Source organism: Pyrus communis, chromosome 13, assembly GCF_963583255.1.
Source record: "Pyrus communis chromosome 13, drPyrComm1.1, whole genome shotgun sequence".
Lineage (NCBI taxonomy): Eukaryota > Viridiplantae > Streptophyta > Magnoliopsida > Rosales > Rosaceae > Pyrus > Pyrus communis.
In genome coordinates, this window is record NC_084815.1 from 8,466,284 (window position 1) to 8,605,995 (window position 139,712).

At 37.8% G+C, this 139,712-nt stretch overlaps 6 protein-coding genes across 11 annotated transcripts; 2 read left to right on the forward strand and 4 right to left on the reverse strand.

Annotated features, from left to right (window-relative positions):
* Positions 1–23,894: 23,894 nt before the first annotated feature.
* On the reverse strand, positions 23,895–27,237 carry LOC137713379 (F-box protein At2g26850-like). The gene is made up of 5 exons (XM_068452666.1): positions 26,495–27,237; positions 26,270–26,349; positions 25,990–26,162; positions 25,823–25,897; positions 23,895–24,957 (listed from the first exon to the last, which is right to left on the reverse strand). The coding sequence occupies exons 1-5, from the start codon at positions 27,176–27,178 to the stop codon at positions 24,770–24,772; spliced, it is 1,200 nt and encodes a 399-aa protein (XP_068308767.1). The 5' UTR covers positions 27,179–27,237; the 3' UTR covers positions 23,895–24,769.
* An 11,937-nt stretch (positions 27,238–39,174) lies between these two features.
* LOC137712898 (uncharacterized) lies at positions 39,175–45,493 on the reverse strand. 3 transcript variants are annotated; one of them, XM_068452086.1, is made up of 7 exons: positions 45,387–45,493; positions 45,054–45,183; positions 42,901–43,785; positions 42,663–42,791; positions 40,644–40,744; positions 40,247–40,315; positions 39,175–40,112 (listed from the first exon to the last, which is right to left on the reverse strand). In XM_068452086.1, the coding sequence occupies exons 2-7, from the start codon at positions 45,169–45,171 to the stop codon at positions 39,606–39,608; spliced, it is 1,809 nt and encodes a 602-aa protein (XP_068308187.1). In that variant the 5' UTR covers positions 45,172–45,183; positions 45,387–45,493; the 3' UTR covers positions 39,175–39,605. The 3 variants fall into 3 exon arrangements, with proteins under 3 accessions (XP_068308187.1, XP_068308186.1, XP_068308188.1); XM_068452085.1 differs by having other exon boundaries at positions 39,181–40,112; positions 42,663–42,812; XM_068452087.1 differs by having other exon boundaries at positions 39,666–40,075; positions 42,663–42,812.
* Positions 45,494–58,762: 13,269 nt separating this feature from the next.
* LOC137713536 (pentatricopeptide repeat-containing protein At4g17616) lies at positions 58,763–70,332 on the reverse strand. Of its 2 annotated transcripts, XM_068452849.1 has the most exons (5): positions 70,245–70,332; positions 66,095–68,991; positions 65,494–65,572; positions 63,887–65,401; positions 58,763–58,997 (listed from the first exon to the last, which is right to left on the reverse strand). In XM_068452849.1, exon 2 carries the CDS (start codon positions 68,779–68,781, stop codon positions 66,658–66,660), a length of 2,124 nt encoding a protein of 707 aa, XP_068308950.1. In that variant the 5' UTR covers positions 68,782–68,991; positions 70,245–70,332; the 3' UTR covers positions 58,763–58,997; positions 63,887–65,401; positions 65,494–65,572; positions 66,095–66,657. The 2 variants fall into 2 exon arrangements, with proteins under 2 accessions (XP_068308950.1, XP_068308949.1); XM_068452848.1 differs by lacking the exon at positions 58,763–58,997 and having other exon boundaries at positions 62,648–65,401.
* Positions 70,333–73,241: 2,909 nt separating this feature from the next.
* LOC137713656 (RNA exonuclease 4-like) lies at positions 73,242–76,793 on the reverse strand. 3 transcript variants are annotated; one of them, XM_068452982.1, is made up of 7 exons: positions 76,558–76,793; positions 75,963–76,114; positions 75,717–75,850; positions 75,324–75,547; positions 75,072–75,245; positions 74,543–74,623; positions 73,242–73,900 (listed from the first exon to the last, which is right to left on the reverse strand). In XM_068452982.1, the coding sequence occupies exons 1-7, from the start codon at positions 76,596–76,598 to the stop codon at positions 73,645–73,647; spliced, it is 1,062 nt and encodes a 353-aa protein (XP_068309083.1). In that variant the 5' UTR covers positions 76,599–76,793; the 3' UTR covers positions 73,242–73,644. The 3 variants fall into 3 exon arrangements, with proteins under 3 accessions (XP_068309083.1, XP_068309082.1, XP_068309084.1); XM_068452981.1 differs by having other exon boundaries at positions 75,324–75,562; XM_068452983.1 differs by lacking the exon at positions 73,242–73,900 and adding an exon at positions 74,840–74,889 and having other exon boundaries at positions 75,324–75,562.
* A 2,573-nt stretch (positions 76,794–79,366) lies between these two features.
* On the forward strand, positions 79,367–84,665 carry LOC137712703 (pentatricopeptide repeat-containing protein At1g80270, mitochondrial-like). The gene is made up of 3 exons (XM_068451836.1): positions 79,367–79,533; positions 80,530–81,127; positions 83,027–84,665. The coding sequence occupies exons 1-3, from the start codon at positions 79,499–79,501 to the stop codon at positions 84,272–84,274; spliced, it is 1,881 nt and encodes a 626-aa protein (XP_068307937.1). The 5' UTR covers positions 79,367–79,498; the 3' UTR covers positions 84,275–84,665.
* Positions 84,666–96,644: 11,979 nt separating this feature from the next.
* Positions 96,645–100,934, forward strand: LOC137713252 (uncharacterized). Its single transcript, XM_068452543.1, has 8 exons — positions 96,645–97,675; positions 97,795–97,927; positions 98,256–98,471; positions 98,683–98,838; positions 98,960–99,212; positions 99,804–100,204; positions 100,370–100,486; positions 100,581–100,934. Exons 1-8 carry the CDS (start codon positions 96,678–96,680, stop codon positions 100,914–100,916), a joined length of 2,610 nt encoding a protein of 869 aa, XP_068308644.1. The 5' UTR covers positions 96,645–96,677; the 3' UTR covers positions 100,917–100,934.
* The last annotated feature ends 38,778 nt before the right edge of the window (positions 100,935–139,712 follow it).

A 139,712-nucleotide genomic window follows, 5' to 3' on the forward strand; every position in this document is an offset into this window, starting at 1 on the left:
TGAATATTTCAGCCTCGCTATTCCAGTCCTAGCCAATATTTATGATGGCTTGAGTGTTGCTTCGAACTTGGTGAGCATCGAAGATTGTGTTGCAATACTTCTTTACCACTATGTGTACGGTTGGTTAGGTGTGTACTTTGGCACTCATTTTTCTTCATCAACTTCAGACAAGTCAGGGCCTTCTTCACCAACTTCAGTCAAGATAGGGCCTTTGATGACAACGTACTGTGGTGTGCTTTCTGCAAAAAGCCTTGATGATTTGCAAGCGCAAACGGTGTTTCGAAGCCATGAAGGTTTGGGGATGGATCATCTGGCCAGGTTGGCTCTACATAGCGAGTCCTCGTAGATGATTCACAACTTCGTTTTTCAGACTTATCTTATTTTACGAGTCTTAATTCAGGGTACGTTTTGTTGCAGTAAAAAGACCGATGTATTATTCAGCCGCATAGTCTGCACCGTTTCAGTAGGCAGTTTGGTTTTGTCCAACATGTGCCAGACAAGCTAAAAGAAAATACACAGTTGGAATCCTTGCAAGCCTTGTATATGCATTGGGAGCCTTGTACATGTGCATGCACAAATGCTTTTATCACCCAGCCAGCCAAAGATAAGTTTAAAAGTAACCTAATGACATGTGCCTATGTAGGTTGGTGGTCAAAGGTACATCGTGAAGACTTGGGGACGGTAAGTGACACCAATTTTTCCCGTTCACGCAATAATGCACCAAGAGAGGGTTGTTCTGCGGTTCCTACGCAGCTGGCACCTTTTGATTGTGTGAGTACAGCTCATTTGCAAGATGGACCTGCGACTTTAGCTTCTCAACACCAATGCTTGTCTTTTCATCATTTGGATGCTTCTAAAGAGGTGGGTGACGAAGTTGATTCGCATCAAGATGAACTTGTTTTGCGGCAGCGTCAACAAGCTTCGAACAAGCGACCGGTTGAAGGTGCTCAGGATGACGGTGATGTTAATTTTTGTCATAAGAAGAAGAAAGTGTTCAAGCCTCCCCAGTTTGATGGTCGTGTGTCACTTGAGAAAGATGTATGTATTTCCTTCTTTCTTGTGATTTGTTATACTTTCCTTGGTTTAGCTTGCTTTTTCTTTTTCTTTTTTTAATTTTTTAATTTTTTAATTTTTTTTAATTTTTAATTTTAACACCTTTCGTTGTCTTCTTTAGGTTGGGCCTTCTTGTTCCATTGATTTGGCCAACATGGTTGTTCATTCCTTTACGGAGATGCTATTTGGAGATAATCTACCCATAGACGAAGAAATTAGGGATCTGCTTGGAGCAGAGCTTGTTCCAAACTTGCCAAGTTGCCCAAGTTTTCCGTGTGTAGGTGAAGGTATGCAAGAGCCCGTTATGCTTCCAACACCTTTGCCAATTAGCTCCGAGATCTCTCTTAGAGGGCCGAACCTTAGTGGCACTGAGCAGCTCATCCATTGCATCAACCTTTGTGTAGTTGTAGATATTAAGAGCCATATTGAGAAGAGGATTGCGAAGTGCCCACTAGAGGACCTTGTGTTGCTCAAGGAGGACTTGTCGAAGCTTGTTTCTGCGATTGACAACCTTAACGTGGATTCCTCGCTCTTGAGAGTCAAGATTGTCGAACTGATGGTCGCCTCAACTGAATATTCTTCTTTGCTTGCTATTTCCTCTAAGAAGTTAAGTCTAGAGGTTAGAGCTCAACAACTTGCAGTAATAGACTTATCAATTGCCTAACTTCGGTCTTCTCAGCAACTTGCATTAGAAGGTTATCAAGTCATAAGGACTTCTTTAGCTTTTGTTCAGGCACGTCTAGAAGCATTGGCGCATGAACGAGAGCAGTTGGAAACGGAAGCATCACAACTTCAAGGTGTTCTCTTGGAGCAGGAAGCTACACTTTCTCAGCATCAAGGGGAGATTTCATGCCTAGAGTAAGAGAAAGGCACAGCCATGGAAGTTCCCACCTTGTCTCCCACTGATGTAGAGACTTTGAAGACTTTGGAAGGCTTACTTGAAGATCGTCGCTGTAGTTTTAAGACCATAGCTTTCAAGTAGTGTCTTCCATTTTTGTACTTGAAGCCTTCTTTGTTTTTGCTCATTTTGTAATAAGGCTTTGTAACCAAATTCTTCCTTTAAAGAAATAAAGTATTTATATTCTTGAATTTGCTCTTTATTCTTCAAAGTGTTTATGTTTTTGTTGATGATGTGACTGTACTTGAAGTTTTGAAGTTTCAAGTTGCCTACGTACCTTCGGTTAAGAAGGGATCAAGTCATGACGTAGTTCGAAGGAATGATGGTGATTTTGATAATGATTTTGGTTTTGTTTTACTGTATATAGTTTATGCTTTTATGGGCCAGGAGCATTGGGTGTCACATTTTAAGCTCGTGCGAACAAGGAGCGTTGTGCCTTGTGCAATTTAGGCTCATGCAGACGATGAGCTTTGTGCCATGTTAATTTAGGCTCATACAGGTGAGGAGAGTGACTTGTTTGGTTTAGGGGCAGTAGTACTTTAAGAATCTGCCATTGATGGGGCTAATCTTTTAGTTGTTTTCCACCATGATTAGGTAGGCGCCGTTGGTGCAGACCTCTTGTATTACGTAAGGTCCATCCCACTTTGATGTGAACTTGCTTTTTGTCTTATAAGTTGTGATGATGGACCTTCATAATGCCAAGACAAGATCTCCAGTTTGGCAAGACCTTGGGCGGACCTTCTTGTTGAATGCCTTGGATAGTTGTGCTTGGTAGCATTCCAAGTGTTGTTGAGCTTTGAGTCTCATTTCATCAAGTGCTTCTAACTCTTGAAGCCGTAGCTTTGCATTTTCCTCTTCAGTCAAGCCTTCTTGTATAGCCATCCTCAGCGAGAGGATTTAACTTTCGAGTGGCAGAACAACTTTAACGTCATCTATAACAGAATACGGCGTAGTTGGGTATGAGTTCAATGTGTCGTCCTATATGCTCAAAGTGCTTCACTTATTCTTTTGTGCCAGTCTTTCTTTGTTCGGCTGATTACCTTCTTTAGGAGGTAGCACAACATTTTGTTAAATGCTTTTATAAGACCATTGGCCGGAACATGATACATAGAAGACTTATGTTGCTTGAACTTGTATTTCTCGCAAAGCTCGTCCATAAGTTGGTTGGAGAACTATTTTTCGTTGTCAGTGATGATGTAGCAAGGCATACCATATCAGTGGATGATATGCTACTTAATGAAACGAACGACAGTTTCTTTCTTGACTTCCCTTAAGGGTATAGCTTCAGCTTACTTGGAGAAGTAGTCCGTTATGGCTAGGATTTAGGTTTCTTTGGCAGATGACTTTGGTGTGATTGGTCATACGACGTCCAATCCCTATGCAACAAACGGCCATGAAACAATTGTAGGGTTTAATAGTTCAGGCGATTGATGTATGAAGTTGGTGTGGAATTAGCAGTCTTGGCACATTTTGGCGTGTTCTAGGCAATCCTTAACCAAGCGTGGCCAATAGTAACCCATTCTTTTGAGCTGGAAATGTAGCTTTGGTCCAGATTGATGTGCTCCGCATATGCCTAAATATGCTACTTCTATGGCTTGATTGGCTTCTTCCTCACCTAGACATCTTAGATGTACTGGTTCAAAAAAAATCAGTAGGGTGTTTCTTTGTAGTAAAGGAAGCGAGGTGCTCGTCGACGTATTTCAGAGTGGTGTCTAGGATCGTCCGGAAGCTTTCCATTCTCCAAGTAGACAATTAGCGGATGTCTCCACTCTTCAACGTCGACTGGAAGTACTAAGATGACATTTGTATCATCTAGTAGCATTTCAGTGACGAGTAGGATTACCCATCTTTGGTGAACTGGCACGTTCAGAGCTTTGTCTTTTCCTAGTGCCATACATGAGTCTAGGTTAGCGAGAGCGTCTGCCATTTGATTTTCTTTTCTTGGCACATGTTATAACGTCCCGACCTTAAATTTTTGTAGCAGTTGGGTTGCTAGCCGAAAGTATGGGATAAGATCATTTTTCCTCACTTCATATTTAGTCAAGAGTTGATTGATTATAAGCTTGAAGTCACCATACACTTCTAGGGTTGTGATTTCTATGTTAATCGCCATTTGGAGTCCAATGATCAACGCTTGGTACTCAACGACGTTGTTGGAGCATAGCTCACTTAGTTGGAAGGAATAGGGTAATACTTGTCTTTGTGGCAAAATGAATACTATTTTTTCCCCCACTCTGTCCATTAGTGTGGATCCGTCAAAGAACATTGTCCATGTCAGGAAGATGTCAATGTAGAACACCTCTTCGTTTGGTAAATCGTCTAAGATTTTCCAATCGTTTGGGAATGGATGGTCGGTAAGGAAATCTGCTAAGGCTTGTCCTTAGACAGCTTTAGCTGGGACATAGATGATCTCATACTGATTGAGAAGCAAATGCCCATTTAGCGAGTTGCCCTGTCAAAACTGGTTTAGACATAACGTATTTGACCGGGTTAACTTTAGCAACCAAGTGGTTGGTGTAAGTATACATGTAGTGTCTTAGTTTTTGGACGACAAAGACTAGGGCAAGGCTCATCTTCTCGATTGGTGAGTAGTTGAGCTCGGCACGAGTAAGAGTTCTACTTAGGTAGTAGAGGTCTCTTTCTTCTGGGTCTTCATTTTCTTGTGCCAAGAGTGTATAGGATAAGCTCAGCACGAGTAAGAGTGCGCCAATGGAACTTTTTTGTGCAACAATGTATAGGATGAGCAGCTTTCTAGGCATGGGTGCTCCTAGGACAAGTGGACTTTTCAGGTACTGTTTGATGCTCTCGAAGGCATTGTGACAAGCGTTATCCCATATGAATGGAGCGTCATTCTTTATGAGTCAACTGAAAGGTTAACAGTGTCCAGGAAGGTTAGAGATGAAACGCCTAATGAAGGCTAGCCGTCTTTGCAGACTTTTTAGCTTGTGTAGATTTCTTGGCTCGGGCATGCTTTGAATGGCCTTAATCTTCGAATAGTCTACTTCAATGCCACGATGAACGACAATGAAGCCGAGGAACTTCCTAAAGGTGACGCCAAATGCATACTTCAACAGGTTGATCTTGAGGTTGTAGTGTCGTAGTTTGTCTAACACTATTTGTAAATCCTTCAAGTGATCGAATTTCTTATTGGTCTTAACAACTACGTCATCTACGTAACATTTTACGTTTTTGTGTAGCATGTCATTGAAGATTTTCTGCATTGCACATTGATATGTAGCCCCAACGTTCTTTAAGCCAAAGGGCATTACCTTGTAGCAGTAGATACCTTTTAGAGTGCGAAAGGCTGTTAGTTCTATGTCTTCGAGAGCTATGCGGATTTGATTGTACCTAGAGGAACCGTCCATGAATGAGAGCACCTTATGGCCAGTGGTCGCGTCCACCATGATTTCGATGATTGACAAGGGAAAGCTATCCTTCGGGCAAGCATCGTTGAGGTCTCAGAAGTTTACGCAAACACGTATTTGTCTAAATTTCTTAATGACAATGACGATGTTGGAGATCGACTTAGGGTATTACACCTCTTGAATGAAGCCTGCTTCAATTAGCTTGTTAATCGTGACCTCAATTTGTGGGATGAGCTCGGATCGATAGCTTCTTTGAGTTTGCTTTATCTGTCGCATTCGAGGTTTGACTGCAAGGCGATGCATGCCAATGGTAGAGTCAAGGCCATGCATTTCTTTGTAGGTCCAAGCAAAAACGTTTTTGTACTCCATTAGCAGTTGGTAGTACTCATCGATCTCGTTCGTACTTAGTAGCGCATTAACAAAGATAGGCTTTAGCCCCTCGTTGAGCTCCTTGAGATCATCAATCGTTGCTTGCCCCCTATCCTCAAGCTGTGGTGGCACAACAATGGCGTCCTTATCGGGGATTTCGTCTTCTTTGTCTTCTTGGTTCATGATATGGAAAAGATTGGTGCGAACTAATTAAGCACACAAATTAAAACCCTCTTTTGACAATTGTAGTAAAGATGCAAGTAGGGATCGTTCTAGACCGGGGATTAGGAGGGATTACTAAATCACTTAGAAACTGACTCAAAAATGTAAAACAAACGTTAAAAACACTAAACTAGACTCAAAGAATGCAAAACTAAACAATAAAACACTAAAACAAATCAAAAGACTCAAAGAATACAAAACACTTATAAACACAAACTAAGACACTTTCTAACTAAATTAGACACTAAAGTAAAGGGGGATTGAGGTTTTGACGAAATTAAATTAAATGCACAGATTGTAATTTAAAGGCAGAATGTAAATATGAATGTGATGAAAATATGGATGAATGCTAGCTAGAAGGTTCTTCTCCACACATGTCACATTTGCATACAATTTGATTTTCAGTTGGTCTTTCGATGAATTATGAAACTCAACACCCTGGGTTAATTAGGTCCGCTTAAATTAACCGTCAAGTTTTCCTTAAGTTAATGAATTGGATGGGTTAGCGCAACGCAATTCAAAACATTCTCCAAAAGTCCTTTACGTGAAAAGCACAATAAAGATACAATCAAAGATCATTAAGCATCATGAAAACTATAAGTGTCGACGAGGCATTCGTTACTATGATGAGCATGAAACTAGTGCCAAGAATTCATTTAACGCGATTGTTTATAAGCAACCTCCACTACTTGTGAATATAAGTTCATAACTATTAGGTGAAACTCACTTATATTCTAGCATCATATTCATGCATGAAAATTAAGCGTGCACTCTCAATCAACATACATAAATAAGTTATCGATCAAGCAGTTAAACAAATTGAATTCACCATTCATGAAATTCCAACCAAAAGTAATCAAATCATATTGCAAGCATAAACATGGTTTCGAATCACCCCCTAACTAAATAGGGGTTTAGCCTCTCATGTTCACAAAAAGAGAAATACAATTGAATTTAAACATAAAGCACAAAGGATTGATTACACCTAGAACGCCCAATGAATCCATTTGAATTTCTGCGCGTCCAAGCTCCTCTTTCTCCTTTCCTTATTGCGGCAGAGATGGTCTAGGGAATTTCTGGAGGTTTTTCTGATTTGGGGATGGATTTAGGGAGGGTTGGTGGTGCGGCAAGGTTATGGGGTGGTGAAGGAAGACACGGCAATAATGGGAATTGGCTGCAATGGCTGGGGGAAGGCACGGCAGATAAGGGAGGTTGAATGGTTGCATGCGGCTAAAGGACAAAGAATGGGATCCTGGGAAGAGTGACGGCTTAGAAGAATAATAATATATGGTGAATGGGAGTTTTTGCGGCTAGGTTGAAATTAGGGTGAAAAATGGGAAAAAAAATGAATGTGAGCGACTAAAGAGTTGATATGTGAATGTACGGGTTTTTGGGAGAGAATGGATGGGATGGTGGCTACATGAATTAGAGTGAATGATAGAATAATTTATTATGGTGAATGGCTGATTGAAAATATGAATGAATGGGATATGGTGTTGCGGCAATGAATGATTTTTTGTTTATTAGGGTGAATGGTAAATAGGGGGGGGGCACGACTTTGTTGTAAAATGTAGGGGAATTAGGTTTTTTGGCTGAATGAATATGGAATGAAAGGTGAATCAATATGAATTAAGGTGCGGCTACAAGGTTGTAGAACTAGGGTTATTAGGGTTTAGGGTTTAAATGAATGATATTGGACACAAATGCCCCCCCTTGCACGGCAAGGGAAGGAAAAGAAAGTGGAAAGGCACGGCTTGAGCTTTAAAGTGGGCTAGGGCCATTGTTTTGTGTCCTAAAGTGCATACAAAGCCTTCAAAGTGGCTAGAAAATACGGACGTTTAAGTTTAGGAAAGGTTACCAAAACGGGAAACCTAGGATTAACTTTCCTACTTCAAGTAGGAAACCTTGTTTAAGTAGGATTCCTCATTTTGGTAGGAATTCATCGTTGGAGTAGGAATTCGTCGTTTCTTCAAGTCTTCAACTCATTCATTCCTCTTTCGCTCCAAAATACTCCAATTTGCATCTTCTTGCACACTTTGGCCTTATAATCTGAAAATACACAAAAGTGGCCTTAAACACTAAAATAACTAAGTAAACACAACATAAATGCACGAGAACAAGCTAATTAAGTCGCATGAATATGTTCCTATCAAAGATCATGGACCTCTTCTTCAGTGTCGTCCCCTTGGGCTTGTTGGCATGGAGATTGGCCAGTGTAAATGATAGTGCGCTTATTTACCTTTAGTTGTCTTTTTGTGTCGACTTCCAAGGTTGCTCGGCACTTCATCCTTAAAGTAATCGAGCTTCGAACGTCGTCTTTTTTTGCTAGATTGTCAAGATTTTCTTCCTTGGGTGTTGTATTCCTTTTTCTAGAAGGCTTCTTAGCATCTTCAAGTCTTTCCAAGGCCGACCATGATGGAGGAGAGGTAGCCGTGTTGCTTTGTTTCTTGGGTTTTGACAACCTTTCAAAAACAAAGCTTTGGGGTGTTAGCCTGTTAAGCCTTTTGAAGACGGAGGTTCGATCTTAACCACTAATGTGATCAAGCGCCAAAATTCTGGGTTTTGAACGATTTAGCCTATCGAAGACTGCTGTTCGAGAGGAAAGTTTAGGCTCATCTTGACTTTGTTCAACACTTACGCTAATGTGTTGAGCGCTAGCGTTTTTCGCTTTTCTTGAAATCTTCACGGTCGTATTTGGTGTGAAGCCAAGTCTAGCTTTGTTGTTGTCAACTTCGTAACCATACTCATTAAACTTTTTTTGAGTCTCGGTGAGGTCACGTAATTTTTGTTGACAGTGTTTGAAACCTTCTTTCTAAGATTTGAAGGGGAGGCGAATCGTACCCAGCCTTTGACATGAGTTTGTAGTTGTTTGGGTTGAAACCTTCTTCGGTCTTCTTGGTTCCGCCCCCATTGGCAGGGGTTTTATGAAACCTTGTAGTGGTTTTGAAGCTTTAGCGTTGCCTAGTGATGTCAGAGGTAAAACTGCATTTGTCTTGAACAGCTTTACATCTTCCTTGTGCAGCTGTGTGTCGGCTTTGCTTGTTCCAGTTTCAAGGGCGGATTGCCCATTCCTTCTTCTCGACATCAGGATGTATCAAAAGACGGGTTTGTTCGGTCCTTTTGAAAGTGTTACACTTCCTTTGGTTGTTGCGGGCTTAGCAGGCTCATCGTCATTTTTGCTTGAAGATGGCACAGCTTCCCCTTTTTGTTTCTTGGGCACGGCTTGCCACTTCTGCTTTTAGGTGCGGCTTTGCCTGTGGATTTGATTTATTTTGGAAGAGCTTCAGGCACCATGTCTTCATCCATATAAAACTTAGGGTTTACGAAGTATGATTCAGCTCCGGTAGAACTTTAGGCATTGGTGGAGGGTGGATGACAACACACCATTCTCATGGATCTAAGGCATTCCTAAAAGCAAGCTATAGGAAGTTCTTGCATTAATCACATGGGATATTGTGCTTGATTTGAGTTCACCAATGACCATCTCCACTCGGATTATGCCCATCGTTAATTGTCCTCCTTATTTAAGACCTTGGATCAGGAGATGGCTTATAGATAGTTCATCCACCTTGATGCCGACTGTGGTCATTGTTGACTTTGGCATGATGTTTATGGATGATCCATTATCCACAAGCATGCGGTTAACCTTGTGCTCCCTTATGTACCCAGAGACGAAAAGATGATGGTTATGAGGCCTTGACCCTAGCAACAATTCTTCATCAGTGAAGTTAACTGCGTCATGGGAGGCACAACATGTGGCATATTCATGTGGTCGAAGCTTTAAGCCTTCATCCTTGCTTTCTTGTACTTCGTGGTCGTCGAGACTTGCCAAGACCGCTACTAATACTTTCTACATCTCCTTGGGCAACCATAGTGCTTCCTTGATGCTAAAGTGTGCCAGCGAGCATTCTTTAGGCGTGAGGGTCTTCTTTTCCTTGATGGCGATAACTTTTCCTTTTAAGGGCTCTTCTATCTCCACTTCAACCATGTGACAGGCAACGGTAGCGTGTTGTTGGAAGAAGTCATTTGGGAAGTACTCGTGCAAAGAGACGGGAATGCGTGTAGCTCTTACGTATGTTGGCTTAGTAGCTCTTACATTTCTTTTGGGCTTCCTATTATTGCGGTGATAGTGCTTTGTCCCTTACTCCACCTTTGGCCATGTGGCTTGTGGTCTTCGTTTTTTTGTCTTTTGTAGGTCACCAACGTCCACCCTTCTTCATCGTCGGTAGGTGCATCTTGGTCGTTTGGCCTAAGTGATGGTTGTGCAAAATGTGCCGTGCAACTTGAGCATAGACGAGAGTGGGCATGCGTCACTTGGAGAACATGAGATCGAAGGATCCAAACACAATCATGGTAGTGTAAGTTGCGACCGTGTCTTCAAGGTTGAGCTCAATTTGCCCTTGTTGTGCCATGAACTCATTGAGGACGAAACACTTACTGACATGATAACTTACGATACGATGGTATATACAATACCTAGGATTATAACGCGATTCATCTTTTTAGGGCATTCGCATTCGGGTAGCTCGATCACCTTCTTTTCCAGGAAGTCATCTAACATTGCAGCCACGTTAGAGTCAGGAAAAGGGTACGTCTTTTGCTCTAGTTCTTTTAAGGTGCTTTCGTACCTATCATAGGTGCGAGAAGGCTCACCTCTCTTCATCTCCTTCATTTTGTTCTTGGAGGAGATCTTGATAGGCGCAGAGGAAGTTTTGAAGGGGGTAGTGTTGACGGTAAAAGGTTCCTTGGCGGGCTTTTTCCTAGTCTTGTCCATCTTCAAAGCAAACACCTTATCCTTCTTGAAGTCAATAGTTGGCTCTTATTGTGGGATCGAGTTGCCAACTCCTCAAACATTTTTAGTTTTATGCCTTATTTGATGTAATGTAACCCCCAGTGCATGCCTTGAACACAAATATCAATGGCAGAGGTTTTAGAAAGTCGATCTTTGCAATCTATACTTAATGAACATCATCTATTGATGTAGTCGACGATAGGTTCATCCTTCCATTGCTTCATGCTTATCAGCTCGAACATGCTTACCATGTGGTGGGTGTTGTAGAAGCGGTTAAGGGATTCCTTTTCAAGGTGATCCTAACTATTAATAGTCTCATGCTCGATGTTGGTGTACTAATCAAAAGCGTTACCTTTTAGCAAGCTCACGAAATAGGCAATATGTTGTTTAGGATTGCCCTTTCATCGAATTGCATGAATTTAGGTGGCTAATAACCTCTTGGCATCCTTAAGGAGTCAATCCTTTAGAGTATGGCTTTGAGTACAGCACGGAATCATGTGAGCTTCCTCCATATTGCACCTTGATCATGCTTGTGATCATTTCTTGCAGCAGTTGGACAGAGAGATATCCCATAAGCATCGTAGCTCGATCCACATTTAGCTTCTCCTTAGCTTTGTCCATCAAAGGCTCATCCTTTTCATCAGTTTCCTATTTTGGTGGATTAACCTTCGGGTCAGCTTTCTCGTTGTGCTGTGCCTCCAGATGGTTGACGAGTGTAGCAATTTACAAGTCATTTTCCTCCATCGTCTTTATCAGCCTTGCAATTGCTTCGCTCATTTGTGCCAGTTGCTATTCAGTTGAAGTCATACCAGTAGTCATGACTTGCATGACTATTGGATACGAGCTGCTGCTTGAGTCAGCATCAGAAGTTAACGACTCGGAGTACTTCCTTAGGCTTTCTTCCCTTGGCGCCCTTAGCGAGGCCAGGGTGATCACGGGCTCCTACCTCGGGTGTTCTTGCTCATTCGGCAAAGTTGATGTAAGGGTGGAAGGCACAACAAGGAGAGATCTTGCCTTGCTTTGGGTTATGACGCCCAAAGTGCCCCTACTTGCAGCAAAGATGTTCTTGTTCTTTGTGTTAGTTGCGGGAATAGCTTGATCATTTCTTGATGACTTATGCGTTTCTTATGGATTTGAAGACAAAGATGAGAGGCACAGATATCCTACTAGGCATGCTAAATTTGTAACCACGAAAATTTTGTAACGAATGAAACGAGAACACGTGTACAAAGTAGATTTGTATTGATGACTTTGTAGGGTTACAATCTCTGTTTACAATTTTCCTTTGATTCAGTCTTCAAATTTCATATAGATAGTTGATTGTTAATCCAAGGGTTGTGATAACTTGATCTCGGATGAATGATCGAACGATTGAACAATTGCCTTAAGTTTTGAGCTTCAACCAATGTGTGGATAGTCTTCACCTCTAGGTTTGTGTATGACCTGCGGCAAAGGTGATGTTGATGTGGGTTTGGTTGTGCGTTCTTCGAAAAGAGCTTTGGCGGTGTATTAGTCTTCAAAGATTTGTATAGAGGTTCTTCTAAATGTAGAATTTTCGACCCTTATGTGTGTCTTAGGACCACATATTTATATACTTCTAAAATCCTGCCTTTGGGTGGATTTGGCCTTGATTTGTATTTTGATTCATCCATGGGAAAATTTAGGCATGTTTTGTGTCTTAATTTTAGCCACCTTCCTTATATTAGCCGAAATTTATAGGCTTTGTTACCTATTTTGTGAGAAATCTTCAATTCTTGCTTGTTTTATTAAGATAATTTGGCTTTCTTTCCGATTTTGAGAGATTTTTGGACCCCTTGCTAATTTTTAGGAATGTTTTACACTTCCCTTGTTTGATTTGTGCCACATATCATTGATGACTTGTTCATTTGTGATGAGTCATATTCCATATGTAGCTTTGTGATGTATCATTTATATGTGTTTGTACCATGCTTGACTATTCACAAAACTATTGAGCACTGGTCAATGTTATACCATCAAGGAGCTACAAGAGTTTTCCTCCAACCAGGAAGCCAATCACAACGTGACACATGTCAATGTCAGAGGCCAATCACAGCGCGACATGTGTCAATGCCATAATAAAGCTAGAGACTCACTTCTTCTATAAAAGGAGATTATTCTACTACAATGAATCCCTAATGTCATTTGTACTAAACTACTCATTAAAACTCACTTATGAGGAGCTTGAACTTATGTATTTGTGTAAACCCTTCACTATTAATGAGAACTCATGTACTTCGTGGACGTAGCCAATCTGGGTGAACCATGTACATCTTGTGTTTGCTTCCCTGTCTTTATCTCTTTACATACTTATCCTTACTAGTGATTGGAGCAATCGAGCGAAGGTCACAAACTTGACACTTTACGTTGTCACAAAGTCTTCACCGATTTTGTGCATCAACATCTGGCGTCGTCTGTGGGAAGCATACTTATTCCTACTCTATTCAGCTTTGTCAAGCTAGTTTCCATCGTTCGTACACTCTCATTCGATCAGGCATCCCTCTCCAACATAGAGAGCGAAGGAAGCCATAACACATAGAATGACACTCCCTTTATGCTTATTATGAGGCAGCGAAGACAAGAATGAAAGAAGTTTGCTCTTTAAGCTAAAGTCAATGAGCTAAAGGCTCAAAACAACAAAATAGTAATGAAGAATGAGATCCTTCAATAGTAGTATAAGAAGCTCTTCGAGATGCGCCACGAGGCTAAGCATACTTGATCACACGAGCTCATTGCCCTTGTAGATGTCAACCATCACCTAGGTGCCCCCCAACACGGAGGGTCACCGGTCTTCAACATGGATATTCCTGATGAGGAGTAAACTACTCATCAACGTGTTAATCAACATGAGACTTCTTTTAACCCAACTGCTTCGACCCAAAATAGGAAAAGTGAAGGAAGACACCTCATTGCAGAATGAATGGAATGATAGAAAGCTGTTTATCGTGACTGTTGAGACTTCTTAAGGCAACGTCAAGAGAACCTCATCCACATAAGCTCAAAGATCAATGACCCAAGGGTTTCTGAAAGACTTTGTCCTCTACCACGGCCCAGGCCAGTTACCAACCTAAGGAATGAGCAATAGGTCCTAGAGGAACATGAGGGTATAAGGGACTCAGAGGTCTTTCGACAAACATGCCTTAAAAGCCAATACAGTGAGTCCAAGGAAAAACCACATGCCTTTGATCAAACTTCCCTACTTCTAAGAGGTGATGGAAACTCACAGAAGAATGCTCCAATAGTGCATGACTCCACTCAGGACCCCCTTGTCCTATAGCTTCTTGAGGAAGTAAGCAAGTTGAATGCCGAATGTCAGGCCAAGATATCTGACTGGAATCAACCCAGGCCCAGCCTTCTTACAAGGAGAATCCTTGACACACCTCTTTATGCAAAGACCAGAAGCTCGGCTTACAACTATATATTGGAAGGGAGGATCCGATTGAACACCTTAACCTCTTTAAGTCCATCATGGCATACCGGATGTATACTGATGAAGAACGATGTCTTCTCTTCCCCTCCACCCTTTCTAGCAGAGCTCTAAACTGGTAGGTTTAGAGTATTCCCCATCCACCCTTAGAGTATTCCCCCTCCACCATGGAAGGTTAGAGATCCCTTGTTGTGAATTCATATGCCTACATGACTAGATAGCTTGACCCCAACAATGACATGGACACTCTTGATGGAATGCCTTTGACATGATCAAAGATCAAGGACCTAACCATTAGACATTTATGATGCATCAGGTCAAATGACTACTTTGCATATTACAACTTACGAGTTCTTACATGACATATATGTTTGAACTTTCTTTTTATCGTAGTTTAGTGTACTTGATTACCTTTTTGAGCACCTATGTGTTTGTCTCAGTGTCTAACACTAAATGACTTGAGACTAGTCATACTCACACTTGAGTTAATATAACACATACTAACCTTAGTGGATTGTTAATGCCCAATTGGCAATCCTATGGCTAGGAACGTTTTAGGAATGAGCATAAGAGAAAGGTCTCATTAATCTAACTTACTTAGATCACTTCTTTCTTAGATTAGATACATTCCTTGGATTCCCTTATTGCTTAAACATATAATAAAATAAATAGTGATTAACAATGAGCTTTGCCCTTTATTAAACATATAATAGTTTAACACAATAAGTATTCCAAAAGCTATTACATCAAATGAGTGGCTTTGTGGGCATACTTCCAACACATGCATCCGCCAAAGCAAGGACATATCAAGGGAAACCCCTACAACTATTCCTTATCAACAAGTGGGAAGTGAGAGCCAGATCTAACCAAGTAAGAAGACCTCAACCTTCCAAACAGTTGTTGCATCTCTCTATACCTTACCTAACGTTTCGCTAGGACAACAAACATATCAATCTCAAGGCAAGAAAAAGGATTTCTATCCTCAACAGTCTCATTTTAGTAAGAAAAATAAGGGACATTATCGTGATAATAACGCCCGTCCTTAAGCAGTCAATGCAGTAGGCTAAACGCAGGTCAACACAGGCCCTACTCCAAGGTATGAGACATACACACCTTTGAATGCCTCATGCGCAGACATTTACCCCAGTATAGCTCACTTGATACCAAAGCCAATGCCGAGATAGCTATATTATAAGTCCATGAAGAACATGGGCATGTTTTGCTGCTACCACGAGTATAACAGCCATAACAGCGAGAAATGTATCACCCTCTATTACCATATCGAAGCTTTGGCATGCGAAGGGAAAATTAGTTAATTTCTTCTTCATCCTCCACGGGATAACCGTAACCAACATGAATTGAACATGATATATTCTATTAGCAGTGGCATACCCCTATCTGAATCTTCCAACAGGGCCATGAAAAACAATGAACAAACTTTGAGGTTTGGCAGCCAAGTGTTTCATGTAGGAGACATCAGGGGAGCTAAGTATCAAAAGCCTAACTAGGATTCGATATGTTTCTACCATGAGGAGGAAAGAGGCATCATCTACCCTCACAACGACCCATTGATCGTGGAGGCTCACATAGCCAACTTTGATGTGTGACGGATCCTTGTAGACACAAGGGCTTCGGTCAAATATCATGTTCGCTGAAGCTTTCAGGCATGCAACCTTTAGGGAGCATACACTTACCACTCACCATTGGTACAAGCCCTTACATGACTACTATTACCACTGACTTCCTAGTGGTCAACTGCCCAATGACATACAATGTCATCCTTGGGTGCACATGCATAAATGATCTCAAGGCAATGGTATCCACACATATGTTGTTGATGAAGTTTCCAACCCCTTATGGCAATGGTTACATCAGAGGAGATCAACTTACAACACTTTTTTGTGCCCAAGGAAACCCTCTCTGTACATGACCAAGTCCTAAAGACCAACCCGGACGAAGCCAACTTGGATCTTCATGATGGCAACAGTCAACCCAACGATCCTCGAGATAACTTTTTCACCCAGCAAGCACAACCCATTGAAGAGTTAGAAAAGTTTTCTATCTCCAAAGACTATACAGATCACATGGTGAAGATTGTCATCACTTTGTCACCACCCCTTCGGTTGGCATTGATCTTCTTTTTTTGCAGAAGAATGCCGAGGTCTTCACCTGGTTTTACAAGGACATGCCAGGCATCTCTCCCGATATCATCTATCATTGCTTAAGTATTGACCCTAAAACCAAGCCGATGACACAAAAGCAAAGGTCTTCGAAAGATACGAGGCAATGAAGGCAGAAGTTGAAAAACTCAAAGACATAGACTTCATCCATAAAGTCAATTATCCAACGTGGGTAGCAAATGTTGTCCTTGTTAAGAAAAATCTAACCAAGGAAAGCCTTATGTTTCAAAAGATCTTGTGGACGACGTGTGTCGATTGCACTGACCTCAACAAAGGATGCCCAAATGATAGCTTTTCTCTCCCTCTCATTGATAGACTTATCGACTTAACGGCAAGGTGTGAACATTTGAGCTTTATGGATGCTTACTTAGGGTATAACCAAATCCTTATGTATCATCCGAACCGAAAGCACACAACCTTCACTACTGACAGGGGACTATATTGCTATAAAGTCATGTCTTTTGACCTCAAGAATGCAGGCGCGACTTATCAAAGATTAGTCAATTTAATGTTTGGCAAATAGATTGGAAAGAGCATGGAAGTTTATGTTGATGATATGCTGATCAAGAGCAAACATGCTAACCAACACATCACCAACCTAGCTCAAACCTTCATCATTCTGAGAAGGTACCAAATAAGGTTGAACCTTAACAAATGTGTCTTTGGTGTGGGCTCTAGCAAATTCTTGGGCTTCATGATTAGCTAACGAGGCACTGAAGCTAACCCTGAGAAGATCAAGGCAATCCTTGACATGAAAGGACCAGCAACTTCAAAAGACATCCAAAGCCTTACTGGCAATGTAGCAACCTTGACCAGGTTCATCTCTAAGGCCATAAGCAGATGTGCTCATTTCTTCAAAGCACTTAAGGGAAGTAAGAAGTGCATTAAATGGACTGGTGAATGTGCCGAGGCATTCAAGAACCTCAAGGAGTACATAAATAAAGTCTCCTGATGCGGGATTTATACGCACACAAATTAAACCCTCTTTTTGTCGATTTGTAGTATAAGTATAAGTAGGGATCGTTCTGGACCGGGGATTAGGAGGGATTGCAAATCTCTTGGAAACTGACTCAAAAACGTAAAATAAAGTTTAAAACACTAAACTAGACTCAAAGAATGCAAAATTAAACTTTAAAACACTAAAACAAACCAAAAGACTCAAACAGTACCCAAAGCACTCGAAACTAAAAAAAACACTTTCTGGGCAGTTTTGAGCACCTTGAGTACTTTGGACGAATTTGGGAAACAAAATGAATCAAAATACTTATAAGCACAAGCTAAATGTATTTCTAACTAATCTAACACTTTAAAATAAATGGGGGATTGGTTTTGGATGAATTTAAACTAAATGCACAGATTCTAATTAAAACAGATTATAAAAACGAAATTGATAAAATAGAATGATGAAAAACTAGTTAGAGGGTTCCTTATCCACACATGAACATAAGCATATAATTTGACTCCCAGTTATGACTTCAGCAAACGATGAATGACAATGCTCCAAGTTAATTAGGTTCGCTTAAACTAACTTTCAGATTTCCCTAGATTCATTGGATTGAATGGGATACGCATTACAACCAAATTATTCCTAATCAAAGTCCCTAACCATGGAATACGCATGATAGAGACATTCAACAAAGATCATTAAGTTCAACGGAAATCATAAACATCGACTAGGCATTCATAACTATGGAATACGCATGTTAATCCAGCCTAGGGTTTACTAAACACAATCGTGACTAGCAATCTTTACTACTCATGAATATAAGTTCATAACGATTAGGTGAAATTCCCTTATATCCTAGCATCAAGTTTAGACATGCAAATTAAGTGTCGACCCTCAACCCACATACATAAACAAGTTCTTAATCAAAACAGAAAAGTAACCCACATCTAAAGTTCATGAATTCATAACCGGAGTAAATCAAATCACAACCAACATATGTCCATGGCTTCAAATTCGCCTCTAACTAAAAAGAAATTAGTTTCACATGTTTAACATAATTGAATAACAAGTTAAATTAAACATGAAAACAGAAACAAGAAAAGAAAGAACAAATGGATGGAATTGAATGGATGGAAAGTTAGCTACGGGGTTCATCTCCACATATGTTATACTTGCATAATAAAACGATTTCCAATTGCATTTCAACAAATCATTAATTCTCAACGCCCCGGGTCAATTAGGTCCGCTTAAATTAACCGTCAAGTTTTCCTTAAGTTAATGAATTGGATGGGTTAGCGCAACGCAATTCACAACATTCTCCAAAAGTCCTTTACGTGAAAAGCACAATAAAGATACAATCAAAAATCATTAAGCATCATGAAAACTTTAAGTGTTGACGAGGCATTCGTTACTATGGAATACGCATGAAACTTATGCCAAGAATTCATTTAACGCGATTGTTTATAAGCAACCTCCACTACTTGTGAATATAAGTTCGTAATTATTAGGTGAAACTCACTTATATTCTAGCGTCATATTCATGCATGAAAATTAAGTGTACACTCTCAATAAACATACACAAATAAGTTATCAATCAAACGGTTAAACAAATTGAACCACAACTTATGAAACGCAATTAGAAGTAATCAAATCAAAATGCAAGCATAAACATATATTTCGAATCACCCCCTAGCTAAAGGGGGTTTAGTTTATTATAACTTTGAAATCAAAGAAACACCTAAACATTCCAACAACTCAAACTTGAATTGTATGAACGTTTAGGCACTCTTCTCTTCCATTCCTCATACGTACAAACAAAGAGAATTGAATTTAAACATTGAAATCAAAGAAACACCTAAACATTCCAACAACTCAAACTTGAATTGTATGAACGTTTAGGCCCTCTTCTCTTCCTCTTTATTGTAGCATAAGGTCTAAGGATAGTTGATTTGGGGGAATGGAAGTGTGGAATGGAGTGAGGAGTGATGGAAATGGAAAGATGGTTTTGGATTCTAAGGGGACTCACGGCAAAGAGAAGGAATGGAAGTGTTTGTGGTGTGTTGTGTATGAAATGAGATGATATGAATGAATGAATGCAAGGGTATTTATAGGAGTAATGGAGGATTTTGTGTTGTGTGTTGTGAATGCATGTGTTGAATTGGTGGTGCAATGATGAAAGAGTAAGTGCATGTGTGTGTGAAAGAGTAAGTGCATGTGTGTGTGAATGGTGGTGTAATGATGAAAGAATAAGTGCATGTGTGTGTGAATGGTGGTAGCTAGGGTGAATTATGATGAATGTATGTGGAATAAAGATGGAGAAGGTGGTGTAATGATGAAGGAGTAAGTGCATGTGTGTGTGAATGGTGGTGCAATGATGAAAGAGTAAGTGCATGTGTGTGTGAATGGTGTTTCTTGATGGTTTTGGGGTTGTGATGCATGTGAATGCATGTGGCTAAGGGTTGTTGATTGGGCTAGAGGTTTTGCATGGCTCAAAGGATTGTTTGATTGGGCTAGGCCCTTTGTTTTATGTCCAAAGTGCATACAAGGCTTTCAAATTCGTCCAACACTTTGGCTCCAAGCATATGCTATCCATTCCAAGCCCAATTTTGCTCTAAAATGCTCCAAAATGCATCTTTTTGCTTCCTTAGCCATATGAACCTAAAAACACACGAAAATGGCTTAAACTACTAAAACAACTATGAATTAACAACATAGATGCACGAAAACAAGCTAAGTAAGTCGCCTAAATATGCTCCTATCATCTCCCTACTCTCTGAACCTAAGGTTGGTGACACTCTCATTATCTATTTATGTGTTTCAGCTTCAGCAGTCAGCTCTATTCTCATTTGAATGGATGGTAATGCCAAACAGCCCGTCTACTACGTTAGCAATGCCTTACAGTACGCAGAGACACGATACTCTAACATTAAGAAATTAGCTCTGGCACTAGTCATGTCTGCTTGAAAACTTCACCCTTACTTCCAAACACATTCCATCATCGTGCTTACCAATCACCCCCTTCGACAGATACTCCAGAGTCATGACACTTCAGGATGAATGATTAAATGGCAATAGCATTGGGTGTGTCTGACATTTCTTACCAACTAAAGCCAGCTAAAAAGCGCTAAGCAGTTGTAGATTTCATCGCCGAATTCACATATCCTATTGACATTTCTCCTACACCTGAGGCATTGGCTTCGTTGCCCTCAGAAGCTCAGAAAATACAACCAACCTTCCCAGTATGGACTTTATATGTTGATGGATCATCCAACTAACAAGGTTATGGAGTAGGACTAGTCCTTACTGCGCCCGACAAAGTGGCAATGGACGTTATTCGCTTCAAATTCAAGGCGTTAAACAATGAGGCCGAGTATGAGGCCTTCCTAGCAGGATTACATTTGGCCAAACACCTTGGAGTCAAACAACTTGATATCTTCAGTGGCTCTCATTTGGTAGTTAACCAAGTCATGAACAACTTTGATGCTAATGATAGCTCCATGGTAGCATATCTTGCGTAAACACAACTTTTGCTTAAGCACTTCCACTACCAAATCACCCAAGTTCCTCGAGTGGCAAACAGTTATGCATACACCTTGGCTCGCCTCGCCTCAACAGTGAAAGATGAGATTGGAAGAAACATTCATGTCGAGTTGTTGGTAGCACCAAGCACTGTGTCCATGGAAATGTGCAACTTACAACAGGGGGATAGTTGGATCACCCCGATTTATAAATTCCTTGCTCATGGCACCCTCCCAAATGATAAATTCCAAGCTAAGCAAATTCGATACAAGCCTACCCGTTACCTGATCATTAATGACCAACTCTACAAGCAAGGTTTTACCCTGCCATACTTTAGGTATCTTACGCTTGTTGAGGGGGGAAATTGTCCTTCGAGAGATACATAAGGGAGTTTGCAGAGATCATGTTGGATCTTGGTCCCTAGCACACAAAGCTTTTCGGCAAGGGTATTACTAGCCAACACTCCACCAAGATGCCATCAAAATATCTCACTCATGTGACAAGTGTCAACACTATGGAACTATTCCTCATTCCCCACCTGAAGCTTTTACTCCTATGATGAGCCCTTGGCCCTTGGCCCAGTGAGGACTTGGTTTAATCGGCCCAATGTCTGCGGGGAAGTGCAAGGTCCGTTATGCAGTCATTGCAGTTGATTACTTCACAAAATGGGCCAAAGTAAAACCATTGGCAACCATTACTGAGGCCAAGATAGAAGACTCCGTATAGAAAAAGCATCATTTGCAAATTTGGCATTCTCAATGCAATAATCACTGGCAATAAATGATAGTTTAACAACAAGAAGTTCATGATTTTTTTCTTTAAGTTCAACATCAACTTATGCTTCGCCTCCTTAGGTCATCTTCAGGCTAACAGACATGTTGAGGCCATCAATAAGATAAGCAAGCGCACTTTGAAGACCAGCTTGGACAAGGCTAAAGGTTGTTGGCCAGAACTTGTACCCCAGGTTCTTTGGTCATACCTCACTTCATATCGGACTTTAACATGAGAAACTTCATTCTTACTTGCCTTTAGTACAGAGGTAGTTATCCTAGTTGAGTTTGAGGAAGCAACATACTGAGTCAAGAACTACATGCAAAGTGAAAATGAAAAACAACTCACCTTCAACTTGGATCTAGCCGAGGAACACAGAGATAAGGCTCACTTGAGGAACGTCGCTTACAAGCAACGCATCTCCAACTACTATGACTTTAGGGTTAAACCTTGCTCTTTCAAAGTGGGGATTGGGTATTAAAGAAAAAAATTACTCTACAATAGAGTCCCGAGCGAATGTAACTTAGACCAAACTGGGATTGACCATTTGAAGTTGTCCGCATCAGTCGCCCTGGCTCCTACAAACTCAGAAGCTTCGATGGCAAGACTCTTGGCCATCCATGGAACGCTGATCACTTGAATTACTATTACAAGTAGACTCACATTGTACAAGTGTTAAGCTATAACTATTTGACATCCTTTGTAATGAAGGCCATTTGGCACGAACTCAATAAAGAGGTGATTCAAACAAACTTGGTCCTAAATTTTTTTACATTTCTAGCAATGAAACACTTAGTCTCACCTTGACCTAATAAAATCCTAACTCAAAACCTCAACTTAAATGACACCACATACTCGGGTTCGAAGCTTCAACATGAATGCTTCCAACATAAAATAAAGTCTAAGTATATGTCAATAAGACTATGCAAATAAACAAATAACTTCAAAGTGTATTCATTCAATTATACCCAAGCATAGATTCTTCGTCTTCGAAGAATAGCTCCAAAGCTTAGATTCCTTCATGCATAACAAAACATTTATAAGCATCACTCATGTTAATCAACATAAAATACATTTCAACACATTCATACATAAGCCAGCCAATTGAGCTTCGAAAGAGGCCAACATACTATTTTATTCGACAATTGCAACAATGTGCCTCGACACCTTGCCCTTATTCTCATTAACCATGTGATAAAGGAACTCACCTTCATATCACCACGAAAGGTACAACTCGTCCTCTAATATCATTTGGCAACTTGCCACTCTTATCACTAACTAGGTGATGAAGGAATTCACCTTCGTATCACCAACCAGGCGATGAGGAGTACAACTAGTATTATTAATAAATATTTTTGCCTCAGCAACTCACCGTTCTTTCCACCACCTAGGTGATAAGTGGTAGAACTTGTACTTGTGAACTCTTAGCATTCACAAATAATCAAAACCCTCAAGCCTTACAAGTCAACTGGGGGAGCACTTATGCCCAACAAGGGTTATAGTCACCAACGAAGTCTTATTGCAAGCCAACAAGGGCTTCAGTGCATGATATACAAAGATCAAGCTCTTCAACCCTCTTGCATCTACTCCAGACATTTCCCCTTTGTAACAATGCAAACACTACAACTTGTAGAAAGCTTCACACACTCTTGATCAAGACTATGTGAAGCAAATTTCAATTTATATGGTTCCTCCGAACCTTCAACTACTACAATGTGTGGCTTGCCTCGCACTCTGTTGCTCAAGAGTGTGGAAGCAAAATATGTATATGATGTATCTTTCACATTTTCTTGTCCCTAGTTAAAAATAAATAAATAAAAAATTAAAAAAAATCCGAAAAAAAAGAAAGGAAACCCAGTAACACAAATGTCAAAAGCTTCACACACTCTTGATCGAGATAGTGTGAAGCAAAACCAATTCATGGTGCCAAATATAAAAGCTTCACCTACAAAACTTCACCTACAAAGTTTCAACCCCAAAGCTTCAACCTAAAAGTTACTACAAAGCTTCACCTATAAATCTTCAACACTAAAACATGTAAAAGCTTCACACACTCTTGATCAAGATAGTGTGAAGCAAAATCAATTTGTGGTGTCCTAATAATAGCTTTAACTATTCAAGCAATGTACCCAAACAAAAACTTACAACCAAAAACCTACAATCAATAAACCTTACCTATTAAACTATTTTCCAAACACAAAACTTTGCTACAAATAATATATAAAATAAAATAAAAAAATAAAAAAAAAAAAAAAAAAAGAGAAAATTGTTCACAAAACTCAAGATTTTTGGCAATCTATGCAACAACAATAGTACAAACAAAACAACTTTAAACATCAACTTTCTCATCCTTTTTCTCCATTCACAAGGTCCTTGTTACATATTATACGACTACTTATATCCTTCTCTACATTTTATGGTGACTAATCAGCTCCTATCTATGACAATAACCTGTTCCACCCAACAGGTTAAGCAAATATTCAGTCAGAAACATGAAAAACCCCCACCTTACCCACTGGCCCTAGCCCCAAAACAGCGGCAGCAAGCTTCAAGTTGCAGCACCTTCTCTGCACTTTCATACCTTCATCCACCAGCTACAACCTTCAACGTAACCTTGGCAAGTGGGTGAAGTTGAAGAAGTGTGGGACGGCACGTTTTGAAGGGACAGCTTTGGGCTTAATTTCTGGAATGGCTAAGGGAAATGGGGAAAAAGGCACGGGTGGGGCAAGGACAAAAGGCTAGGTTTCGAGCAGGCCTCGGGCCGATTTCAACAAAGGCCGGGTTGGTATTAGGCTTCACATAAAAGGGGAGATCGGCCGGACCTAGAAAACAAAAAAAAAAAAAAAAAAAAAAAAAAAAACACACACACACAATACCCCAACAAGGGGCGCTTGGGCTTCACATTCTTCGAGCATGTTGATAGTTGGGGGACAGTAGATCGATTTTTCAAAGCAGACATTGTTGGTTGTTTTGATAACATTGATCACACTCTTCTATATAGAAGAATTGGTTTAGATATGGTTGAGAGCAGTGAGGGCTTTTGTAACTCAAATTTTCAGCTTTCTAAACAGTTACATACTTCTGTTGAGGTTTCTACTTGAGAACACGTCGAGTATTATTTTGATCTTCATTCACATCTCAACAGCAAAAAGAGAGGGGGAAAGGGAGCTTAATTATTTACAGAATGGATAGGAGTAATAGTAGAAGGTTTATTCCAGAACTTGGCTCGGCCATAAACGCTTCCACCTTGCAATTTCCTCATCGTTGTAAAGCTTTCGGATTCCTCCATAGAAGCCGTCTGCTTCATTGCCTTCTTCTCGATGGTCCTTCCTGTTTATCGTCATTTGTCTCCACCGGGATCCAGGAGTGTAATGATGGAACTCCAGCACTACTATATCTGTAATTAGAGAGTACTTGTTTGTCAGATACTTATATACAGTAATGGTAGTAAAGAAAATGGTCGTAGAATCCTAGCCCCGGAAGAAAAAAAATACTATGTAAACTCCGCTTCCTTCGGATAGCCTAAGGGTCACAAGTGATTAGAAGAAACAAAAGAATGCATGAAACAGATGGTTTACATATGAGAAATATGAATTCAGCAAGACACGTAGGTTTTCCTTTTCATTTTTAGTCAAGCGTCACTTCTTTCGTTTATAAAACAATGATCAAAATGCAAGGGATGGGAAAACCGCTATCCTCTAAGAACAAACAATTATGTTGAGGGAAATAAAACATATTCGACACCAAAACATGGATAAGACATCAGATTTGGTCATGACAAACCACCGTAGCAGGGACACATTCCTCAAACGTAAGAAACAGAGAAGGACGTTTCAGCATCAAGTTATCTTTATGTCTAGGTTTAGAGTTTTCTGCTGTCTAAATTAATGCAGGACATGGATTCCCATGCTGAAAGTGCTTGAATGCCCAACTATTCAGGGGAAGAAATATCCTAAACTCCATAGATTTCTATATGAAGACTTTAGTACCAGAGAAAGTAGAGGTTCCACCATAAAACCAATTGGCAATACGAGGAGTAGACCAATCTCTTACACATGCAAGGTCCCTTCTCTCATCAATGTGAGATTCATTCTCAACAAGTACGGCATCTCATGCATGATATTTATCGACTGACATAGGAAGGAATTCTGTCTTTTGTAACACGGAAAAAAGAAACAAAAAAGCGAGAAAGAAGTATGTATCTCCCAGTAATGAAAAAAACAAAGAAAGCAGAATTGCAGAAACTGAAATGTCGTTCTCACCATTGTAGTGACAACGGCAGTGATTCACATTCCCATTGCACAACTCTAAGTGACCAATGACACCATACCACCAACCTAAAATACATAAGAATCCAAATTATTGCCAAATTCCTTCCAAAGGTAATGGAAAATATAGAGACATTTGAAGGTGGGATTTAGAAACACACCATAAGGAAATTCATTGTTTCTTCTCCACTGGATCTCAATATGATCACCGGGTTTTAAGTCATGTAAACAATCAGAAACATGAAGTTTGTAAGGAGGAGTATCAACTGGAGCCGCTCTTAATCTATCCCATGGTATATTTTCCTCTACTACCCTCCGCCCATAAGGTGAATACCTGCAATGTACATTTTTGAATTCAAGAGAGGACCATTCAGAAATAAGCCTTTCCAGAATTGAACTTTATATATGAATACGCGCATATAAAGAAGACTGTTACTCTACCGTGCTTGAAATGTGTTTGTCCACGAATCATAGCGCAGTTGTGCATCATAACAAGACAGCAGAAACCCTAGATTACCATGCTGCAGGAAAAGACGCATATATATAGATATATATAAGGTGTTCATTGAATTGTCAAGCAAGAAAACAACAAACAAACAAACAAAAAAATTGTACAAACTATAAATTAGCAGAGATAGATACTACTGATAATATTTGCGGCAATACCTCGCGGTTGTAGACCTGAGCCGGGAACCAGAACTTGCCACTTTCGAGAGAGAGATACAGAGACATGATCGAATGGACTGGTAAACTACGACTGCTAGCCTTCACTTTACAATTACACACACAAGTTACTGATTGTGGCAGAGTAGTCCATGTGGAAGGCAAAATGATAGCCGCAAGGGACTCCATTAGACCTTTTTTCTTGGTCTTGAGACAGTAATGTCTGATTCTATTTCTTGAGGCCACATGCAGTTGCCATTGTCTGTAAGCAGCAGGCCCAATAAGTGTACCCCATTTGTGCTTCATATGGTTGTCCCACAAGTGATCACTTCTGCAGCTCTCCCTTAGAGAAGAACAAACTGCTGCCATGGAGCACAACCCAGATGGGGGAAGCTTCTCAAGAATGCAGCCCAAGGCCAAGTCGGGCAAATCCAGGAGAGAGAGACTAGTTTCCCTCTCCTCTCTCTGCCCCTCCACATTTGAACCAGAAGTCACCATCTTTTTTAATTTGGAGGTGATGGGTTGGAGTGAAATCCAGTTTTTCTGGAGAAAACTTGAAGATCCACTCCAAAACTTGAGTGAGATTAATCTGATGTTATCCTCCCATGTCTGTAACATTGGCTTGTGGTGAGTGAAGGACTTGGAAAGGAGGATGAAAGAGACAAAAGAAATAAGGAGGTAAAGCATTGGATGGCGTGAGTGAGTGAAACTTCAAATTTTAAAGTGATTGATTGGAGTTTGGCAAGCCTTGAGTGAATGCAAATATATAATGTATGAGATGAGAGGACATGAGAGGGGGAAAATGAAAGCTATTAATTTACTTTGTTTTTCATTTTATTTGACAAAGAAAGATAAACCAATGGCAGTTTAAATATTGAGAATGTAGTAGGAGAAATGCTAAGGAGATTTTCTCAAAATGAGACTTTCCATGGACTCTGTTACCTCACAGTTTAACGTCAATTCCTGTGTCAATATTATAAAATCTTGTGTAAAAAATATGAGGTTGCAGAGAGTCCGTGGAAGTAGATAGATCGATCAAGGACCAGAGTCTTCAATCTTCAGAAAATCCCATGTGCAAATTTCTCAATGTTAACAATAACATGTTATTGAGAGAGAGAGAGAGGCCATAATCTTTGAAATTAGGTGAATTAACACAAAGCCTAACAATGATAATGGTAGGTGTAGGTACTACTAGATACGAATTAGGTGAATTAACACCAAGCTTACCCCTAAAACCGGCAACTAATAAACAAGAGACGTATCAAAGTTTGTACCAAATGATTTGATGATTCATCAACATGCGATCGTACCACTCTTTTTTTCTTTTGTACATCTCTGTTTACTTCTCTTTTTGAATTCTTATTTTTTTTATTTTATTTAAAAGCCACAAATAAGCAAGGGCAAACAAATAAAAAAAAGAAAATTAATGAAAATAGCTTGGAAACTTTAAGTTTTAACGATAAGGACAAAATAAAGGATAAAGTGAATAGTACCAGGATTGACTTTTTAGTGTAAAAATATGGTTTTTCGTAAAACTAAACAGTATCGTAGATTTTTCGTTAAAACTCCCTAAAAAAAGGGTATGCATAAATCACTCGAAATCCCTTCAAGAAGTAAATAAATCTTACTCAAGCATTGTACTAACCTCCCTCGAGTGATAGAAGTTATATGTATAAAAAAATTAGGAATAAAAGGACTATTAAGTCTTAGAAAAATGTCCAAATTAACTACTTTTCGACCAAATGATATACTGTCCTGATGGTTAATTAGGACTTTTTCTTTCAAGTTATTGTGTTCAAATATCGCTCCTTCTTTAATGTAGATTAGTTTAAAATATCGCTTGTAATATTATTAGTTTTCGAAATTTAGCATTGGGGTTAAAATTTGGAAGCAATTTGGTGGCACTTTTTGGTGGGTGTCAAAGTGAAGGTCACAAGACAAAATAATAAGAAGCTCCCAATCCCCACCACCACCAGATTATCTGCCTAACTCCCGCCCAACTCCAACACCTCCGGACCACAATAACCATGCACGCAGCATAAATGTTGCCGAAATCCTCCCTCTTCCCCCCAAAATAAAGAAAGGGGACGTGACGTTTTATGACTTTGTTAAATTCTTATTTGTGAATATATAATTCACCATATAGATATAAACGCATGGGATTATCAGTATGCCTTGTCCTTCTTGTTGGCTCTGATGCTTCCAATATCTCTCTCACCCTCTCTCTCCTTTCTTTATATTCATGCTATGACTACAACGGAAGAGAATTTTTGCCGGATTCTCTTTGTGAGGATCCTAGGAATTAATTCATCTTAGTTGTTCATAGTATATCGTGAGGTCAGATTTTATTAGGTACTGTTTATGGTTAATTTTAAATAAAAAATTCAAAATGATTTATAAGCGCAAAATAACTGATAAACTGATCCCTATAATCCTCAAAAAAGAGACTCCAAACAAGATCCTATTCTAAATACAACTACACTTCCCCCTCTTTTTCTCCATTTATTTTGTATGTATTGATAAAGGCCATATTGATACCCTATGATGTTTACTAGGTAACTTAAGATACATCATATCTGCTCAAATTCCTAACGTCTTAAAATATGTTTTCTAAGGTACAAGCCCCTTTTGATTTATTCACTTTAAACGGTCATTTTTATGCTAATTTGCTTCCTATTTTGTCCACTACTTAGAAGGATTATTCTATTATTTTATTTTCAATTGTACCTAGACGTTACGTCTATCAAAAATTAACTTTGTCGCACTGTAATCTTTCAAACAAGCAGGAGCCATGTCTTTTACCAAACAGCTTAACAATTCAAAACTTTAAAGCAAAAGCTGACCCGAAAAATCAGCTCCATACTAGCACGAAGTGTTTTTTTATATAAGGGGGAGAAATTTCATATCAATTAGATGTTCTACATATTACTGTTTGACCACTGATTTGTTTGCAAAGGAAATATCCGTTGATACGCCTATATTTTAACTTCCACGGAAATATTTGTTTTTAAGTTCTTCATTTGTAAATAAGAGGTATTAGGTTCAATTCTCGTCAAAGATGAATTTGAACCATATTATTGCTAGTTCATTGTGAGGCTAAACTCAACCCCCCTTTTAGTGTAGATAATATCGTTTGTTCAAAAAATAAAAAATAAAAGTCTTCATAAATGGTGTGAAAGATATGTCGTTAATATTCGCTAGGTGCTAACCAAGCGGTGAGCATGAGCTTAGCATCCAAGGTTTTAAAAAGCGCTAGGGGCTAGTCAAGCGGCAGGGCCGGCCTAGGCAGTTTTCTTAATTTTAATCAAATTTGTTATATAACATATAAATAATCATCTACTTATACTTCAAAATACATAGTTGTATTGAGATAAAAAATTACAAAATAGAATAATATATAGATTATAAAGTATTAGAACATATTGAAAACATAGAAAATAAGCATATAATGAGTGTTCATTCAAATATTCAACAAATCTCTTACAATTTATTAAAAAAATAAATGCAAAATAAAAGTTATATATTTTCTATTTAAGTGAGAAGCGCGACCTAAGCGAGGGCCCGCATATGTAAGTTTAGACGCTATTTTTTATTTTCAAACACCTAAAAATTAATCTGGGTGGTAACCTGTCGCCTAACCTAAGAGGGGTAAATGATTTATTTGATGATTGGTGATTTATTCCTATCGTCACCTCCCTCTCGATTTCTAATTTTTCACTAATGTCGGGGTATGATTTTATTATTGTTACGGTTTTGTAATAAGATACTTTTGGAATGTAACTTCGGCCTGTGGGATTTTCAGCATGATTTTTTATTAAGAAATTACTTGATTTTCTCTGTCTTCTTGGGTTTAATGTTTTTTTCTCTATTGTTTGTTTTTCATACTTACGATGTGGTATGATTTCGAATATTATAATGCGTTTTTACAACAAGGGATTAAGACAACAAAAAGCAGAGGTTTTATTAAATCTATATTTTTGCTCACTTGTACCTTTTATTTTGCGCCTCTCTTGGATTTAGTAGGGTTTGAAGTTTTTGATGTAGAGGTGTGATGGCATAATACTCCCTCATCAATGTAGGGACTTCTCTTAGTAATCTTGTAACTAACATTTTTGGATGTATTACATTAGTTCACTTCCGCTTTAGATATTTAGATGCTCTGATGTCACCCATCCATATCCACCACGACCCGACGCCTTGAACCAAGCTCCATCAACATTCACTTTAATTGTACGAAATGATGGGCGTACCCAACATTTATGAAGAGGATTACTAACCTGGGCAATCTCCTATTGCTGCACCCCATCTACACATGGTACCCTTGTTCCAATTCCTCAAACTTAAACATTGTTTCTTCAGTAGCATTATGGACTCCATTGGCTCCACATGATGTGTTGCCTTGTTGCAAACACGAGGAGTGAGAATAAATTCTTCTGACTTCAATTATTGTTTCAAACACTGAACATCAAAGAGGATCCCTTCAATCACAACATCAGGTTGAGTTTTCCCTTTAAGCATTTCCACTAGACATTTGGAGTTCGACTCTATTTGAACCACCTCAAAGCCCTTACCAATACAAGCCAATATTGTCGCTCATATCTCTTCCGTCTCCGCCTCCGCCATTAAACTAGATTCATATCATAGGTCTCCACTGCCGCCTACCCCCTGAAAGATACCCACATAATCTCGTGCCACCCATCCATATCCACCACTACCCAACGCCTTGAACCAATCTCCATCAACATTCACTTTAATTGTGCGAAATGATGGGCGTACCCAACATTTATGAAGAGGATTACTATCCTGGACAATCTCCTACCACTGCACCCAATCTACACATGGTACCCTCATTCCAATTCCTCAAACTTACACATTGTTTCTTCAGTAGCATTATGGACTCCATTGGCTCCACATGATGCGTTGCCTTGTTGTAAATACGAAGAGTGAGAATAAATTCTACTGACTTCAATTATTGTTTCAAACACTGAACATCAAAGAGGATGCCTTCAATCACAACATCAGGTTGAGTTTTTCCTTTAAGCGTTTCCACTAGACATTTGGAGTCCAACTCTATTTGAACCACCTCAAAGCCCTTACCAATACAAGCTAACATTGTCACTCATATCTCTTCAGTCTCCGCCTCCGCCATTAAACTAGATTCATATCACAGGTCTCCACCGCCACCCACCCCCTAAAAAATACCCGCATAATCTCATGCCACCCATCCATATCCACCATGGCCCAATGCCTTGAACCAATCTCCATCAACATTCACTTTAATTGTACAAAATGATGGGCGTACCCAACATTTATGAAGAGGATCACTAACCTGGGCAATCTCCTACCGCTGCACCCCATCTGCACATGGTACCCTCGTTCCAATTCCTTAAACTTACACATTGTTTCTTCAGTAGCATTATGGACTCCATTGGCTCCACATAATGCGTTGCCTTGTTGCAAACACGAGGAGTGAGAATAAATTCTACTGACTTCAATTATCGTTTCAAACCTGAACATCAAAGAGGATGCCTTCAATCACAACATCAGGTTGAGTTTTTCCTTTAAGCGTTTCCACTAGACATTTGGAGTCCAACTCTATTTGAACCACCTCAAAGCCCTTACCAATACAAGCCAACATTGTCGCTCATATCTCTTCCGTATCCGCCTCCGCCATTAAACTAAATTCATATCACAGGTTTCCACCGCCACCTACCCCCTGAAAGATACCCGCATAATCTCTTGCCACCCATCCATATCCACCACGACCCAACGCCTTGAACCAATCTCCATCAACATTCACTTTAATTGTACAAAATGATGGGCGTACCCAACATTTATGAAGAGGATTACTAACCTAGGCAATCTCCTACTGCTACACCCCATCTACACATGGTACCCTCGTTCCAATTCCTCAAACTTACACATTGTTTCTTCAGTAGCATTATGGACTCCATTGGCTCCACAATTTTCTTTTCAAATACTAAGCAATTCCGAGACTTCCAAATTCTCCACAAACCGAATACCACCCATTTCAGATAGCTCTTCGGATCTTCTTCTTTCATATAATGGTTTATGAGCCATTCCCAACATTCGAAGAAATCACCTTCATGTACTAAGGTAGAATTTAATTGAATAGGTGTCCCAAACCAAAAGATCCGTGCAAATGGGCATTGAAAGAAACATTTATTTAATGGTTCGTCACTCTGTTCCGTGCGCACTCTACTCTCTTTTATTTACTTCATACTTTTACTTCAACTCATTCTCATACTTTTTACAATCACTTCACATTATGGCAACACACTTCGATTCGAGTGTTCACCTTGGATATCCAGGTCGGGATGTGTCATAGAACATATTGAAAACATGGGCAACAAGCATATAATAAATGTTCATCTAAGTATCTAACAAGTCTCCTAAAATTTAATGAAAAAAATAGAATGCAAAATGAAAGTTATCTATTTTCTGTCTAAGTGAAAGTTGCAACCAAGACGATCTAGGTGTTCTTTCTTATTTTTTAAACTCGTAAGGTTTAATTGTGCCAATGGTCAGCCACCACAACTAATATCGTTGAATACATTAATAATTTCATGTTAAGATGTAACGATTACACTAAAAAACCAAATGCAACTCATTTTTTTCAAAGTTAAATTGAATTCTTGCTTTCTATTCATCTAAACTACATATTAACATAACCCTCTTTGTCAACCAAAAGAGGGTGAAAAGACTATTATGTCACATCCCGGGCCCGCTCCACCACCGTAGCACAATATTGTTCGCTTTGGGCCCCGACTACGCCCTCACGGTTTTGTTTTTGGGAACTCATACGAGAACTTCCCAATGGGTTACCCATCATGGGAATGCTCTCACGCGCTACTCGCTTAACTTCGGAGTTCCAATGGAACCCGAAGCCAGTGAGCTCCTAAAAGGCCTCGTGCTAAATAGAGATGGGAATATACATATAAAGCTTATAGGATCCACTCCCTTGGGTGCTGTGGGATGTTACAATCCACCCCCCTTAGGGGCCCGACGTCCTCGTCGACACACCATGACCAAGGTTAGGCTCTAATACCAAATTGTTACATCCCAGCCCAGGGTCCACCACATCCCAGACCCGCTCTACCACCGTAGCACGATATTGTCTGCTTTGGGCCCCAACTACGCCTTCACGGTTTTGTTTCTGGGAACTCACATGAGAACTTCACAATGGGTCACCTATCATGGGAGTGCTCTCTCGCGCTACTCGCTTAACTTCGGAGTTCCAATGGAACCCGAAGCCAGTGAGCTCCTTAAAGGCCTCGTGCTAGATAGAGATGGGAATATACATATAAGGCTTACAGGATCCACTCCCCTGGGCGATGTGGGATGTTACAATTCAGTCTTCTATCACAACAACAAAAAAATTAAGGGCGGTAACATAATTTCACAAAACAAAATTTTACTGTTTTTTGTTTAAACCTCGCTTACATGTGACTTTAAAATCTCCAATTTTAAAAAATTTAAAAAGTAAATATAAAATATAAAATAAACCTCTCTCACTCTCTCATTGTAACATCCCACATTGTCTAGGGGAGTGGATCCTGTAAACCTTATATGTATATTCCCATCTCTACCTAGCACGAGGTTTTTTGGGAACTCACACGAGAACTTCTCAGTAGGTCACCCATTGTTTATTAACTTGAAGGTATTTTTGTCATTTGATCCTTATTCAACATAATTTTAGAAATGACCAAAATAATTGATGATGGACAAACTCAAGGACCACTTCTATTGGTTTCAAATCTCAGGGGCCAAAGTGATGAGTTATGCAAATCTCATAAACCATTTTGGCTAAAAGGCCGGAAAAAAAAAAACTCCCCATCCCTTGTTTCCAACTTACCTACGTTTAGGCAATAGCTGGTTACCCACCACATGATAGGAGCATATTTATGCGCCTTAGTTTGCTTGTTTTCTTGCATTTATGTTACTAGTACTTAGTAATTTTAGTACTTTAAGCTATTTTCGTGTGTTTGTAGGTTCAAAGGGCTAAAGGAGCAAGAAAGTGCATTTTGGTGCATTTTGGAGTAGTTTGGGGCATTAAATGGATTGCATATGCTTAAAGCCAAGTAGATGGACGAAATTGAAGACCAAACCATAATAACCACATATCATACACTTATCAATATCATACACTTATCACTTATCATAACCATACACTTATCACTTATCATAAACCATACACTTATCACTTATTATACTCATAATCATCTACACCTTGCAGCCACATTCATCACCAAAGAAACCATCATTGCCATGCACACTCACTTGAAATTTCAGCCATCACACTTCATCATTGCAACCACATGCATTCATCCTATCATTTTCTGCACATTCACTTCCATATTCCCTCTTTAATCCACATGCATTCTTAATCATTCACCCTAGCTTGTAGCCACATGCTTTTCCAACAAACAAATCAGCCACATGCACACCAAACCCCCCATTGCCGTGCATCCCTTGCATTTCCAGCATTCCCATTTGCATTTTCAGCTTTCCACCAGCCAACCTAGTTGTCATTCCACATGCATTCCCTTCTTTAATCATTCCTAGCTGCCATTCACATGTTCTCCCCTCCATTCTCTCCCTATAAAACCATGCAATGCATTCATACAAACCATTCCATTCACCACAACACAACACACAACACAAACACCATTCTTTGCCGTGCATCCCCTTCCATTTTCTGCATTTCTTCTCCTCCATTGCAGCCACTCCAACCATTCCCCACTCCATTCCACATACACCTAAAGCCCTAAACATTTCCTTAGACCTTGTGCCGCAACGAAGAGGAAGAGAAGAGGGCCTAAACGTTCATACAATTCAAGTTTGAGTTGTTGCAATGTTTAGGTGTTTCTTTGATTTCAATGTTTAATTTCAATTCTCTTTGTCTTGTACGTCTGAGGAACTAAACCCCCCTTGGCTAGGGTGGGATTCGAAATACATGTTCATGCTTGCAATATGAATTGATTACCTTTGGTTGGAATTTCATAAGTTGTGAATTCAATTTGTTTAACTGTTTGATTGATAACTTATTTATGTATGTTTATTGAGAGTGCACGCTTAATTTTCATGCTTGAATATGACGCTAGAATATAAGTGAGTTTCACCTAATAGTTATGAACTTATATTCACAAGTAGTGGAGGTTGCTTATAAACAATCGCGTTAAATGAATTCTTGGCATAAGTTTCATGCAATCATAGTAACGAATGCCTCGTCAACACTTATAGTTTTCATGATGCTTAATGATTCTTGCTTGTATCTCTATTATGCAATTCATGTAGGGAACTTGTGGGGAATGCTTTGGGTTGTCGCATGCAATCATCCAATTCATTAACTTAAGGAAAACTTGACGGTTAATTTAAGCGGACCTAATTAACCCGGGGTGTTGAGTTTCATAACTCATCGAAAGCACAACCGAAAATCGTTTTATATGCAAGTATAACATGTATGGAGATGAACCCCTTAGCTAGCCTTCATTCCATTCATTCTATCACAAATTCATATTTACATTCTGTCTAGTTTATTAACTTGTTTCGTTATTTCAATTTTCATCAAATCAAAACCCCCCTTTACTTTCTTGTTCTTTAGTGCTTAGAATCTGTTTAGTTTATGTTTTAAAGTGTTTTGAATCAAGCCATAATCTTAAATTCGTCCAAAATTGGGTTTAAGGTCAGAAACTGCCTAGTTAGTGTTTTTAGGCAGTTTTGAGTCTTTTGAACTTGTTTTGAGTCTTTTGGTTTGTCTTAGTGTTTTAAAGTTTAGTTTTGCATTCTTTGAGTCTAGTATAGTGTTTTATATTGTGTTTTTACGTTTTTGAGTCAAATCCAAGTGATTAACAATCCCTCCTAATCCCCGGTCCAGAACGATCCCTACTTATATCTATACTACAATTGTCACAAGAGGGTTTAATTTGTGTGCGTATAAATCTCGCATCACCACACCACACCAAGCGACCTCAAGAACTTGTACTTTTCCTTGCCTCTGGTACAAAATCATGTCCCTTGAACATGAGTTCGCAAACCATGTCACGCACAAGCATATTTGTGAGACAGAACGGAGAAACAACGAGCGTGAAACTGTATTTGTTGTACCCACAGGTGGTATTGGTACGATTACTGTATCAAAATCTTTGTATCAATTACCATATCAAACTTTTGTTATGGAAAAATTTATTATCATTACAAAACTTTTGGTATATCAAATATTGGCATGCCAAATAGTACTGCTGGCATAGTATAACAATGGTAATTACCACTTTGTTTTTGGCAACTACTTTGGGCCAAATTTTTATTTTTATTTTTTTGGGCTTTTAGATCCAGGTCCAAAAACGTATAGTGTTTTTAGGAGTGAGTCTCTAATTATATGTTTTTATTTCTTTTATACTCATTTTATATTTTCTAAAAATATTAAAAATCAATTAAAATCTTCCAATATTATGCATTTTCCAACTCCAAAAATATATATTTAATATCTTATAACAAAAAAACTAATATACTAACATAAATTTATCCGTAAAACATTCTACCCTAACTCAAATAACAAATATATGAATGTATATAATACCTATACGTGATATATGAAAACTAATTAAAAGGTAGAAAAAAAACATAACATACCTACAAGAAAGACACATTAATCTTTGACAGGTTGATTATAAAAAAAAGAATATGTCATATAGGTAGATAAGTATAATTAACCTGTGATATAGGTTGATTATAAAAATTAAAAATAAAATCTATAAATGGGGTTTAAATCAGGAGGAAGAACAAGAAATAACAAAAAGATAAATAAAAAGAAACAAGCAAAGAGATAATTGGGAAGAAGTTTGATTTTTATAATAAATTTTATCATTGAACAGATAACTATTGATAATTAAATAATTAAATATAACAAATTGGACTTATATCAAGTTTCCCCCTTTTTTTTTCCAACCCAATTCAAGGCCCAAACGTGTTTTTGGCCACTCTCTCAGGTTTCTAAAACTTTTTTATTTAATTACATAGAATTTATAGAGATTCATTTAAGAAAAAAGGAGTAAATAGATGGAAGAATTGTTGAAAGAACCCAACATCCCTAAAAAAAAAAAAATAGGAGTACAAAGATTACTAGACTCCATCTCTACATTCTTTAAACTTGTACAAAAAATTAACTTGATAGACAAAGCCGGGGAGAAAGACAACCCAATCTGATGAAGGAAAAGATGAGATGGACTACAAAGAAAGAAAGAGAGTTGCCAAAACGAGAGAAATGAAGATGAAGTCGACGGCAAAATGAGAGAAAAGTTGACGTCGCGATGGCAAGAAGCTTAGGTTTTATTATCAGGAAAGCAAGGGTTAGAGGGTGAGAGGATGGTTTTGGATAAATGACTAGGAAAAAAATATAGTGCATAATATAATAATAATAGTACAAATACGTAATTATATATATAAATGAATAAATAAATATGGGTGTTTTGATATAAGTGCCTTAGTTTTCAACTCTATAGACTAAACATTTGTTGGTTTTAGAGATTTAATATCTATCATAACTATCCTTTATTTGTACCAAAATTACAAATTACCACTGCCTAAATTCTTCACGTTAGGAAAAAAAAATGCAAAGATATTGAAACAAATTTCCTACAATCTAGCTCCTTTGATTCCCTCTAAAGATAATTATACAAAAAAAAAATGATTATATACAATTTATTAAGGAATAAAATACCTTGTTGTTTGATTTTTTTTTCCCCCTTTCAATGAAGAAATAAAATACCATTTAAGATATTTGTAGTAATCCATATATAAATTTTTGTAGTAATTCATATAAGAAAATAACATTGAGAATAATATAAACGTACCAATAAAAAATATATGTATGAAAACAAACCTACTAAAACCGGAAATAAACGTACTAGTAAACAACGTTGAAGAACAAAAGTAATGTACTGATCAACAATATGTAATATTAATCGTACCCATATGATACTAATTAAATGGTACAATCCATAATATATACAAAAACAATCGTAACAAAATCGTGAAAAAAACCTATCAATCAATGTGAACAAAACTAAATGTACCGGAAGCTAAAACTAAATGTACCAAAAGCTGAAGCTAAACGTACCAATCAATGATATGTACACCCAAAAATTAAAAATAAACGTACCAATCAATACAAAACCAATATATGATAACCAAAAATAAACGTACCATTATCACTAATCAACAATATGTACAAATTCAAATGTATACAAAATAATTATCTAACAAAAAGTATATACTAAATAATAAACAAACAAAAAAATCTAAGCGTCCATCATTTCAATTATTTTTTCAATTTTAGGATAAAAAAAAATATTTTGAACGATAACAAAAATTAAAAGATATAATTGGATAAATATGTTGAGCGAAAAAAACAAAATTATCTCCTAAAAAAGAATCCACAACTCCTAAAATACATGAATAAAAAAAATAGCCGGATAAAAAAAAATTCTCTCAACTAATTAAAAAGACAAATTTAGAAATCAATATGTAAAATTTTATTAACTCAAATAAATAATACCACATTAATAATATTGGTACAGTATGGTATACCACTGGTAATGGTTTTGAATACTATTACCGTATCGAAAATATATGGTACGGTACAATTTTTTGACACAACTTTAATATGATACAATTGGTAATTCGATTGCTATGGTAGTTTAGCAAAACATTCCACCCCAAGTTGTACCAAGCTTTTGGAGAGTATTAGTTGGCATGCATGAAGCGTATAAGACATGTTAGACCTAATTAAAGTGCGCCAAACAACCGATCCAGTATTATTAATCGTATCCCGTGTGCAAAAATGAGGTCTTATGCCCAAGAGCTTTTGCTCGAGAACATTGAAAGATGTGAGCCGTAAGGGTCCAAGTCCTAGGTACAAATCTCCATTTGACTAGTGTCTGGGAAACTTGCTGCCAAAGTAGTAATTTTGGGCGCTATAAGGTCCCGTGTGCAATTGCTGACCGTTGATGCATATGGGTCTGCTACTAGCACACGTGCACCTAGGTTTTAATTTACTCGTGCATACGTGCAACTGACCGTAGCAAGATAAGTTTTATGGACTAAGGGTCGAACTTGCGGCCGCGCGTACTAATATAGATTGCTGGAAAACGAGTAAAGCACAATATAAATTCATAAGGTGGGAAGACGGTAGGGAAAAGAAGCTTACGTTCATACCAAGCATATAGCAATCGAATTTTCTAACTTTACACACTGTTAAATTGCCACGTGTGACCATTTCCCGGCCAAGCTTTAAAACTCCGAGTACGAAAAGTACATTACCTCTCACATGCGCCAGTATAGAATCATAAGCAGCATGACTCTTGTACAAGAGTACAACACAATATCCCGATGTCTTCGTAGTAGTTAAAAATGTGAGGACGCTTAGAGACCTAATCCAACGGTACGGCCATCTCTCCTTCGCAATCCAGCAGTGTACTGCTTCTCCAAATCCAGTTGGAGTTCCTTCTGCTTCTGATCTTCGGTTTCGGGTTTGTTTTCCACCTTTACCTCGCCCTTCACACCCTACAATTGGCCATAGGCACCAAGGCAACCTCAGACTCTAAAATTGTGTTAGTAGGCAAATAAACTCTAATAGTGTGTAAGCCACTCAATCAGGAACAAGAAAAGAAAGGGTTCAATAATATTAATTTATTGACACAAAAAGAAAAAGAATAAAAGTAAAAAGAGATTTACCATGAGTTTGTTGAACTTTTCTTGTCTTTCCCGGTCAGAAAACAATGCTGTATCCCAGCGGTGACCAGCCTGTAAAAATGTAAAAAGGGCAACTAACATATTACACAAAGAGAAGCTAAATCCAACAGCTATATAAACCAAAATCCGTTAAAGGTCTACACTTGTAAGAAACTTTTAATGTCAATGGCAGTTTTTCTCAACGATGACTTCAAATACTTTTCCTGTTGTTGATGCTTCATTAATTACCCTATTATTGCACTAACCTACCTTCGTATGGATACGTTTCACATGAAAAATACATTGAAATGGTTATTGATACAAATAAGCTTGAATGCTAGAACTTAAACTTTGGAAATGCTATTCGGGGACACTGAAAATAATAGACCATAGGAGGTACCTCTTCTGCAGTCGTGTTCTTTTTGTTTCCCCACAACAGCTTTTTCTTCTGGTCAGCAGTCATGCATCCCGCAGGACCAACACCGACAAGGTTCCTATTAACTGTAGAATGTAGCAAACAGATTTTTAATCAATTAGCCAGAGAGGTTGAAGTTGTAGAATATATATTACTTTTAACAATTAGTATCCAGATTTCCGACTATTCAGAAAGTCAAGTCAATACAGAAGTATGATACACGAGAAGATTTCTAATCAATCAAGATGGACCAGCTTAGATTTCTAGCTAGACGCTACATCAAATATCTACAAACCCATTCCACATTACAAATTTTACCAGATTTGCAAGCACGTGAACAATATGAGTTTCCATTTCACTATGAGTAGGATAGGTGCACACAAAATTCAGGTTACCCTCACGTGTTTTGTTTCATGACTGGATAATATCAAACAGCTGACTTGAGAGAAATAATTATCAACGAGTATAAGACAAGTCTGTATCCTACATATCGGTTCAGTTTCAATGCACATTACTGAACCAAGATCCGATACTCTGATACTTAAATACTTCAAGTCTGATCCACTGACTTATTAACAAGATTGACTTTTGAATACTATTAGCCACACAATCGACATGCATATCATATCCATCCAAAAGGGAACGTAATGATTATTTGAATTTCATTTAATGAAGGTGGGATTGCTGTTATTTAGAGTAATTGCATCGAATACTTCAAGTCTGTATCCACTGGCTTATTAACAAGCTTGACTTTTGAATACTCTTAGCCACACAATCGACATCCATATCCATCCTAAAGGGAACGTAATGATTATTTGAATTTCTTTTAATGAAGGTGGGGTTGCTGTTATTTAGAGGAATTGCATCCCAATTGTCAAAGCAATATGTGGTGGGTAAAAATGGATGAGAATGCATCTCAACAGTTCCTATCCAATCTACTTTCTGAAATTCAAGACCTCAACTTAAGCCCTCATTAACACTCTATGGCCACGTTTTGCACGCCGAATTAGTACACTTATGTACTAAATTGTTGCCGTTATATTGTAACATGTGGACAAAGGAAACTTAAGCACCTATTGCCGTTATATTGTAACATGTGGACAGAGGCAACTTAAGCACCTAGACCACAAGTGTAATACCATGAGTATCAAAATAGCCACACAAAAAAAACTCAATTTAATAGTCTCTGCTATTATTCCCAAATACAGTAGAATACATCATGTTGGGATGTTGATTATTATATGTAATAAAATTTGGAATTGACGACTTAAATAGAGATTTTTTCCCCTTTTATTATGCAAATGATTGATAAACAAATAAGATGCTATAATTTCTCTAAAATTACAGTCTGAAGACCTCTTATATGATCCAGCACCAAACACAGTATATAATAATGTCTTTAGTCCGGTGCATCAAATGCCGGACAATATAGTCAAAACTATCCAATCGCTAATTAGTCTATCTGAATGAATTAGTCAGTTCAGTCCAACATAGCCAAACGAGTCGTGTATATATTATCAGTGCTTGTAAGGAGTTTAAAAAAGATAATGAAATAAGTACACAGTCTACAAGATTAAACAGTTTCACTTTTAAGTGCTTAATTCTATTTTAAAAGAGATCTAACACCCTAAGATTAACCACTTATGCTAGCTCCTTTAAGAACATACTAAAACCCCTATGCTCTGTGTGGGTGTGTGAATATAATATATTTTGGTATCAGTATATAGAATAGAACAATCATACGAATGAAGATCCTCTCTGGATCCTCTTTGTGAGGATCCTGGGGATCCTCCAATCACGTCCGTTCATCGTACATCGTGTGGTCAAAAATCATTGTAAATTTTTTTATTTAAGATTGAATATAAACAGTACCTGACGAAAAATGACCACACGATGTACGATGAACGGACGTGATTGGAGGATCCTCATTCCAATCATACCGCCAATATACAGTTTCATGCCAAAAGTTATCCTGTGGATGCAATATTTAAGCAAGGTACATACCTACTTGAGCAGCTTTCATTGCAGCAGATTTGGCGACATTTATATCATTAGCAGCTTCTGCATCACTGGACATGGTTTTCCCAATACCTTCTTGACTTGGTTTAGAATTTGATGTCCCCTTTCCATCAGCTGTAGTTGTGAACTTTGAAACTAATCAAAAAGTAAATTTATTAGAGAATATACTTAAAAACATTTTAAGGAATAAAATTAAACATAGAAACATTAAATAAACCATTACCATCTTTTTGGCCATCAGTGTTCTTCTCGGAGCTGAATAACTTTGGTCTTTTTGCAGTAGATTCTTGATTTTCACTCCTTGAAATATCATCTGCAGACCGCTCTGATGGTTCTCTAGTATTTCGGCTCCTCAATTTATTATCCCTATCATCATATCTCTTCCTTTGCTCTCTGGAAAGGTTTTCATCATCCATTTCCCTTAATTCACTCTTGTAACCTTCTTTCACACGATGTTTACCTTCATCTCTCCTGGAAATTGAGTCACTTCTTTGCCCCTTGGACTCTTCATAGGTGAAAATCCGTTCACTTCTATAATCTCCAGAACTCCTACGGCATTCCCTGTTTTCATCCGGAGCTTTTCTGTCCAATGTATGCCTACCCCGTTCCCTGTCCATCTCTTCAAAATATCCATGTCTCCTGCCATATCCAACTTTCACAGATGATGAGTCCTTATCTTTATATTTCTGATGAGGAAACGAAGATTCTCTATCTTTATCCTTGGTCCTATATACTGAACCATCATATTTATCATAAGAAGATTTGTCCGAAGGACGCGAATAGTCTTGTGACCTAGTATGATCAGAATGAGCACTGCCCCTTGTCTCCCTATGAAGACGAGGAGTTATCTTCTGATAATTTCTTTCTTCTTCGTCACCATGTTTGTCATGTTTGATGTAGTCATCATGCCTATGGTAACCATGTGAAGTTTTGGATGATTGTGTATCAGAATTCCTGTAGGAATCACTGCTTTTTCCATAACAGCTCCTGTTTGAATCCCTCTCAAATTCCCTTTCATCTTCATTCCTTCTTGTTCGATATTCAGAAACTTTTACAGGATCTTCCCGTGAAATTTTTGGGCTAGAACTATGCTCATGTACAGGACTCCCTGAAAAATAAAATAAAATATAAAACTTTGCAAAAGGCCAGCAAGTATAATGGAAATTTGGTTAACAAGACATCACATACAGATCTCTTGCCATGATTTTGACCACAAAAAAGAAAAAACACACAACTTAAAATCATTCCACCTCTGATACACCAGAATACCTCACTGTGCACAAACTTCATCAAACATAAGAACAAGAAATAAATAAATCAATTGATACGCCCCCACTACATAAAACATCCCAGATTACTAACCCAATTAATAACTATTTGGTTTGTCTGTTTTTCAGTTTTCATTTTGCGTTCATGTTTAGTTTTCATTCATGTAGGGCAAATACATGAGACATATGAGGGATGTAGAGGAGTGGAGGACTGATGATGGTGGGAGGGATGTAGAAGAAATGTACAAGGAAAGGTGATGTAGGATGGTAGGAATAGAAAGAAATGTAAGCAGATATCCAAACTCAATCCAATATTTGGCATCACACCAAAGGTGTATTGGAATCACAACAATAGAGCATTTAGAAAAATTCCAGCATCACACCGGCTTTCAGCCTCACGTTGAAGGTGCCTTGGATTCACTCCAAGGTTTCTGTGCCTCATGCACAAGCAGAAAATCCAGAATTTCATTTCACGAAAGCTTAATTTAAAAGCTTACAAAGTAGCCCTTCTTAGGCTAAATGGTACATGAATCTGAAAAGTTCCAACATGAAGAGACTCAAAGACAATAAACTTGCAGACTACATGTAAAACTGCATTTATTACATAAAAAACTGATTTATTGAACTTTTAACTTGGCTCCTCCTTCAAAAGGTACCCAAAATGAAAACTAAAAACCAACCAAAACTATTTTATATTGTTTTCATGTTCAAGATTTTGTTTTCATCCCTCATATTCCCCATATATCAATCACTAGAAGTGAAAACTCAAAACTAAAAATGAAATGGTTATCAAATATGCATGTAGGTTTCCTTTTCTAGTTTTTATTTTCGAATATTCTCCTTCATTTCTCCCTCCTCCTCCTCCTCCCACCACGCTCCCTCCTTGATTTTTATTACTCAATTCCCCCAAGTAATTTCCATATACCTTCCCCAATATCTCTAATAAACAGGGAAAACAAATACCAAAAAATCAAATGATATAAAATGACCCCTATGCTTGTGACATGAATTGTAAGTCAAATTGTCAATCTACTGAACCTTCTTAAAAGATAAGAACGCCTGTGACTGCTGAACTTTGTGAAAATGAACCAAAAATTGGAAAACTAACCATTAGAGGGAGATGAGCCGCTAAGCGGAGAACGGCGGCGATACTTCCGGTTGGCTGTATCAGTTGAAGGCTTGCGAAATGCTGTATTTGCATCACCAATATCTAAGTTTGAATCCATGATGAATACCACCTGACAGCACCAACATCAGTTAAGTAAAGCAATTTATAGGCACCCCAAACCCTAACCCTAACATTAACCCTAACCCTAATCCGAACCCTATTCCTCTCCCGACAAAAATTGAAAAAGGGCTAGGGTTTTGTTTATTTTTCAAATTTTTTATTCGATTTAGGGGAATGAAAACAAATGGAAAAACGATGGATGATTGGACTCACCAACGTTTTTGTTGTGCTTGCGCGTCACGGCAATCCTGCTCTGCTCTCTGTTATCGGAACTGTCTCTGTTTCGAATTCTGGATCGACGACGGTTCCTTGGTTTTCGGCTTCGCGAATGGGGTTTTATGTCCCGTTTGGGCTTTATATCCGTTCGGGCTAACATTTGTTTTCATGCGTTCTTTGGGCTCTCATTTTATTGTCCGATTACGTTTTACAAAGCGCTTTTTGAAGAACTGTTTTCTAAAACCAAAATGATAAATAGGATTTTACATTTTCATTGGTCTCAGAATGTATCTGTTAGTTTAATCAGAGAATAATCTTTTAGAATGAGAATGTTAAAATCGCGTCTGGTATTAATATCTTAAAATATTAAGTAACTAAATTAGTGTTTGATAATAATGGTGGTGGTACCAATGGTAGGGATGGTGGTTGAGACGAGAGTGATGTTGGTAGCAACGGTGGTTAGGATTTCTGCGTAGTAAAAAAATTTTGAATTTGGGACATCCAATTCTCAACTTTAAATATTATGTAAATAGATGTTATTTTCAAATTTTTATGAGTGAGAGTTGAAAAATAAAGAACACAAAAACTCAACCATGAGTGGCCACCAGCACCACCACCACCCATCATCACTATCACGGCAGCCGCCACCACCACATACCATTGTGGCCCTAGCCACTGACGTTGCCATCACCTACCGCCACCACTCACCATCACTATTGTCGTCGCCACCACCACTACTAGCTCATTTTCTAACTACTATCTCTCATTTATATATTAATCACGCCATAGACACATTATATTCCGTATTCAATTTTTATTGTTCTTTTAAATTAACCAAACAAGAAAAATTCACAATTCTAGAAAATAAAATTATATCATTTTCTCATTCAAACACAGGTTAAGTTTTTATCACTATTTGTATATTTTTTATTTTTCATTGCTTACCATTTACCACTTGGGCTTGTACATTTTTTTTTATGATTCTTTCTATTGTGCAGTGTTTTAACAAACTAGCCTCCAGGCACAACTAGACGGCCTTGGAGGCGGGGCGGCAACTGGGTTTTCGCCTCTATTTTGTGGGGGTTGACGTAAGGCGGCGTCAGGGAGCGCCTAGGTGGCTGAGGCCACCCAGGCGTTCACTTGGGCCTTTTTTTCTTTAAAATCCAAGTCTGTTTCTGCCGTTCTAGTTTCAATGAAGAAGAAAGAGAGAATTTCTCTCCAAATCATATTGGCAAAGTCTAAGCCTAAATTTTTTTTTTTATTAATTATTGCTCCACTTTGCCTTTATTTCCTTTTGAATTGCCTATAATTATGAGATTCAGCCTTTATTTCTCTTGAAGCTTCCTATAATTGTGGCCACTCAGCGTTATTTCTCTTGAAGTTCACTATAATTACTTACAATAAAATAAATAATTACAACACTTTAAGACTATATGACATAGTTTCCAAGTACAACTAGACTTAGTAATGAAGAAGAAGATATTATCTTTGATTTAGTTATAATTATATTTGTTTTACAAAGTATTATAGTTTATAAATATAAATAAATATATATAATATATATTAAAACTTTAGGCCCCATGAGGCTTCTCCTCATGCCTCTAGGCTTTCACCTAGGCAAGGCTATCCATGAAGCACCTCGCCTATGCCTTCGCTTTTTAAAACATTGCTATTGAGTTAAGGTAACTTGCGTAGAGGAAAGTCTTCTTTTGTTTATTTTTGCATAAATTGAGTAAGAGTTTTTTATGACGATGACAAAATTATTATGCCGCAATTGAAAAGTTAAAAAATATTAAAACTCGTCTAAATTCAAATTTAATAAATACTAAAAACTCAAAACTAACTTATTCACCACAAACATTACAACACAAGCATAGTGTTGCCTTTGTTCCAACAAAAAAAAAAAAAAAAAAAAAAATTGATTCACTGTTCATAAGCATAGTGTGCTTCCTGTTTTGTCCCTGTTAAGTTTGTTTATTACTTCTCTGCCACTATCTCGATTTAAGAGTTCCATAAGCCCAGCTTGAGGTGCTGTTTCGATGAAGATTTGAGTTTTTTTTTTCATCCAATTTAAGGCCTTTCTGACCTTTTTTGGGTCCAGAGAAGGTAATATCTTTACCATCCAATTTCTTTACAAATACCACTTTTCTCAATTCTTTTCTTGGTTTCTTGGTTTTTGCATACCCCTTTGTCAACTGAACCAAAGCATTTTTCCTATTTTGGGATGGTGTTTGTGTACCGTTGCAGGTGATTACCAAAGAATCTCTTCTAGCTGCACAAGTATGGAAATAATAGTCCTGACAACGCTGATATAAATCCTCACTAATTTGTTGTCACAGTTAAGTTAATGTTTCAATTGAGCTGTGTTTTTTGCATAAGAAGGGATTTCCAGAAGGAAATTGGATGTTAGGAGCAAAACTATTTTTCATTGCAGTCAACAATGTCGAATGCTATCATTTTTCATATGTTGTCATTGTCTTCATTACCTCCGTTTAGGAATGGAAGTACAAGAGACAATAGGGTTGATTTCTGTTAATTAGTAATTCTTTCATCCAGACACAGTGTTAATCTTTTGTCACACTCCGACCCGCGAATAAAGATCATTCACGAGATAAGATGTGAGCCATATCTTAGCTATAGAAATAAATTTTACAACCAAGATATGGTGGAAAAATACAATTATATTATAACAATTACACCATACATCATATAACAAACCTTACATAATAAAAGCTTGAGTTTACTACATGAGATTTATTGAATACGCAGTGGAATAAAATATTAGTATACAAAATTAATTCATAACAAAAGTACCAACTAAAATAATAATTGAAATGAGTAGCTCTTGCAAATACATAAAATGTAAGCAATGAAATGCATGAACACATAACTAAGGCACATAACTAATCCCATCAACCCATAACTAAGGCACCCAAGCCTGCACGTCCCATACCATGCTTATACCACTTGGCTCCGAATACCTTAGAATATGAGTTAACTCCCATTCATTCCTTAAACCTAATTTTTATAATTAAATTCTCAGTTTCCACTTTATTACACAGGCACTTCCCTGGACGCTTGACGTATGCAAGGTTCATTATTTCATATTTAACGCAAACTTCAGCCTTTTAATATTCTCACAACTCAAACACTTACACAATTGAGCACTTGACACAACACTCTTTTTCTTGCTTTGCAATGCATATGTATGTGTCATGTTCGCATATATATCAACAATCACATTTTCTTTAACAAGTCTGTAAGCTTCAACATAAATCCAATTAATTAGTAACAATAGTAATATAATCATAATATTAACAACAAAGTAATAATCTTTAACATCAACATAAAAGATAAACAATACGTTACCATTTCCTCATTTATTTTTTTTATTGTTTCAATTTCATTTCCTCCCTCTTGTTCTCTTTCTTCCTTCGCCACTTCCCCTTCCTCATCTTTAATATAGCTGAAATTCTACATATGTAATAGGAGTTGGATTGCTGAAAAACTACCATGAAAGTGAGCAAAAGAAACCAGAGATGTTGGCCATGCAAAGAGGTTGGCAGAAAAGGCTAGCTCAACCGAACATCAGCTGTTCGAACTGGTGTACAAGTCAGCACATAGATTGGATTGTCATAGTTTTTTTTATATGTTATAGAAGAGATGATAAGGAACAATTCTATCAAGGAAGTATTTCGATTGAAGATACGAAAAATGGGGTTTTGGTACTCATAACATGGCTGTCCAATTTTCTGCGGGATTAGAGATTGAGTTGGTATTTCAAAAATATTGGACGATCGTACCATTGGATTTTCCTGAAATTTGGATATATCATGGTGGAGAGACAGAGGAACAGCTCTCATGAAGAAAGTACTATGGTTTAATCTATGGATGTTGGTGATTTGGTCTGTTAAATAGTCGAGACGAATTTGTAGTTTTTGGATATCTTTCTTTTGATGGATGAAAATGATGATGAGTTTGGTGGAGAGATTTATTGGGTAAGATCTCATGTATTTTTCTAGGATTTATCTCACACTTTTTGTACATCATTCTCAAGGGAAATAAATGGAGATTTTCGATGGTTTGGTGGAAGTGCTTCTCATGGCAATGATCTCAAAATGTAAATGCATAAACAACACAAAATTTAAGTGGTTCACCAAATTGACTACATCTACTGGGGTTTGCTTTCATTGTATTTCACTATATATGAGAGACTTACAAATGCGATGAAAGATGGCTTAAAGCCTTAACAATATGTAAAAGAAAGATAAGAGGTAATATGAAAGGGAGAGTGGTTTTTTTGTTGGGTTCTCTTTTTCTTTCTTTTTTTCTTCTTCTTCCTCTCTCTTTTCTCCATGTCCCTTCCGTTGGTTCTTGCTCTTTCCTTTATAAGGATTGAATAACCTCTTCGTTCCCATCTAGTTCGAGGAGAAAGCTTCCAAGTGTGCCAACAGAAAGAAATCAAGTATTGTGCTAATCATTACCATGAAATGTGTTCCAATAACAAGGCAACAAGTGTTGTCCTAATCATTAAGAATGATATGTGTTCCAATGGAAAAACAACAAGTGTTAAGTTAATCATGAACTAATGAATATCATGCAAGATGTTCCTTGCATCAAAGGCCACGTGAAATGTTCTAACCACAATAAGTTGTCATCTTCCTCTCCAAAAACCTCTACAAGTGTGCCAATAGAAAGAAAACAAATGTTAAGCTAATCATGAGCCGTAATATGTGTTCCAATAGAAGCACACCAAATGTGAAGTTAATTATTGACAATAGGATGTGTTCATATGACAAAGCAACATGTGTTAAGTTAGTCAAAAACAAAAATTATCATGCAAAGTAGACAAATACCCAAAGGCCACATCCATAATCTATAAGATATAGAATCCCACCTCAACCTATCTAGCTCTTTATTCTCTAATGGTTGGCAAAACGCTACTTAGCCTTTGTGAGAAAAAGAAAGCCAAACTCATCATAATCCCCTTCTCCAATTCAAACTAAAAATATCTCTAATTACACATGAAATAATACTACTTAGTTTTTGAAATAATCTTGTAACAAAAATGAACTTACGTTGACACTAGTATACATATCAAAAGTATAAGTTCCTGTACACATAGCATATAAAAAGAAACCCAATAAAATTATTACATAAAAATAACTTCGCACATACAAACAAACATATATAATCATTTTTTTAAATATGGGGTATTACATCTTTCTTTTTCAATTGTTTGAGTTTTAGTCCAACTATACCTAGAGCATGAGGCTCATAGTAATAGACTTTGTCTTTTGTATTTACCAAAATAGATGATGATGGGTGGTAAGGGATAGGTTTATGGAACACAATAGAATGGATTATTGGGAATTGATCACCTTACTTATCATCCTACGCACCATATGCTAAAACTAATTTGAATGATTTGTTCAAGTTTCTGTCCACTCCCAATTAATCCACAACACTTATATTTTTTTGCAATTTTACAATTTATTTCTTTGAAATGTAGTTCAGCTGAAGATTTTCTTGGAATGCTCTCATGACATGAAAACATAAATATTGACGAGAATTGCGCGTATGAAAATTTGGCTATTTGCATGGAATTTGAAATGTGTGATTGAAAATTTATTGTATTTTGTTTAATTTCCAGGTTCGAATTCACAGAAACAGGTAGTTGTCATCATTAAAATTCAATTTCAAATTGTATTTCTAAGCCCATTGTTTCGTCGTGGTCAAGTATGGCTCAAGATAATAGTAATATAAGTTTTTAAATAACCCCTTTTGTTCAATTTGAATATCTGCATATTTGATTTTGGTATTGTATAAATTTAGGATTTTTAATTTTAGTCTTGAGTAGGACTTTGATTGATTGTGCATTATGGATGAAATGTAGATTGAAGGTGTCTGCTTACTATGTAAAAATCACGTTAACTTTTCGACATTTGAAGCAGAATACTTTAGGAAAACAACAGGTTTATGAAAAGGGCAACAAATTAAAACATGCAAGTCTATCATTAGTAATGCTTTTATGGTTTTCTTTTATGTTGAGAAAATTGGGATTCCTTTTAACAAACTTTAATGCTCATATGATTAGAGAGTACTTACAGAAACTACAGCAAAGCTGGTAGCTTCGCTTTCTTTATCAGTCACTAGAATAATAGTGGAAGCAGATGAATTTATGAGGGCTAGCCTATAGATGGATGGCTTCCTAATATGTATGGCTATCATGTTTACTGTTACTATTCGGGTTCGTCCAAAACTTGCTCAAAGAGCAGACTATCAATTATTTAAGCTAGTTGTAAATAGCATCATCTCTTTGTAAATAACACTTTAAAATCATATCTCTCAATGTAAACATATTATATGTAAAATAATATCGCCCAAAACGGTCTTAAAACCTGCGACATTGCATGGGAGGCATAATTGCTAATGGGATCATATTTCTGAGAAATCTCAAATGAACAACGTTGGTCAGCACCCCTACACAAGTTTTTTTTCAAGAAGAGCACAACAAAGGTGAACAAAACTTTATCTCGATATTCACCTTTTGCATTATAAGCATAGGGAATCTCATCTGGGACTCCAAACTTCCTATAATTAGAAAGAAAAATACACGCGCAAGGAGTGTACAATGAGATTTTTGTAGTGCCAATAATAGTTCTCGAAGCATATTCGCAAACGCTTCATTTACTCTATAAAGGTTAATAAATTCTACCCCAAGCAAAGCCCGTTAATAAATTCTGTAGATTTTGCACCATTTTGCACTAGAATTCATCAACACTAACAAGGGAATTTCAAAATTTCTTAGCAACAATGTCCTCATTCACTTCACCATCTGAGACGAGAAGGGCAAAGGAGAGTAAAGGTCATTCCATCAATCCCATGTGATGTGACCGAGGATTGCAGAAACGTCAAGTAAGAATCTATGTTTGCACTAAATCGAGGCACCAACACCTGTACTTTGGCGTTGATATTTCATAAAGATCATTCATTGCCATCTCCTCAAGTTTGGTGGTTTTCAATGACTCAAAACTTTCCAGAACGTCTTTTGCACATGTCGTCGCAACTGATGCCCAATTCCCTTATCTAGCATGATCTAGTGCACGGAATCTTTTGTACAGTCTCATCACTGACACACAATCTACATATAGATCATGTGAACCTGACTGTATCTCATACCTGTAAAGCCAAAACCTCATTACATTTTTCATTCATTGGAGCACTAAAAACTAGAGCTACCTTCGACGATAACCAAACACTACAAAGTACCTAAGAGTCTATAGTAGTTGCTTAAAAAGCGTGAACTAGAGTCCTTATTAACTTCTGCAGAATTACTCAAATGAACTGCTGATATTTACTAGGTACTTTGTAGTGTTTGGTTATCGTCGAAGGTAACTCTAGTTTTTCTTGAGTCTGCTGACCAAATTCGTGTTTACTCAAATGATCAAATTTCTTGAGTGAGCTGCCTTCAAGTCATTTGTGTAGGGTACTTGAGTGAGTGGCTGACCAAATGGTAGTTTGCAGTGTCCCTGCATATAGAATCAGTAACCGTCAAACATAGAGAGGCTTCAAATAACATATTTCTTTTCTCCAAGCTAAGCTTTTAGGAAACTATGTCAAATAATTTTCATATAAAATTAGTCAATTTTGCATAATTTCACCATGACTAAGGCCATACTTATCTTGGCTGTTAGACAATACCTCAGCTGTTAGAAACTTATTCACATTCACGTCTCAAATGAAACTGACTTCTTTACTGGTCAACTTTGTAAGGAATACGGTTATGGCAGAGAAATTTAGCACAAATCGTCAATGGTAAATGACAAGGCCAAAGATACCTTATATTTCGCAAAACCTTGTAGGGTTTCAAATTTTCTACAATTGCAACATTTTTGGGGATTGACAAGAATGTCGTCTGCTAAGCTCACGTCTCCCAAAAAGACATAGTATCTAAACAAAACTGGCATTTGGGAAACTTAGTGTAACGCTGATTCGCTTTGAAATTGCTCAGATCAAATCATCGGTGTTTAGAAAGTTTGACTTCATTATTGGAGTAAACAAAGAAGTTCTAGATAAGGTTATCATAAATCTTTCGAGATATGGGCAGAATGCACAGTCAGTCAGGTTCATGAACAATATTGGAGCATTCGTCAACCTGCATGACAGCACAAGGAACTAATAATGAACATGTCAAGTCCTGAATGCAGTTTTAGGAACATCATCATTTCTGATCTTCAGCTGGTCACAACCAAACTTCAGATTAATCTTGAAAAAAGCTCAGGTTCCATAGATTTAGTCGGAGAGATCATCGATATCAGACAATATACACTCTTAAGGTTCGGTCTTTGCTTTCACGGATAGGTTTGAGATTCCCTAGATAAGGTGTTTGGTTGGATAAATTCCTAATTGGTAAACTTTTGTAACTAAGTTCTCTCAACGATGTAGGAGTTGATCGAAAAGACGCAAGGAAAACTGGTGTAGTACGAGAAAGTGGATCGATGGTGTACTTCACTTCACCATTTGGTGAAATCCTAGGTAAAATACTACTTCCTTTCAATATGCCACGTAATAAAAGGTCTTCAAAATTTTCTTAATGCTCATTTCGCTCTTATAGCTGGAAAAAAACAAGTGCCTCAATTTTAATATTTGTCTATGGAACTCATCGGAAAAATGACTGGTCGAAGAAGTTTTAGTTATCGAGATGGGTGATAAGGTTAAAACAACTATGAGTTTACTATCCTTCTACAAGGCTTGCTCCTAATTTCCACGATTTTATATCTTCAGCTCAGGTAATCACTGTTAATCAGTCTAACAATCGCGTCGCTAATTAACGCATTTAGTTATTTGATATTGTTCGCTACCCTAAAACTGTGAACCAACGTTCTGGCATAAAGGTATCACTCCCATATCCTAGTACCTGCGTCTGGTATCAGAAATCATACCACCTGAATGCTAATTGACAATTCCTAGATATTGGACAGTATCATCAATTAGTAGCGCCACTGTAGGTTGATTACAGGTTAGAGCTTACTTAGGTAGATGGTTTCGGATGATTGGTAAAGAACTGGTCCTGTGAGGTAGTTTCGTTGATTCTAAGAGAAATTGATTACTGCTTTTGGGATTTCTGCCACCTGAAGGTATAACAACTCATATTCACAAGCCTATGCCCATCGAAAGGAAATCTGGGAACTAGTGTTAGTTGAAATATCCTAAGGTCGGAAAAAGGGATTTGCTAATAATCTACTAGCGCTTTTGAGAAGATTAGTATCATCGGGGACCAAAAGTGAATGTTCTTCCGTTAAATGCAACCATTTCTAACATTAACATAGTCATTTGAGACATTTTCGAAACTTCGAGGTGAAGCAAAACCTCAAGGAAATTTTGGGAGGTGGCACATTAAATAAAGACTGCCAATGATGAAAGCACTTATGGTTTCTTAACAAAGAAGGGTTGGTAACAATGGTTGGATTGTAGTTGGGATTGATCGGTAAATTTCAAGTGGTACACATTCATCGATACAGCTGCCCTGTTTTAAGGTCAACAAGATATCTCCATTTCAGGTCTTTCTATAGCAAAGAGGTTCTTCATGTAAACTTTAGCGGTGGTCGCCAAAGTGTTCTTCTAGAAGGTTGATAAGTCGTCAGAAAAGTGTCAGCGATAGTCGCTCCAAGTTGCCCAAAAGTCATGAAAAGCTAGCATATTTCGTGATCGATGAGGTGGCACAATTATGATGGTAGAATTCAAGAACCGAGAATGCTTACATCACATGTGTGACGATTGGGATACTCCCTAACCTATGCTCTGATACAAACTGACACACCCTAACTCGTTGTGTCCACCTGAACACCCGAATTGCGATGTGCTGGCCAACACCCGGAAGGTGACGAAGCCATAAAGTAGAGGTGGGAAATTTTGCCATAAACTGATTTACCCACCTAACCATAATGGTCGGCTCATAATGGTATGGTATAGTTTTGGCATTTTTTCATAGTCGGTTGGCATTTTACTGAACAATTAATGGCATGGCTTTGGTAATTGATTTTGTATGTCAGCGGTATACCATACTTACCAATATATATATATATATATATATATATACAATCCTTTTAAGGGAAGGGATCCCCATTTTTTGAAAAAAAATGGGGAACACTCTCTAAACCATTGGATTGACTTTAATAAAATTGGGTGGTTAGATTGACTTTAATAAAACCAAGGGATCCCCTTTTCCTTCACTTGCTGCTTGAATGTGTTAATGGAGAGTTTTCCTTCTCTTTTCTCCTCTTCCTTGTGGCATAGACACATAGAAAAACAAAGCTTCGCGCTCAGCCAAATCACAGGCCATCCTTTAAGATTTCAAGTATAGGTCTCCTCCTTATTCACTTGCTGCTTGAATGTGTTACTGAAGAGTAGTTGAATAATTTGACTTTTGTTCTTCTTTTCAAGTTTTGTTGATGCTTTTTATTATTCTTTGTGGTATGGATGTTTGATTGTGCTAATGTTCATGTTCAAGATATGGAAGCTAATGAGATGGCTATTGAAGTTACGGAACTGATGAAATGCCTATTCAAGTTATGGAAGCTAATGAAATGCAAGTTCCAATGGAAAATCAGTCAGAAATTGTAGCTGGTATTTGTTTTTTCTATCCTCAAGTACCAGATGAGTTCAAGCCTACCATAGGTCAACGATTCGAAACATTAGACGAAGTGCTTGAATTTTACAACAATTATGCAAGAGAGGCTGGTTTTAGTGTCCAAATGCATTCAAGTAAGAAAAATAAGGATGGTGAGATCACGAGAAAGGAGTTTTTATGCAACAAAGAGGGAACTAATACAAAAGAATGGATTGGTGACGAACAAAAGCATCATGGATTAACCAAAGAGGGTTGTAAAGCAAGATTGATAGTTGTGAGATCTAAACTTGGTGGGTATGTAGTCACCATATTTGACGAGGGTCATAATCATCCAATCGCATCCCCACTAAGACACCACTTGCTAAAGTCGCATTGCAAGGTTACTAAGTATCATAAAATATTAGTTGATCAGCTAGACTTGGCAAACATACCTCCACAAAAAAAAAAAAAAAAAAACAAAACAAAACAAAATTGACATTCTTGGATTGCAGGTAGGTGGAATTGAAAATATTGGTTCTACACAAGAAGATTTATATAACTATCGAACAAAAGTGCGAAACAATATGAAGGGGCATGATGGAAAAATGTTGCATGATCATTTTTTGCTAGAGCAAGAAAGAATTTTTGAATTCACATTCAAGATTCAAGCAGATGAAGAACAGAAGATTACTCATTGTTTTTGGGTTGATGCAAGTTCTAGGCAAGCATACAAGTTTTATGGTGATGTGGTCATTTTTGACACTACATACAACACCAACCGGTATAGTATGATATTTGCCCCGTTCATGGGTGTAAACAATCATGGTCAAACAATCATTTTTGCTGGTGCATTTCTAAGTGACGAGACAATAGATTCATTCATTTGGTTATTTAGAGAATTTTTGAAAGCCATGCTAGGTAATGCTCCAAAAATGATTATTATTGATCAAGATCCGGCAATGACAAAAGTCATTCCCTACTATTTTCCAAACACGTTTCATAGATTATGTACGTGGCATATGTTGGATAAGTTCTCAAGCAAGCTTCCTGTGATCAAATACAGAGATCATTATTTAGATTTCAAAACATGTATTTGAGAGTCAGAGACTAGAGAGGAGTTTGATGTGAAATGGATGGCCGTTGTTTCAAAAAGTGGATTATTTGGTGACGGCTGGTTGCAATTGAAATATGGGATTCGATCTACTTGGGTTCCATCCTATGTGAATCATTTTTTTCTGCAAATTGCTCAACTAGTCAGAGAGTTGAGAGTGGACATTCATTTCTAAAGAAATATGTTTCCAAGAACAACTCCTTCCTCGAGTTTATGGTTAAATATAATAGGGCATTAGTACACCAACGCCATTCAGCGTTGAAGGCATATCATATTGATTTGAACGAGAGGCCAAAACTCAAATGCCCTATTAAGATGGGTGCGCAAATGGCCAATATTTATACACGTAGCTCTTACCTTGATTTTCAACAGCAGTTATGGGAAAGTTATAGCTATAATATTAAGCTTACAAGCTAAAATGATACTTGCAGCATGTTTAAAGTTTTGCCCATTGATGACGAAAAGGGTAAAGTTCATGAAATTTTGTATGAAAAATCCAGAGATTTTGCATCATGTAGCTACAAACAATTTGATAGTTCAGGAATCCCATGCAATGGCATATTTGCATAAAATACGTCAATTTCAAATATTGCCAGATGAATACATTTTAAAGAGATGGGACTAAGTCTACAAAATCTTCGGTTACGGTAGACAACTCTAGTGTGGAAATATTTATCGACAAATCCATACTTGAAAGGCGTGTTACATTATTCCATCAATATTCACATTTGATTGATAAAGTCATTCTAAATGATGAGGCAAGTAAACTCTTTTGTGAAGCGATGGATGCTGTGAATGAGAAGATTAAGCCATTTGTTGGGGGTACCAATGAAAATTTGGAACCTCCTGCAACCAAAGGAAATGTAGAATGTCAAGCAAAAAGAAAGTCAATAGTAGATGATGTTGGTTTTCTTGAACCTGATCCTGTTAAGACCAAAGCATCTGTAAAAAGACTTAAAAGTGGAAAAGAGAAAGGAAAATGCAAGAAGAGGGTTAATGGTGACCTTTGTCATGAGTGTGGGCAATATGGAGTTAATCATGACAAAAGAAATTGTCCAAAGCTCCACAATCGGTAAGAATACATACTTCGCGTGTTTTTCTATGTACTATGTAGGTTTTTCTATGTATATCATGCAATTAATAACTCAATAGTTGAAATTCATTTGTTGTCCTTGATGTAGAATGGCCACTATGGACCAAAATGTTCCATGAAAGTGCTATTGGTAACAGGTATCCCTTCCACCATTATTTGTAGGTATAATAGCATTATTATTGTTAATCAACATTTTTATGTTTTCTATTTTGGTTAATTGTAGGATGAGGAGCGCTCAATTTTCTATAGGAAGCTTATCTCATTTTTTTTGTTCCTAATTTACATGGAAGGAAGCACTCATTGTCTATAAGAAGCTGATCTCATGTTTTTGTTCCTAATTTACACAGTGTTAATGAGGTTCCTCTGTTTTGTATAAGTTTATTCTATGAATTTGGAGGAATTGGCGAATTCACTTATTTTGTATGACTTTATATAGAAATTTAAATTTCAATGATAAAGAACAATAGCATACCAACTTTGGAAGAAACATGGAAGACGTCAAATGCCTTTTTTGATTTCATGAATATCAATCCAATTCTTTTACAATGCTTCTCATACATAGTGAAAACAATAACAATTTATAAAATGCCGATAAATATTTGGGGTCAACATGGAAGATGTTCGCAGCTTCTTTTTCATATTGCTGCTTGTTGCTAATTGTTAAAGCTTGAGTTTTGCAGCTTCCTTTTCATACTCTGCTTGTTGCTTGTTGCTAATTTCACCACTGCTTGATAAAGCAGCAAGTGATTATTCATGGATAGTCCTTATTCATAGTAAAGACTTGAAAGGCTCCTGCAAAAAAGTGTGGCAAGCAAAATCATTCGCTTATTTGATAGAGAATTTTCTAGTGGGAAGAACACCAAAGGATCAACTACATCTAAGAAAGATACCCAAAAGCGAATGGCAGTCTCAATAGAAAGCACATGTTCAAGAGAGTAATGCAAATGGCATCATTGGCAAGATATGGCATATACACAATCAATTTAATAAGTAAAAGCAAATGGCAAACAATTTAATTATTAATGAAAGTGGTAGCCTCAATAGCAAGTCCTTGCCAATCGGTGGCTTTCCCTGCAAAATCAAAACCCAAAAGGTTATAAGGTCCCAAGTTCATACTCTATTAATTCAGTCCATTCAAATGTGTAACCCAATTTGAATTAGAACTCAAAATATTTTTACCATAAAACTCGAACTCTGATCTTTGGATGCGGCCGTTTCATAACTTGGCAGAAATAAATCCACCTCAGTTTTAGGGTTTAGAAAATAAATGACTCCTTAGTTTTAGGGTTTAAAAAAAGGAACTGTTATTAGCACTCCAAAAATCTCATTCTACACTCCATACAAGTGTATTTTTCTTTCTAATTATAGAAAGTTTGGAGTGCCAAACGAGATTTTAGGAGTGCTAATAACAATTCTCTTAAAAAAAAAATATATATATATATAGATATATATGATTCATGCCATAATAAATATAGAAAATATTGTTAACAAAATTGATAGCATGATGATTACTAATACTATATATACACGTACATATATATGATTTTGAATGTATATGCATTGCTTATATTTAGGATGATGGAGTCTAGCCAATCAACCGCTAGTGCACAACATGGATTAACCCCAAATGAACCACACAATGCAACCAAACAAGCACCCCAATCTGAAAATCAAATTGAGCCCTTGGAACTGGAAGATAGCCAGGAAGAAGTGGAAAATCAAATATATATGCTTTTCTGGTTTGTTGTTTATGGGTCGGTGCATGGTCTTGAGCTGTTGTTTTTGTAGCTTATTTGCAAACCACCGATTGTGCCATTTACCAACTGAACCAGCCAATAATTTTGGCTAAACAGATTTTTGGCAATCGTAAGAAAACGGTTGGCTAGCGGTAACTGAATTTCGGTAATTATATATATGTGGCTGGCGGGTGGCACAAGGAATTTGGCATGATTTGCCAACCGAACCCAGCCCTACCATAAAGTGTAGTGATGTGGAAAATGTGATAAATTAAAACCTTAAAATGACTAATTTAGAGTGTTCATGTGAGTGAGATTGAACACATATCACACAAGTGATGTCAGAGTATAGATAAATTGCAGTAAAAGAAGAGTAAGGACATTTATACCAAAAGAATGAGTCTCCTACATAATAGCTTTTACCAACAATCCTCGTCGTCACAAAGCCTCTATCACTAAAATCTTGGAAGGGTGAAAACAAGGGTGAGTGGGCCTGAAAATAAAGTTTTGTAAAACATTTTCGAAAAGTGTAACCCCTCGCTACAAAAAAAAATGTATGGTTTCCTAAAAATATTATAATAATAGTATGTAGTAGGTACCCTGCAGCAGAAGTGAGTCAAAGATGTAGAGTACAACAACAAGGTATCTCAACATTAAATCTCAAACTATTACTATAAGAATTCAATACTCATTAATTTATGTAGGCACACAAGTCCACTACGGAGATATTCAAACAATGGAACAAGCTAGGTGTAGGTATTACATTCTAGTACTAAATCATGTGAGCTACGCTAGTCGCATCACATATGAGTCCAAAACATCACACAAAATGACAGGCTGGCACCTAACTCTGGATCCAAAGCGAATGTAAACGGTGCATGTGAACTACACGTGAAGCTAGTCCTTGGCCCAGGACAATACAAATAACTAAGAGACACAGTGCAAACATGTAATAATGAGCAGGTAAATCGCAAGGATATTATGCCACAAGTTTATGCTCACAAATAAAATTAAAAACATAAAATGTATGGAAAGTTTATTTGTAAAGATAAACATGGCATGTCACATCATAGTACATAAAAGCAGTTGTTGGGAAAAATCACATATATATATATATATATATAAAAACGAAAAGACACACTCACAGGTACTTACGATGTCACATCCTTTTGAACTAAGAAAGTCGGAGTCTCCCATAGTAATCGCACCTAAGCATAGTATTGCGTCCCGTCAGTGAAACTCAACTAAAATGAATAAATTTGGAAAACCAAAGAGTGGATTTGGAATCAGTGCATCGAAATACGCTAAGGAGGGTCCCGAGCAAAATTTTGTAAAAAGTCAACAGTCAACCCTAAAAAGTCAACCAAGACGTCCCGTTGGTTAACTATGTTAAAACTTCAGAATTCTCCTAAATGGATGTTAAAAATGGACTCGGGACGTCGAAATTAGCCTATAAGGGTTTTCGAGAAAATTTCAAAAAAAGTTAACACAAGGAATATTCCAGAATCCATTTAAAATTTGGGTTGGACCAGATCCGGATTCGGGTTGAAGGGTCATGGGTTTGGGCTAGTTCTATGTTTAGGTTTTGTGCCCCCTTTTTCAATTGGGTCGAGTTAACCCGTTTGAACTCGCGGGTCTCCCTAAAGGTTTGGGCCAGGTTGGGCCAAAGGTTTGGGCTTAAGCCTTTTTTTTTTGTATCGGGTCGGGTTGACCCGTCTGAACTCGTGGGTCGCCAGACCCAACGAAGAAGAAGGCCAGAAGTTTAGAAGCTTCATTCATCCCCAAAACTCAATTAAAACTAGCAACCCAATATATCAAATTGAAGCCCTAGAAACAAGGAATCAAAGTACACCATTGGGCTTCTCATCCGTGGTCGCATTTAGCCGGAAAATGTCCTGCAAGGGCCAAGTTTCTTGCCAGAAACTGGAGAATTTCCTTCGAGGTCTCTACGTCCAAAAGCCACTAAACTTCTTAAAACTACTCCAAAAGTACACTGAAGCGCAATCTACTAGGTTTTAAAAGGATTATCAAGCGTTACCTTCACTAGTATTGACGAGATCTTCATTGGAAAAACCACAGCTCCCCGCCGGAGCTTCTTGGCTCGACGGCAGTAGCTGGGTTCTCGGGGTGGTTGCCCAGGCATGATGTTTGCAGTGCTTTTGCACTCGTGTGGTTTGAAAATGAGGGATGGTGATCTTGGTGGTTTGCCAAAGTGGAGGTTGTGGTGGCTTGGTGTTCCGGTGATGGTAGAGGGAGGGAGAAAGGGATGAGAGCTAGCATGGGTTCGAGATCATGACTTCCAGGTGGTGGTGACGGTGGTTCGCCATCATAGTTGTTTGTTTGTAAGGGTCAGTGCCTTGGGGAGGAGAGGTTAGTGCATAAGTGAGAGGGAGAGTAAAGAAGAGAGAAAGGTGAGGTCCACGGGAAGAAGAAAGGGGAGAAAAGAGAGAGAGAGAGAGAGAAGGAGAACCGCGTGTGTGGAGAGATGTGTGAGGAAGTGAATAAAGTGAAAAAGGAGAGAGTGAGAGATGTGTTGTGGGAGAGGGGGAAAAAAGAATAATTGGGTGAAACGATGAGTCTGGTGGGTTTTGATAATTTCACTACTACTAAGAATAAAATACAATAAATCTTAGGACAGGATGTCATTCACATTTGCCAATAAATTTGAACACACCACCGAAAATGAGTAGGTTATAACATATCCTGTGCTGACCCAAACGACGTACATAGTAAATGAACAAAAGGAAAACTGCCTTCCTATTCCTTCCAAAGTTGTCACCGCTGTTCCGCTTAACATTTATTTTCTTCCGTTAATAGGTTAGGTGGTAGATGAGGGGACAAAACATTTAAGTTGAGAGTTCACGGGTACTGTAGCAGCATTATAGCTGTTTTAATGTTACTACTCCTAGGCATTTTTCATGGTTGAGATTACGGTTAGTTTAAGGATTATAACTCAACTCCATTAGAGTTTCTGACATTCATAACTAGAGAACAAAACTAGATTTGGAATAAGTTTGCTACAAAGTCGGACGACGACATCAAAATGAAACGCTTGACCTGACTGCATCAAAATGAAACAATTGGTCCCAAAGACACCCGTTGAGCAGTAATCCGCCATTGTCTCCATCGAAAACAATTCCAACCATCACACCTCTCAAAAGACATTACCACCCAAAAGTTGACTCAACATCCGCAGGGGGAGACAGGTTGCAATTTTGATAACGAAAAACAACAATACAATACATCCTCAGCTTCCAGTTTTATAATATGAAAACACAACCAAACAGGTAAGGCAATGCTTCTATCTTTCTAACAATAAGTTTTTATACGAGTATGACATGACACTCGAGCAAAGCAGAAATACGACAACTTGCCAATTAAAGCACAAGAATTATAGCCTAGTCTCTATGGAACTCTTTTATCAGCTCCTGCATAAAACTGGAAAAGCTAATAGCATGTGGGCCTTTTGACGAGTTCCGATATATGTTGGCAGAATTGTCCGCAGCTCTAATTGTTAACTTATCTAACAAAACTTGCATGTTTAAGAAAAATAAAACCCAAAAAAGAAGAGGATACTATTCAGTCCCAACAAGCACAAATAGTAATAAAAGATGCAGTAAAAGCAGGGTAGACTTATTAGTTTCTTTTAAAAAGATTCACATGGTGTTTCAGCGTCATTAAGGGTTTAAAGATAATTTATCGTACACATTCAACAATTGTGGATTTGCAATAAGAAATGGATTTGCAGAACGTTAAGTAAGAGGACAAGTATCTTTAAACATATCTTTGTTGTTCCTAGAATTAAGCTGAATGAATACCAGCATAATAGAGCAAACTGCGGCTACGTTCACTTGTGGTAATCAAGCTGATTAAAAGTATTGAAAAGAACCAGTATAAATTATAAAACTAAACAGAAAAACGATAAGGGGTCAAAATGATGAGTACCTTCTAGACACGCCAGCAAAGCAATGGACCAAAACATACCCCTCTTTTCTACTCTTATCAATATAAAATCCAAACACATGTCCAAATGATCCAACAAATCTTCATTCTCCATATCTCTCAGTGGAACCCCCATTCTCACCAGCTTCAAATCCTTGCCTGCATATTCCAACAAGTACAGAAGCTTATCAGACACTGAACAACTTTTTTCCCCGTCACCAGAATCATCCTCAGAAGCTGAGGCACCACCAGACCCGCCACCATACACCTTCTTAATTTCCTCTGTGGGTATTGTTACACCCTTTCATTCGAAGAAAAACAATATTGATGCTGAACTTAGAAGCAATGGAATATGCATGATCTCTGTGCTACCATTTTGGAGAATCTCTGCTGCATCACTGATGTTGCCGATGAATAGATTTTCACAAACACGATATGGCATGACCACTAACAAATAATGGAATTCTCCTTAACCCAAGTTGGCAAAACAAAATGAAATTCCCCCCTTTCTCTACACTGTCCGGCAGATTACTAGGTCAGCTTGGAACCAAAATTCGCCGGAAAAACGACAATATCTATTCGGTTACTGAAAATGATGATAACATGACAAGATTAATCAAACTATAAATCAAGAATCCAACTGAAAAATATCCCCACACAATAAAACAAGAAAACAATTTGTTCAAAAAGGTTCAACTTTCTCGACATCTCCTAATTTTCTCAGCAGCCAAACAGGGTTTATAATCTAAGTAGTCGCAGTAAACTACTTTGCCACACAAATAAAACAAAATTAAAATTAAATATCTCAAATTCAACAAACTTCCAATAATCTGAATATGCAAAACAGAAATAAAAAATAAATTAAATAGAAAAATTGTGTGTGATTATATTCAACAACAAAAATTAGGCATCAAAAGGCATGTACAGATGATCTACACACCAACACGTCACACAGAACATTAACAACCACTCAATTCTATGCTTCATCCAATTCATACAATCAAAATGAAAACAATAACTGAAAAAAGGAAAGTGATTTCCGCATTCCACTTTTCTCCTCCTGCAATTTGTTCCCTTTTTCCTAGCCCTTTGATTGAATGAATCAAAGGAGATTCAATGGATAGAAACAAAAGGAGTGCGAACAGAGAATACCGGAGTGCGAAAATCACTAGCCCTGAAACATCATTGTACAAGGGAGCCTACCTCTTTCAACCTCACCTTCCCCAACTCTCTCCATAAAGAAATTTCCAAAACATTGGAATGCCAAGTGCTAAAAGTGTAACAAACAGCAGAACACTGAACACCAATGCAGAAGAAGTCGATAAACAAATCAGCATTGAAAATCAACAAAAGTGAAAAACAATACTAACGCAGCTGTGGTTTCCTTGGCCGCCTTCTTTTTCTTGTCAAAATTTGCATCCTCAGGATCATTTCTCTAGGTTCACTTCAGCTTCTTTTTCCCTTTTCTACTTCTTAATCATATCATTGTCATCCTTGATCAATCTCTTCTTTTAGTAACTGGTAACCAGCATGAAAAAGCAACGTTTTGTTAGTCTTCTATCTTCCCATGCATCCCAGCACTTATAGTTTGAAGGGCAAACAATTTATACCTTCAACAGTGAAGAACTGCTCTGCTTCCAGGAGGCATAAAAAAGCGAATAAGAGGGCACGAAAGAAGATAGAAATGAGCTGATAAGAAGGGGAAAAAAAAACATAATTAACAAAGGTTTGGTTACATAACCTATTTATTGGCAACTGCAGATTAACGTACAACACTCCAGAAGGGGAAAAACAGAAAGAATAATCTCAGCTCCAGCATACCAGCAAAGATAGATAGAACTGCTCATAGCACAAGTATGACTGAAAAATGGCAATTTGACCATATTGGGCAACATAAACAAATACAAGCTATTTGACGCTTTCTAGTTTATCAGATTATCAAAAACTATAAACAACAACAAAGCCTTTTCCCACTAAGTGGGGACGGCTATATGAATCCTAGAACGCCATTGCACTCAGTTCTGTGTCACGTCTTCCGTTAGATCCAAGATTATCAAAAACTATGTTTCACCAAAAATATACAAGTCACCTACTTACTTGTAGAATAAAATTCTGTTTCAAAATAGAGGAATATGTGATTAACAGGACACGTTGCTGTACATACCAAGAACAAGAAGGATTGTATCTCATCATGGAAAAGAAAATAGGTACCTTTTCAATTGTAATGGAACAAAAATGCGAGACCACTTCCAAACCTTCAATCCTCATTGATTCACTGAGTACTGATATTATGAAGTAGTTGCAGAGCAGCAATTAGAAAACAAACCGCATAACCTCTAAGAGCATAGCAGTAATGTCCTGATGCCAATTATTGTTCTCGCAGACAAAACAAATTTTCTTTAGAAAAGTTCTCGTATATACAACTCATTGCACGACCATAAGACATCATTCAAAGTTTTCACATAGTGCAACAGTTTTGCATAATCCAACTTCCATATCTTTGATGTTGCAAAACCATCAACATCAAACATGAAACTTGGAGTATGACTCAATTGTTTTAGGGTAGAATTATAATGCACCACAAATGGCTTTTCTTTTTCTGCTTACAGATACGATAGTGAATCGTATTTACCCTCATATTGACTTCTTAGTTCTCCTATATTTCTTGCAACATCCAAATTAAGTTCCTAACCATTTGACATTAGCCTTCAAAGGCAAGCAGCAAGAACGTTGCAGTAAATAGTCTCAATTCATATTTTACTTCTCTTGGAACTTCAGTCAATGTCTGCCCACTTTCTAAATGCCTCTACATACTTAAGCCTCTTTCTTTGAGCTTCAGTTTTGGCTTCTGAAGCCTTTAAATTCCTGTAAAGATTCTTATGAAGTTTTACAAACTCACTTCTATACAACCATTTGTCAGTGTACATACCACGTTTCTTCATATAGTCAATGACCTCCATCACTCTCTCAAAGTAACCACCACGAATAAAGTTCAACAGCAAGTACTCATAGAGATCTCTACTTACCACCAAATTTCCACCTTCAATATTCCTCTTAATGTCGCCCCACAAGATTGTCATAGCACGAAACATTCCCAGAGAATAATACCCATATAACAGATAGGTAAACGTTTGCTCAGTGGGTTGAATTTTCATCTCATGCAATCTTCTGTACGTCTTTAAAGCATCATCAATCATTTTGGCCTTGCAGAAAAAGTTGATGGAAGAATTGAACTGATAAACAGTAGATGGAATTTCCTTCTTCTCATCTCTCATTTCCTGAACCAAAGCATTTGCCAGATCTGATTTACTAGATATGGCACTGGAATCCACTATTGATCGACACTTGGAGACAACCATCTCATCAGATAAATTTTCAAGCAGGCCAGCATTCCTCATTTGTTTAATCAATGCCTTTGCTTCCAGAAACATCTTTTCTTTGTAGTAGGCTGTCAAGAGTGACATAAAGGGAGTCAAGCCCAAGGGAGACCCAGCTGCATCCAGGTCATCCAAAAGATCATGGGCAGTTTCTAGCCAACCTAAATGAATGCAAGCATCAATCACATCAGAACACAAACCAGATCCTCTTGAGGAACATAACTCCTTTTGCATTTTTAGTAGAATTTTTGAAAGCTTGCAAGTATCTCCACCCTTTCTGTATCCATTTACGAGCTTTGCCAGAGCCCTATTACTAAGGACAAGTTTCCCATTCCAATAAATAACAAGCTCATGTTTGCCCTCTACTTTTAGCACAGAATCCTTCTGCAGCAGCTCGGGCAAAATCTGCATCTGCAACCCAGACTTGAGATTGTGAGATCCAATTGGAACATTATAAGACTTATGAGGGTTCTTTCTGTCTCTTTGAACCGGAAGAGACTCATGGTAGTCACACATTTGTAATACAAGCTTAGTAGCTGCCTCGATGTCATTAAACTTGAAATGCAAGGTCAACAAACTATCATAGAACTGCCGATAATGTTGCAGAAGCGCAACTGAAACTTGATCAATATGACTTTTATACTTTTTTATCTCGTCTCTCTGACCATTCAACTCATGAATCTGAGAAATAATGATAACAGAGTGTGCATCAGCAACAACTCCTGTTTGAGGCATCAATTCCAAAATCTGTTGGCCTTTGAAAGATAATTTGAACCTCACGCAAGCATCAAGGACAAGGTTGAAAATCATTGTATCAGGTTGAATCTGCTTTGCACGACCACTCTTGTTTACACTCAAACGTTGGAAACGATGACAAATCTGAATTAAGAAATTAGATGCAAGGTTCGTCCCAACCTCAGTCTTTACCATATGCAGAACAACCAAGCATAACACATTCAAGGGGGGCAAATTATCTTTCTCCAGTAATATTCTAAGAATCATTGTAGCAGGCTTTGGCATTTGACTCCGAGCTAAAGAGAGGGAGAGCTTTGGCAGGATATCAGACTGCAGTAAGTCTGATTGATCTTTCAAAACTTCCAAGACTACATCACATGCTTTTAGCAGCCAGTGAGGGTCAGATGAATAGCACAGTTCAGTTATCAGCTTACGGACAATGAAAACCTCAGGAAAGCCATGCAACCTTTTAAAATCAATAAAGGACTCCCATGCTTCATTTACTTGATGTTCCTTCAAGGCTATTTCAAGCCTTTTCAACAGAACTGTAGGAGAAGAACCTTCCCAACATAGCCTTACAGACTGAGCACAAGAACAAAAATATCGGGTAGATGAAATTTGGTGCTGCTCATAGGATACAATTGATAGGACAGGCTTTGGAAATCTCCTATTCGAAGCTGATTCCCTGTCATAAGTTGATATCAAGGCAGTCCTCTGGATAGCTGAAGCCGCACAAAAATCCAATCGAAACCTCTTGATGAAACAGCTTCGCCATAGATATATCATTATAACAAATACAACACAGCTAGAAAATATAATCACTGTGTGATACCACTGCCAAACCGTGGCCTAGCTGAAAAATCATGCAGCAGAAGCAGACTCATTTATGTAACTCATAAATGGAAAACACAATTCAAAACCCTATATTTTGCTGAGACAGTTGCTAGAAGATTGCTTCATTATCTTCTTCTGCTCCATATGTCCAACTAGTCAAATCTGCAAAGAGAACCTAACTGAATCAGAAGGCACACACGATCTTCGACATAAGCAAGTAATATCGAACCCAAAACACACGTACACATACAAACATATAATCTGAAAACAAAGCCCGCCAAGCAATCATGTTCTGAGAACAATACCAAAATGGGTATGATATTACAAAAATATACTTCATCCTCAATTGGGAACTTAAGATTGCTTTAAGATTCCGTAAAATAATTGGGATGTAGGACCACAAGACAAATACGGCATAGGTGGAACCAAAATAGGTAGACCATCTATTTAAACCATATCATGTTTAGTTTTCACTCATGTAGGGCAAATACATGAGAAATATGAGGGATGTAGAAGAGTGGAGGAATGATGATGGTAGGAGAGATGTAGAAGAAATGCACATGGAAAGCTGATGTAGGACAGTAGGAGTAGATAGAAATGCAACAAGATATCCGAACTCACTCCTATGTTTGGCATCACACCAAAGGTGTATTGGAATCACAACAATAGAGCATTTAGAAAAATTCCGGCATCAAACCAGCCTTCAGCCTCCCATCAAAGGTGCCTTGGACTCACTCCAAGGTTGCTGTGCCTCATACACAAGCAGAAAATCCAGAATTTCTTTCCATGAACACTTAATTTAAAAGCTTACAAAGTAGTCCTTTTTATAGGCTAATTGGTACATGAATCAGAAAAGTTCAACATGGAGAGACTCAAAGACAATAAACTTGCGGACTACATGTGAAACTGCATTTATTACATAAGAAAGTACAAAGACTCCGGTTTATTGAACTTTTAACTTAGCTCCTCCACCAAAAGGTACCCAAAATGAAAACTAAAAACCAACCAAAACTATTTCAAATTGTCTTCACTTTCAAGATTTTTTTTGTTTTCATGCCTCTTTATCCCCATACATCAATCACTAAAAGTGAAAAATCAAAACTAAAAATGAAAGGGTTATCAAACATGCATGTTGGTTTCCTTCTCTAGTTTTTGTTTCCGAATACTATCCTTCATTTCTCCCTCCTCGACTTTTACTCCTCAACTCCCCCAGGTATTCCCCATATACCTGCCCCAATCTCTTAACAAACAGGGAAAACAAAAACTTAAAAAATCAAATGATTATAAAATGAGCCCTAAGCGAGCGACATGAATTGTAAGTCCAAATGTCAATTCTACTGAACCTTCTTACAAATAGAAGACTGCCTGTGACTGTTGTAACTTGTGAAAATTGAACCGAAAATTGGAAAACTAACCATTGGAGGGAGATGAGCCGCTAAGCGGAGAACGGCGGCGATACTTCCGGTTGGCTGTATCAGTTGAAGGCTTGCGAAATGCTGTATTGAATCACCAATATCTAAAGTTTGAATCCATGATGAATACCACCTGACAGCACCAACATCAGTTAAGTAGAGCAATTTATCGGCACCCCAAACCCTAACCCCAACCCCAATGAGAAATGTTCAAGACGCGTCCAGTACCACTATCTCAAATATTAAGTTACTAAATTACTGCTTGATAATAATGGTGTAGAGATGGTGGTTGAGATGAAAGTGGTGTTGATAGCAATGGTGGTAGGATTTCTGCGTCAAATTTTTTTTTTGAAATTTGGGGTATCTAATTCTCAAGTTTAAATATTATGTAAATAGGTGTTACTAGCAATTGAGCCCCCCGCACAATACCTTGGGTTTTAAGGCCATCTAGGGTGATATTATTTTACATATAATATGTTTACACTGAGAGATATGATTTTATAGTGTTATTTACAAAGAGATGATACTATTTACAACCAGCTCAAATCATTAATAGTCTGCTCTTTGAGCAAGTTTTGGACGAACCTGAATAGTAGCAGTAAATATGTAGTCTTACAGCTTGGGAAGTCATCCATCTATAAGACAGCCCTCTTAAATTCACCTGCTTCCACTATTCTTCTAGTGACTGATAAAGAAAGCGAAGCTGCCATCTTTGACGTAGTTCTTGTAAGTACTCCCTAATCATATAAGCAATAAAGTCTGTTAAAAGGAATTCCAATTTTCTCAACATAAAAGAGAATCATAAAAGCATTATTAATGATAGACTTGCATGTTTTCATTTATTGCCATTCTCATAAACATGATGTTTTCCTAAAGTATTCTCTTCAAATGTTGACAAGTTAACGTGGTTTTTACACAGTAAGCAGACACCTACAATCTACATTTCCTCCAGTAATGCACAGTCAATCAAAAGTCCTACTCAAGACTGAAAATAAAAATCATATTTATACAATACCAAAATCGAATATGCAAATATTCAAACTGAACAAAATGGTTTAATTTAAAATTTGATATTACTATTATCTTGAGCCACACATGAGCACGACGGAACAATGGGCAAAAAAATACAATTTGAATTTTAACGATGACGATTACCTGTATCTGTGAATTCGAAGCTGGAAATTGAACAAAATACAATAAATTTTCAATCACACAATTCAAATTCCATACTAATGGCCAAATTTTCAAACGCGAAATTCTTGTCAATATTTATGTTTTCATGTCATGAGAGCATTCTAAAAAAATCTTCAGCTAAACTATATTTCAAAGAAATAAAAAATTGCAAAAAAAATATAAGTGTTATGGATTAATTGGGGGTGGACAGAAAATTGAACAAATCATTCAAATTGGTTTTAGTCTATGGTGCGTAGGATGATAAGTAAGGCGATCCATTTCCAATAATCCATTCTATTGTGTTCCATAAACCCATCCATTACCACCCATCATCTATTTTGGTAAACACAAAAGACAAAGTCTTATTACTATGACTAAACCTCATGTAGTTGGACTAAAACTCAAACAATTGAAAAAGAAAGATTAACACTCTGTTTGGATGAAAGAATTGCTAATTACCATTGTCGTCGCCACCACACCACTACTACTAGCTCATTTTCTAACTACTATCTCTCATTTATATATTAATGATGCCATAGACACATTAAATTCCGTATTCAAATTTTATTGTTCTTTTAAATTAAGAAAAATTCACAATTCTAGAAAATAAAATTCTATCATTTTCTCATTCAAACACAGGGTAAGTTTTTATTACTATTTGTATATTTTTTTATTTTTCATTGCTAACTATTTACCTCTTGGGCTTATACAATTTTATATGATTCTTTCCCTACAATGTCTTAAAAAACTAGTCTCGGGGCGCGCCTAGGTGGCATTGGAGGTGAGGCGGCTGGGTTTTCGCCTCTATTTTGTGGGGGTCGGCGTAAGGTAGCATCGAGGCACACCCAGGTGTTCACTTGGGCATTTTTTTTTTCTTCAAAATCCAGGTTTGTTTCCAAAATCCAGGTCCATATCTACCATTTCTCCGTTTGTGCCGTAGTTTCAATGAAGAAGAAAGAGAGAATTTCTCCCTCCAAATCCTAGTGGAAAAGTCTAAGTCTAACTCTTTTTTTTTTTTTTTTTTTTTTTATTAATTATTGCCCATTCAGATTCTATCACTTAGCATTTTGATTTTATCTTTAAATTTCCTATAATAATTGCTTCACTCAGCCTTTATTTCATTTTAAATTCCCTATAATTGCTCCACTTAGCCCTTATTTCCTTTTGAATTGCCTATAATTGTGTCAGACTTTATTTCCCTTAAAACTTCCTATCATTGTGGCCTCTCAACCTTATTTCTCTCGAAGTTCTCTATGATTATTTACAATAAAATAAATAATTACAACATTTTAAGACTATCTGACAAAGTTTCAAAGTACAACTAGACTTAGTAATGAAGAAGAAAATATTATCTTTGATTTAGTTATAATTACATTTGTTTTACAAAGTATTATATTTTGTAAATATAAATATACATAATAGATATTAAAACTTTAGGTTCCGCGAGGCTTCTCCTCATACCTCAACGCTTTCGCCTAGGCGAGGCTATCCATGAAGCGCCTCACCTACTCCTCCGCTTTTTTAAACATTGCTATTGAGTTAAGATAACTTGCGTATAAAGTAAAGCCTTGTTTTGTTTATTTTTACGTATATTGAGTAAGAGTTTTTTATGACGATGACAAGATTATTATGCCACGATTTAAAAATTAAAAATATTAGAACTCGTCCAAATACAAATGGGATCATATTTCCGAGGAATCTCGTATGAACCACATTGGTTGGCACCCCTACACAAGATTTTTTTGAGAAGAGCACAACAAAAGCAAACAAAACTTTATCTCAATATTCATTTTTTGCACTATAAGCATAGAGAATCTCATTTGGGACTCCAAACCTTCTATAATGAGAAAGAAAAATACACTTGCAAAAAATGTAGAATGAGATTTTTGTAGTGTCAATAACAGTTCCCTAAGCATATTAGCAAACGCTTCAGTTACCCTGTAGAGGTTAATTAATTCAACCCCAAGCAAAGCCCGTTAATAAATTAAATTCTACAGGTTTTACACCATTTTCCACTAGAATGCATAACCAGTATCAAGGGAATTCAATATTTCTTAGCAACTGTGTCCTCATTCATTTCACCATCTGCGACGAGAAAGGCAAAGGAGGCACGAACAAACTTATATTACATCAAAATCTCCAAAAGCTTTAGAGTCGAACTTCAAAGCAAAGGTCTTTCCATCAATCCCATGTAATGTGACCGAAGATTGTAGAAACACCGAGTAAGAATCTACGTTTGCGCTAAATCCAGGCACCAACACTTGTACTTTGGCGTTGACATTTCATAAAGATCATTCACTGCCATCTCCTCAAGGTTGGTGGTTTTCAATGACTCAAAACTTTCCAAAATGTCTTTTGCACATGTTGTCGCAACTGATGCCCGATTCCCTTCTCTCTCATGATCTAGTGCACGGAACCTTTTATACAGTCTCATCACAGACACACAATCCACATATAGATCATGTGAACCTGACTGTATCTCATACCTGTAAAGCCAAAACGTCATTACGTTATTCATTCATGGGAGCACTAAAAACTAGAGCTGGCTTCTACGATAACAAAACACTACAAAGTACCTAAGTGTCTATAGTAGTTGTTAAAAAAGTGTGAACTAGAGTCCTTATTAACTTCTGCAGAATTACTCAAATGAACTGCACTTGAATATGATCGGAACAAGTAAAAAGATTATAGTGAACATCTGATATTTACTAGGACAACCATATCGAGAGAGAGAGAGAGAGAGAGAGCAGGTTCCTTCGCGATCAGATGACACTTGGCAGCATTAGATTGTGACACCTGTTATTAACTATTTGTGGATTAACTGATGTGTTCGTTGTTTACATTCTCTAGATGGAATTGAGCCAATTTTGTGATTTCTACTTACCATTGTATAGCTAATAATAATAATATAAACAGAGCTTCCAACAGTGAACGTGAATTAAGTATCTGTGCCCCAACAGAGTTCAAATGAGAAACAAATAATTTGGGTACTTTTACATGCACAGAACTAGAGTACACATAATTGTTTTACCAACCAACTTAAAGTACCCAAAATCGTAATAGAGTTAAATAAATAAAAAAGCATAAAACAAAAGACAAAAGTAAGTCAGAGACGAAGAAAAACTTGCCCTAGATATGTTTGTGTGAGGTACTTGAGTGAGTGGCTGACCAAATTTGTTTTCATCAGCGGATGGTAGTTTGCAGTATCCCTGCATATAGAATAAGTAACCGTCAAACATAGCGAGGCTTCAGACAAAAGATTTCTTTTCTCCAAGCTAAGCTTTTAGGAAACTATGTCAAATAATTGTCATATAAAATTTGTCGGTTATGCATAATTTCACCATGACTAAGGCCATACTCATCTTGGCTGGCCTGAATGAAAAGAAGTACAGCCATAAATGAAAAGTCTTAAGAAACAGCAATACCATCTATTTCGCAGATAAATAAGGCAGCCCAGCAGCACAGGTACTATGTCCTAGATAATAAGGAAAAGATTGGAAGAGAATAATAAGAGTGCAGATAACTTGTCTGCAGAACTATTAAATGATTTATTTTTATTAAACTTTCTACAAAATTATTATGTTTATATGTTAGAATAGGGTTTTAGTGTATGCTAAACTAAGTGCATTGGTGCCATATAAGAAGAGGAATTTATACCTCAGCAGGTAATCAGGATAATTGAATCTCAAGCAATCCATATCCCGGTCCAAATTATGCCCCACAAGAACCTTGGTCTTTCCACTGTATAAAATTCGCAAAATTTTCTCTTGCACTTTTTCAAGTGGCATGGCATTTCTAATATGCTCCTCCATTAACCCAGTAACTTCATATCTGGAATATAAACATTCAACGCATCAGAGGCTTACACTGAAATTTCTTGAAAGAAATCAAAGATGAGAAACATTGTACCTGTAATTAGTGACAGCAATTTGGGGCTGCACATAAGTGTGGAAGAGGATATTCTCATCTTCATCAATCAGGCACACTCTTGCACATAGGTCCAGTGATCCATCACTTCCACCCCAAACCATTTCACAATCCAGAGCAACTGCTTCAAGACCCCCTCCAACGTGATCTTCGTTGCTCAAGTTTATATCAGATTTAGATTCTGCACTTGGCATCATTGTTGTTCCCTGCAAACAGGTAAACTTGAAAGGGATAAGTAATGTATGCGTACATCTATGTATAATTGCAGCTAAGAGTATGTTTAATGGGTCAAAAAGCTAAAACATTCTGACAACTGGAAGATGACAAGTTTCCCAGTTCTATACTGGACACTTGATGTTCAACTAATCAACGTACCATAGGAGTAGGCGCAGACAGGCAACATGTGTTTTTATGCTCGCTCCGAGAAGTAGCGCTATCAAAAAGCTTCAGACATAGATGGCAACCTTGTTCAGTGAAAATCGTCTTGCAAAATGCTTTTGCCAATGAGCCTAAATCGTAGGAACCAAATCAAACAACAAGCAATCTTACAATCTTACAGACAAATAAAAACGAATACACAATGAGCCGATCAAATCAAATGGACAAGGAATTAAATCTCACCAGTGAGATGTTCCCTCAGTGATTGAAAAGACATGAAGTGCTTTTTACACACACCACATCTCGGCTGATGAACTGAGTGGAAGGATCCCTTAATGTGCTCGAAAAGATGTTCCCTTTGCTTGTACTGCTTGTAACATGCAGCACATTCGTACCTGCAAGCACACTATGTCAAGAAATCTCTTCAAAAGAATCAAACATATCACAAATTGCATTTAAAGGAAGTCAATGCACACCAACTGTTTGGGAAAATGTTTCGGGCTGCTATATAATGTGAAAGTATTCCGTTGCACAAAAGAATCAGTAATTAATTAAAATCCTTCATACAGAACAAGTAAAATTTGTTTCACAAATCGAAACACTTGAGAGAAAAAGACAGAATCGAACAGTGTATACTATCCATGTCAAATTTTGCCTGTATAATCAAATAACACATGCAGCTCCAATTAACTTTACAGAAAGTTCATAAATCACCCACCCAAACAAAATCTATGCTCAATTTCTCACCAACCAAACAAGTCCCTGTGGAAACGTGAGTAAGAGAAAGCCATAAATCTCACGAATTTGAGAGAGAGAGAGAGAGAGAGAGAGATGGAACCTTGTTCTTTTGGTTTTTGGAGAGTCTGGCTCGGAGTCCATGGAGGGCAGAGCTGCTCCCCGCAACGCCGATGAAGCTCAAAATTTGGCGCGCAAATGCAGTGTGAGGAAGGCAGAAAATGTAGGCTAGGACCTAGGTGCGACCGTGCGAGTCCAAATGGGGAAAGACGGAAAGGGATTATTCTTTCTGACTTCTCAAGTCCTCCCCCAGACGGTCAGCGACAGCAGGATTTTTATTCCTTTTCCTTTTCCTATATCTTTATACATTGCCACCTATATTCATGTTCACTCGTCGAGAAGTTTTATGTTTGATTCTTGTCAAACAAGAATTTAAATTACATTGTTGTTAGCCCAATGTGAGACTTAAGCCTGGTTTGGTACCAACGTGATTCTGAAAAAAGCTGGGAGCTGTTTTTGTGTTTGGTAAACATTCAGGTTCAGTTTTTTTTTTCACAGTTTTGGGTGAAAAAAAGCCAAAAACAAGAAGCTGCAAAACCCAGCTTTGAAAAACCGGTTTTTTTCACATCTGTTTTACATAAAAGTTTACCCAACACTATAATACTGCTTTTTTTTTTTCAAAAGCACTTGTACAAAAAAGTTTACCAAACACTATACTGCTTTATTTCACAGCTGTTTATTCTCAAAGCATAGCAAAAACAATTTTTTTTCAAAACACAGCAATACCAAATCAGCCCTTAGCCTACTTTTCCATCCCTTAGTGTAGATAATATTATTTGTTTAAAAATAAAATATCCATGTAAATTTGACAACAAGATAATAGTTTTACCCCACTTTTCTTATTTTCAATTGTCGATAGGTTAGCCACTTAGTATTACCGGTCTAGTGGTATTTCTCTTTACTCTTATGTTTGATTCTCACAAAAAGCGAATTTGAACCACATTATTGTTAGCTTATTGTGAGGCTTAGCTCACTCATCCACTCCCTTAGCTTAGATAATATCGTCTGTTCAAAAAAAAAAAAAAAAAAGATTGTCAATAGATTTGCCAATGTTCATAATAGTCGCAATTTCTTGTTTTAATTTCAATAATGCAAATGTGGTGGTAAGCCTCAAACAATAGTAGTACACTTCATAACCAAACTAATGACATACCAGTGACAGTGAGGCTCGATTTAACAAGAGTAAGCCTTTTTGCTTTAGAAAGAGTGTTAGCCTTCTAACCATCCAATTTTTGTTTAGCCTTCTCATTAATTGATTTCCATTAACACGGTTCTATCAAAAGACAATGTTATAAATACCTAGATGATTACCAAATTGTAGTTTTGTGTTGGATATGAAGAATACTTGTACTTGTGTTGCTGGAAAAATATAAATAGGACTTATGGACAGGGCCGGCCCAGGCCCAATGCTGGCAAGGCGTCCGGGGCCCAAAATAATTGGGGGCATTAAAATTATTATATATATATTTTTTCATAAGAGTATAAATTTATACAATTTGGTTCAATGATAGAGAAATTTAACTATAACTGGTGGTTTTGTTGTTTGAAATTAATGAGGAGGTCTTGGGTTCAAAACACCAGGTGTGTGTTTATTTACTTTTCAATTTTTAAAAATTTCTTTTCATAAGAGTATAAATATATAAAATTTGGCTAAACGATCAGGAAGTTCAATTAGAATCAATGGTTTTTGTTGTTTAAAATTAATGAGAGATCCTAAGTTCAAAATGCTAAGTGCATTTTAATTTTTTTTTCAATTTTTACGAATTTTTGTTTGGTTGTTAGTTTATTTTTAATTAGTAACTAGTAGCTATGTGAGTTGTTATTTTTAAATATTTGTTCCAACTCAAGTCTAGTCTTCAACAAAGAATAATGCGTTGACCAAATTTTTAGACCAAATTTACAAATCATATGACGTATCATAAAAAATGTTAAGTTCGTACCCGTTTATTACTTATATATATCAATTAAAGACTCAAAAACATCATTAGTTTTTTAGTCTCATATTGACAAAGTTGGTAAATAAGAAAAAACATCTCACGATTTATACAAAAACAATTTAAAAGTTCAGATGGAAAACAAAACTAATATCTATCTACTTGTAAACCCGGAGTTTTTTTTGTTTCCTTCTCACGATACAAAATAAATTAGTTTTTCTGTTTTTCTAAATTATTAAGTTTGAAGTGCTTTTCTAAGTATAATTTTATCGATGTCTTAAGTGTGAAAACAAAGTTAACCCATTCATCAAAATAGAGAAGGAAGTAGAAATAATACACTCCACAACCAAGTTAACCCATTCAATATGAAACCCAAATCTTTAAAGTACATAAATGATAAAATCCCAATTAACAAGTCACAAGCTTTCTCCAAGTCTAATTTAATAGCCATGAACGCATGCTTCAATTCTTCTTGTTTTTTACTTTAAAACTAGCAAAGTTCTCACGCCCATAGACAATGAGGATATTACCGTGAATGGAGCAAAAGCGATTTAGTGAAATGCATTGGTCCAATAAAAGTTATAACCTTTTAATTATGACGTTAGTTATAATCTTACCACTAACATTACAAATACTCATGGACTCAAATGCTTTTCGTGTTTTTGATTAAATAATCTACAATATCCTTTATTTATTTATTTTGACAAACACTGAACTTAATACGAAGACGAATATGCTCTTAAACAACTAAATTACAATCTACGAGTCACCCAATGATTTTATTAATTAATTATTGAATGAAATTTGAAAAAAAAAAAAAAAAAAAAAAAAAAGCCCATAAGTACTAAAAAAAACAAAGCCCATAATTAAGAGACCCACGACACAAGAAAACGAAAAACCCGTATGTCCCGAAATCAGTAATTCCCAAAGGCAAAGGGAGGGTTTTACTTTTTAGGGTTTAAGGGACTGAGCTACTCAACGACGACCGCCATTTCCATTTTCCCTGTGACTCTTGAGTATTAGGGTGTTTCTGATTTGCCGACTGTCGCCATGTGGGCTCTCCGTCGTGCTTCTCTTCCTCTCAGGTACATACTCTCTCCCCCTCGCTCTTGGGTTCAGTGGGCCCATCTTCATCACCTATTTGTTAATCAGAAGGTGGGAGAGAATAATCTGAACGATTACAGGTTTTAGGGTTCATCTTAATCATCTGATGTGCAAATGGCTTCTTTGTTTTTATTTTATTTTTAATTTTGTTTACTTGTGTTAGTTTGTCTTCCGTATGCAATGAGTTAATCTTTTCAAGGAATGATTTGTTTTACCTTGAATTTACAAATCATTATTTTCATGCTTATTGAAAGGAAGAGAGAATTTTTTGAAGGGGATTAGAATGGAATTCATTTTCTTGGCGCCATCTTTCGAAAAGTACAAACAAAAACAGAGGAGGAAAAAATTGAATTCATGGAGTGAGAGAGATTGTTAAAACTGGAAATTTATCTTACTTTGATCCAGACTGTAAAATTTTTTCTGTCACATTATGGGATACTTTGCAGCAACATTGTTTCTGCTGTTAGTTAGGTTTAGGCAACTTAGTACTACGGTCTAGTGGTATTCCTCTTCACTTGTAAGTGAAAGGTCTTATGTTCGATTCTTGCCAAAGGAGAATTTGAACCACATTATTGCTAGTCCATGTGAGGCTAATCCCACCACCCATCCGCCTTAGTGTAGATAATATCATTTGTTCAAAAAATTAAAAAAAGTCATTTATGCTGTTGATTCTCTCTTGTTCTTTTTCTATAGAGATTAACTGCTAGAGCAGCTACCCTTGTTTCCGAGCATTTCTTGGGAAGCAATTTGTGTTTCTTTTGTCTCAAAGGATTTCATAGTATGGGTGTACTAATAGAAGCTTGACAATGACATCTTCTTAAATTTTAAATGTATTTCTCTTTTAGTAATATATGTCCTGCTACTTTTGTTTTTTATTCAGGATGTTTTCAAATAAAATCTGGATCTTTTGGTTATGTTATGTTGTTGGTTTTTTCGGTTGGAATAGATATGAGACATAGCTTTCCTTTTGCGTCCAGGAACCGAGCTTTCAACATAGGAACTTCTCGTGCATGCTGTGCTAATTTGGAGCTACCAATTACTGACAGACATGAGGATGTTTGTTTTCTTGAGTCCTGTAAATCATTGCCTGATGGATATCTGCCTTCCAAGAGACTATACCACACAACACATGTTTCTTGGAATTTCTTCACGGGCACACACAGCCTTTCTTCACAAGCTGGTGCAAAAAGCACTGGCGAGGAAGATGATTTGGAAGATGGGTTTTCTGAACTTGAAACACCATCTAGTGCTGAAGCAATTCCAGAGAGCAGTGCAAAGGATGAAAATGAAGATGAATTAATTTCTGAACCAGAACTTTCTGAAGTTGAGGAAGACGTTGAGCCTTCCCAACATGAGATGGAGTTGTCAGAGACTGAGACTGATCCAAGTGAGAAAAGATCACCAAAGAAAGGAAACACCTTAGCACTTTACAAGGCCATATTATCTTTCCCAGGTGCCTCTATTTATGGTGCTCTTGATAAGTGGGTAGAAGAAGGAAATGAAATAGACCGGGCAGAGGTATCAATGGCCATGCTCAATTTTCGTAAGCGTCAAATGTATGGGAGGGCATTACAGGTGATTTGACTTGATTTTCTTTTGACACTCAAGAATTCGTAAACTACACAATAATCTCAAAAGTTTTACTTTGGTCTTAGCTGCTTTATAATTTCTCACTTAATTTAGTTCAGATTGTTTTGAATTGTTTTATTTATATAAATAAGGCAGAGATATTTCAACATAACTGCTGCTATGTGAGCCTGTCCGAGTCATCTTGCGTGATTTTGTGGTAGGAAATTGTCAAATATAGCAGTTTGATCAATTTCAAGTATCCATATATAGCAGTTGTTGCTTTTTGTTTTGGTGTCAAATGTTATGTTCCACATGCTGATGAAGTATTCTATCACGTCTCGAGCTTTAGCTTTTCTGACTGTATGTAAACATTGAACCCAATGTCCCTAAGGGCATCACTAACTATTACATCAATGAAAAGGATTTTTGTGCATGGGTTGGTGTTTAAGTATCGTTTTGGTGGGCTTAGAATGATAGAAATTTGAAGATAAAATGTTTAGAGAACAAAGAAGGTTAGGACAGCAGTAATTTTACAGAGTGCTTGGAGAAGAATTTAGATAAAAGAGATAACAAGGCTCCAAACCTTCAGCGAGCACTTAAATTGCAAATGAACTTACGTTAAGGAACTATTACAATGATTAATATTTATTTCATTCTTTTGAAACTTTTGAGTAAAGTAAATTATAGATTCGTGATCCCATAGGGTCCTATATTGTTTTAGAGTCTGCATTAAAGTCATTGCTTCGATAATTCTATTTAATTTCCTTTTTTATATCTTTTTCATGTATTATTGAGGTCCAGTTATTATGGTTCACTGGTCATCGTTTAACATGATTGTTGTAGGCATAATTGTTTGATTTTCGGCTTGTAATTTGTTTTGTTAATTTTAATTCTTCTAATTTTCACTTACTCAAAAATGCGAGAGGGTTTCAATTTTGAATGTGGTTTGTGCTTTCTGGTTCTAGTACTCACTATTGAGTATTCCGTTCCTCTAAATTAAATTAAATTAAGTTGAAAAGAGGGAAGTAATTTGGGTTGCTGAATGGCATGGAGGATAAATACTAATCATGCTGATAGACTTTCTGTTTGTAGGCCTTTTTTTTTTTTCCTTTTGACTCTTTATTTATCTTTTCCTAAGTTAGTTTTCTTTCTTTCATGCATGTTTTCAGAAATTAGGTTGCATAATTTAAAATTGCATTTGCATTTCTGTAGCAGAAGTTTTTCTATTCAGTGCATGCAAATTTTTTGTATGTCTATTGATCATCCATTAAACTATATTACCTAGGAAAGGCCTTTTGTCAATGTGCATAGAAGTATTCTAGCATTTGATACACTCATCCGGTCTTTCTCGCATGGAATAGCCTATTGTTTTGATATATTATGTTGTAATCATGACACTCTTCGCTTCTTTGTTTCTCTTTTGTTTGTTGGTTTAATTGTACTTGAAGGAGGACCGTTACATATTTTTCAATGAGTCAATGACAATGGCTTATGGCTGGACCTTTTGGTTTCCTTTTTTGTTAAAATTAATGGTCATATCATTAAATTTATTTCGTTGAGTCCCATTTTTATGATGACAGGTAAAGAAAAGTTGACTTTGAAGTCATGAGTTGTCCGTGCCTTGATAAAATTCTGTAGACTTAGGTTGAAAGTGACCGTGACACTCTGATTTGGCAACTTATGCTTCCATTTGTTCATCTTATAGTTTGATTTAAAGCATAATAAATTTGTGATAGTTTTTACTTTCTTTTCTTTTCATCTTTTCCCTCGATAGATATATAATGAGAAAGGTAGTAGCTTCTAGCGCCACAAGTGCATCTTCTTCTCTTGTGTTTGTTTCCCGGTTCTCTAAAAGTACGAATTTCGTGGTCATGGAATTTTACTATTGTGTGATGCACTTTGCAGCTTTCAGAGTGGTTGGAGGAGCATAAGAAGATTGAATTTAATGAAAGAGATTATGCATCTCGTCTTGACTTAATTGCCAAAGTACGTGGCCTCCAAAGGGCAGAAAACTATATTGAGAAGATTCCAAAATCCTTTAGAAGTGAGGTAATCTACCGAACTCTGTTGGCGTACTGTGTCTCTACCGGAGATCTGAAGAAAGCCGAAGAAGTTTTCAATAAAATGAAGGACCTAGAATTCCCAGTCACAGCATTTACTTGCAACCAGTTGCTACTCCTCTACAAGAGGCTTGACAAGAAGAAAATAGCAGATGTATTACTGTTAATGGAGAAAGAAGATGTCAAGCCAACTATCTTCACATATAAAGTCCTAATAGATACAAAAGGCCAGTCAAATGACATAACTGGAATGGAGCAAGTTTATGAGACAATGAAGGCGGAAGGCATTGAGCCAGACCTGAGCACAAAAGCCACCTTGGCTAGACACTATGCCGCTAGTGGGCTTAAAGAAAAAGCTCAGGCGGTTTTGAAGGACATGGAATCTGGAAACTTAAAACAGAATCGTTGGGCTTGTCGATGTTTGCTTCCTCTTTATGCTGAGTTGGGAGATGCCAATGAAGTAGGGAGAGTTTGGAAGGTTTGTGAATCAAATCCTCTGTTTGCAGAGTGTTTGGCTGCAATCGAAGCATGGGGAAAGTTGAACAAGATTGAAGAAGCAGAAGCAGTTTTTGATAAGGTGTTAAAATCAGGGAAGAAACTTTCTTCCAAGCATTATTCTGTGATGTTGAAGGTGTATGCAAACAATAAAATGCTTGACAAGGGTAAAGATCTTGTCAAGCGTATGGCAGATAACAATTGCGAGATTGGCCCATTAACTTGGGATGCACTTGTGAAACTCTATGTGGAAGCAGGTGAGGTTGAAAAGGCTGATTCTATTTTGCAGAAGGCTGCCCAGAACAACCGAAAGAAGCCAATGTTTATGTCTTATATGACAATTATGGAACAGTATTCGAAGAGGGGGGACGTCCATAACGCAGAAAAGATATTTTATAGGATGAGACAGGCTGGTTATACGGCTCGGCTTCGTCAGTACCATTCTCTTATTCAGGCCTATATAAACGCCAAGGCTCCAGCTTACGGAATCTGGGAGAGGATGAAGGCAGATAATATCTTTCCCAACAAATCTGCACTGGCACAGTTGGCACAAGTTGATCCATTTAAGAAGACAGCAGTGTCGGATTTGCTTGATTGAGCAATTTGAGGTTGCTTCTGCTATCTTTGGAACTGGTAATTTAAATTTCTAGTTTGAATCCTGGATCTATGAGCAACTATCTACTATTAAAAGTCTGTAGGCTCAGCATATTGGGTTTGTTATGTTTTTCTATATAGAGTTTGCAATCTTATATTCAGAAGTTATTTCCCCATGCTGGAGGATCTCTTTGTTAATGTATGAGTCTGTGAAAACCTTGCGGGTATTGAGGGACGTCGTTTAACCATCTTGCTGACTGCGAGGTTGCCGGGCATGAATGCGCAACGTCAGATTCTCCAAGAGGAATTCTTAAGCTCGCTCATCTCTTCTAGGCAGTAGGAACTCTTGATTTTGGGACACATCGGTACAAGTAACTGTTTTGCTCATTCTAGTCTACTGGTGTGCATGGTTGAATCGTTTCACATTTTTTTTTTCATTTCCTTGGAACAAGAAAATGGAAACCTTTTGTTTTCCTTCATTGTCGTGTCATTGATTGAAATTGAATGGCTTTATACAAAGCATGGAAGCACTACTACTTGGTGGATGCTTATTCAAAAAGCAGACTACTGAGGTGAAGGTGTTTTTGGATTTTAAAAGCACTTGAAACTGCAGGAAAGACCAGTTATGTGCTTCTTGCAAATAACACTTCAAGTGCTTATCTAGAATTCACTTGCATTTTCAAAAGCACTTTCCATTCATTTTAAAATACTTCACTTCTAACTTCCCTACAAACATATATTTAGAAATGATTTATGGGTTGTCAAAAGTTCTTTTAGCCTTTACAGGAGCAAACAAACATCACCCTAAAAAACGACTAGATATTGAAATATTAAACTTTAATGCCGACGAGAGTAGAAAGTATTTTTCATCACATCTTGTGGGCAGCAGTGCACTGCCTCGAATAAAGACGATGCGACTTACATAAAGGTGGTCATCCAATCCAATTCCAGGTATCAGGATTGCTGTTGTATTTAGTTCACCCAAATTTTATTCCCACTAGGACCACTTCCTTATATATATAGGAACCTTAAAGGGTACCCCATTTTTATAAAAAAATAATAATATAAGGATTAGTTGTGGGGTCATCCCACATCGAATTTTAACAATTCGAACCGTTTATTTTTTAAGTTGCACTTTATAGATCATCCTTACAAAACATTAGCCAAATCAGAAATATTTAAGGCATCTAATTGAGTTCAAAAAAATGGACGAACACTTTGTTCTAAAGAAAACATTGAAATTGCTGAGGCAATTATAGACCCTGGGGAGCAATTCTGATTGGTCAATAAAAATATATTTCAATACGATTTCTTTTTTATTTTTCCTTTGTTTAGCCAATCTATCATGATAATAAGGAGGGGTAAAGTCACTCTGTGTTGATTGTTTTCTAAATGTAAGTTTTCTTCTTTTGCATGTAAAAAAGGAATAAATAAATTAATCAAAGTCGATTGAATTGAATTTTTGTAAGGATGATCTATGAATGGAGGCATACAAAATCGACGGTTCGGATTGTTAAGTTTGATGTGGAGTGAGTCCGAATCCCCATTTTTTTGAAAAAAGGGGTATCCTAGGCCTATATATATGTTTGTGTCTAAATTACATATTAATAAACCATTCTTTGACAACTAAAAGAGGGTAATGTAATTTATTGTAATCTCTAACATTAACTAATTTGTATATTTATTGGCTGATAATTTCGTTTGGATAATATTTGTGTCACGCCCTGATCCCGACCAACGTTCAGGATCGACACATGACGTCACCAAATACCCGTATCTCTAACTTACCCCGTCTCCGAGATATGGTAAAGCACAACTCGAGAATCGATTCGCATAGTAATTTATCATATACTTTATGGCTGTATCTAACCTCCTCGTTAGACTGCCTATGTACGCTAAATAGGGATTAAACCATTCGTAGTTCGTCATACACCACACTCGAAAAATCATCACATAATTCACTAAATCTCCACACAATACCACATTTCAAGGCATGCAACATCTCAAGGAACAGTCGATGAAGCACAACATTATTCTCTAGCCATATTTGTCAACGAGTCTAATCATAATGACAACAATCATCAACATCATTCCACAATCACACCAATCAATAACACATACAATACACCGAAATGCAGGACTAGTGTGACACAGTTCGGCTAAATCCTACATCTCTGAAGCTGAAATCAAATCCAAGGAACCAACAAGTCAAATAATGCAATTTCGGACCACTCAACGAAATCCATCAATATCGGGTTCTGGACCACTCAATGGAACCAAGACACCAAAGGGGATTTTGGACCACTCAACAGAATCCAAACCAAGATACGATTCCGGACCACTCAACGGAATTGCGGAGTAGAAGGGATTCCGAACCTCTCAACGGAATCCAAGTGAATACAATTCTGGATCACTCAACAAAATCGTGGAGTACAATGCATATCGAACCACTCAATGAAATCCAAGCTGGATGCGATTCTGGACCACTCAATAGAATTGCGGATCACGAGGGATTCTGGACTACTCAACGGAATCCAAACGGAGCAAGGAACTGGACCACTCAACAGAACCCCAGCGGAAACTCAGTTTCGGATCACATAACGGAACCAAGCGGAAGTCTAAGGAATATAGCAACGCTTGAAGAACAAGACATGAAACAGGTACTCAAAATACAAAAGCTCAACGAAACAAGAAATTGAACAAAGCACAAGGTACACAATTGGTTCCCCTCCTTCTCTTTTCTCCTTTCCCTCATTTCTCTTGTCTCTCCTTGGTTCGTCTCTCTCCCCTCCTCTCCTAATTGGTCCATCCCTCTTTTTCTCTGATTGGGTAGCCAATGCCCTCCCTCATTTCTCTCCCGCACCTCCCCTTCTCTGGTTGGTCTCTCCCTTCCTTTTTTTTTTTTTTACCTCAGCCACTCCCGTGGCTTCCTTTCACCAAGACAAGGCTCCCATAAATTTGGAGCCTTCTAGATTCATAGCAAAATGACTATTTTGCCCCTACCTTCATTCGTTTATAACTCTAAATTCCATTCTGTTTGCGCTCACACGTTCGTATCAACACGTACCATCCAAACATGTAAAGAAATCTGGAAAAATATGTAGGAATAAAATACGACCACGTAGAATTCTGTTTAGTTCATTAAGGGCGTTTTCATCCTTTTACTTATCAAAAAAAATATATGTCGTAAATATGAAAGCGTCGAAACTACGAATATGAATACGAAATACAAGATACGTAATTTTAAATAGTGAAATCCGGGAACGGGATTTCACAATTTGAGTACTCACCTTTTGATTTTATTCAATGATAAATTAGCACCTATTTTATTATTTTAAAAATAATAATGGACATGTCATTAGTTTTTCTTAGGCCTTAAAAAACAAGAAACAAGTGACAATTTTTGATTGGGCCAAATCAGAAAGTTAGAAAGTGAGTACATAGAATACTTGCTAATAAGTACCTAAACATTTTCCATTTCGTTTAGTATTTCATTCAATGATACTGAATTTTTTTTTAAGGTGTTCTTGGTTGTGTCGAAATGTCTCAAAAGGGATGAGAATTTTTTTTCTCTCAGGGTCCTCCTGCACTGGATTTATTTGTGTACATCTTATATGGGTTTAAGTTGAAGGTTACTCGTGAAGAAAAATATGAAAACACTCATCCATTTCATCATTCAAAATATCTTTAATATAGTGGATAATCCTATCCTGATCCTCTCTATCAAAATGAGAACTATTTAGATTAGTAATATATTACCCGTGCAAGCAAAACATTTATATTTATATTTTTTACTTTTGGTACAAAGGAATTGTGAATTTGGGATGCAATATATACCATTTAAGCTACTAGGACATTGTATACACCCGGATATACATCTGGTGCATTTTATAGCAAAGATCATATGAGTGCTATAACAACAACGAGGTATGTGCATCCCTGCAGAATTAGGGGCGAAACAATGTAGAAGGCCAGTGGGACCTACTTCTGTTTATTTATGTTATTTTTCAAGCTACAACGCTACAACTGAGCCTGAATTTTAATCTCTCTCTTTCATGTACTAACTCTCAATTCTGCCACTTAGTACTATTATCTAGTGACATTCATCTTCATTTGTAAATGAAATGTCTTATGTTTGTTTCTTACCAAAGACAAATTTGACCATTAATTACTAGTCCATTGTGAGGCTTAGCATTTAGTCCACTCTCCTACCCCTTAGTGTAGATAATATCAGTTGTTCAAAAAATATTATACTCTCAATTTTTTTTTTTTTTTTTTTAGTTTTCAATCCAAACAAAAAATTAGACTCTCAATTTTTATTTTTTTTAGTTTTCAATCCAAACAAAAATTAACAACATAAGTGTTAATAATAAATAGTATGTATATGTACGCGTCCACAGATGATGGGCGGATACGTGCGTGCATGCATGTGCGGGAACGAACGGTGTTCGTTATATTGTCTTGGTGCACTCCGAGGAACCTACCTGCGCGCACAGACTCGTTTATAAATACTTTTAAAATCATTGAAATGGTTTTGGATGAAAGTTTTTGAGTTTTAAAAGTACTAATATTTTAATACGAAATTAAAAATAAAGTTATTTTTTATTATTTTATAATATAAAAAATACTAATATTTTAATATGAATTGCCTGTACTGTTCAGTTTAGGATAGAGATGCACTTGGACATTTACTGTTCACTGCGGACAATTACAATTATTGTTCATTTAATGGAACTGAGTTGCCTATTACTTAGGAGAGCCTAGCAACGGTAAAACTGCTGTTAGGGGGGAACAATGTAGAAGGCTAGTTGGACCTAATTTTGTTTATGGAATACTTTGGATCAGGTCTCTAATTCTTAACATTCTTTAATTAAAATCTTAATAGTATTCAAAGTTTGATTAAGGTCCCTTGACTTTGTCAACCTCATTATATTACTATTAATAGTTATAGTTTTATAGTTTTGACATTAATTATTTGATATTTTATGAGATTTATAATCCTATTGACACACCCCGACCGAGATCAGGGCGTGCTGGCCGTCACTCGAAGGTGACGTAGCCATGTGCGCGTGCGGAAGCGATTAAGAAGGTAATATAAAAGTACTAATAGTTAAAAACCCAATAGCATACAAAGTACTAGTGTATGTGAGACACAATTCAGAGCAAGTCTACAACAGTCCAAAAGGAAAAGATACGACATATTTACACCCGAAGGTGACCCTACAATGGTGAATGTCTGTCAGAAATGCCGGGACGCCCTCTGGGATAAACCACCGCACTTGCTAGACCACTAGAACCTGGAGGGGCGCAAAAACAAAAGCGTGAGTGGGCAAAAACAAAGTTCTTTGAAAACTCTTTAGCAAAACACATTCTAACCCCTCGCCGTAAAACCTGTATACTTCCCAGAAAATGAACATATGTACGTATGTATAGGTATGCCAATCATGCTCCACAATATGCCATTCATGCTCCATAATATGCCATTCAGAATCTCATAATCAAATATGAATGCTCAAGCGTAATTCACATCACAATATATAATCTGGCAGCCGGGAGTCACCTAACGTGACATGTACCGCTGCACCTAGAGCTCCACGCTCAACTCAATCACTGAATCTGCACACGAGTCGGAACCACCTAACGTGGTCTGTACGACAAGCTGGGTGTAATATATATGTATGCTCTAGTGCTACGATCACGTGAAGCTGTGCGATAATCGCGGGTCACCTACAAGTCGGAACCACCTAATGTGGTCTGTACGACAGGCTTGCACCTATCTTGGATCCAAGGCGAGCATGCGGTGCTGGTGAACATACACGTGAAGGCTGTGCCCTGGCCCTGGGCAGGAGCACTAACACCGGGGGTGCAGATTATGAGCTCTCTAAACCTCTCAAACTACCATCGCATAATAAACAGAAATGTATAACCACATGAATACCGCTTACCTGGCACTTACCTGTGCGTCCACAGCACCAAATACACATGTATATATGTATGTATGTCACCAATAATACATGCAATGATGCGTAAACAATATTCAAATGATGCATGGCATAAAACATATAACCTTTTCTATTTAATTTCTGGGAATTAATATGTATATAGGTATATACGGAAAACAAAAGCCCACTCACTGATAATTAGAAGGGTCGTAGCCCCCCTGCCTCGAGTGTGTACGCTCGTCTTCGGAAAACGAATCACCTATACGCGACAAAGTTACGAAAACATTAATTTAAAAGCACCTAAGCAACTTCTCGTAATAACTTCTCATACATTGCTCAAATTGGACAAATGAATATACCAATGTGATCTACACAACCTCAGGATCACACCCATATTTTTAGAAAAATTTTTGGACCACGCACGCGCCCCCACGCGCCTGACCCCGCACGGACCTACGCGCCCCCACGCGCGGCCCACGTGCACTGCACACTGACGGCGTCAACTGACGCCGTCAGGAATATTCCGTTAACTGACGGAATATTCCGTCAAATCTAACCAGATTCCGTCCACTGCCGTTAGGAATATTCCGTTAGACTTAACGGAATATTCCCCTGTCTTCTCCGTCGAGCCTTCGCCGGCGCCGTCGCCGGCGCCGGTGGCCGGAAAACTGGGAAATTTTCCAACTTTGTTTTCTCACTCGTTTTTCAACCAAATTTCACGTTCTTTATACCAAAATGAAGCTTAGAACTAGTAGAACAACGTTAGACTAGTTTTAAGGCCTAAAAATTAAGGAATCTCACCTGCAACAACGATCCAAGTTCGGCCAACTTCGAACCTAGCCTTCCCAACGTCCAAATTCACCCAACGAACCACTCCGAGGCTCCTTGGGACCTCACAAACACATCTACAAGCTTAGAAATTCTAAAAACAAGCTAGATTAGGTTTGCATGAACAGTGCAATAATCGGACCTCGTTGAAACGACGTGAAAACATCTATATTCTTACCTGAAAATGGCATCTTTGAACTCCTCTCAGCTCCACGAACACGATGGTGGTCTTGGTTTCTTAATTGGTGCAGGTTTGAGTAGGTTTTGTGTGTATGGTCCGTGTGTTGAGAAGAGAAGAAGAAGAAGAGAGGAAATAGACTCGGGGAGAGAGAGAGAAAAAGAAAAAGAAAGAGACAGAGTGAGGGAATGAGGGAGGGAATCCCGGAAAGTTAAAGTGTGTGTGTGTGTGGGTGTAATCCAATACATTCCACACCACACCAACAACTAATAACGTGACAAAAACGATCTAGGGGTAAAATCGTAAATTCAATGTACGTTTCTATAAATCCCGGGACGGGATGTTACACCTATAAATTTAAAATCCCTCGTTATAATACTATTAGAAACGGTTACAATAAAAAAAAATTCAAACATTTTGATTGAATAAATGGATAAAAACTATGTAAAAATAAGAAATAATAAATGGCAAAAGAATGTATCCATAGTGTTAAAAAAATTGGTACATTTCACATATAACAAAGTGGTACATTAATAAAGAAGAATGGGTACATTATAAATAAATTAGGGTACAGATAAAAGATTAAAAATTATGAGTACAAATGAATTTTTAAAAATATAGGCGCTAAAAGAAATTAATACATGGGTACAAAATAAAACTAAAAAGAAAAGGCTTTTTATATTAACACCCCACAAAATGTTGAAGGCACCTCACATTAAAATTTAATATTAAATCACTTATTTAGCCCATTATGCAATGACAATTTTGACTTTATTAGGTTTAAAAAAAAAAAAAAATTTAAATGCACCCCAAATCACTTTTAGCGTATTATTTATCTTCTCAACTATCAAAACTCTCTCCTCCTCCATTGTTGAACAAAATCCTAATCAATGAAACTACAAACATGTTGGTTGAGAAAAATTGTTTTTGACGAATGAAACACGAAATCGATGTTTCGGAAGCTTCACATGAGGTAAGATTTCATATTTTTCATAGTTTTAGCGATTTCGATGACATTGATAATTATTTAATCTTGCGTTTGCTGCGTTATTTAAACCTCTATAGTTATATTCATCTTTTAGAGTACAAACTGAGAGCATGAATAGCATTGGACTTGCTTTGTTAGATTATAAGTAAATTATGACCTAATGTATGTGTTTTTTCCTTTCTTTTTCGGTCTCAGGTTCATACCGAGGAGTAGCTAACGGAAGCGATTGCAACAGCAACGGGGAAAAGAAATACTGCTTGTGCTTCGTTGAAGTGATTGTTCACAAGGATGACATAAGCAAAGAGCTGCTTGAATGGGGATCCAGGGTCTCTTCTGCCAATAACCGCCTGCCAAATCCTCAATAAAAAAGCCATGCTTTAGAATGATCTCAAAAAATCCAAATTAGAATAAGATCTTAGTACTTTAGTAGATTGAATTATTTTATGGATTTTCTCATTTACTTGGATGTGGGGTGTATGCACAAAATATAAGATGTATATTAAGAATGTGGGATGTGGGGGTATTATGGTGTATGTACAAAATATAAGATGTATATTAAGAATGTGGGATGTGGGGGTATTATGGTGTATGTACAAAATATAAGATGTATATTAAGAATGTGGGGTGTGGGGGTATTATGGAAAAATATGTGGAGTGTATTAAGATAATTTTTAAGTGAAAAAGAAAATGTGGGATGTATTAAGTATGTGAGGTTTATTTAACAATTTGTGGGGTGTTAATATAATAAGCCAAAGAAAATACTACAAATTAAAAAAAAATGTTGCAAATTAAAAGTGTGGTACAAACTAAAAATATAAATATATAATACAAAGTTTAGCCATAAAACATAAATATACCATATGTAATTTTTATATCATTGATTAAATATACAATATCACATGACTGTATACACATAGGTACAATGACACACCCCGACCGAGATCAGGGAGTGCTGGCCGTCACACGAAGGTGACGTAGCCATGTGCACGTGCGGAAGCTAATAAAGTAGTAATATGGAGAACGAATAATTAAAAACTAACTAGCATACAAGGTACTAATACAATGCTAGTGAGGGAGTCACAATTTCAGAGCAAGTCTACAGCAGTCCAAAAGAAAAGATACAATAAAAGTGCACCCGAAGGTGACGCTACAATGATAGGTGTCTGTCAGAAGTGCCGAAAAAACCCTCTGGGAAACCACTGGAACTGCTACTCAACTAGAACCTGGAGGGGCGCAAAACAAAAGCGTGAGTGGGCAAAAACAAAGCTTTCGAAAACTATTTATAAAATACTTTCTAACCCCTCGCCGTAAAACCTGTATACATCCCAGAAAATATATATACGCATAATACATGTGCTAAACATGCTCAAATATATGTCATGTGCTCAATAATATGCCATGCCGAAGTCTCATAATGATATGCAAGTGCCCATGTATAAACATATCAATATCATGTAATCTGGCAGCCGGAGTCACCTAACGTGACCTGTACGGCTGCATCTACAGCTCAAATCTCAATCTCAATATCTGAACCTGCCCACGAGTTGGAACCACCTAAACTGGTCTGTACGACAGACCTGGGTGTAAATAAGTGCTACGATCACGTGAAGACTATGCGAATAATCGCGGGTCACCTACGAGTCGGAACCACCTAAAGTGGTCTGTACGACAGGACTGTGCACCTACCTTGAATCCAAGGTGAGCATAAGGTGCGGGAGGTGAACATCATGTGAAGGACTGTGCCCTGGCCACAGGCGGGAGCACTAACACCGGGGTGCAGGTTATGAGCTCTCTAAGCATCTCAAACTACTGCTGAATATAAATATGAATATCACTTACCTGTCACTTACCTGTGCGTCCACAGCACCCAATATGCATATGTATGTATATATGCAACCACTAACATTCCCAACGATGCACGAAAAACGATAATGTAATGCATGGCATAACTAATAAACATTTATTCAAATTCTGGGAAAATATAGTATATAGGTATATACGGAAAACCAAAAGCCCACTCACTGGTATGTAGAAGGGTCGTAGCCCCCCTGCCTCGCGTGTGCACGCTCGTCCTCGGGGTACGTGTCACCTATATGCGAAATAGTTGTAAAAACGTTAACTTTAAAGCACATAACCAACTTCTCGTAATAACTTCTCATACACTGCTCAAAATGGACAATTGAATATACCAACGTGCTCTAGACAACCTCAGGATCACAACCATATTTTTAGAAAAATTTTCCTCCGCCGCACGCGCCCCCACGCGCCGGCCAAGGCACAGCCACACGCGCCGTCCACGCGCAGGCACGTGCGGTGCACACGGACGGCGTCAACTGACGCCGTTAGGAATATTCCGTCAGTTTTGACAGATTCCGTTAACGGCGTCAGGAATATTCCGTCACCTTCTCCGGCGCCGTCGCCGGCGCCGGAAAACTGGAAAAATTTCAAATCGTGTTTTCTCACTCGTTTTTCAACCATTTTTCACGTTTCTTGAACCAAAATGAAGCTTAGGACTAGTAGAACACATTCAAACTACTTTTAAAGGCCAAAAAACCACACGATATTACCTGTGCAAACTGTCCAAAACCGGCCAACTTCGAACCAAGCTATCCCGATGTCCAAAATCGTCCAACGAAGTACTTCTAAGCTCCTTGGGACCTCACTAAGACGTCTATGAGCTTCAAAATCCCAAAAACAAGCTAGATTAAATTTGCATGAACAGTACTCAAAACGGACATCGTCGAATCGACGTGAAAACGATGTGTTTCTCACCTGAAAATGGTATGGCTGTGTTCCCCTCGACCTCACGAGCTCAACTGTGTCCTTGGTTTCCTCGATCTGTGAGCGTTCGAGTGAGTGTGTGTTTGTCCGTACGTTTTAAGGTGAACGGGAAGGGAGAGGGAGATGAGAGACAGAGACAGAGAAAGGGCAGAGAGAGACAGGGAGTGTGAATGTGTGTGTGTGAGGCCCAGCACATGCCACAACACACAAAACAACCAATAATGTCAAAGAACGAACTAGGGGTAATTTAGTCATTTCACACGTGCGTTTCGATATTTCCGGGACGGGATGTCACATACAAACACAAATAAAACTTTAAAAAATATGGGCACAAAAAGAAACTAATATATGGGTGCAAATTAAAAATGAAAAGGAAATTGGTACAAATTAAAAAATATTTGCAAATTAAAATTGGTACAAACTAAAATTAAAAATATATAGGATTTTAATCAATGGAGTAACAAAAAGAAGGATGTGAACCTAATTTTCCCTTTGTTTATTTATGTCATTTTTGCCGCTACAATTAAGCCTAAATTCTAACATCTATCTTTCACGTACCAACTATTAATTTTTTATTTTTGTAGTTTTTATATTTTAGTTTTGAATCCCAACTAAACAAAGCTCGAGGTTTTAGCCCAATGCAGGCAACAGACATTTGAAAAACAAGTTGTGGCAATAGCAAGAACAGACAAAGCTTTTATCGACCCCTAGATCATAGATGGCTGCCGAACTATATCTGACTATGTCAAATTGTAAATAATTAATAGTATGATGTATGTACGTGTCCACAGATGATGGGCAGATACGTGCGTCCGTGCATGCATGTGCAGGAACGAATGGTGTCCGTTATATAGTCTTGGTGCACTCGGAGGAACCTACCTGCACAAATAGGACCCCGTGCATTATCATGCACGCTACTGTCCTCATGGCACATATTGTGTACAATCAGCCGACAGCTTCTTTTCTGAGCAAGCGTTTTTATCTACACTGAATAAGTGGGAAATATGTTAAGTCTTACAATAGGCAACCGATGATAATGTAGTTTAAATTCATCTTTAACGAGAATAAAATCTAAGATCTCTTATTTACAAGTGAAGAGAAATAACACTAGACTATAGTACTAAATAACGGATGTAAATTTGTATTGATTCCAATACATAATAATAACGAATAATCAATGACGTAAATTTGTTGTGACGGACATTTGTGTTGTCAAAGAAATAAACGGGATGGAAGAAAAATCGACATTGTCAAGAGAGAGAAAGAGAGAGAGAGAGAGTCGAGAGAGAGCAATTTCGACATGAAAACGGTAGTCAATCGGTGCAGTTTGGTCAGTTTTGGCCGAACCTTTTTGGCAATATCCATGAATGAAGTATCAACAATACCTCTCCACAATTGCCAAGAAATGTCTCGTCAAAACTACTGATTATATAATAAAGTACTATGTACAATAAGATACGAATGATTTTAATCAGTATTTAAAATATCAATATTAATGAAAATATCGACATGTAAATTTGTAAAAATATTAACGAATGTATTAAATATCGATATCGGAACGTAACGTTAAAGTAGAAGTCTTGGCGTACACATCTTGTCATTCCGCTGTGTTGTGTTATATATAGTATTATCATTGTTGCATTAGCACAATCTTGGTCTTTTCATTAATTCTCCAAAACATTATTATGAAATGACGATCCTCAAAATCTCCAAAAAACACCACAAGCATTTGAACAATCCATTCCCTTCTCCACCCACATCCCTCCCTCTCCTCCAAGGCAACCTCCTCTTCAATTCCCAAACTCTCCGCCGTTCTTCGCCTCACCATTTCCCGCTCGGCAGCGATTTCCACCTCTGTTGGACCTCCACCGATGGCGGCTCTCTCTCCATTCACCACCGATCCCACCCCAAGAGAGCACTCTGGTCCACCCTCCCCGGCCACCCTTTTGTTTCTGCAGCATTGGCCGAAACTGAGGTGGAAGAAAGCAGGGGCTCCTTCCTTGTCAGAGACACAAAGCTTCATCTGGTTTGCAATCACCAAACCATTCAGGAAATAAGGGTGATCAACAATCACGATCAGCTTCCAGATTCTCCATCTGGGTTTTTTGGATTCGATCGGAAACTGGATTCCCCAGGTACCCAATTCCAATTCCCGATCGTTCTTGTAACTGGCTGGGTTTTCAATACCAAAACAAGGACGAGGATTTCTCAGAGGGAATGTGAGGGGAAGGGGCCTTCTACTTGTGCAAAGTATTGGGTTTTGTTTGAGCAGAAAAACAGTGATCAGATTGGATTCCGGGTGAAGGTGGGACAGCCCAACTTTGAATTGAGCACAAAAGCTTGTCCAAGCAGTGGTGGTTCAGGAAGATACAAGGGTTTTCGGAGGAGGCTAGGCCGGTTTCAGAAGCGCCGGCTGCGGTGGTTCTGGTCACTTGCAAGGCCAAGAGGGTTTGTCTTGGTTTCCTCATCGGAGGAAGAGTTGGAGGAACTCAAGGCTCAAGAGTTCAAGGAATTCAACAGGGTTTGCTTGACATATTCGAGTGACGAAAATGAGAGGTTTTTCGGTTTTGGGGAGCAGTTTTCTCATATGGATTTTAAGGGGAAGAGGGTTCCCATTTTGGTCCAGGAACAAGGTATTGGGAGAGGGGATCAACCTATTACTTTTGCAGCTAACTTGATCAGCTATAGGTAAACACAAGGATATCTTAGCTATTCAATTTTTAACCATGTTATAATTCTAATTTCTAAGTAGATTTTAACTAGACAAGTTTTGATTTTTGATACATTACTTTCCTTCCTCATTGCAGGGCTGGTGGCGATTGGAGTACAACGTACGCTCCTTCTCCATTCTATATGACTTCCAAGATGAGGTCTCTTTACCTCCAAGGATATGAATATTCCGTGTTTGATCTAACGAAGCACGATAGAGTTCAGATTCAGGTATATTGTTAGATAACCATTGCATCTTGCAGTCATACTGTCATTTTAACTCTGGAACTGATTCAAACAAAACAACTACAAAATTTCGTGTTCGGGTCAAATAGATAACGAAAGGAAGATCTCAATGTTTTATTTCAATGAGTAGCAAGAATTAAGTTAGATTTTAGCATTCACATAAGATGCCAGATGAATAAGGACTATTGCTTATAATGTAAATAAGGATCTAAGGATTTTGTTTAAAGTAAAGAAAACGAAAACTAAAATGGTCTCATCTCATTTAAGATCTTGAACTTGCAGTTTCCGATTTTCTTTTTACTGGAGCTTGCAGATACATGGACACTCAGTTGAAGGAAGGATATTGCACGGGACCTCACCATCTGAGCTCATTCAATGTTTCACTGAAACCATTGGAAGACCTCCCAAACTTCCTGACTGGATTATTTCCGGAGCTGTTGTTGGCATGCAGGGCGGTACAGAATCAGCTCGCCATATTTGGAATGAGCTCAAGACTTATGATGCTCCCATTTCAGCATTTTGGCTGCAGGTAATGCACGTCCCTGCACCAGAATTATATGCATGCAAACAACTACAGACACACATGTTGAGATGATTTCTTGAGTTAAATAAATGATTATCTGCAACTGTTCAACTTCCACCGGAGGCGTGTTTTGGCATAAACTTCCGGAGTTTTGAATTACAGTGTTAGTATGACTACCGTACGTATGCTTCTTAACTTTGTAATAATTGTTGCACAGGATTGGGTGGGCCAGAGAGAGACGTTGGTTGGATCACAACTATGGTGGAATTGGGAAGTAGATTCAACAAGGTATAGGGGATGGAAAGAACTGGTTAAAGATCTTAGTGCTCAGCATATTAGAGTGATGACTTACTGCAACCCATGCCTAGCTCCGGTACTTATCTTGTGCCTCAATGACGCTCCTCTATAAACCCTTCTTGTACAATTCCCGCAATCGCTCACCCGTTACCCATGAGTGTGTTTTGTAACTTTAATAAACTTTTACTTGATTTCAGTGTCATGAGAAGCCAAACAGAAGGAGAAATCTCTTTGAGGAAGCAAAGAAGTTGGACATATTAGTGAAAGACAGGCATGGAGAAACGTACATGGTTCCAAATACAGCTTTTGATGTAGGAATGTTGGATTTGACACATCCCGATACTGGAAGTTGGTTCAAGCAGATTCTTCGAGCAATGGTGGATGATGGAGTCAGAGGATGGATGGCTGATTTTGGTGAAGGTCTTCCAGTGGATGCAACCCTCTATTCAGGTTCCAAATCCCAAGTTGATTCTTCAAGAGTCCTTTTAATGTTACAATGGCCTCGGTCACTGTGTGGTACTTAATTCTAAGTGCAAAAGCATGAGCGAAACAGAACCTCTATGCATGATTTCACTTTTACTTATCTCTAGTAGCGAACAAATCAGGAAACACATAAGAGCCAAGAAAGCTGAGTGTCAAAAGATTTGGGTTGTCAGAAACAGATAGGGCATTTGCATGCTGGACTGACTGTCTTTAGCCTGAAATGTTATATAGCGGTTTCCCCTCCATCATTCATCACGATGTATAATATTACTATCTTATCAGATGAAACCTGGAAAATTTGTGCCATAAGCGATAGTGAAGGCTCAAACATGCCTCATGCTTTATATATTTATGAAAAGAATACAGAAAATTTTCCCTTCACATTGCACATGGTTTGAAAGTTGCATTCAGTGACTTAGAACTGTCAAATTGTTCTCTTAGAGCAACTTAGAATGCAAAGTTAATAGCCTTTTGTTTTGCACTTTACATCCCAATTCTAAAATTCGGTCTCTTGCATGTGACTTTTCATAATCTAATAATTATAACTCGTCATTTCAGGTGAAGATCCTATTTCAGCCCATAACAAATACCCAGAGCTCTGGGCAAAAATTAACAGAGAGTTTGTGGATGAATGGAAAGCTATCCGTTCGAGTGAGGAGAATGAAGACCCCGAAGATGCATTGGTCTTTTTTATGAGGGCGGGTTACAGAGATAGTCCCAAATGGGGGATGCTATTTTGGGAAGGAGACCAAATGGTAAGTTGGCAGACTAATGATGGAATAAAGAGTGCTGTTGTTGGCTTACTCAGTAGTGGACTTTCTGGGTATGCATTTAATCACAGTGACATTGGAGGGTACTGTGCTGTAAACTTACCTTTCATTAACTATCGAAGAAGTGAAGAGTTGCTTTTGCGATGGATGGAGCTAAATGCTTTCACGACTGTTTTCCGGACGCATGAAGTAAGTTCAAATCTGCAACCTGAAATACAAAAGAAGCATCATCATTATCATTAACCATTGTCAAAGAAAGCTAAAGCTACAATGTTGATGTTCCTGAATAAAACCTTCATGCGCTTACGTTCTATGATGTTATCAGCTACTGATTTAAACATCTTGTGCAACTAGGGAAACAAGCCATCTTGCAACAGCCAATTCTACTCAAATGACCGAACTCTGTCGCATTTTGCACGGTTGGCTAAGATTTATAAAGCTTGGAAGTTCTACAGAATCCAGCTTGTACAGGTAGTTCCATGACTTCTTGTATACTACACTAGTTTACAGCGTTTAGCAACTTCACCAGAAAATCTGACTAGTTGTTTAACTCTTTGAATCACAGGAAGCCGCTGAAAAAGGTCTGCCTGTATGCCGCCACCTATTTCTGCATTACCCAGATGACGAACACGTCCATAACTTGACCTACCAGGAGTTTCTAATCGGCACCGAGATTTTAGTGGTGCCAGTCCTAGACAAGGGCAAGGATAATGTGAAGGCCTATTTTCCAAAAGGAGAAACTTCTTGTTGGGAACACATATGGAGTGGAAAACAATATTCAAAACAGGGTTCCGAAGCAACGGTAGACGCTCCAATTGGGTGTCCTGCTGTATTTGTTAAGACTGCCTCCATTGTTGGACAGACGTTTTTGAAAAATCTTACAGATCTGAAGATTCTTTGAGTTACGATTTTTTTTCTATTTATTTATTATTATTATTATTTTATCTTTAGTGTTTGTCATATGTGCAGGTCTGCTAATCACTTGTCTAATTTCACATTCCGAAAATGTACCTTCCATAGTCATTTTTTGTGTTATGGTGGTGGTTTTTTTTTTGGGGGGGGGGGGGGGGGGGGTGGGGGTGGGGGAGGGAGGAGGGTACAGGGAAACCAATTAGCAGCATTTCATCTGGCATATTGGGCCGATTGATACCCATTTCATTTTTGTTTTCACTTTTTATATTAGAGACGGAGGAAACGAGACATATAAGAAAAGACGCAAAATGAAAAGTAAATACCAAAAACACTTTCCTCTCTCTCATCATGTTTCTCCATTCCTCCTTTCGCTGTACAGTTTCCTCGTATTGAAAACACGAAATTGTTATCAAACGAAACACACAAGCGTATAATTCAGAAAATAATATATGAAAGTAGAGAGAGAGAGAGAGAGAGAGAGAGTTACATGTGTTTGAGGAGGTGAAGTTAGCGATCGTCTCCGAAATTGGGAGGGGAGAGTTTTTGATGCTCGTCTTTTATTTGAGCTGGTTTAGAGACGGACTCTGTTGCTCTTGCTGCCGATGGATTCTAATACTAGCAAGCATATTCTCTCTATATATAATAAATATTATATATAAACATGGCCCAAAGGGACCCAGTTTTATTTATTTATTTAGTTTTTTATTTTCTCTATTTTTTGGTATTTGTTGTTAATATCATATGTGATAGTATCCAATGATTAAATAGTGAATATATGAAGTAAATAAGGTACCGTAATTAAGTATGATATTTTCAAAGTTGGGAATCATAGCTTCATAAATTTACGTGTATTGAACTGAAATCCTAAATACACGCAAATAAATCTAATTGGCTCCGACCTTGCCTATAAAAAAGCTATTTGTGAGCTGCTAATCAGAGTCAAAATGCAAATGTGACACATTAAAATCACAAAGAAATTTACGAAAAAAAGAAAAAAGTTTACAACAACGGTTTTTTAGCCTTCTTCAAAATTGACACATTAGAATTCTCGTTACCTCACTCGAGTGCCCTATAATATAACTACTGTCTGCAGTTACTCAAACTAACACCTATTTTTTTCTGCAATAAATACAAAAACAGAATTTCCTACAACAAATATTAAAATTTCAGAGTCGTCCCAGTAGAAACGTAAATCTCCATATACAAGGAAACAGAATTCCCTACGAAAAAATACGAAAACCTCTAAAAATCTACCTAAACTATAGAGGAGCAATTCCATTTCCATGCATGGTGCCACACGCAGTGTGTTTCACAGCTACGAATCACAATACGCAACATAAAAGCGTGTTCGATCACTGTGCCAAGAGCTTCTGCTTGTCTGCAAAATTGGTATACAGGTTCACAACTCGTCTTCCCTGGATCAATGGCTTCTTTAAATATCCAACTGATCGAAGTTGATCATGTTCGCAGAATTCTTTATGAGCTCCTTCCGGTAATCCACCAAACACAAAGATAAGTACAATATCTATGTAAACTGGCATTTCACTAAACGATATATTAGTTATGGCATCTGGGAAGCTGAATGACTTCGACCTTAAAACAAATAGCCTATAAGCAGTATGTTTCTATATTTCAAATCCCGTTATGACGACGGGTGAATAAAGATGATACAAATGTAATTTAGTTCCATCATGCATATTTCCCTACTATTTAGTAAATAACTTGGCCGGACTCAATTCCATCAGTGTTTTGGATATTTTAAGACACACCGTAATGTGCACACATGCTAGAGACAGCGAGTGCTTTCATGATAAAACCTTGTAGACAACAGAGTGCCTTGGAGTCGCTTTCGATTTTGATAACTAAAAGGTAGTCCTTAGAAGGCAGCCCTTGCAAATATAAGCGCCAAAAAGCTTCAGTAAACCATAACTCAGCAAAACAACCTTTATACACGCTCTACTTACCTGAGCACCCATAAGGGACGAAAACACCATGTTCGCCTCAGCAGCATCCTCAACCCCTAATCGTTTAAGAAGCCTTTGCTCGGGATTCATTGTTGTTTCCCATAACTGGGCGGGCATCATTTCCCCCAGTCCTGCATTGCAACCATAACAACATGATAATTAAACAGCTAGTTCCAACTGAAAGTTCGGTTATGCATACTTGAACTCATTAGTAACATAAAAACATAGGGATGTCCTTTATCCATAGAAACAAAAAGATTAATAGATGTTTCCATTAGTATGCCCTTGGGATTTATCTTGGTTTAATGTTTCCATTACTCGATAGAACAGATGATTGTCAAGGGATTGTATAATATAATAACCCTAACGCAGAGAGTGCTGCCGAGGTAGACCCTGTTTAATCATGGGATCTATTTTAGGATTATATAATATAATGAACCAAGCTTGAGTAAAACCTAGCTCACTTGTTCAAACTTAAGAAGAACAATCATAAAAACAGGTAATATAAGACTGTATAACGAGTTTCTATGCAGTTAAATTCATTAATCAGATTTATAGTTTATATACATGTATCATTGATATTACATTTTGAACGAAAAGCCATCTGTTGACATTAAAGAAGATACCATTTAGGTACTGATGGATCATTTCCTAGCTTAAGTTTTTTGGAGCCCAATGTTGTTTAATATCGCATCGTAGCTTTAGTTACCGACGGTTCGAGGATGAAAAACCTCTAATCCCTTCTCCCGCACTTATCCATTAATCTGCAAGGTGCAGGATGGATGTACTAAATGTTTTACAATATATCTGACTCTGTCAGCTTCCTCATGTGCAGGAGGCAGCTGCATGTGAGGGAGTGTGTTGGGTTGTCATGCGTTGTTGACAACAGCTTAAGTTTTTAGGATGTAGAGTGACTGACGGGTCGATGTTGATACAAAACATTGACTGAGGGGTTAATGTTGATACAAAATAGTGACTGGCGAGTTGATGTTGATGGTTTAGAATTTAGGTGGCCGCTTTTGGTCCAAACCGGAAATCTAGCAGAAACAATTCTCGCTTAGCATTTGAACAAAACATGTGCTGGGAAGATACTACTATGAATTCTAATATTTAAACATGTCACCTAGTGAAGACGAATTGCCTCTCATCTAGTAAACCGCAGAAACTTAGAAAACAAAGTTGACCTATTAATGTCATTGACACCAATTGTAGTCATCCAGTAATCTGCTTGTACATATCATCTCCTCTATATAATTGCACACAACCATAACATTTTAATACAGTCTAAGGCATGAGGAGGGTCAGCTGACCGTTGTGGGCACTAATGGCTCTGCCACGCTGATGCGAGATTTATACGCACACAAATTAAACCCTATTTGTGACAATTGTAGTAATGATGTAAGTAGGGATCGTTCTAACCGGGGATTAACTAGGGGTGCTAATCTATTTTGAATTGACTTGAAAACACAAAAACTAAATGTAAAGACTCTTAACAAGACTACTATGACTCAGAATAGCTTTGAAATACTCAAACTGCCTAAAACAATCAAATTGACTCAAACAGAAACTAGAACTTGATTTAGACGAATTTGAAAGTGTTTATGACTCCAAAAGCTTAAAGACACAAAAATAAAACAAATACGAATGATTAAGACTCAACGAAATATGGGGGAAATGTGTTTGGACGATATTAAATTAAATGGACAGAATATAATTAAAGGCAAAATGTAAATATGAATGTGATGAAAATATGGATGATGGAATAGCCAAGGGGTTCTTCTCCACACATGTTACACTTGCATACAATATTGATTCTCAGTTGGTCTTTCGATAAGTTATGAAACTCAACACCCCGGGTTAATTAGGTCCGCTTAAATTAACCGTCAAGTTCTCCTTAAGTTAATGAATTGGATGGGTTAGCGCAACGCAATTCACCACATTCTCCAAAAGTCCTTTACGTGAAAAGCACAATAAAGATACAATCAAAGGTCATTAAGCATTATGAAAACTATAAGTGTTGACGAGGCATTCGTTACTATGATGAGCATGAAACTCGTGCCAAGAATTCATTTAACGCGATTGTTTATAAGCAACCTCCACTACTTGTGAATATAAGTTCATAACGATTAGGTGAAACTCACTTATATTCTAGCGTCATATTCATGCATGAAAATTAAGCACGCATTCTCAATAAACATACATAAATAAGTTATCAATCAAACGGTTAAACAAATTGAATCAACAACTTATGAAATTCCAACGAAAGTTAATCAATTCATATTGCAAACATAAACATAGTTTCGAATCACCCCCTAGCTAAAGGGGGTTTAGTTCCTCATAACTTTGAAATCAAAGAAACACCTAAACATTCCAACAACTCAAACTTGAATTGTATGAACGTTTAGGCACTCTTCTCTTCCTCGTTGTTGTAGCACAAGGTCTAAGGAGATGTTTAGGGCTTTAGGTGTATGTGGAATGGAGTGGGGAATGGTTGGAGTGGCTGCAATGGAGGAGAAAAACTGCACAAAATGGAAGGTGATGCACGGCACAAGATGTGTGTTTGTGTTGTGTGTTGTGTTGTGAATGGAATGAATGAATTGTGGCTGCAATGGATGCTTATTTATAGGTAAATAAGAGGGAACATGACAGCTAGGAGGTGGGTGGAAATGTGGCTGCAAGGTGTGTGAATGATTATGAATGAATGCATGTGAAAAACAGCTAGGAAAACTTGGTGGAAAGCTGGAAATGCAAAAGGGAAAAGCTGGAAAGGGAAGGGTAATGCACGGCATGGGAAGTTTCTTGATGGTTTTGGGGTTGTGATGCATGTATATGGCAGCTAGGGTGAATGATGATGAATACATGTGGATTAAAGAGGGAGAATGTGGTGCAATGATGAAGTGGGAAGGTGGAAATGCAAAGGGGAAATGCTGGAAATGAAGGGAAATGCACGGCATGGGTAGTTTTTGGTGCATGTGGCTGCAATGTTGTGCAATGATGGAGGAATAAGTGCATGTGGTTGAATTGGTGGTGAATGTGCATGGCAAAGAATGGATTTGGCTGCAATGGTGTGTAATTGGGCTAGGGTTTAAGTGCATAAAATGGACCCAAATTGCTCCCCCTTGCATGGCAAGGAATGGTGTTTGTGTTAAGCCCACGACAAGGTGTTACGTAATTGGGTTAGGGCCATTGCTTTGTGTCTTCAAGTGCATACAAGGCCTTCAATTTCATCCAACACTTGGGCTCCAAGCATAAGCTATCCATCCTTAGCCCAATAGTGCTCCAAAAGGCCCCAAAACACATCTTTTTGCTTCCTTAGCCATATGAACCTAAAAACACACGAAAGAAGCATAAAGGACTAAAATAACTAAAGAAACATAACGTAAATGTACGAGAACAAGCCATTTAAGTCGCATGAATATGCTCCTATCAAATACCCCCACACTTAGCTTTTGCTAGTCCTCGAGCAAAACAGAAAAACAAAATAAAACGAAACGAAACAAAACAAACCAAAGACAATCTTAAACCTTCCAACGTTGCCTCAGGGATTTCCAATGCACATGACATGTTAAAAATCATCATTCCAATAGATTTTGGTTATCTTTACACTTAAGTACATACTTAATCATAGTCACCACATATTAGTCCACAATTAAGCATTTAAAACCATGTTTTGAATGTAGTAACATGCCTTAGAGAATTCCCTCAATTCCTTACTAGATGTACTCTCGTTTTTCACACAGATTTTCTGACTACACTCCCTACACTAGGTATATGTGAGAAGATTGATGTAAACATGTAGACGAACACTCACATATGTTATAACAAGGAAAGCATTTTCTGGAATTATTGACATGTATATATATGATCTCATGAATGGAATGCCACTACTTAGACGCAAGAACCAGTGATTCCATAAGCTCATATCAATTCCAAACTCCACATTATTGAACACATAACGATCAAGATAGAAGTCAAAGGGGTGTAACGGGGCTAGGGTATTGGCTAACAATGAAAGGTGAAGGATAAACAAACATTCTTAAAGCAATAGTGAGCAAAGTATTGAATTAGGCACTTAGAATTCCCTTTAGAATGCAGAAGTCAACTTTGATCACCCAAGGGGGAATTACACAAAACTTAGGGCCATATTCATCTTTTTTGGACCCTTTCTTCAACCATCAACGCTCGTGAGTTCATTCTCACTTATTTTCACTCATTTTCTTTCTTTTATTCTTCTTTTTCTTTTGGATCTCAAAACATACATATAAACTTAAAAAAAAACAAACTTTTACTCCCCCACACTCATTTTCTTGCAAAATGTAACTCAAAAGGAATTCATTTAAGTCATGCTCACTATACTTCAAGAACAAGTGTATAGGAAAGTCCTACTCTAGGCTAGGTAAGGGGTGATGTGGTTAACAAAGAAAATAGGCTAAACGAGGCTCAACGGGGTTAAAACTTACAACATATACGAAATATGGGAAGTAAGGCTATTTGGCTATGGTGGCAACTACACAACTTCATCTTGATATATGTTATGCAATTCAATGTCATGCTTTGAATGAAACGGATATAAGTTCTAGCATTTAGTTCTATCATGATACAATTGCATTCTAAGTAGCAACCAAGCAAGGAATAATGAGATCATGCAACAACTTTAGAAAACAAAGAATCACAGATTATAACTCTCCAAAGAACGTTTAGGCTCAAGTCTCACAAGGTTGTAGCGTTTGTATGAGTTCCTTCCTTCAAGCATGTTACAAAAATGAATTTTTCTTTTATGATTGCATGTGAAATCATACATTATAACCATAACCAAGCATATACCAAGAGTAAATCACACTTTTCTCCATGTTTATAACTCTTTTTAACAGTCATGCAATTACAAACCAAATCCTTATCATTGTGTTGGAAGGTACCCTAAGACACAAACACACAAAAATGACTCAAAACACTCTTTTTAGGCTTTTCAAAACATGTTTTTCAAATTTTTATGTGATTTTCGGAGTTATAAAACAAAACACACTAAAACAGTTTAAAAACACCTTAAAACAGCAAGGAACAACACTTGAAGTTATGGGTGATAAAATCTCACGAATTTGCATCAACAACATTAGTTACCCCCCCACACTTGAATCAAACATTGTCCTCAATGTTTTAAGCATAGATTCACACAAAGCATAAGTAAATACACAAAAAACACTTAAACATACTAAACATGGCAGAATGTAACTAACAAAGAGAAGAGTTTAGAGACGCAAATCTGGAATTGGAGTGCTTTCTCGGTCTTCCTTTGTTGAATGCATGGGTTGATCTTGGTGATTCCACAGGCTCATTCTTGAACTGGTTTCCTCCCATCGTTGATTTTCCTTTGTGCTACTCTTGAACTGGGCAGCAGGATTCTTTTGTTCTCCCCCGAAGGTCTGAGCTTACCCCTTTTATCTGTTTCTTTGTTCAATCTTTGCAGAAGTGGTCCCTTTTCTGGAAGTGTATCAACCGTTGAAGATGACTACTCGAGAGCAACGCTAGGTAAGCAACCAGGAATAGATTCCAGGCAGTCGGAACCAGATCGGAAGACTGACTCCAAGTGCCGGTTGATTGCTTCTTTCACTTTGCCATGCGAGTAAGAACAAGGACAAAGAAAATGACAGGGAAAGAGCATGATATGAGATACTTTTGCTTTTGACCTTGATGATATGAGATACCTTTGCTTTTGAAGAAGCGGTGAATGAATCAGCACATGCTTCAATCCTCCTGGGTCATCTGTACTCCAGGCATCTGGTATCATCTTTGGGGAAGAAGAAAAAATTGAGTATTTCGAAAGACTTTGCTGGGAGTGTGCCCTCAGAGGTGAGGAAGAGTTGGGCATTTTCTTCAAGTCTGCCTTGCCATAAGAGATGAAGGTCGACATATATAGGGATTTCTCAATAGCAAGTGGTGGTACTGTTCTTTTACCCTTGTCGACAAACGTCTCTTCGATATCTGAACGACGCCTCTTCGATTTCTGAGCAGGCGCCCCTTCGCTTTCTGAACGACACGTAGTAGTGCGGATGCGGCTCTTTTGATAAAGCTGCACGCGTTTTCTGAAAAGCAGAGAAAGCATCGCCGAACTTTGCGCTTGTCGGCTAAAGACGTGTAGTTACGATGATGGCCTCCACGTGTTTTCAGCTTTGTCAGAGATCTTTTGACAAAGTTGAACGCGTTTTCTGAAGAGTCGAGAGATCGTCGCCGAACTTTACGCAGGAAATTCCGGCTTTTTGAATCGGTGGACGCGTCGCCTTGGCTTTTTATAGAGCTATCGATCACCACAACATACACACTCTGAAGATTGCCCATTCTTGAAAATTATCTCCGGCCCTTTGAAATTTAACTCCATCCACCCCTTCTCTTTGAACACTTTTGAAAAATGGCAAACCCATCGAACCTTAGCTTAGAATTGAGTCTCAGCAGTGATACGGTCGCGCCGCGTCAAGGTAACGTATGGCGCCCTTCTTTCTTATCTTCTAACGGTCATCTTACAGGTGAAGACTCTGTGATGCAGGACGCCACAACAGCTACAATAGTAGCTAGGAACTTCCTCACTCCAAAAGATAGTAGGCTGCTGTCAGGACGGTCCGATGAGTTGGCCGTTCAAGAGTCCCTCGCTCTTAGTGTTCAGTGTGCGAGCTCTGTGTCCAACATGGGCCAACGCCTGCTTGCTCGGTCCCGTCAGGTGGAATCATTGATGGCAGAGGTGGAAACTCTTAAGCAGGAGATCAAACATCTTAAGTACGAGAATAGAAGTTTGTATGTGCTTGCAAATAACTATTCGTCGGGCATGAAGAGGAAGCTTGATGAGCTGCAAGAATCCGAAGGTCGAATTCAAAGTGACCGTCAAAGGCTTGCGGCTTATCTCCAGAGGCACCTTTTTCCTAGGTCATCCAACGTTTGGCCAAGTATTGAGGCCTCGAATGCTCTATCTTCGATGCCTCCCGTTCCGATGCCTTCCGCTCCTATGTCTTCTGCTCCGATGCCTTCCGCGTCAAGAGTTTTGCCAAGTAGTGGGGCATCAAGCAAACAACCTTTGTGAAAGTTACATTTTTTTTTTTTTTTTTTTTTTTGTAATCAAATCGGAGATCAATAGACAACTTTATTTTATTCAGTGTATTGGGTTGCCTCCCAAGTAGCGCTTTCTTTTACGTCTTGCAGCCGGACGAAACCTTCATTTCTCACTTAGAGCCCACGGCATGCAATGGGATCTCCTCCATAACATGCCCTTCAATACTTCCATAATCCGGCTCACTGAATGGGAGGGGATAATGATCCTCCCTGATGGTGATGTTTTGGTTCTGAACGTCCATGTACATGCTCCCACCACCTTGAGATTGATTGGGTACCTGCACCAAAGAAGGTAACAACCTATTAGTTGAAATGGGAATCGGAATTGGGATTGGAAACTTACTAGGATGTTGTGGCAATGCTCCAAGGACATCCACCCTCTCGCCAATTTTAGCACAAGGCACAGCCATATTGGATGTTTTTAGGGTAGTGGCATGCTCGTTGTGCTCCAATCCAATTCCTTCCTCGATGGTGATTCTAGATGCATCCTTCTTGATTTGTGCGGATCCTTTCGGCCTTATGTCCTTATGCACATCTATGACAAAACAAGAATGATCATCATTAGTATTCTTAATAGATTCATAAACTTTAAAATTAATCATATCACCACCAAACTCCATAGTTAAGGCTCCTTTGGCCACGTCAATCTTGGTGTGAGCTGTTTTCATGAACGGTCGTCCAAGTAAGAGTGGCGATGGTGGAGAGTGGGTTGAATCCTCCATGTCAAGCACATAGAAATCTGCAGGAAAAATCAAGTGGTCCACCTGCACCAGAACATCTTCCAAAACTCCTCTCGGGTATGCATTAGATCGATCAACTAATTGAATAATGACACCATCATTTTTAAGCTCTCCTAGAATCATAGATGCATAAACAGAGTATGGCATGACATTAATTGATGCACCTAAATCTAGCATAGCATGTTCGAACCTTTTATTACCAATTACACAAGGGATGGTGAAACTACCTGGATCTTTGCATTTAGGTGGTAACTTTCTTTGCAATATTGCAGAGACATTCTCACTTACATGTACCACCTCTTTTTCCTGAATCCGTTTCCTTGTTGTGCAAATCTTTTTCAAAAACTTCGCATACTTCAGAATTTGCTTTATTGCATCAAGGAACGGGATATTGACATGCACCTTCCTAAACGTCTCCAGGATTTCTTTTTCATCTTCCTCTTTCTTGGCTTGCATAAACCTGCTAGGAAAAGGCACATTTGGTGGAATCACGTTAGAAACCATTGAGTTTGGACCTACCTTACATTTGTTGGACGGCCTAGGAGCTTGAAGTGGTTGTGGCAATGGTTGTTCCACCCTTTCCGTGGCTTTGCCCTTCCTCTCTTTCTCTTGCAACAGCTTTTCCTCCTCTTCTTGGCTTGATTTTGGTGGTTGTGAGGTAGTTCCAACTTCCTTGCCACTTCTTAAGGTGATTGCATTGGCGGTTTCAAAGCCACCCTTTGGATTGACCACCGTAGTGCTTGGTAACTTACCATTTTCACTACTAAATTGCCCCATGAATTCAGCCATTTGTCCCACTTGTCTCTTCAACTCCTTCACCTCTTGAGCTTGATTCTGCACCTCATTGGCGTAATTGTGCATGTCCTTTGCTTGTTTTTCTTGCCCCTGCGCCAATGTAGTTAGTAATTGAATAACTTGAGAATTATCAAAAGATGAACCTGAGTTGTTTTGGGACGATGGTGGTTGGTTGGATTGGTATGGCCGCGGGAACCCAGGGGGGTTTTGTTGAAATCCCCTTTGTGGTGCAGATTGTTGGGCAGGTTGTTGTGCATCTCTCCATCTGAAATTTGGGTGGTCTCTCCAACCTGGATTATATGTGTTAGAATATGGATCGTTCCTCGGTTGGTTTTGATTCCCATAGCCCATGGCATTGGCAGATTCCCATCCTCCATTCTCTATTAATTGAGGGCATGTCTCGGATGGATGCCCTTGCATTGAACACACGCCACACACTTGGTTTTCTTGTGGTTTTGACCCCTTGACAACCTGAGACACGAGAGAAGTAAGATTAGCCAATTGTGACTGAATATCAGAAATTGCACTTACCTCATTCACACTTTGTTGTCGTGGCCCTTCTCTTTGTCCAACACCTTCATATTGTTGAGCGTTGTGTGCTCGGTTGGCAATTAGAGCTTTGGCATCCATTAAAGTCTTGTCCACTAATGCACCACCCGCCGAAGCATCTAGCATTTGACATTCCATGGGAAGGTGTCCCTCGTAGAAATATTGAATGAGTAGCTCCTCCTTCATTTGGTACTGTGGACATGAAGCAACAAGTGATTTAAAATGTTCATAATAAGATGGAAATGACTCACCTTGATTTTGTTGGATGCCACTGATTCGTTTCCTCAAGAGAATGATCTTTGCAGTGGGAAAGAATTTCTCTAAGAATGCACGTTTCATACTTTCCCAAGAATTTACAGTTCCAGGGGACAATTCAAACAACCAATCTTTGGCCTTGTCCATAAGTGAGAATGGAAAGGCCTTCATCTTCAAAATACTCCCATCAACGTTGATGGGTGTCATACTTGAGCAAACTACCTCAAATTCCTTAAGATGTTTGTTAGGATCTTCCATGGACAACCCATGGAATTTAGGAATATGATGTAATAAACTAGACTTAAGTTTAAACTCATCGGTCTTCCCAGGGGTTGCATTGGGGTATTGGATGCAAAGAGGGGCTGCATTGGCCAAGCCCGAGGTAGAAAGCTCCTTGATGGTCCGATTGTCCACTGCCATGGTTGGTACTTCCTCTTTAAATTCAGGTTCGGGAATAGGAGGATTAGACACTTGCAATTTCTTTTTCCTTCTCAAAGACCTCTCGAAATCACCGTCAAAGTCGGAGATATGCTCACGAACAGGTTGTGAGCTACGGGTCATAAACTACTACCTGCACACAAGTAAGAAAATAAAACACACACACACGGTGCAAAACAAATTAAAACAAAACAAAACTGAACAATTTAAACAAGACTCAAGACAAGGGATTAGCAACTTTGCCAATCCCCGACAACGGCGCCAAAATTTGATGTGAGATTTATACGCACACAAATTAAACCCTATTTGTGACAATTGTAGTAATGATGTAAGTAGGGATCGTTCTAACCGGGGATTAACTAGGGGTGCTAATCTTTTTTGAATTGACTTGAAAACACAAAAACTAAATGTAAAGACTCTTAACAAGACTACTATGACTCAGAATAGCTTTGAAATACTCAAACTGCCTAAAACAATCAAATTGACTCAAACAGAAACTAGAACTTGATTTAGACAAATTTGAAAGTGTTTATGACTCCAAAAGCTTAAAGACACAAAAATAAAACAAATACGAATGATTAAGACTCAACGAAATATGGGGGAAATGTGTTTGGACGATATTAAATTAAATGGACAGAATATAATTAAAGGCAAAATGTAAATATGAATGTGATGAAAATATGGATGATGGAATAGCCAAGGGGTTCTTCTCCACACATGTTACACTTGCATACAATATTGATTCTCAGTTGGTCTTTCGATAAGTTATGAAACTCAACACCCCGGGTTAATGAGGTCCGCTTAAATTAACCGTCAAGTTCTCCTTAAGTTAATGAATTGGATGGGTTAGCGCAACGCAATTCACCACATTCTCCAAAAGTCCTTTACGTGAAAAGCACAATAAAGATACAATCAAAGGTCATTAAGCATTATGAAAACTATAAGTGTTGACGAGGCATTCGTTACTATGATGAGCATGAAACTCGTGCCAAGAATTCATTTAACGCGATTGTTTATAAGCAACCTCCACTACTTGTGAATATAAGTTCATAACGATTAGGTGAAACTCACTTATATTCTAGCGTCATATTCATGCATGAAAATTAAGCGCGCATTCTCAATAAACATACATAAATAAGTTATCAATCAAACGGTTAAACAAATTGAATCAACAACTTATGAAATTCCAACGAAAGTTAATCAATTCATATTGCAAACATAAACATAGTTTCGAATCACCCCCTAGCTAAAGGGGGTTTAGTTCCTCATAACTTTGAAATCAAAGAAACACCTAAACATTCCAACAACTCAAACTTGAATTGTATGAACGTTTAGGCACTCTTCTCTTCCTCGTTGTTGTAGCACAAGGTCTAAGGAGATGTTTAAGGCTTTAGGTGTATGTGGAATGGAGTGGGGAATGGTTGGAGTGACTTCAATGGAGGAGAAAAACTGCACAAAATGGAAGGTGATGCACGGCACAAGATGTGTGTTTGTGTTGTGTGTTGTGTTGTGAATGGAATGAATGAATTGTGGCTGCAATGGATGCTTATTTATAGGTAAATAAGAGGGAACATGATAGCTAGGAGGTGGGTGGAAATTTGGCTGCAAGGTGTGTGAATGATTATGAATGAATGCATGTGAAAAACAGCTAGGAAAACTTGGTGGAAAGCTGGAAATGCAAAAGGGAAAAGCTGGAAAGGGAAGGGTAATGCACGGCATAGGAAGTTTCTTGATGGTTTTGGGGTTGTGATGCATGTATATGGCAGCTAGGGTGAATGATGATGAATACATGTGGATTAAAGAGGGAGAATGTGGTGCAATGATGAAGTGGGAAGGTGGAAATGCAAAGGGGAAATGCTGGAAATGAAGGGAAATGCACGGCATGGGTAGTTTTTGGTGCATGTGGCTGCAATGTTGTGCAATGATGGAGGAATAAGTGCATGTGGTTGAATTGGTGGTGAATGTGCATGGCAAAGAATGGATTTGGCTGCAATGGTGTGTAATTGGGCTAGGGTTTAAGTGCATAAAATGGACCCAAATTGCTCCCCCTTGCATGGCAAGGAATGGTGTTTGTGTTAAGCCCACGACAAGGTGTTACGTAATTGGGTTAGGGCCATTGCTTTGTGTCTTCAAGTGCATACAAGGCCTTCAATTTCATCCAACACTTGGGCTCCAAGCATAAGCTATCCATCCTTAGCCCAATAGTGCTCCAAAAGGCCCCAAAACACATCTTTTTGCTTCCTTAGCCATATGAACCTAAAAACACACGAAAGAAGCATAAATGACTAAAATAACTAAAGAAACATAACGTAAATGTACGAGAACAAGCCATTTAAGTCGCATGAATATGCTCCTATCACACGCCCATAAGGACCTACTGACTTGAAAATACATATGCGCTTAGAAAATTAGGAGTGCATTTATCTGCCACTGACGTCAAGCATTGAACCATATAAACTTCAGTTTCATAATGTTCATACTTCATACTAACCTTTGAACCTCTGAATGTTGTAAGGCGCATTCGAAAGGAAGGAGTTCTGAAGTATTTTAAGTTCAGCTTCATCATAGCAATATTTGGCTTGCTTTCCCCTCTCAACCTGGTCATTTCTGCGAAAAACAATGAACTTAACTATATACTTGTTTGGGCCCAAAATAATATTATTGGGCCTAGCGTAGGTTTATGTTCGGCCCAAAGTTTTTCCAAATGTACTATGGGCTGTCTAGTGGTCATAAGTTGCTCAGTTAGGGCGGTCGAGTCCTATTGCAAGAAGGAGTGATTTGGATAAGAGCGGATGGGTTGAAGTCCTAGTACGATAAGGAGTCTCAATGGAGTGAGGACGCTGATTGAGGTGCGTCATTCGAAATAGGAGGGGGTGCGTCATTCGAAATAGGAGGGGGTGCGTCATTCGAAAGCCCCTCCAATTCAACACACAAATTGCCCTGCGCAAACCTCTCAAACATCTTGAGATTTTTTTATTTTCTTTTTTCGTCAACACACCTTCAGTTTGGATAAACAACACTGTGAAGGCAACCGGTGACATATTCAGTTTGGATAAACATCACTGTTGCCGTAGAATCAGCCGTTTCTCGAGCACCTTCAGTTTGGATAAACAGCATTGCATCGAGGTCGACTGGTTATCTATCCAAGTCTCGGTTGAGAAGGATTTTTGAATCTTTATTGGCAGAGGTAATCTTATTAGCCATCTCGGCGAAGTAAGGTGTTACAGGTTACTACATTCGGCACATTGAAAGCCGAATTTGATATTGAACTTCCCAGAACTATCAGCCTTGTCTTTAGGCTTAGGCTGAGGTGTGTTCCTTCCTCAGCCACAATCGCAAGATTAAGAAGTCAGCAGCACGCTCAATGCAACATCAACACATTTTACTCCTCGGTCGAGCTCGGCCGATGAGTTGGCACGCCCCGCATACAATTGAAGGACGTAGTTAGCTTATTAATTACTTGGCCTGCGCGCCACGTAGGCTTGGTAGTTTTTAGGGTCAACATTTTGGCACGCCTAATGGGATCCAGTGCTAAAACTTTGAAGTTCATAACCATTAAGACACAATCAATAAAAAAGAAAACAATCATAGGAAAGTCAACGATTGACTTGCCGATTTAGGGCCCTGGACAAGATTTGTCACAGGTTCAAAATCCCCTTATTACTGTGACACCTGAAGCTGCAAGTGTGACGCACCGAGAAAAGGAAGTTTGTCTCGGTGGCCAACCTCGCAACGCAGAAATTCCCAACAAAACTGATAGGAGCATATTTAGGCAACTTAGTTGGCTCGTTTTCGTGCATTTATGTTATTAATTCTTAGTTATTTTAATTCTTCAAGCTTCTTTTGTGTGTTTTCAGGATCATAAGACGTATTTGACGAAATGATGCATTGTGGAGCCTTTTGGGGCCTTTTGGAGCACTTTTGGGCTAAGGATGGATAGCTTATGCTTGGAGCCAAAGTGTTGGACGAAATTGAAGGCCTTGTATGCACTTTAGGACATAAAACAAAGGGCCTAGCCCATTCTCTTCCCAAAAACCATCCTAACCCATGCATAACCTACCAATTTCAGCCACATGCATCACAAATACACAACCAATGCCGTGGCCTCCCACCCCTATTTTCAGCCATCCCACTTCATCATTGCAGCCACCATTCACCCTAGTTGTCACTCACATGCTTTCCCATTCTATAATTCACCCACATGCACTCTTAATCATTCATCCATTTTCTCCCATCACAAACACACAACCTTTGCCGTGCACTTCCATCCCATTTCCAGCATTCCCCTTTGCATTTTCAGCTTTCCACCAACCAACCTAGTTGTCATTACACATGCATTCCCTCTTTAATCATTCCCTCCTAGCTGCCATTCACATGCTCTCCCATCCATTCTCTCCCTATAAAACCATGCAATGCATTCATACACACCATTCCTATTCAACACAAAACAATCACACAACACACCAACACAAAACATCCCATTCTTTGCCGTGCATTCCCTTTCATTTTCCAGCATCTTTCTCCTCCATTGCAGCCACTCCAACCACTCCCAATCCCTCCAAAACACTACCCCACCATCACACATCCATTCCTCCATACAAATACCATCCCAAAACCTATCCTTAGATCTTGTGCCGCAACAAAGAGGAAGAGAAGAGGGCCTAAACGTTCATACAATTTAAGTTTGAGTTGTTGGAATGTTTAGGTGTTTCTTTTCCTTTGATTTCAAAGTTTAATTTCAATTCTCTTTGTCTTGTACGTATGAGGAACTAAACCCCCTTTAGCTAGGGGGTGATTCGAAACCATGTTTATGCTTGCAATATGAATTGATTACCTTTGGTTGGAATTTCATAAGTTGTGGATTCAATTTGTTTAACCGTTTGATTGATAACTTATTTATGTATGTTTTTTGAGAGTGCACGCTTAATTTTCATGCATGAATATGACGCTAGAATATAAGTGAGTTTCACCTAATAGTTATGAACTTATATTCACAAGTAGTGGAGGTTGCTTATAAACAATCGCGTTAAATGAATTCTTGGCACTAGTTTCGTGCTCATCATGGTAACGAAGGCCTCGTCAACACTTATAGTTTTCATGATGCTTAATGATCTTTGATTGTATCTTTATTGTGCTTTTCACGTAAAGGACTTTTGGAGAATGTTGTGAATTGCGTTGCGCAAACCCATCCAATTCATTAACTTAAGGAGAACTTGACGGTTAATTTAAGCGGACCTAATTAACTCGGGGTGTTGAGTTTCATAATTTATCGAAAGACCAACTGAACATCATCTTGTATGCAAGTGTAACATGTGTGGAGAAGAACCCCTTAGCTATTCCATCATCCATTGGTCTATCACAATTTGTTTCACAATTTGTTTTCTTTATAATCTGTCCATTTAATTTAATCTCGTCCAAACACAATCCCCCCATATTTTGTTAAGTCTTAGTCATTATAATCTGTCTTATTTTGGTTTTTAAGTATTTGGAGTCACAAACACTTTTAAATTCGTCCAAATTAAGTTCTAGTTTCTGTTTGAGTCAATTCCAAGTAGATTAGCACCCCTAGTTAATCCCCGGTTAGAACGATCCCTACTTACATCATTATTACAATTGTCACAAATAGGGTTTAATTTGTGTGTCACATTCGTTTCGCATTAAAAACCACATGCATTTTAATCGAAGGGATAGTGGAAGATTGCTGGAATGCATGGAAATGAAGGAATAAGTGCCCTTAGCCCGGTATTCCACCCACTTGAGGGTATGAAGAAGAGAAAGAGCAGAAGAGCTATGAATATGATCACTTGGAGCTAGGTGCTTCTCCTGTAGCTGGCTAGTACCTCCTCTATTCCATTTCTCTGTCCTAACCCCCCTGCAAAACCAAAATATCCATTGCTTTCCTGTCATGGGACGAGGAATGGAATGCATGTTGCTACCTTTTTAGCATCCTCTCGAAAAGTAGGTTGCCATTGACCAGCATCATAAGCGGGAAGGAATGAAATCTTTTTTTTCCCCGAGTGAGAAGGCGGCGAGAAAACCATTCTCCGTCGAGTCACGTTGCTCCTCCGTCCACTTCAACGGCGCTCATCGGCCACACACACAGAGACGCATGTGGATGCGAATCCGACACGAATCGAGTCCCAAAATTTAGGTAAGGGTTTATGATTTTTCACTAGGTTCTTGTTCTTTAGGGTTTAGGGTCAAATTTCATGTTGATTAACTTGATTTCTGAGCATTTTGCCAAATGTGTGAGGGTTTGAGGACTGTGGGTTTCAGATTAGAGTGAATGCAGGTTTTTGGGAGGGTTTCAGGTTGGGTGGGTTTCGGTTTAGGACTTGTAGGTCTTTGGGAGGGTGGGTGCACAAATTTGTGGGTTCATCGGATTAGGCTCAGATTAAGATTAGGGTAGGTGGGTGTCACATTCCCGCCTGGGCCCTCACCACATCTCGAGCTCGACTCCACCATAACACGATATTGTCCGCTTTGGGCCCTGGCCACGCCCTCACAGTTTTGTTTCTGGGAAGTCACACGAGAACTTCCCAGTGGGTCACCCATCCTAGGAATGCTCTTGCGCGAACTCGCTTAACTTCGGAGTTCCTACGGAACCCGAAGCCAGTGAGCTCCCAAAAGGCCTCATGCTAGGTAGAGATGAGAATATACATATAAGGCTTCCAGGATCCACTCCCCTGGGCGATGTGGGATGTCACAATCCACCCCCCTTAGGGGCCCGACGTCTTCGTCGGCACACTTCCGGCTAGGGATTGGCTTTGATACCAAATGACACACCCCAACCTCAATCAGGGTGTGACGACCAGCACCCCTTGATTGAGGTTGGGGTGTGTAAGTGGGTGCACGAATTTGTAGAATAAAATTATAGGGGATGGGGAAATAGGACCTGCACGAATTATAGGGGGATGGGTAGGCTACAATTGTCTATGAGATTTTTTATTATTATTTTTTTTTGAGAAAGGGTGGGCTCACTGTTTAAAGAACTTAAAATCCAAAAAAGTTTAAAAAGCCTAACATTTTGGGTTTCAAGGTCCAATCCTGATGTGATTTGAATCTCGAAACAATTTCGAGCATCCCGAAATGTTTTGGTTTGGGATTCGGGTTGAGGGCTTCGATTTGGGATCCTGACCCGAACCAACCTACTAAAGTTAGAATAAATTACATTTTAGCATCTCAATTTTAGGTCACATAGTAATTTATGGTAAATTATATTTTGACACTTTCATTTTAGGTCACATAATAAACTCATACTTTATCTTTTGAACATTGTTATGTCATACATCAACTACTAATTCGTTACAATATCAACTAGAAATTCATTGCAATGTCATACATCAACCAGGTCAACCCTTAACGTTAACGTAACGGATTTTTTAACTGATGTCTATTGTAACGAACGGTAAGTTGATATATGACTTTGCAGTGTTCAAAATATGAGATAGAAGTTTGTTATGAGACCAAAATTGAGGTGTTAAAATATAATTTACACTTAAAATTTATCTTCCACCCGAAGTTTTTAGTTCGATTTTCTCCTCCCAATATCATTTATATTAAAATAATGTAGACAAATATTTTAGAGAATCGTTATTGACACTCCAAAATTTTGATTGTGTACTCCAAACTTTTTATATTTAAAATTCGTACTCTTATGAGGAATACACAACTAGATTTCTAGAGTGCCAATATTAAAAAGGGATGGTTGTTGCTTTGGTTGTTGTCTTACATCCGTTTCAATTAAAAAAATTTTGAAACAACAAGATAACACAGCTTGAAAACCCAAGGCAACAACCTTTGCACTTGATTTTTTGTTTCGTTTCATGTCGTGTGATTGCCAGGTCTAATTTTCATCTTTCCAATGTCGTTTATATATATAAAAAAATCCTTTAAAGAAATATATCCTTCTAAAATGATAACAAATTTTTTAAAGTAACTATTTTATGTTTTGTTTTTTGTATAGACATCTTTCTTCCATTTCAAGAAAAACAAATTTGAAACAACAAGATAACATAACTTGAAAACGCAAGGCAACAACTCGAGTACTTGATTTTTTATGTTGTTTCGTGTTGTGTGATTGATGGGTCTAACTTCATGTCCCCAATATTGTTTGTGCAAAACAAATCATTAAACAAATATTTCTTATTAAATTAATAATGATAATTTCTCAATGTAACTATTTTATGTTTTGTTCTCTGTAGTATACATCTTACCTCCATTTCAAAGAAAACACCAAGATAACACAACTGCTTCCATGATGATTAGGGCAAGTAAACAAATTTCAGAGGTGCAAGTGGTGATTCTTCTAGTGGTTACGGCCTTCTTGTTCAAAAATCTTAAAAAAAAAAAAAAAAAAATTACTCGGATCAACCTCCCTATATCTGCATTTGGAACTATGTTAGGTACTTCACTTCTAATGGCAATTAGCCTCATTACGTAGCTTTCTTTCCTATTGCTTTTAATAACCCAAAACCTCAAACTGCATAAAAGTAACGTAAGGCTAACAAATAAAAAAAATGGTTTTAGTTGTTTACTTCATCCTAGAAGTCATTGTTTGTTTTAATTTCGTATTACATACTTGTTTTCGAAGCTTGAAACATTACAGAAGTGGAAAAATGAACTTTAGAGTAAAAAGATCAAAACACACATTTTCTTGTTCTCGATTTTATTTTGACTGATGTGTTTTTGTGATTAAAATGTTCTCGGACATTGTCTTTTATCTAGCTAAAATTCTTACATTGTTGTTGAGGAATTATTTCATCATTTTGGAAAGTTTCAAGGTCGATGACTAAATTGCCCCTGTAACTTTCATCCTTAAGCTAAAACTTAAAGATTTTATGCTGGGATCAACATGTAAACATCAGCTTAAACAGCCAGTTGCCCCCTACTTAATTGGTTCACTCATCACCCATTAACTCAAAACAAATGGTTCCTTAACTAGTTAGTTAGCAAGAAACTGTTAATTCTTATCGAACTAGGTTTCTAACTATAAATACATGCCTCTAATCACATGTTCTGAAGCACTGAGGACTCAAATAAACAACTCTGAAATATGAGTTGATCACCAAATTCTCTCAATGCACTTCACTAAATTTAAAGAGGTTACATCTTTTCTTTCGGAGGCTCAAATGCAAGGAAGGGATCAAGGACTTGTGAACTTGCCTTTCCTGAGAATTCTCAATAAGTATTTGAACACCTAAATATAGAAGAAAGAATGCTTTTGAATGTGTTACTTGTATTCTTCTCATTTTGAGGTGTATATAATCATATACAGTCCTACTATAATAAGGAAAGAATAATTACAATCAATCTACAACCTAAACTAGGAAACCCAAGATTATAGGAATCCCAAAATTAAAGGGAAATACTGTAGGGAAATATCTTACAAGTCAACACTCCCCCTCAAGTTGGTGCATGTATGTCACACATGCCCAACTTGTCCAAGAAACTTGAGAACTTGTCACTAGAACCGGCCTTTGTGAGTATATTAGCCATTTGATCCTTGATCCTAATCGGGGGAAGTTCAATTACTTTTCTCTCCAATTTTTCTTTAATGAAGAACCTATAAACCTCCACATGCTTCATCCTATCATGATGTACTGGATTAAGAGCAATATCCCGAGCAGCCTTGTTGTCACAAAATAACTTTATCGGCAGACTATGGTTGATCACCAAATCTTGTAATAGAAACTTAAGCCACAAGAGTTCACAAATACAAAGAGCCATACCTCTATTCGGCTTCTGTACTCGAACGAGCTACCACATTCTGCTTTTTAATTCTCCATGTTACTAGATTACCACCGACAAAAGTGAAATATCCTGATGTTGAGCGTCGGTCATCTACCAAACCCGCCCAGTCGGCGTCGGTATATCCTTTGATTATGAAATGCTCATTTTTCTTAAACATAATTCCTTTACCTGGACTTCCTTTCAAGTAACACAATATCTTCATAACCGCATTCATATATTGTTCTCCTGAATCATGCATATACTGACTGACTATGCTCAAGGCATGAGCAAGATTAGGTCTTGTAGGTGCCAAATACATCAATCTCCCAACTAACCTTTGATATATTCCTTTGTCCACTGGTACTTGATTTAGGTCAAGACTCAACTTTGTTCCTTCAAACAACGGAGTTGCTACAAGTTTATAGGCTGACATCCCGGTTTTTTTTGAATAAATCAATGATACACTTCCTTTGGGACAAGAATATTCCAGACTTGCCTCTTGATACCTCAATCCCAATAAAGTATTTCAGAGATCCAAGATCTTTCATTTCGAACTCCTTAGATAAGTACTTCTTTAAAGCTGATTGTTCAACTAGGTCATTCCTGTAACCACCATGTCATCTATATATACAATGAGTGCTATAATATTTTTATTCTTCCGTTTCAAGAACAAGGTGTGATTCCAATTGCTCTGTCTATTCCCGAATGCCTTCATTGATTTAATGAACCTGCCGAACCATGCTCTTGGTGATTGCTTTAATCCATATAGTGACTTCTTTAGCTTACATACCTTACCCTTGTTCCTGTTTGTTCTGGTGCATCCCGGTGGAAACTCCATATAAATTTCTTCAGTTAAATCTCCATGTAGGAATGCATTTTTTACATCGAACTGTTGAAGTGGCCAGTCTAGGTTCGCTGCCAAGGACAATAGAACTCGAACAATATTGATCTTGGCTACTAGAGCAAAGGTGTCCATGTAATCTATGCCATATTTCTGAGTGTACCCCTTTGCCACTAGTCTTGCTTTAAACCGATCAACCGTTCCATCCGCTTTGTACTTCACTGTATAGACCCATTTACACCCCACAAGTTTTTTGCCCGTTCACTGTACAGACCCATTTCAGAGATCACAGTTCCTCATTCATTGCTTCTTTCTATCTAGGATTGACTAAGGCTTCCTGCACACTGTTAGGAATATATACAGTAGACAATTGATTCATAAATGACTTATTTGATTCAAACAAGTGACAGGTGGACACATAGTTGTTTAATGGGTACCTCACTCTCGAGTTATGGGTTGGTTTGCTCATTGAATATTTAGTTTTACACTTAGGGTCTGCCTCATGAGTGAGTTTAGGAATACCTCAATTAATCCTTCCAGGGAGACTACAGAGTGGTGGTCCATCTAGCGTAGAAGACGATTGGTTATGGGAATTACTAAAAGACGAGTTGGCATGTACTGTTTCCAACTGCAAGGGGGTCGAAGAGGCCGTGTCTTCTGCTATCTTGGGCTTGGTAGGAAGCTAATGTGCATCAATAACCAGCTCGGAACTTGGCTGCTGTGCAATGGCTTGTTACCCGGTGATAGACTGTTGTACAGTAGCCTGTCGTTCGGCGACCGGCTGCTCGGTTCCATAATCAAACATACGAACTTCATCACCTTGAAACTTCCCCTGAAGTGAGGACTCAGAGGAACCAAAATACATCTCCGTTTCATGAAAAATGATATCGGCAGTGATAAACATTTTTTTGGTGGGAGGGCGATAGCACTGATAGCCCTTCTAAGTAGTAGCATACCCTATAAACACACATCGAAGAGCTATAGGTTCCAGTTTGTTGTGCCATTGTGAAAGGTGCATGTGGACAAAAGCCACACAACCAAGAACTCGAGGAGAAAGGTTACCGCCAAGCAACTAAGCAGAGACATAAGAGTTTGAAATGGTGTCTGAAACTCCAAAGTACGAGAGGGAAGCCGATTAATAAGGTAGGCAGTAGACGTGAGGGCGTCACCCCAATAATACAAGGGAATACGTGCCTCAAGAAGAGAAGCACAAACCATTTTTAATAAGTGTCGATTCTTCTGTTCAGCCACCCCATTCTGCTGAGGAGTATATGGACATGTGGTTTGATGAACAATACCGTGCATATCAAAGAAAAAGTGTAGTTCAGTATTGACATACTCGCGCCCATTATCACTTCAAACCACTTGAATTTTCATAATGTATTGGAGCGAAACCATTTTGTGAAATTTTTGAAAGGCCATACTAAAATCACTTTTCGATTTTAACAAAGTAACCCAAGTCATTCTTGTACAATCATCAATAAATGTGACAAACCAATGAGCTCCACCAAGAGAGGCAATCTTGAAAGGGCCCTAAACATCCAAGTGCACAATCATAAAAGGAATGAAACTCTTATTTAAACTTCTAAGAAAAGAAGTTTAATGGCTCTTAGCCATTTCACACACATCACACTTAAACTGCGAAACATCGTTCTTCACAAACAAACTAGGAAATAACTTATGCAAATAACTAAACGAAGCATGGCCAAGACGACGGTGCCACATCCACACATCAGATCTTTTACTACTCTCAGCTGGAGTTCCATTCACTGATAGTGCTTGAGTGAGCAATCCCGAGCTACTAGAATTCAACTCGAGGAAGTACAGCTTCCTTTGTCTAATACCATAACTAATTGTCTTCTGCGTCCGGATGTCCTTAAATACACAAAAATAAGGCCAAAAAACAACTAAATAGTGTAAGGCAACGATTATTTGGGCAACCGACAATAAATTATAATTCAAGGAAGGAACCACAAGAACAGTTTCAAGTTTCATGGTATCAGAAAGGGAAACCGTGCCCTCCTCAAGAATTGGGGTGGCATCACCATTTGCCACGTTAACCTCGGCGTGGGTAGAGTTTTTTTAGTGAGGAAACTTGTCTAGAATCCCAAGTCATATGTTCAGTAGCTTCAGAATCAATTATCCATGTATCATTCATAACAGAAGTGGAGACATTAAGTTCCTTACCTTTGGTACTTGACGTTGCAATTAGAGTTGATGCTTTGCTTGCTACATCCGCTGAATCATCTTTGGTTTCTGCAACAGAAGCTCGAGGTTTGTTGAAGCAAGGATCACGTGTCTTATCCCAATTCTCAGGATACCCAATCAGCTCGAAACACTGATTTTTGGAGTGGTCCATCATACCACAATGTGGACATTTACCCTGAAGACGATCATGACTGGTTTGACCGGTTCTTAGCTGGCCAGGTTTATTCTTGGACCCACCTTGGTCGATGCGGTTGGACGGGCCTCGGCCTTTGGCTACCATTATAGCCGGTTCTGAGCTTTGGCCCTCCATCTTCATAGCTTCCTTGCAATCCGCTTCATGACGAACATATGCATAAGCAATTTGAAGTCCAAGTGGTGGATCTTTGCATAGTATTTCTCCACGAACTTGATCAAACTCATCATCAAGCCCACCAAGAAACAAATACAACCTTTGCCGCTCGGTTGTCTTCTAGAAAATCAGAACATCTTTTTCACATACCATGGCCACTTTGTTAAAATAGTCCAATTCTTGAAAAATCTATGTCAATTCTCTAAAGTAACTAGCCAAAGGCCGCCCATTCTGCCTGAGAAGTGACGCTTTCTGAATTAATGAATAAATTATAGCCTCATCATTCTCGTCAAAATAGGCAGTCTTAAGAGCATCCCAGATTTCTTTAGAAGTCGACAATCGAATATAACGTTTCATGATTTCTGGCTTCATTGTCGATAATAGCCAACTCTTAATTTTCTGATCTTTAGAGAACCAATCGTCATATTTGGGATCATCCTCTGCAGGAACCTTAATGGACCCACGAAGATATCCTATCTTCTTCCTTCCAACGATATGAATTTGAATAAGAAGAACTCATAAATCATAGTTCTTCTCATCCAAAAACATACCAATATTGAAACTCAAGTTGTATGGCTGCACCATAATTGGAGCAGCAACCTTCACATCTTGATCAGGCATCTGTCCGATTGTCGGCAAGAACTAGGCAGCAAAAACGTGATGAATAATCAGCAACCACTGACAGAAAACAGGCAGCAATGAAGCTGCGTTGTTGGTCGACGAAATTTGAAGCAGCAATGACTTTTGGAGCCACTCGTTGCAGCCGTGTGCAAAGCACAATAAGTACTGGTTTGGTACTGAGGTGCTTTTATAAAAAGTGGGTATAAAAAAAGCTGAGCTCAAAAAGTTATTTGGTAAACACTTAAAAATAGCTTATTTTCACAGTTTTGGACGAAAAAAAGCTGAAAACGTGAAGCAGCAAAAATGAACTTATTCTCACAGCACGACAATAGCAATTTTTTTTCAAAACACAGGAATACCAAACCACCCCTAAGACCAACCCATATAGGGTTCGGTTTCTGATTTTCAACAAGGCTTTACTACCAAGAAGAAAGAATGCTTTTGAACGTGTTGTATTCTTCTCATTTTGAGATATATATTATACACAATCCTACTACAATAAGGAAAGAATAATTACAATCGATCTGCAACCTAAACTAGGAAACCCAAGATTATAGGAATCCAGAATTAAAGGGAAATATCTTACAAGTCAGCAAATATAATTTGTTTACCCTTAGAATAGATCAAACATGAAACACACCATGTTTCCTTCCAAAACTGTGGTGCCTCTAATTGTTGAGCTTACTTATAGAAATATTTTGGTTTAGCTTATTCCATATATACCATTGAAATATGCATGAAAAATGCTTCGATTTGACTTCTGAATCACCTAAAAAGGTTAAGAAACGAAGAAATTAGAGCTAAATCTTTATCAACACCAAAGCTGATTTTCTTTTCTTTCTAGAATTCGTCATGCCTATGAGTTTTCCGGTCGCTGGAAAATCGTGAAACTATACATTGCCTTTGTTCAAACAGCTCTTAAAGTTATACACAATCCTAACATGTATTTGAACTAATATGCTTTATTTTAAAGCCTTTTTATCACTAAAGAAAACCATCAGAAAGATGGAAATCATTCAACAATATTCCAGAAAACTCATCATTTGTACTTGACTTTCTTTGTTTGTAACTCACTCATTTCTGATTTTAGTAAAATTTATATCAATCTAATGCTTATAATGTCAACTTTTGATCTGGAAACTTTGGCGATTGTACACATAACGTACCAAGAAAAATTAAGCTTGAAAGTTACTTTGTGCAACCATGCTTTACGAAAACTGTCCTCTATTTTTGTTTTGGCCATATCTTACTCGATTCTAAACTGTTTTCAATGATCTTTGGATTTGAAGCTTATAATCTTAACTTCAAATATGGAAACCTTGGTGACTAAACACTTACAACAAAGAGAGAAGAGGACCACGAAATTAATTATGTACAGTGTGCTTTTTTAATACTATCCTTTATTTTTGCATTGATCGTATTAGTCTCATTTCCTAATCGTTTTCTTTGCTCCTTATATCAACTTAAAGCATATAATTAGCACTAAAAATCTAAGAAATTGTTGGAAGGTTCTGAAACAACACTTAAATAGGGAACATAGACTTTCGCAAGTAATGTTTTGGCTCTTATAGACTGTTTCTTTATGACCAGTATGCCAGAAAGCCTTTATTAAATTATGTTTCATGTCTTTATTTTGTTAGAATATTAAGACTTGTGCTTGCATACTCATAAGTAACATTTACGTCACACACACACACACACACACATATATATATATATATACATATATATGTATATATATATGTTTTACATGAAACCTTGTACTTCAAAAAAATTGTTGTTTGGGAAGTTATACAAGCGGGCATTTTAGCATCCATACCTGAAGTGAAATAATGGTGGAAATATTTGGGAAATTTGGGAAGTTAACCATGGGCTCAAGTTCCTCAGATAGTGCACTATTATACCTAAAAGGTTGTGAGAAGTCAAACCTTTATGTGTACGTGGTTTGAGTTTTACTGGACTCTTACACGATGCGGTTTATCATGTTGAAAGTTCAAGGTTTATGTTTCATTGTCAGTCCTCTACATATGAGTTTCACTAGAATGAAGAGTTATTTTCTAAAATGGAATTATATGAACTTTGTGGTTTGATAACGCTTATTCTGATGGTTGGAGCTAAAATGGAACTCATGATGCTACACCTTTATTTTTCAGGTAATGAGTATAATCAAGGGGATGAGGCGATCTTTATCTATATTATAATAAATAGCATTTTGTATTAACTGAAATGTTTCAAAGACTCTTTTCTTTGGTATTGTAAACTTATACACTTGGAACTGCTCTTGATTATCAATAAAGATTTTGTATTTTGTAAAATCATATAAATTTAGGGTTTTTTTTTTACTCATGATACAAATACACGTGTCGTATTACAAGGATGGCGTGACATCAAGTTGGTGGAAGAATAAGCCGACTTGTGGCGAACGTAAGGAGTCTAGAAATTCATTTGAAATGATGATTGTACGAAAATTGAATACCCAAGGATTGCTGCTATAGGCCTTTTAGAAGGAGATGTAAGTTGAAAATGATAGAAAGGAAGTTGAATTCATACAGCTCACTCAAGGGAAAATGATCAATAATAGGAGTATATTTATGCGACTTTGTTAGCTTGTTTCTTTGCATTTAGTAAGTTTATTTATTATAGTTATTTAAGTTATTTTTGTGTGTTTGTAGGTTTAAATGGCAAAAGAGGCAAGAAAGTGCATTTTGGTGCATTTTTGAGCAATTTTGGGTTGGAATGGATAGCTTGCATATGGAGCAAGGTGGATGGACGAATTTGAAGTTCAAGAGAGGCTAGGAATGTGCTTAATATCTGGAGAAACAAATTTGGAAGCTAGGAAGATAAGGATTCAGCTATAAAGAAGGAAACATTATCCAAATTACCTTATCTTATCTTATCATTTCCTAATCTTTTCCTACCTTGATTCCAGCTGCAAAGGGGACTCATTTTCAGATTAATTCACCTAAATATATGGTTCTAGAAGCCCTATCCTTCTCCTACATTAGTGTAGCACCCTTTAACCCTTGTCCTTCCAGAAACCTACCATAATACCCTTTCTAGAAGGCCTTATCTGGTCCTATTTCTATACCACACCTATTCCTTCTAGATAGCCCATTCTCTACCGTGTAACCCTAACCTTTTCCCCCTAGGATTGTGCAATCCTTTTCCCTTTAGAAATTGTGCATAACCCTAGGCCTATATATACATATTTCTGCTGCATAATTCATACGACACACATGAGAGAAATTTAGAAAAATACAAAGAGTGTGCCGCAGGTTTTTGAGAGTTTTTAGAGACTTGTGCCGTGCAAGGAAGGAAGAAGAGGAAGAGTGCCGTGCCTGCCACCATCCAAGGGAGTGCCGTTGCCTACTTTGGAGTGTTTGAGCGTTTCTGGGTTCTTTCTATCCTTAGTTTTAGTTTGATGTTTATTTTAATTTGGTTTTCAATTATGATGAACATGAGGAACCAAATTCTTTTTAGTTAGAGGCGAATCCAAAGCCATGGACATATGTTTTATATGAATTGATTTCCTCCAGTTATTGTTTCGTAAAACATGAATGCAATTTACTTAACTGATTTATTGAGAACTTATTCTTGTATGTTGATTAAGGATGCATACTTAGTTTGCATGCATGAATTTGATGCTAAAATATAAGGGAATTTCACCTAATCATTATGAACTTATATTTACAAGTAGTAAAAGTCACTAGTCATGATTGTGTTAAGTAAATTCTGGGCAAGAGTATCATGCAGTTTATAGTTACGAATGCCTTGTCAATGCTTATGATTTTCGTAGAACTTAATGATCTTTGATATGTATCTCTATCATGCAGTTCATATAGGGAACTTGATAAGAATAATTTGATTGCGTCATTGAGTCCAATTCAAAAAATTTAGGAAAATCTGAAAGTTAATTTGTGCTTCTCACGATTAATTTGGGGCATTGTCATTCATGGTTTAAAGGAATAATAACTGGAAATCGATTTATGTTGCATATGTGTCATGTGTGGAGAAGGACCCTCTAACTAGCCTTTCACCCATTCATTCACCCAAATACATACCCTTTTACTTCGTTTATGCAAGTTTGTTTGTCTTAAGTTTAAAATTCGTCCAAATACCCCCTTAGTTCTTATTTGTGTTAGTTTAGTTTAAATTCGTCAGAATTTGTCCCCATTTAGTATTTTGAGTCTTTTTAGTTTAATTTTCATCCAAATCACTTTCTAGTACCTGGTTTGAGTCAATTTAACTTAGTTTGTGTGTTTTGAGTCAGTTTAGTTTATCTTGAGTTGTTAGAGTCTAGTTTTCTGTTTTTGAGTCTAGTTTAGTGTTTTAGAGTTTAAATTGTGTAGATTAGCATCCCTTCTAATCCCCGGCCTAGAATGATCCCTACTTACACATACTACAATTATAGTGTTTAATTTGTGTGTTATTTTATATCACATCAAATTTTCGCACCGTTGCGGGGGATTAGTAAAATTGCTAATCTCCCATTTGTTTATGGTTTGCTTTTCTTTGTTTTCTGATTTTGTTTTGTTTTCCTTGTTTTAGGTACTAGTGTATGACTCGACATTCTCAACCAGTTCGTGCACATATATTGGAGTTTGACGACGATTTTTAACGAACTTTGAGAAGAAAGAGGAAGCAACCAGAACTAAATCCACCTAGTTCTAGCTCTGAATCCGAATTTCAAGAAAAGGAAGAGGAAGAACAAGACATGGCTGTGGACAATCGAACAATCAAGGAACTTTTAGCCTCGGGGTTGGACAATGCCGTGCCTATTTGCATTCAATACCCTAGGGCAGCTTCGGACAAGACCGATGAGTTTGAAACGAAGTCTAGCTTGATGCATCACATTCCCAAATACCATGGGCTGTCCATGGAAGATCCGAACAAGCATTTGAAGGAATTTGAAGTAGTATGCTCAAGTATGACACCCATTAATGTGGATGGGAATATTTTGAAGATGAAAGCCTTTCCATTCTCTCTTTTGGAAAAGGCTAAGGATTGGCTCTATAAACTAGCACCTGGAACCGTCACTTCTTGAGAAAGCATGAAGAGAGCATTCTTAGAGAAATTTTTCCCAATTTCGAGAGTCATTCTTTCAAGGAAGAAGATTAGTGGAATTCAACAAATCCAAGGAGAATCCTTTCCAGCATATTGTGAGCATTTCAAGACTTTAGTTGCATCATGCCCACAACATCAAATGGAGGAAGAGCTTCTAATTCAATATTTCTATGAGGGACTCCTTCCGATTGAAAGACAAATGCTAGAAGCTTCGGCAGGTGTTGCTTTGGTTGACAAAACCCTAGTTGCTGCCAAGATCCTCACAGCTAATCAAGCCTTGAATGCATAACAATACGAGGGAGTTTGACAAAGAGACCCCCCACGGCAACACCAAGTTAATGAGGTAAGTGCAATTTCTGAAATTCAATCTCAATGGGCTAATCTCACTATTCTTGTGTCAAAAGTTGCTGATGGATCCAAAGTGCAAGGAGCAAGTGTTTTTGGTGTGTGCACTATGCAAGGACATTCCAATGATCAATGTCCTCAATTGATAGAGAATGGAGGATGGGAAAGTGCTAATGCCATAGGATATCAAGGCCAAAATTAACCAAGGCATGACCCATTCTCTAACACTTACAATCCGGGTTGGAGAGATCATCTAAATATGAAGTGGAGGGATCCTCAACAAACTCATCAACAAGGCGGATATAGACAACCACCTCCGGGACTCAATCAAGGGCCATTCGCACCACCACAACTTCCACCACAATCTGCCCAAACAAATTCAGGTTCGTCGTTAGATAATGATAAAATTCTTCAAGTACTAACTTCTTAGTTGCAGGGCTTACAAAAACCAAGCCAAAGAGATGGGCGAATTAAAGAATCAAATGGGGTAAATGGCGGAGTTCATGGGACAATTTAGGGAACAAGGCAAACTACTTAGTTCAACCATGGTGTATCCGAATGGAGGTTTTGAAACCGCTAAGGCTATCATGTTGAGAAGTGGTAAAGAGGTTGGAACCAACCCCAAAACGTCCAAACAAAGTCAAAAAGAGGACGAAAGGCTGCTGCTAGAGGAAGAAGAAGATGCCAAAGCCACAGCAAAGGTAGAACAACCATTGCCATAGCCCTTTAATGCCCCTAAGCCATCCAATTCAGGTAAAGCTGGTTCAAATTCAATTCATTCTAACCCTATTCCACCCCTTACCCTTGTAGGTTTATGCAATCTAAGAAAGAAGAGAATGGAAAAGACATTTTAGAGACTTTCAGGAAGGTACAAGTCAATATCCCACTTCTTGATGTAGTAAAGCAAGTTCCAAGGTATGCTAAATTCTTGAAAAAGCTTTGTACAACAAGGAGAAGGATTTCGAACAAAGAAGTGGTGAGGGTAAGTGAGAATGTTTCAGCAGTTTTGCAACGAAAACTACCACCTAAATGCAAAGATCCAGGTAGTTTCACAATTCTTTATGTTATTGGTAATACCAAGTTTGAACATGCTATGTTAGATTTAGGTGTTTCCATTAATGTCATGCCCTACTCTATTTATGCATCTATGAACCTAGGAGAGCTTAAAAATGATGGTGTTATAATTCAGTTAGCCGATCGTTCTAATGCATATCCGAAATGAGTTTTAGAAGATGTTTTGGTGCAAGTTAACCATTTGATATTTCCAGCAGACTTTTATGTGCTCGACATGGAAGATTCAGCCCATTCCACACCATTGCCGATCCTACTTGGGAGACCTTTCATGAAAACAGCCTGCACCAAGATAAATGTGTTCAAAGGGACGCTAACAATGGAATTTGATGGCGAGATTATTGATTTTAACATTTCTGAAGCTATAAAGTTTCCTAAAGATGATCATTCTTGTTTTTCTATTGATGTATTTAATTCATTGGCGCATGACTATCTTGACTCCTTGGAGAAAGATCCCCTTGAAACAACCATTACAAAATGAATCTGACTCAAAAACAAAAGGGCAGGAAATGACCACACTCACGGAATGCATGAGGAGGTCCTTGCCGTGCCTACATGTGAAGAAGAGGCCGAGATGATTGCTGCACTTAAGTCATTGCCACAACACATTGGTAAGCCTCCAATCCCAATTCTAATTCCCATTTCTACTAATAAGTTGTTACCTTCAGTGATTCAGGCACCCATTCTTAAGCTTAAACCATTGCCAAATCATTTGAAGTATGTCTATTTGGGGAAAAAGAGACGTTGCCCGTCATTGTCTCTTCATCACTCACGACAATGGAGGAGGATAAATTGGTTCGGGTGTTGAAAGGGTACAAAATAGCCATTGGATGGACCTTGGCCGACATTAAGGGAATTAGCCCTACAACATGCATGCATCGCATACTACTAGAGGAGGGGGCTAAACCAACTCAAGAGGCTCAACGTTGACTCAACCTTCCAATGATGGAAGTTGTGAAAAATGAGATTATCAAGCTTTTTGATTGTGGAGTGATTTATCCTATTTTGGATAGTCATTGTGTTTCACCGGTTCAAGTTGTTCCAAAGAAATCTAGAGTCATTGTGGTGAAGAATGCAGAGAACGAACTTGTGCCCACCCATATCTAAACAGGTTTGTGAGTTTGCATTGATTATAGGAAGCTCAACACCACCACTAGAAAAGATCACTTCCCTTTGCCGTTCATTGATCAAATGCTTGAAAGGTTAGCTGGTCATTCTTTTTATTGCTTTCTTGATGGTTATTCGGGATATAATCAGATTGTTATAGCTCCAGATGATCAAGAAAAGACTACTTTTACTTGTCCATTTGATACTTTTGCTTATCGTCGAATGCCATTCGGTTTATGTAATGCACCAGCCACCTTTCAAAGATGCATGGTAAGTATCTTTCCAGATTTTGTTGAGAAGATTATTGAAGTTTTCATGGATGATTTTAGCGTATTTGGTGATTCATTTGATGATTGTTTAGCTAATCTCACTTTGATCTTGAAATGATGCATTGAAACTAACCTTGTTTTAAATTGGGAAAAATGTCACTTTATGGTAAAACAAGGCATAGTTTTAGCTCACACAGTTTCGGCCAAGGGAATTGAGGTTGATAAATTGAAAATAGATCTTGTACGCTACTTACCCTTTCCCACTTCGGTGAGAGAGGTTCGTTCTTTTCTTGGACATGCAGGATATCTCCATACCTCTATGCCGACTCCTCCAAAAGGATGTGCCCTTTGTGTTCGATGAGGAATGTGAGAAGGCCTTCAAACACCTCAAGGAGATGCTAACCTCGGCACACATCATAGTTTCACTAGATTGGACTCTTCCTTTTGAGCTTATGTATGATGCCTCAGATTATGTGTTAGGGGTTGTTTTAGGCCAAAGGAAGAACAAGCAACCACATTTCATCTATTATGCATCCCGGACCTTGAATGATGCTTAATTGAACTACTCCACCACTGAAAAAGAACTCATTGCTATTGTGTTTGCTTTAGATAAGTTTTGTTCCTATTTACTTGGCACTAAAGTTATCGTTTATTCTGACCATGCAGCACTAAAGTACTTACTCATGAAGAAGGAGGCCAAACCAAGGCTTATTCGCTGGATGCTTCGTCTCCAAGAGTTCAATATCGAAATCCGAGACAAGAAAGGATGTGAGAACGTGGTGGCTGACCACTTAAGTCATTTGGTGCATGAGGAGGAGCCATTACATCCCCAAAACGTTTCCAGATGAACAATTGCTGTCTATTGAGGTAAGTGAACCATGGTATGCTGATTTAGTGAATTATTTGGTGTTTAAGCAAGTTCCAAGCACCCTAAACAAGCATCAACATGATAAACTTAAAAAGGATGCACGGTTTTATGTGTGGGATAACCCATACTTGTGGAAATATTGCCCTGATCAGATTCTTCGTTAGTGTGTGCATAAATCCGAGTTTAATTCAATTTTAACTTTCTGTCACACTTATGCATGTGGGGGTCATTTTGGCACTCAAAGAACATCACTTAAAGTTTTAGAATGTGGATTTTATTGGCCTACTATATTTAAGGATGCTAGAACTTTTTGTATGAATTGTGATCGTTGTCAAAGAATGGGCAATATAGGTGCAAAAGATCAAATGCCACAAACCTTTATCTTTTCTGTTGAGATTTTTGATGTTTGGGGTATTGATTTCATAAGCCCTTTTCCTTCCTCACATGGTTTCACTTATATTTTACTTGTGTTTGACTATGTGTTGAAATGGGTGGAAGCAAAAGCCACCCGTACTAATGATTCCAAAGTGGTTGCAGATTTTGTCAAAACTAACATCTTTTCTAGATTTGGGATGCCGAGAGTGCTCATAAGTGATGGGGGTTCCCACTTTTTTAATCGAACCATTAAGGCATTGCTCAAGAAGTATAATGTCACGCATAAAGGTTTCAACACCTTATCATCTGAAAACAAGTGGGCAAGCCGAGGTTTCTAATCGAGAAATCAAGCAGATTTTGGAGAAGACCATTAAACCCACTCGGAAAGATTGGAGCTTGCGTTTGAATAATGCACTATGGGCATATCATACTGCCTACAAAACACCAATTGGCATGTCTCTATTTCGGCTCATTTATGGGAAACCATGCCATCTTCCAGTTGAGTTGGAGCACAAAGCATATTAGGCAATCAAAACATTCAATATGGACATAGATGCGGTTGGTCTTCATAGGAAACTTCAATTGAATGAGCTTGAGGAGATTATGAATGAGGCTTATGAGAACGCTCGCATTTACAAAGAGAAAATGAATGTTTTCCATGACAAGATGATTCGTAGCAAGACGTTTTCTATAGGGCAGAAAGTGTTACTTTTCAATTCTCGCCGTCGTTTGTTTCTAGGTAAATTGCATTCTAAATGGATTGGCCCCTTTGTTGTTACTAATGTTTTTCCTTATGGTGTAGTCCAAATTCAAAGTTTGAAGATGGGACATGAATTCAAAGTAAACGGACACCGTTTGAAGCCCTACTACGAGAATTTTGAGGAGCAGGTCGTGGAGGAAATACCCCTCCATGACGTGGGCCCTATTGAAGCTTAAAAGGAGGTATCATCCGGCTGGAAGACGTTAAAACAAGTTCTTATTGGGAGGCAACCCACGCGTACAAATAAAAGACCTAGGAATCTTCGGCTCCATAACCAGATTTGCGTTCCTAAACCCTACTCTTTATTGCTTCTACTTTGCCATGATTGTCGTGTTTGTTAGTTGTGTTATTTGATTGTTTGTTTGTAAGTCTATGTTTGAAACATTGATGACAATGTTTGGTTTAAGTGTTTGGGGGGGGGGGGGGTAAACAAACGATTGTGCATTGATTTTCGTGGGATTTTATCACCTATCACTTCTAAAGTTGTTACTCAAAGTTTTGAAGTGTTTTTATTGTGTTTTGAAGTGTTTTAATGTGTCCTATAACAGAAAATCCGAAAATTAAAAAAAAAAAAATTGAAAAAGAGTGTTTGAAAAACCCAAAAAGAGTTGTTTTTAGAATCATTTTTGTTTTTGTGTGTTGTGTCTTAGGATACCATCCAACACAAAGATGAGGATTTAGTTTTTAATTGCATGACTGTTAAAGAATGTTACAAACATGGGTGGAAGTTTGATATACTCTTTGGTTTATGCTTAGTTGTAGTTATCATTAACGAATTCACATGTAATCACAAAGGAAAAATCAGTTTTTGTAACATGTTTGAAGGAAGAAATTCAAACTAGCGCTACAACCCTGAGAGACTTGAGCTATACTTTATTTGGAGAGTTATTAATCTGACATATTTTTGTTTCCTAAAGTCGTTGGATGATCTCATTATTTCTTTGCTTGGTTGCTACTTAGAATGCGTTTCATCACTATAGATCCAAATACTAGAACTCATGCCCATTTCATCCAAAGCATAAAATTGATTGCATAACATATAACAAGATGAAGTTGTTTAGTTAAAACCAGAGCCAAAAAGCCTTACCCTTTGCATTTGTATTGTAGGTTTAACCCCTTTGAGCCTTAGTTAGCCTAATTTTCTTTGTTAGCCACATTATCCTTACCTAGCCTAGAATAGGACTATCCATACCCTTGTTCTTAAAGAATAGTGAAGCATGACTTAGAGGGAATTCCTTTTGATCTACAATTTGCAGAAAAATAAGTGTGGGGGAAGGTTTTTCGTTGGAATTCTATGAGGTTGTACGTTTGTGTGCCAAAGAAAGAAAAGGGCACGGAAAAAAAAAGTGAAGAAAAGAAAGAAAAAGAGTTGAAAATAAGCGAGAATGAACTCACAAGTATTGGTTATTGAAGAAAGGGTCCAAAAAGTTGAATATGGCCCTAAGTGGTGTGAATCTCCCTTGGACGTTTAAAGTTGATTTCTGCATTCAAAAGTAAATTCTAAGTGTTTATTTCATTACTTTGCTTACTATTGCTTTAAAAACTTTTGTTTGTCCTTACCTTTCCTTGTTAGCCAATACCTTAGCCCGTTACAACCCTTAGACTTCTATCTTGATTGTTATCTGTTTCAATATGTGGAGTTTAAAATTGGTACGAGCATATGGTATCCCTAGTTCTCTCGTCTAAGTAGTGGCATTCCATTTATGAGATCATATACATGCTGTATTAATAATTCCAGAAAGTGCCTTCTTTGTTAAAACATATGTGAGTGCTAGTCTATATGTTTACATCAATCTTCCCACATATACTTAGTGTAGGGACTGTAGTTAGAAAATCTGTGTGAAAATAGAGAGTGTATCTGGTAAGGAATTAAGTGAATTCTCTAAGGCATTTTACTACATTCAGAATGTTGTTTTAATTGATTAAATGCGAGATAGCGAGTAGTGACTGCGGTTAAGTGTATGCTCAAGAGTAAGGGTAGCTAAAATCTGTGGGAGTAGTGATTTTTAACATGTCATGTTTCATTGGAAATCCCTGAGGCAATTGTTGGAAGGTTTAGGTTGTGTATTGTTTGTTTTGTTTTGCTCGGGGACTAGCAAAAGCTAAGTGTGGGGGAATTTGATAGGAGCATATTTATGCGACTTTGTTAGCTTGTTTCTTTGCATTTAGTAAGTTAGTTTCTATTTATTATAGTGATTTAAGTTATTTTTGTGTGTTTGTAGGTTTAAATGGCAAAAGAGGCAAGAAACTGCATTTTGGTGCATTTTTGAGCAATTTTGGGCTGGAATGGATAGCTTGCATATGGAGTAAGGTGGATGGACAAATTTGAAGTTCAAGAGAGGCTAGGAATGTGCTTAATATCTGGAAAAACAAATTTGGAAGCTTGGAAGATAAGGATTTAGCTATAAAGAAGGAAACATTATCCAAATTACCTTATATTATCCAAACTTATCTTATCTTATCATTTCCTAATCTTTTCCTACCTTGATTCTAGCAGCAAAGGGCACTCATTTTCAGATTAATTCACCTAAATATATGGTTCTAGAAGCCCTATCCTTGTCCTACATTGGTGCCGCACCCTTTATCCCTTGTTCTTCTAGAAACCTACGACAATACCCTTTCTAGAAGGCCTTATCTGGTCCTATTTCTATGCCGCACCTATTCCTTCTAGATGGCCCATTTCTGCCGTGTAACCCTAACCTTTTCCCCCTAGGATTGTGCAATCATTTTCCTTTCAAAAATTGTGCATAACCCTAGGCCTATATATACATATTTCTGCTGCATAATTCATACGACACACATGAGAGAAATTCAGAAAAATACAAAGAGTGTGCCGCAGGTTTTTGAGAGTTTTTAGAGACTTGTGCCATGCAAGGAAGGAAGGAGAGGAAGAGTGTCATGCCTGCCACCATCCAAGGGAGTGCCGCTGCCTACTTTGGAGTGTTGGAGCGTTTCTGGGTTCTTTCTATCCTTAGTTTTAGTTCGATGTTTATTTTAATTTGGTTTTCAATTATGATGAACATGAGGAACTAAATTCTTTTTAGTTAGAGGTGAATTCAACCATAGACATATGTTTTATATGAATTGATTTCCTCTAGTTATTGTTTCGTAAAACATGAATGCAATTTACTTAACTGATTTATTGAGAACTTATTCTTGTATGTTGATTAAGGATGCATACTTAGTTTGCATGCATGAATTTGATGCTAAAATATAAGGGAATTTCACCTAATCGTTATGAACTTATACTTACAAGTAGTAAAAGTCACTTGTCATGATTGTGTTAAGTAAATTCTGGGCAAGAGTATCGTGCAGTTCATAGTTACAAATGCCTTGTCA

Excerpts from the sequence above, each read along its gene's own strand:
- LOC137713379 (XM_068452666.1), bottom strand. The coding sequence starts at position 27,178 with ATGCTTTACCTCCTTATTTCTTTTGTCTCTTTCATCCTCCTTTCCAAG. Across the intron at positions 25,898-25,989 it reads AAACAATGAATTTCCTTATG|GTTGGTGGTATGGTGTCATT; the intron begins GTGTGTTTCTAA and ends TATGTATTTTAG. Across the intron at positions 24,958-25,822 it reads CTGCCGTTGTCACTACAATG|ATATAGTAGTGCTGGAGTTC; the intron begins GTGAGAACGACA and ends CTCTAATTACAG.
- LOC137712898 (XM_068452085.1), bottom strand. The coding sequence starts at position 45,171 with ATGGATTCAAACTTAGATATTGGTGATGCAAATACAGCATTTCGCAAG. Across the intron at positions 42,813-42,900 it reads CACTGATGGCCAAAAAGATG|TTTCAAAGTTCACAACTACA; the intron begins GTAATGGTTTAT and ends CTTTTTGATTAG. Across the intron at positions 40,316-40,643 it reads AGAACACGACTGCAGAAGAG|GCTGGTCACCGCTGGGATAC; the intron begins GTACCTCCTATG and ends ACATTTTTACAG.
- LOC137713536 (XM_068452849.1), bottom strand. The coding sequence starts at position 68,781 with ATGATATATCTATGGCGAAGCTGTTTCATCAAGAGGTTTCGATTGGAT.
- LOC137713656 (XM_068452981.1), bottom strand. The coding sequence starts at position 76,598 with ATGGACTCCGAGCCAGACTCTCCAAAAACCAAAAGAACAAG. Across the intron at positions 75,851-75,962 it reads ACTGAGGGAACATCTCACTG|GCTCATTGGCAAAAGCATTT; the intron begins GTGAGATTTAAT and ends CCTACGATTTAG. Across the intron at positions 75,246-75,323 it reads ATTGCTGTCACTAATTACAG|ATATGAAGTTACTGGGTTAA; the intron begins GTACAATGTTTC and ends TTTATATTCCAG.
- LOC137712703 (XM_068451836.1), top strand. The coding sequence starts at position 79,499 with ATGTGGGCTCTCCGTCGTGCTTCTCTTCCTCTCAG. Across the intron at positions 79,534-80,529 it reads CGTGCTTCTCTTCCTCTCAG|GAACCGAGCTTTCAACATAG; the intron begins GTACATACTCTC and ends TTTTGCGTCCAG. Across the intron at positions 81,128-83,026 it reads TGTATGGGAGGGCATTACAG|CTTTCAGAGTGGTTGGAGGA; the intron begins GTGATTTGACTT and ends TGCACTTTGCAG.
- LOC137713252 (XM_068452543.1), top strand. The coding sequence starts at position 96,678 with ATGACGATCCTCAAAATCTCCAAAAAACACCACAAGCATTTGAACAAT. Across the intron at positions 98,839-98,959 it reads GCAACCCATGCCTAGCTCCG|TGTCATGAGAAGCCAAACAG; the intron begins GTACTTATCTTG and ends ACTTGATTTCAG. Across the intron at positions 100,487-100,580 it reads ACAGAATCCAGCTTGTACAG|GAAGCCGCTGAAAAAGGTCT; the intron begins GTAGTTCCATGA and ends TTTGAATCACAG.